Source organism: Dendrobates tinctorius, unplaced genomic scaffold, assembly GCF_039654945.1.
Source record: "Dendrobates tinctorius isolate UK_male_01 unplaced genomic scaffold, ASM3965494v1 ptg000044l, whole genome shotgun sequence".
NCBI lineage: Eukaryota > Metazoa > Chordata > Amphibia > Anura > Dendrobatidae > Dendrobates > Dendrobates tinctorius.
Genome location: NW_027361712.1, coordinates 31903511 through 32047689, shown reverse-complemented (window position 1 = coordinate 32047689; position 144179 = coordinate 31903511). Strand labels below are relative to the sequence as shown.

The 144179-nt window shown below is 44.4% G+C and overlaps 3 protein-coding genes across 4 annotated transcripts; 1 reads left to right on the top strand and 2 right to left on the bottom strand.

Moving 5' to 3' along the window:
- Positions 1–16083: 16083 nt before the first annotated feature.
- On the bottom strand, positions 16084–18405 carry LOC141089250 (G-protein coupled receptor 4-like). The gene has a single exon (XM_073575557.1). The coding sequence runs from the start codon at positions 18402–18404 to the stop codon at positions 17463–17465; it is 942 nt and encodes a 313-aa protein (XP_073431658.1). The 5' UTR covers position 18405; the 3' UTR covers positions 16084–17462.
- Positions 18406–48171: 29766 nt separating this feature from the next.
- RPGRIP1 (RPGR interacting protein 1) lies at positions 48172–143881 on the top strand. Its single transcript, XM_073575536.1, has 26 exons — positions 48172–48385; positions 57078–57137; positions 73517–73597; positions 80329–80464; positions 80659–80954; positions 87991–88090; positions 88303–88446; positions 88567–88672; positions 90759–90782; positions 94602–94748; positions 95452–95525; positions 95606–95745; positions 108589–108752; positions 126200–126493; positions 127796–127913; positions 127997–128446; positions 131176–131315; positions 131490–131838; positions 131965–132101; positions 133016–133249; positions 135137–135272; positions 136464–136534; positions 136628–136820; positions 136928–137015; positions 137473–137603; positions 142172–143881. Exons 1-26 carry the CDS (start codon positions 48172–48174, stop codon positions 142321–142323), a joined length of 4179 nt encoding a protein of 1392 aa, XP_073431637.1. The 3' UTR covers positions 142324–143881.
- LOC141089167 (uncharacterized) lies at positions 98040–104570 on the bottom strand. Of its 2 annotated transcripts, XM_073575491.1 has the most exons (6): positions 103960–104570; positions 100400–100877; positions 100246–100327; positions 99593–100167; positions 99342–99504; positions 98040–99221 (listed from the first exon to the last, which is right to left on the bottom strand). In XM_073575491.1, the coding sequence occupies exons 4-6, from the start codon at positions 99705–99707 to the stop codon at positions 98237–98239; spliced, it is 1263 nt and encodes a 420-aa protein (XP_073431592.1). In that variant the 5' UTR covers positions 99708–100167; positions 100246–100327; positions 100400–100877; positions 103960–104570; the 3' UTR covers positions 98040–98236. The 2 variants fall into 2 exon arrangements, with proteins under 2 accessions (XP_073431592.1, XP_073431591.1); XM_073575490.1 differs by having other exon boundaries at positions 99593–100626; positions 100699–100877.
- Positions 143882–144179: the final 298 nt, after the last annotated feature.

The following is a 144179-nucleotide window of genomic DNA, read 5'->3' as shown; positions in this document are numbered from 1 at the left end:
ACCTGGGCAGGCAGAAGGCTCCACCTGCCCTGAAGAAAATCGAGGATGAAACCCAAAGTTACAAAAAAAAGTGACATCAAAGTGGCAGAACTAGCTCTATTATTTAAAGCAAATTCGGCCAAGGGCAAAAATGAAACCCAATCATCCTGATCAGCGGAAATAAAACATCTCAAATACGACTCCAAGGTCTGGTTTGTTCTCTCTGTCTGCCCATTGGTCTGAGGGTGAAAATCAGAGGAGAAGGACAACTGAATTCCCAGCTTGGAACAGAAAGTCCTCCAAAATCTAGACACAAACTGAACTCCTCTGTCAGATACAATCTTCTCAGGAATCCCGTGTAAGCGAACCACCTGTTGCAAAAACAGGGGCACCAACTCAGAGGAAGATGGCAACTTAGGGAGTGGTACAAGATGAACCATCTTAGAGAACCTATCACAAATCACCCAAATAACAGTCATTCTTTGAGAGACCGGCATATCAGAGATGAAATCCATTGAAATATGGGTCCATGGCCTCCTGGGGACCGGCAAAGGCATCAACAACCCACTAGAGCGAGAACAAGATTTAGACCGGGAGCAAGTCCCACAGGACTGCACAAAATTCCTGACATCATGAGACAAGGTGGGCCACCAAAAAGAGCGACTCACCAGATCTCTAGTACCAAAAATACCTGGATGACCAGCCAATGCAGAGCAATGAACTTCAGACATCACTCTCTTCTTCCACTGGTCAGGAACATACAACTTTCCACTGGGACAACGCTCAGGTTTGTCCTCCTGGAACTCTTGCAGAGCAAGTCTCAAATCGGGCGAGATGGCAGAAAGAACTACCCCTTCGCCTAAGATGGTAGCAGGCTTGGTCACCACAGGAGAATCAGCAAAGAAACTCCTAGAGAGGGCGTCTGCCTTGACATTCTTAGTTCCAGGAAGAAAAGAGACCACAAAATCAAAACGTGTAAAAAACAAGGCCCACCTAGCCTGTCTAGGGTTCAAGCGTTTAGCCGACTCTAGGTAAATCAAATTCTTGTGGTCAGTGAGGACCACAACTTGATGTTTAGCTCGCTCCAACCAATGTCTCCACTCCTCAAATGCCCATTTCATGGCCAACAGTTCCCGATTCCCCACATCATAGTTACGTTCAGATGGAGAGAACTTTCGGGAAAAGAAAGCACAGGGATTCATTTTAGATGTTACAGGATCCTTTTGGGACAAAACAGCTCCTGCACCTATCTCAGAAGCATCCACCTCTACCTGGAACGGGAGTGAGACATCAGGTTGCCGCAAAACCGGGGCGGAGGTAAATCTTCGCTTCAGCTCCTGAAAGGAAGCAACAGCCTCCGCAGACCAATTCAACACATCAGCACCCTTCTTAGTCAGATCAGTCAATGGCTTGGCAATACTAGAAAATTTTGCTATAAATTTCCGATAAAAATTAGCAAAACCCAAAAACTTCTGGAGGGCCTTCAAAGAAGTGGGCTGAACCCAATCATAAATGGCCTGTACCTTGGCCGGGTCCATTTCAATAGTTGACGGAGACAAAATAAATCCCAAAAATGAAATCCTCTGTACTCCAAAAAGGCATTTCGATCCTTTGACATACAGGGAATTCTCCCTCAAGATCCGGAACACAGTCCGAATATGTTCCACATGAGAATCCCAATCATTGGAGAAGATCAAAATAGCATCCAGATAGATAATCAAAAATTTATCGACAAAGTCTCGGAAAATATCGTTCATGAAGCACTGGAAGACAGAAGGGGCATTAGTGAGCCCAAAAGGCATCACCAGGTACTTAAAATGCCCCTCCGGAGTATTAAACGCCGTCTTCCATTCATCCCCCTGCTTAATGCGGATAAGATTATACGCCCCCCTGAGGTCAAGCTTGGCAAACTAGCAAGCACCTCTAACTCTAGAGAATAGATCCGAAATCAGGGGTAACGGATACTGATATTTAATAGTTATTTTATTGAGGGCACGATAATCAATACAAGGCCTTAAAGATCCATCCTTTTTGGCCACAAAAAAAAAACGGCACCTAAGGGTGAAGAGGATGGTCTAATATGACCCTTCTCCAACGCCTCCTTAATATAGGACCGCATAGCCTCGTGCTCGGGTACAGATAAATTGAAGAGCCGACCCTTGGGAAATTTACACCTCGGGCTTAGTTCAATTGCACAGTCATAACTCCTATGAGGAGGCAAGGACGCAGACTCATTCTCACTAAATACATCATAAAAGTCCGCCAAATAGTCAGGAACATCATGCGACTGAGGAGAGGTGGAAAAAACCGGAGCCTCACTAAAGGCACACCGACAACCCCAACTCACCACAGACACAGATTTCCAATCCAAAACTGGATTATGAATTTGCAACCAGGGAAACCCCAGAACAACGGCATCATGCAGACCATGCAACACCAAAAATCTGCAATTTTCTTGATGGTCTGGGGCGACCCGCATGACCACCTGGGTCCAAAACTGAGGTTTATTTTTAGGCAAAGGAGTAGCATCAATCCCCATCAAAGGGATAGGCGTCTGCAGAGGTGTCATTGGAAATCCACAACGTTTAGCAAAATCCAAGTCCATTAGTTTTAGCGCTGCTCCCGAATCCACAAAAGCCTTGGCGGAAAATGTGGACAGGGAGCAGATCAGAGTAATTGCCAGAAGAAACTTAGGTTGAACACCACCAAAAGAAAACGTGTGTGCAAAGCGTTTCTCTCGTTTAGGACAAACAGAAATAATATGCAAGGCATCTCCACAGAAAAAACACAGCTTATTACGCCTTCTGAACTCCTGACGTTGCGCCTAAGACAAAACTCTATCACATTGCATAGGTTTAGATGTCTGTTCAACCGGTGGCAACACCTCTCGTGCAATCCTGCGTTCACGTAAACGCCGATCAACCTGAATGGCTAATGACATAGAATCGTCCAGACCAGAGGGAACAGGAAATCCCACCATAGTATCTTTTACGGCTTCTGACAAACCCTTCCAAAAGAGAGCAGCCAAGGCATTATCATTCCAGGTAGTAAGGACCGCCCACTTTCGGAACTTTTGACAGTACAACTCTGCAGAATCTCGACCCTGGTTTAATGCCAACAGGGTCTTTTCAGCCTGATCAATAGCATTAGGTTCGCCATACAACAACCCCAAAGCTTGAAAGAATGTGTTCACATTAGTCAGAATAGGATCATCTGGTTTCAAAGAAAACGCCCAATCCTGGGGATCGCCACGCAGCAAAGAGATTACAATTTTAACCTGCTGCGCGGAGCTCCCTGACGAGTTAGGCTTCAAGGCAAAAAATAATTTACAATTATTTTTGAAACTCAAAAATTTAGATCGATCCCCAAAAAATACATCAGGTGTAGGGATCTTTGGTTCAACAGCATGCGAACGAGCAAGGTAGGCAGAAAGTCCCAGCACTTCCACAGCGAGCTGCTCCACACGATCAGACAATTGCTTTATCTCCATTGAGAGAGAAAAAAATTCCCCCTACGGCCTCAGAGATATAGAGGAAAGAATATACACACACATTTTTTTTTTTTTTTTTTTAACACAATTCTTTCCTGCTATTGAGTACCCTAGGATCTGCGGTAGGCGGGTGATTCTGTTATGATTGAGTCACCGTAGGAGGCAAAAACAGAAATGCTAGCTAAGTCCAGAAAACCAGAGAGGTTGGCAGCTATCGGATTGCAGACCCCTGATCCTATCACAACAACTAACAGTAGCCGTGGGGGGTTCCTACGATGCCCTAGACCCCTCGATCACAGCCGGAGAATTAAATAGACCTAAAGAAAGAAAGGGGAAATCTAAACTGCCCCAGAGCAGACCCCAAACCAATAGGCAGCCCCCAAAATATAATGACAGTGAAGGAAGATGAAAACACTAACACAGACAGAAAGATAGACTGAGCAAAGACGGGGCTCAAACTACCTAGATAGGAAAGGACAGGAAGGCTGCTGTCTGCAATCCGTGAAAAACCCTATGAAAATAAGAGCCAACAGACTGACAGTGAAAAAGGCCCTGAAGACGCTAGGCTTCAAAAAAGCTATGTCAGTACTCAGGAATATTCTGAAGACAGAGCAACCAGCAAAAGGAGATTCAGCTCATCCCAGCAGGGAATGGCAGAATCCAGAAAAGCAAGGAAAACAAAAACAAAACATAAATGCAAACAGGCAAAGCAGAAAACTTAGCTTTAGGGAAGCAGGAATCAGACTGGTGTCCTAGAAGTCCACAGAGAAATCACCCGCAGGGCAGAAGGGCGTCGGCAGCCTTATATTCAGTCAGTTACTCCACTCAGCCAGTCATCCTCATTACGCTCAGGTGCCTGATAATCAGGCTCATTACCTTCCTTTACCAGAATAGGGAATTCACCAGACCTCAGGTTTTTCACGGATTGCAGACAGAAACCTTCCTGTCCTTTCCTATCTAGTTAGCTTGGGCCCCGTCTTTGCTCAGTCTATCTTTCTGTCTGTGTTAGTGTTTTCATCTTGCTTCACCGTCATTATATGTTGGGGGCTGCCTATTGCTTTGGGGTCTGCTCTGGGGCAGTTTAGATTTCCCCTTTCTTTCTTTAGGCCTATTTAATTCTCCGGCTGTGATCGAGGGGTCTAGGGCATCGTAGGAACCCCCCACGGCTACTGTTAGTGTTGTGGATAGGATCAGGGGTCTGCAATCCGATAGCTGCCAACCTCTCTGGTTTTCTGGACTTAGCTAGCATTTCTGTTTTTGCCTCCTACGGTGACTCAATCATAACAGAATCACCCGCCTTACCGCAGATCCTAGGGTACTCAATAGCAGGAAAGAATTGTGTTAAAAAAAAAAAGGTGTGTGTATATTCTTTCCTCTATATCTCTGAAGCCGTAGGGGGAATTTTTTTTTCTCTCAATGGAGATAAAGCAATTGTCTGATCGTGTGGAGCAGCTCGCTGCGGAAGTGCAGGGAATTTCCGCCTACCTTGCTCGTTCGCATGCTGTTGAACCAAAGATCCCTACACCTGATGTATTGTTTGGGGATCGATTCTATGTCATTAGCCATTCAGGTTGATCGGCGTTTACGTGAACGCAGGATTGCACGAGAGGTGTTGCCACCGGTTGAACAGACGTCTGAACCTATGCAATGTGATAGAGTTTTGTCTAAGGCGCAACGTCAGGAGTTCAGAAGGCGTAATAAGCTGTGTTTTTTCTGTGGAGATGCCTCGCATATTATTTCTGTTTGTCCTAAACGAGAGAAACGCTTTGCACACACGTTTTCTGTTGGTGGTGTTCAACCTAAGTTTCTTCTGGCAATTACTCTGATCTGCTCCCTGTCCACATTTTCCGCCAAGGCTTTTGTGGATTCAGGAGCAGCGCTAAAACTAATGGACTTGGATTTTGCTAAACGTTGTGGATTTCCAATGACACCTCTGAAGACGCCTATCCCTTTGAGGGGGATTGATGCTACTCCTTTGGCTAAAAATAAACCTCAGTTTTGGACCCAGGTGGTCATGCGGGTCGCCCCAGACCATCAAGAAAATTGCAGATTTTTGGTGTTGCATGGTCTGCATGATGCCGTTGTTCTGGGGTTTCCCTGGTTGCAAATTCATAATCCAGTTTTGGATTGGAAATCTGTGTCTGTGGTGAGTTGGGGTTGTCGGTGTGCCTTTAGTGAGGCTCCGGTTTTTTCCACCTCTCCTCAATCACATGATGTTCCTGACTATTTGGCGGACTTTTATGATGTATTTAGTGAGAATGAGTCTGCGTCCTTGCCTCCTCATAGGAGTTATGACTGTGCAATTGAACTAAGCCCGAGGTGTAAATTTCCCAAGGGTCGGCTCTTCAATTTATCTGTACCCGAGCACGAGGCTATGCGGTCCTATATTAAGGAGGCGTTGGAGAAGGGTCATATTAGACCATCCTCTTCACCCTTAGGTGCAGTTTTTTTTTTTGTGGCCAAAAAGGATGGTACTTTAAGGCCTTGTATTGATTATCGTGCCCTCAATAAAATTACTATTAAATATCAGTATCCGTTACCCCTGATTTCGGATCTATTCTCTAGAGTTAGAGGTGCTTGCTGGTTTACCAAGCTTGACCTCAGGGGGGCGTATAATCTTATCCGCATTAAGCAGGGGGATGAATGGAAGACGGCGTTTAATACTCCGGAGGGACATTTTGAGTACCTGGTGATGCCTTTTGGGCTCACTAATGCCCCTTCTGTCTTCCAGTGCTTCATGAACGATATTTTCCGAGACTTTGTCGATAAATTTTTGATTATCTATCTGGATGCTATTTTGATCTTCTCCAAGGATTGGGATTCTCATGTGGAACATATTCGGACTGTGTTCCGGATCTTGAGGGAGAATTCCCTGTATGTCAAAGGATTGAAATGCCTTTTTGGAGTACAGAGGATTTCATTTTTGGGATTTATTTTGTCTCCGTCAACTATTGAAATGGACCCGGCCAAGGTACAGGCCATTTATGATTGGGTTCAGCCCACTTCTTTGAAGGCCCTCCAGAAGTTTTTGGGTTTTGCTAATTTTTATCGGAAATTTATAGCAAAATTTTCTAGTATTGCCAAGCCATTGACTGATCTGACTAAGAAGGGTGCTGATGTGTTGAATTGGTCTGCGGAGGCTGTTGCTTCCTTTCAGGAGCTGAAGCGAAGATTTACCTCCGCCCCGGTTTTGCGGCAACCTGATGTCTCACTCCCGTTCCAGGTAGAGGTGGATGCTTCTGAGATTGGTGCAGGAGCTGTTTTGTCCCAAAAGGATCCTGTAACATCTAAAATGAATCCATGTGCTTTCTTTTCCCGAAAGTTCTCTCCATCTGAACGTAACTATGATGTGGGGAATCGGGAACTGTTGGCCATGAAATGGGCATTTGAGGAGTGGAGACATTGGTTGTAGGGAGCTAAACATCAAGTTGTGGTCCTCACTGACCACAAGAATTTGATTTACCTAGAGTCGGCTAAATGCTTGAACCCTAGACAGGCTAGGTGGGCCTTGTTTTTTACACGTTTTGATTTTGTGGTCTCTTTTCTTCCTGGAACTAAGAATGTCAAGGCAGACGCCATCTCTAGGAGTTTCTTTGCTGATTCTCCTGTGGTGACCAAGCCTGCTACCATCTTAGGCAAAGGGGTAGTTCTTTCTGCCATCTCGCCCGATTTGAGACTTGCTCTGCAAGAGTTCCTGGAGGACAAACCTGCGCGTTGTCCCAGTGGAAAGTTGTATGTTCCTGACCAGTGGAAGAAGAGAGTGATGTCTGAAGTTCATTGCTCTGCATTGGCTGGTCATCCAGGTATTTTTGGTACTAGAGATCTGGTGAGTCGCTCTTTTTGGTGGCCCACCTTGTCTCATGATGTCAGGAATTTTGTGCAGTCCTGTGGGACTTGCTCCCGGTCTAAATCTTGTTCTCGCTCTAGTGGGTTGTTGATGCCTTTGCCGGTCCCCAGGAGGCCATGGACCCATATTTCAATGGATTTCATCTCTGATATGCCAGTCTCTCAAAGAATGACTGTTATTTGGGTGATTTGTGATAGGTTCTCTAAGATGGTTCATCTTGTACCACTCCCTAAGTTGCCATCTTCCTCTGAGTTGGTGCCCCTGTTTTTGCAACAGGTGGTTCGCTTACACGGGATTCCTGAGAAGATTGTATCTGACAGAGGAGTTCAGTTTGTGTCTAGATTTTGGAGGACTTTCTGTTCCAAGCTGGGAATTCAGTTGTCCTTCTCTGCTTTTCACCCTCAGACCAATGGGCAGACAGAGAGAACAAACCAGACCTTGGAGTCATATTTGAGATGTTTTATTTCCACTGATCAGGATGATTGGGTTTCATTTTTGCCCTTGGCCGAATTTGCTTTAAATAATAGAGCTAGTTCTGCCACTTTGATGTCACCTTTTTTTTGTAACTTTGGGTTTCATCCTCGATTTTCTTCAGGGCAGGTGGAGCCTTCTGCCTGCCCAGGTGTTGACACTGTGGTGGAGAGAATGCACCAGATCTGGGACCAAGTGGTGGATAAGTTATCTCTCTCCCAGGAAAAGGCCCAGCGGTTTTCCAATCGACATAGGACCATTGGTCCCCAGTTTAAGATTGGTGATATGGTGTGGTTATCATCAAAAAATATTGCTATGAAGGTGGCTTCTCCTAAGCTTAAGCCTAGATTTATTGGACCTTACAAGATTTTGGAGATTATTAATCCGGTCTCTTTTCGTTTGGCTCTTCCTGTCACATTTAAAATCCATAATGTGTTCCATAAGTCCTTGTTGAAGAGGTTTGTTGAACCAGTTGTTCCTGGGGTGGCACCTCCAGACCCTGTATTGGTTGAAGGTAACATGGAATATGAGGTAGAGAAAATACTGGATTCCCATCTGGCTAGACGGAGACTCCAGTATTTGGTTAAGTGCAAGGGTTATGGTCAGGAGGATAATTCCTGGGTCTCTGCCTCTGATATTCATGCCAAAAGATTGGTGCGTGCCTTTCTTCGGGCTCACCCTGATCGCCCTGGTGGCGTGGTTGAGGGTTCGGTGACCCCTCCTCAAGGGGGAGGTACTGTTGTGAGTTCATTTTCCCCTTCGTCACTGAGGTCTGGTGAACTCCCTATTCTGGTAAAGGAAGGTAATGAGCCTGATTATCAGGCACCTGAGCCTAACGAGGATGACTGGCTGAGTGGAGTCACGGACTGGATATAAGGCTGCCGACGCCCTTCTGCCCTGCGGGTGATTTCTCTGTGGACTTCTAGGACACCAGTCTGATTCCTGCTCCTCTAAAGCTAAGTTTTCTGCTTTGCCTGTTAGCATTTGTGTTTTGTTTTCCTTGCTTTTCTGGATTCTGCCATTCCCTTCTGGGGTGAGCTGAATCTCCTTTTGCCGGTTGCTCTGTCTTCAGAATATTCCTGAGTACTGACATAGCTTTTTTGAAGCCTAGCGTCTTCAGGGCCTTTTTCACTGTCAGTCTGTTGGCTCTTATTTTCATAGGGTTTTTCACGGATTGCAGACAGCAGCCTTCCTGTCCTTTCCTATCTAGTTAGCTTGGGCCCCGTCTTTGCTCAGTCTATCTTTCTGTCTGTGTTAGTGTTTTCATCTTGCTTCACCGTCATTATATGTTGGGGGCTGCCTATTGCTTTGGGGTCTGCTCTGGGGCAGTTTAGATTTCCCCTTTCTTTCTTTAGGCCTATTTAATTCTCCAGCTGTGATCGAGGGGTCTAGGGCATCATAGGAACCCACCACGGCTACTGTTAGTTGTTGTGGATAGGATCAGGGGTCTGCAATCCGATAGCTGCCAACTCTCTGGTTTTCTGGACTTAGCTAGCATTTCTGTTTTTGCCTCCTACGGTGACTCAATCATAACAGATCTCTATCTACACGTACAGGAAGACCCATGAATCATCTTGCCAATTTCGTCATAGAGTCATCATTGCGACTCAGGAATCATGTTTTATACGTCAATATAATGTGTACTGTATTTTTTATACTATACTGTATGCTATACTTTTGTGAGTATTATAACTATTATTCTAACTAAGGAACCACCAATGTATGTCTCTAATGTATCTTATATATTTTATACTCTACTACACATATAAGCTTCAATAGATTTATTATCTTTAGGAGAATCGTGTATATGTTCTATTTGGATATTGTAAGCTTATATTGATAGTCTCTACTTATGTCACATTTTATTATGAGATTATTTATATAGAATGTGACTACTTAATCCTTTGGGTTTTTAATTGGTTGGTATTATATACTGCTGATTTACTGTCTTTGAATACTCCAAAATGAGCTTTCATACGAAGAATAACAGTAGACACTATTATCGATGATTATTTACGTTTAGGTAACAGTCTAATTATCTGATCAGCGCAATGATAATGTATGTGGATATCTCTCTACCTAGCCTAATGGTGCAGTGTGGTTTATTTATGATATGCTATTTCCTGTCTTTATTATCATCATCATGTATATATGATTTATTGTGATGCGATTTTGCATATTTAGAAGCATATTGTATAATTTGGGGGCATATATATCACGTGTGTCTTTATATGAGAACTAGCAATATACGCTGGCATTTTATATACTTTTGCTGTAGGACACGAGATATATCTTATTTTGTGCTGGGAGATCATTTGCCCCATTGTATTATATGAAATGAGAACCTGCATAAAGCCAGTGATCACATACAATTTGTACAAGCACAACAATTTGGCAGCTGTTTATTCTCTCATATGGCGAGTACATGAGTGCTTATCTTTATATCACGTCACACAGACGTGCCCTGTACATGCGCTGTGCCCGGCCCGTGTTGTGACGGGCGGGACGCGTTGCCATGGTGATGGTGGGTGATGACGTACGTCCTCCCTCCCATCATGCTTGGCGCGCGCCTGCTCATTCCTCCATGGGGCAGGACATCATGCCAGGTAGTGCGCCGATTGACTAACAAATCCTAACTCACTCCATATAAACTGCATGTTCTCTGCTTTTTAACCACGCCTCCTGACGAGACCGAGGGCTGTGAAACGCGCGTCGGGGCTTTAGCGCGTCTCATGGGCATCTCTGCACTTACCCAGGACCATGTCACAAGGTAATTTACCTTTTAAGATATAAAACTCTTTGGGCGCTAGCACTTACTACCTGATATAGTGATGTTTATTGCTTCTGACTGGGGGTTATTCTCAACGTTACCTAACTTTAGATCTTATCATGGAGCATATTGAGACAATAGCTGCTATATTTCTTGTGGAATTGCATATGCTATTATAAGCTTTATTTGGAACAAGTCGAGCATGCTGAGATAACACTGTCTACTTAAGTTTATAATTATCAACTTATCAGTTGTTATTTTTCAGCAGATTGTCTCTATTTTTGCACATGATTAATTTTATAACTATATTCAGAGTTGTTGTTGCTATCATCCTGGCTTTTTGCAGATTTTCACCCTGAGACGTTTTTCTGTCTGGCACTATATTTCCATCTTTATTTTGCGAGCATCTCTTAGCTGCTATTCTATCTACCTCACTATTTACACTGTATATGTCTTTATTATATATATGTGCAATAAAATTTGATATTGTTTATAAATAAACCTCTCTTTATTGTGGATATTGCTCCACTTATTGGATTTCCTTTATGATATCAGTAGCCCTATTTATTTTGTGGCTTGAGACTTTTGGATTCTTTTGTTTTTCTTTTTGGTTCTGAATATATGTGAGGGTTGCCTGTTTGTTAGGAAATCCCTTCATGTATTCAGGCTGTCTAGCAGCCGCAAATCATGCAGCTGACGTGACAAAAACTAAATCTCCGAGCACGCCAAAATACTCGGAGATCACCCGAGCATGCTCGAGGAAACCCGTGTAACGAGCATACTTTCTCATCACTACTCATAATGTATGTAGCTGTTGATCATTGTACATGTTGTTTTACTCCTTAATGCCAATAAAGCATTACTAAGAGAAAAAAAAAGTAGGTGTCATTTTAATAATAACATCACTAACATCTTACATGTGATTACCCATGAGGCTGGGGGTGCACTGCAATGTTGGCCTCATCATAGGTTGCACGGCCAAAGATCTCTATGTGTTGCTGCTACATCGTAGCATAATGCAGGTGAATTTTGGACCCATAAGGTTGGACATATCTTGACATTTTGTGATATGTGTGTCACAGTTGCAATACAATTCCTCCTCTGCATTATGAGGCAATGTAGCAGCGGTGCTTACCAATCTTTGGCTGTGAATCTGGTGTCACAGCCTAAGTCGCCTTGTAGCCCCACCCTGAGCTTTCCAATTCAGCAAAAACTAAATCATCAAAAGTACACCAAGATATATATTATCAATTGTATATGTAAGGAGGTGACGAGGACCCTCACATGCCTCCTTTCCCCTAGTGGTTGCACGCAGGATTGCGTGCGCCACCTCATTGCTTATTAATGTAATGTGCAGTTTCTTAATATTATTGTCATGCACTGTGATGTGGTGTGTTTGTTATGTATTGTGCTTAAGCTTAGGGATAGCATAAGACCAAAGGGGATTAGAATAGTAGGGGGCATCACAGAGGTAGAATAGCATAGAATAGGTGGAACTGTTAGTAAGGTACAGGCAGCATAAGGGTTAAGCAGCTGGAAGGAGCCAGAGAGCAGGGCAGAACCACAGAAATATAGAAGATGGACTTCCTGATTAGAGGCAAAAGCCCGGGCACCCCTGCGCAGGGCCAGGCGTGTGAGAAGCAGTGAAGGAGACAGTTGCAGGCCGTGGGGATAAAGCTGCTACGGCAGTAAGGGCCCCAGCCTGGAGAATAGTGCAGTCAGGCACCAGCTCAACAGAATCATCCTTAGGACGGATCCCGGGTCTAAGACTGGGGCCAGAGCAGCCGAGATGGCGTTCCCGACACCTTTCCCAATTGGAACCGGATGAGGGGCTGACAGGGAGCTGGTGTTATGGAAGGTACAGATGGGGCACAGACTGTCCAAAGAGGCTGCCGGGATGACAGGTAAAAGAAAGGCACTGACGGGACACGGATTGTCCAAAGAGATGGCAGGGATTGCTGGGAGAAAAGATAGAAGGATTACAGTAAGAATAGAGTTTGCCTGGAAGGCAGGGAAAGCGCAGGATATGTGGCTCTGTATGAATCGTGCTGCTAATGTGATGAGTGCCCTTTGCATTAGTAAAATTGACCTGTTGGAAAAAGACTGTGACTCTGGAGTGTTTTGTGGAACTGGGAAATCAGGAGCCGGAGTGGTAGAACTGGAAGGAACCCTGACAGTAAGGCTAAGTGCACACGTTGCAGAAAATTTCTGCTCAAAAACCTGAATCCCTTCCCAGAAACCGCACCTATTTTTCTGTGGCGGTTTTTGCGCGTTTTTGATGCGTTTTTTTTCCGCATTGGTTTAAAACCGCATGGAAGAAGCCAAAACCGCGGAAAAATCCGCAAAATTAATTATCATGCTGCAGCTTTTACCGTGATGCGGTTTTTTCACGGTAAAACAAAAGTTTTGCACTGGAGAGCGACGCTAGGAGAGCACTGCGCCCTGTTAGCCTCACAGGGTGCAGCGGATAGACCTGTACCGCCAGAGGTACGGAGATATGGCAGCACTATCTGGTGCTAACACTCATGTGGAGAGCGGACTGCTTGGCGGCACATAGCTTATGCCGCTGACTGTATCACTAATTCCCTAACCACACTCTTAATATCCAAGGGAGGGGAATTTTAATAAGTCATTCACCAGTTTCATGCATCCGTCATCATTCACACATGGTAACAAACTGAGCAAAGCTCCAAAAAGGCGACTATAAGTCCAAAGTAAAATCAATGATTTTTATTATTAAGACAAATCCAGATGGAAGTGGACAATAACGTGTGGAAACCGCACACCGCATAGATAACAAAGGGTTGCTGTACAATCAGAACCTATGCAATATCAAGAAAGGGCAATGGGAAGAGAGAGGGTAAGTGCCGGAACTAGCACGTCTTACAGATGCGCCTTTTCTGGGGTGGCTGGGGGCAAATTTTTTTAGCCGGGGGGCCCAAAAACAATGGTCCCTCTCCAGGCTATTAATATCTGCCCTCAGTCACTGGCTTGCTCTCTCTGGCGGTGAAAATTGGGCGGGAGCCCACACCAGCTTTTTCCGTGAAATAGTCCTTTAATTTAATACCTACAGCTCCAAAATTTAACACACATACACTACTAACATTATTATTGAGGGACATACAGTATAGAAATCTAACGGATATGCAATGGTTTACTGTATGTAAACCATGTCTCATATCCTGTCAGGTTCTGTAATGATTTTACAGATGCCGACAATTGAATTATCGGCTATTCTGCTATCTAGCACTGCATGAAATACAAATATATATATATATCTGTATATAGACTGTATATATGCTTTCACGAATATTTGAGGCCATGGATCCATTATATGTCCATTTTGCAAGCCGGCGAGAAAATCTTGCTGTACCGATGCCATACGGATGTCACACGGATGCTTAGATGCGAAAAAAAAATCGCATCCTCGCATTGCATACGGATGACATACGGATCACTGTTCAGGGAACATTTCTGCGATTCTCGTCCGTAGAAAGTGGACCGTATTTTTATACGATAAGTGTGACTCCAGCCTTAAATTAATATTTGACCATAGTCAAGCTGGTTCACAAAACTTGCATAGCAATACCTTTGATCTAGTAGGTTATGAGCTAGTGAAGGGATCCGTGCTGAAGCGGTGTCTCCTTACAGGAATGGCGGTTCAGTCAGTGGTAACGATAAGGGTACAAGTCTTCAAATTGTTGAGGCTCAGGTGGAGACCGTAGGTACTGGACGCTGTTTCGGCCGGTAACAGACGTCCGTCTAGTCGCGTGACCGCCGCTGCCCGGCGAAAGTACCGCGCGAATAGATTCAAAGCCAGCAAGGTAGCAGAACCTGCAGGACCTTGCGTGACGTCACGGTCACGTGGAGAGCCACGTAACTGGCTAGTGAGCGCAAGTTTGACCAAAAAGCTGTCTTACGCGTTTCGGAATCACCGGATTCCTTCCTCAGAGATAGTCTATAGGAATCAAATAGGCGCTTATATACCCACAGTATCCAGCCTCTGTATTCATTAATTAAAAGCAAACAATTCAATCTCACTATTCAAGCCATTAGGGACCAATGTGTTCATTTCAAAGATCAATCTGCTTTCTTCCCTTGACATTTGTTGGATAAAGTTCCCTTTCCGCCAGCTTTTTTTAACCACTCTAATGCCGGTAAATTTAACGTTCTTAATAGAGCCCCCATGATAATTACTAAAATGGTGTGAAAGTGGGTGACCCGTAAATCTATTTCTAATATTCCGCAGATGTTCAGCTATCCGGACATGCATTGGACGTATTGTGCGTCCTATATACAATTTCCCACAGGGACATGTGATACCATATATGACCCCTGTAGTTTCACATGTTATAAAGTCTTTAATTTGTACCTCCGCAAAATCCCCATAATCACACAATACAATGCCAACAGTATAATTCTTAAAAAAATTGTTAGGAGACATTGGAACATCTTGAGAAATGATAAGGATATAGGGGAATCTTTACCACTATACCCCAGGTTCATCTTCAGGAAGGCTCAGAATTTGGGCAATTTGATAGCTCCCTCTATATCCAAGCCTCTAAGTAATGGTACATCAAATTTAGAAAAACTACCAGTGGGGTTTTTTCCTTGTAGAAAGTGTGGCCCCTGTAAAAAATTGACCTCTAAAAAACAAGTAGTGATCACAAATAAATTTGTGGAGGTACAAATTAAAGACTTTATAACATGTGAAACTACAGGGGTCATATATGGTATCACATGTCCCTGTGAGAAATTGTATATAGGACGCACAATACGTCCAATGCATGTCCGGATAGCCGAACATCTGCGGAATATTAGAAATAGATTTACGGGTCACCCACTTTCACACCATTTTAGTAATTATCATGGGGGCCCTATTAAGAACGTTAAATTTACCGGCATTAGAGTGGTTAAAAAAAGCTGGCGGAAAGGGAACTTTATCCAACAAATGTCAAGGGAAGAAAGCAGATTGATCTTTGAAATGAACACATTGGTCCCTAATGGCTTGAATAGTGAGATTGAATTGTTTGCTTTTAATTAATGAATACAGAGGCTGGATACTGTGGGTATATAAGCGCCTATTTGATTCCTATAGACCATCTCTGAGGAAGGAATCCGGTGATTCCGAAACGCGTAAGACAGCTTTTTGGTCAAACTTGCGCTCACTAGCCAGTCACGTGGCTCTCCACGTGACCGTGACGTCACGCAAAGTCCTGCAGGTTCTGCTACCTTGCTGGCTTTGAATCTATTCGCGCGGTACTTTCGCCGGGCAGCGGCGGCGGTCACGCGACTAGACGGACGTCTGTTACCGGCCGGAACAGCGTCCAGTACCTACGGTCTCCACCTGAGCCTCAACAATTTGAAGACTTGTACCCTTATCGTTACCACTGACAGAACCGCCATTCCTGTAAGGAGACACCGCTCCAGCACGGATCCCTTCACTAGCTCATAACCGACTAGATCAAAGGTATTGCTATGCAAGTTTTGTGAACCAGCTTGACTATGGTCAATTTCTAACGGCATTATCCTGTGTGGGAGAAGGAAAGAGTGTACTTAGTTTACATTTTTATTTTTTGTTTAGTATTGAACCTGCTAGCGCAAATAACTAATTTGTATATATTGATGTTTATTGTAGGACAAATAGGGTGGTTTTTGTTTATATTTGCAGCTGCAGGTATTAGTACGTAGCACTTTGCGCCTTTGTGCATTTTCTTTTATGGTTTTAAATTAATATTTAAAGGGTTTGTCAGGGATTTTACATTGATGGCCCAAATGTCTGAATAAGGCCTCATATGCTGCAATATGGAGTCACAACAAAATAGCACATGAAGTGCCTGCAGCTTTATAGTTGTACAGTTTTCACTTGCTGCCATCCAGGCTCATTTAATGTTCTTCAGTACATGGTATTCAGTAAAGGTTATTATTATGCTTTGCAAACATAGCGCCATGGTATTCCACAGGGATTTACAGACATTATCATCGCTGTCCACATTGGGGTTCACAGTCTGAATTCCCTGTCATTGGAGTGTGGGAGGAAACCCATAAAAACAAACTCCTTGCAGATGTCGCTCTTGGTGGGATTTGAACCCAGGACCCCAGCGCTGCAAAGCAGCAGTGATAACCACTGAGCCACCATGTTGCCCAGGCTAAGGATTTTAATATATTGTACATGCACTGAATCGGTTAAATTAATATAATTCTTGTACATACAAATTTCCATACCATTAAGGAAGCACAACTTGCAGATGTATGTGCTTCTATGTGTGGGAACCCAAAGTAAAGACCTCACGCTGAGGCCATGAGTACATTTTTCAACCATTCAGATACCACAATGACGCATCCAGCGAAGAGCAGGAGGAAATGTGTTATTTGCTTCTTCGTCTTATACAAACCTTTCCAGTGTTTGGTTTTCTTTTTTTATGTTCTTTATCTACAGATCTCTTTTTTGTCTTGTCCAGTTCCACATATTCTTGGACCCATTCTGGATTCTAAGCCTACTGGTATCAAAAGCTCACTAATGCGCTCCTGTTCTTAGATTTCGAGGAATTAATTAAGAATTATGGTAACTATCGAGTAGCATATGTCTTCCAGTTTTGGATTGGATGGAAACTGTTTGTCCATGTTCACATAGGATGTACTTGTTGCAGATATCTGATGCATATGAGGGAGAATACAGTGGTCCAATCCTACATTGGCATGGTGAAGATAAAAATCAGAATGGATTTAAGGGATTTCTAATTCTGCACTGAGTCTGGTTGTTGATTTCTTCTGAGTTTTTGAAAAATTGTCCCCATTGCTACACAAAGGGTCCGATTCTCAACCCAATCTGCTGTCAATTTCATTTTGCTGCAGTTCTCTAATTCATCAGTGTACATTTTTTACACTGCATGTGAACATTGACGTCATCTGTCTTTGAAAAGCCCCTTTAGTCTTGTTTTTACTGTACTGGAACTGATAATGTAGAAAAAAGGGGCAACCATCACACTAAAGGTATTAAAAGCAAACATCATCTGATAAGGGAAATTAAGTTTTTGCTGTACTTGCAAATTTGATTTCCCAAGTAATATAATGATATTGTGGTATTGAAGAACAATATGCATGGGGCAAAAAAATATCCCAAAATTAAAGACGACAAAAGCAAGTAGCCTTCTGATCCTTCTGTATTGCTCGGTGGGCACAGAGTCGGAGTTCTTCACAGAACGGGAGATTAGGTAGGCAAGTACACAAAGATGAGCGAGGGACACATGGCTAAAAAGAAATGATATGATCAAATGTAGAAGAGACCATTCTGGTGTGAATCTGTAATTAGGAAAACAGAGAATTGCATTGTCTCTGGAAAGTATTTGCTCCAGCACTGAAATGGTGAATGATGTCAGCCACAATGTAATAGTGACTGACCCTAACACCCAACATTTACAAAATTTCCTGTAGTTCAGTGGGTGGGATACTGCAACATATCGCACAACAAATATCCACATGGTAAACATTGTTGCCGTCCTCTGAGCAAAGATCGGAACTATGCCAAGAATCTTACAACCCATGGGGTCCAAAGTCAAGCCTTGTAAAAGGTAGGCTACTCCAAATGGTAAACTCAAACATTCCAGAAGTGCAGCACAGAGAAGATTGACGGCATAAACTGGGAGACCTAAAGAACTTCTGACTTCTGGCCAGATGGCCCACATGACCAATATGTTGACAGTTAGACCCAGGAATGTGTTCCCCATGTAAACACAGCAAAGAAAAATGATATATTCTTCAGAGATATCATTCCATGGAAATGTATATTCAGTTGTCATGGAGTCCTGTGTGAGAATAGAGGGAGGGTGGGTGCTATTCATAGACATCTTTTAAGGATGTGCCTGGAAGAGGAAAAGACTCCATTTTAGTTATCAACATTAGATATCACTTTACAGTTCACTATTGCTGTGTCTTGTACACCAGGATTAAGGTCTCATTCAGGAATCAGTGATTTTTCTTACAACCAAAAAAATGTGTATGGATCTGATTTTTTTTTTATAGTTTGGTCATTTTGTTAGTTTTTATCATCAGAGTTTCATCAGATTAATTTTATGTACAGAACCTTATTATCAAGCAAATATGAAAATCAGAGAGCTCACGGATGTGTTGTCTGATTGTTTCACTGATCCATAGACTTGCATGGGTGAGTTTGTTCAACGACTCGGATCAAATTTGGTCATGTCTCTGTTATGGTGCAGACCAGTCGGTCCGCAAAAATACACGGCCATGAGAGGAGCTCCACCATAGACTTTAGCAGGTACAAGTTCTAGCCGTCAAAAATACAGATAGAATACGCACATAAAAAGGTGATCAATAAAGTTATGTTAAAGCCAAATGCCAGGAAGTATCAAAAACAGAGCAGCTTTATTTAAAGCCTAACATACCAAGAAGTGACAAAGACTGCAAAAGCGTGCTAAAAACACACGTTAAAGAGACGCACACAAAAGCTCAATGAAAAAATAAAAACAAACTAATCTGAATAATTGGTGCAGAAAAGCAAAAAAATCATCAAAAGCTCATCGTCGGAACTTAAAGGGAACCTATCACCAGAAAAAAATGACACTAACCTGCTGATATGGGGTTAATCTGCAGATTAATAGCGTTACTAACCTGCCTGGTGCCCACACTTAGGCAAACGCTGAGGAAGAAAATGAACTTTATTCTCCCCAGCAGCGTTCCAGTTTCAGTCATAGGGGTGGCGCTGGCACTGGTTCAGTCAGTGGCGGCTGTAACTGCGCCCAGAGGCCTAAGTGGCTGTCACTCTGCACTGAGCCGGTTGTCAGACAGGGCTGGGGTGGAGTTACAGCCACCACTCTGTATACTCTGACCTGTGTCTGTATACTCACAGTGGTGACTGAACCCACATCAGCGCCTGCCTCGTAACTGAAACCGAATGCTGCCGGGGAGAATAAAGTTCATTAATGTTATTAACCTGCAGATTAACCTCATATCTGCAGGTTAAGGTCAGGATCATACATGTGAGAAACACGGCCGAGTCTCGCATGTTAATACCTGGCACTGCTGCCGGCACTCGGGAGCCGAGCGTGCGGCTCCATGTATTGCTATGCGGCCGCATGCTCCGAACCGAGTGCCGGGTATTAACATGCGAGACTCGGCCGTGTTTCTCACATGTGTGATCCTGGCCTAATAGTGTTTTTTCTGGTGACGGAACCTTTTAACCTTAGACAGCTACCACCTGCAGCAATTAGAGCTAGCTGTGATTGCTGCGCTTTAGCGCCATAGATTCTGTGGTTAGAGAAGGTGTCTTTTCATCCATAACCTCTGGTAATTTTTTTTTTTAAAGCAGTAAAATATAAAAAAAATAAAGATAATTATGCTGACCTGCAAAAAACAGAGGTCATTTTTGTTAGACTCTGAACAAATGAAACCGAAGCATCAGTGATAAAATTGCAGTTTTCCATTTTTACCTTAAATAGAATTTCCTCCTAGAGTTTTCAGATGTAGACAACATATTTGATAAAAACAGCCCTGTGTTAAGGGAAAATAAAAGCTATGGAAGCCTTAGATGAAAGTGAGTTAGAAACAAAGGCGCAAAAAAGAACATCGGAAAATGCCGACAGGAGATAATGGAGTCACATACTCCGTCATAATTAATATGATGTATAAGATAGGAACTGTCCAAAGAAGGAGTCAAATATTGTTTTAGCCAGACGGGCAATGCAGTTCCACAATGTCTGTACATTACATCTGCGGTCTAGACAGAGCAAAATAGTTTCTTAAAAAATAAACCCATTTCAATTAAAAAAATTTATTAAAAAAATAACATAACTGTAAGTATGTGGTTATTTGTCACCAGAAAAGTCTAAGAATGACTCCAGTCTACAAGGAGGGGGGAAACACTGAACTAGTCATTGTATAGGAGGATACTTGGTAAAGAAGAAAATAGATGAGTATTAAAGATGTGAGGAAATCTACAGGTCTTTACTAACAGCAGACTGACTTTTATGGCCTATAGGTTAATATAGCATTAAAGCAATATATAGAGTAAGTATACAGCTTGTAGCCAGATACCTGCGCTGTGTAGAGAGCTGCTCTGTGTGGTTTCCGTATGAAACCTTGTGCTGGTCCGCGGCTCTGATGTTAGAGCACAAAAATACCTTCCTCTTATTTAAACTACAAGCAAAGCAATGAAAAATGTAGCTTCAGCCAACTTCAAGCAGAGCTAGAAAAGAAGTAACACCCCGAATATGCAGTTGTGAACATTTAGTATTTAGTTAGTCTGCGTTCACACTTAGGCTACTTTCACATTTCCGTTTTGAAGCATCAGGCGCGATGCGGCGAAAAATGTAAAAACCGGATCCGGCGCCTGCTGCCACCGGATCCGGCTTTTTTCCCATAGACTTACATTATCGCCGCATTGCACCTGATGGCCATGCGGTGTGTCTGGCTTTAGCCGGAAACAGCAAAAAATGCCTATCCGGCGTCTGCAAAAAAACGTTCCATGCAACGTTTTTTGACAGCGCCGGACCGCTTTTTTGCAGAGCGCATACCCGAAGACTCTCTTTCCCTCTCCCTCTCCTGCACCGTATCCGGCAAAAACAGATGATCCGGCGGGCTGCGGCTTCTACCGGATCCGGTTTGACAACTTTTCGCCGCAGCCCGCCGGATTTAAAATCCGGAAATGTGAAAGTAGCCTTAGAGGTCAGGCTGCAGCTTTTAGCTGCAGACATTATCATACAATCATAGAATCATAGAATCGTAGAGTTGGAAGGGACCTCCTGGGACATCTGGTCCAACCCCCTGCTCAAAGCAGGATTCGCTAAATCATCCCAGTCAGATGTCTGTCCAGCCTCTGTTTGAAGACCTCCACCGAAGGAGAACTCACCACCTCCCGTGGCAGCCCGTTCCACTCACTGATCACTCCAACTGTCAAAAAGTCTTTTCTAATATCTAATCTGTGTCTCCTCCCATTCAGTTTCATCCCATTGCTTCTAGTCTTTCCTTGTGCAAATGAGAATAAAGTTGATCCTTCTACAATGTGACAGCCCTTTAGATATTTGTAGACAGCTATTAAGTCTCCTCTCAGTCTTCTCTTTTGCAAACTAAACATTCCCAAGTCCTGCAACCTTTCCTCATAAGACAGGGTTTGCAGACCGGTCACCATTCTGGTCGCTCTTTTCTGAACTTGCTCCAGTTTGTTGATGTCTTTTTTAAAATGTGGTGCCCAAAACTGGACACAATATTCCAGTTATTATGTTGGCTTTGCAGTCTTGAACGTGAAACAGCTGTTTCTCTCCAAGATTAAAGGGGCTTTCCGGTCTTAAACGACAAGTCTGCAGTCACTGTATGTGACTGCAGACTTGTGAATCCTCACACCGAGCGCACTGCACGCTGGGAGGATTCTACAGTGTTGGCGAAACAAGTATGCGATATATCTACTCCCAGGCCACATTCCAACTAGATGGGCACAGACTCTCCCAATGCAAGTGTATTGCGCAAGGCCAGAGACAGTGTAGTCAGAAAATGACCAACTAGGCACCAGAGAATCCTCACGGAGCGCAGTGCTTGAGATGTGAGGAATCACAGGTCTGCAGCAACAATGAGTGACTGCAGACTTGTAGTTTAACACCAGACAACTCCTTTAAGTGATTATGTAAAAAAACAGTGGAAAGACCTCAGGGGCACAGGGTTATTGCGGTTAAAAGCTGTGGCGTGACTGCTGCATGTGACGGCAGCTAATGCAACAGACTGCATGCATTATACACAATCATGCGAGAAAACATTTGAAATCGGTGCAATGAAATCTGTAAAATACACAATAGAACTTTACACTAACTGGTGCATAAAAAAGTCATCAGCAGATGTATTGGCAGCAACAGTAAAATCTTAGTGTAGGTTTCTCTATGCCGCCAATACAGCTCTGGACAATCGAGACATGGACACCACAAGACCTGTGAAGGTGTCCTGTACCAGAAAGGCAAGTGAGCATTGAAGGGTATGTGCACACGTTGCGGATTTTGATGCGTTTCCGCAGCGTTTTTGGACGTGCGGAATGGCACCAAATCCTCAGTGCAGGGTGCACACAATGTTAGTGAATGGGAAATCCAAAAACGCTGTGCACACGCTACGGAAAAAAACACGTGGATTCGCAGCGCAGGGTTGGACAAATGTAAACGAGGAGGTTGGACCAGAAATGACATCACAAATCTTTTTTTGTTTGTTAAATGACATACGGTATATTTGTTTCGCTTACAAAACCGCATCAAATGCGCATGAAAAAAACGCATGAAAATCCACATCAAAAACGCGCAGATTTTTACCTGCGTTTTCTGCCAAGAGGTGCAGATTCTGTGCAGAAAATTCTGCAGGCAAATCTGCTACGTGTGCACTTACCCTTAGGCTGGAGGAGTGACACTAGCATAGGGCATGTGAGACATGCTAATGACCCTCTGCTCCTGTTCTGCTGAGGCCGAGGGCAGAGTGCCAGTGCTCTGTGCTCTAATCCTCTGCCATACAAGAAATTAGAGCACAGCTGTGGAACAGATGGAGAAAGTAATTTCTCTCTCTCCTCCATAGCCTGACTTGGCATATATTGGACTGCACTGGGATGATCCGAGTGCAGTCCGATATTTTACTCGCACCCTGGTGCGATTGAGCCGAGTCGCGCTGTCAATCGCAGAATGCTGCAATTGTTCCCTTGTGCTGAATAACCATGGGAAAATAATCACAAATCTGAGCTGTCCCATAGGATAACATTGGGCCAAGTGCTTTGTGATGTTTTATAGCATAGCACTCGACCGTGTTATACGGGAGTGTGACTCCTGCCTTAAAGAGACTCTGTCAGCACAAAATGGCTACTCGGTGCTTTGCGACAGACACAATCATTTAAATACTCCTTCCCACCTGCTTGTTTTCTCTATATCTCCACCCCCTTCTTCTTTGATTGGTAGCCCTGACTTCTTATGGCCAGAGAAGGGTGGAGATAGAAGGAAAGTAGGCAGGTGCAAAGGAGTATTTAAATGATTGGCTCGGCCATGTAGCACTTAGCAGCGGGACTTTTCTACGTGCGGTGATTCCGCATGTACTCATTGAACCATGCGGGATCACCACATCCTATACATTGGACTGTGATATTTATCTTGCGGAGACTGAGCATCTCCGCAAGATAAATAGACATGCTGCGCTCTATAAAGATGCGTCGCATGTTCGGTTACGCAGGGAAGCCGGAGGTGTCCCTTCACGCATAGTGGAGATGGGATTTCATAAAATCCCATCCACTATGCTGTAACATCTGGACACTGCGTCTGTACGCTGTGTCCAATCCGCAGCGGCTCCTGACCGTGGACACATTCCCTTAGTTTGAACATTTATTCTGCTCTGACAGACTCCTTTAAAGGCCGGCGTCACAGTACCGTAGAATACGAACGAGTGCTATGCGAGAAAAGATGGCAGAGTACTCAGCTCATGCCAATGTGGCCCTGCAGTTGTTGTAAAACTACAACTCCCATCATGCTTGGACAGGTTGGGATGATGGAAGCAGTAGTCAGGCAACAGTTGCAGAGCGACACAGGTTGTGCAAAACTGCTGTCCTCATACAAGAGGGTTGCACAACCTGTGGCCCCCCAGCAGCAGATCTCCCCCATAACAGTGACAACAGACATGTTATTTAAAATTTTACCACATTTTTTGTTTAAACATTTTTTTCCTATTTTCCTCCTCTAAAACCTATGTGCGTCTTATGGTCCGGTGCGTCTTATGGTCCTAAAAATTCTGTAACCAATGGTTTCATTAAATAGACTGCATTTTTCTGTAACACATGTGAATGTATTTCTTGGGAATTGAAGTATTGCATTACTAAATTCCAGTGATCTTACAGAAGTGTCCTTCTTCACCATCACCACAATCAAAATCCACTTCCAAGTCAGTTACAACATTAACCCCATACTTCCTGTTAGCAAAGACTTTTTCAGAGTAGTCCAGACATTAACCTCCAAAAAAGAAGAGGCTGGATGATCAATTCCACTCAGGCTCGGACTGGCCCACCGAGGAACCGTTGGATCCCTCGGTGGGCCCCGCCCCCGCCCGACCATGAATGTTACTGAACAAGCCCGCTCGCGACCCAGCTGCTGGTACCTGTGAATCACAGTCACCTCTCCTAGCATGTCTCTTGCAGCCCCCTGTGCTTATTCCATCTTCAATCTCAGCGATGTTCTATCTTCCTGTATTCAGCGGCCGCTCATTACCTATGCGAATAAGTAATGAGTGGCTCATTACATATGCGCATATGTAATGAGCGGCTCAGCTGAACCACGTGGACGCTGAAAGCAGGAAGTAGAACAGCGGTGAGATTGAAGATGGAATAAGCACCAGCCTGGGGCTGCAAGAGACATGCTAGAAGAGGTGGTGAGTGCCTCTGTCCCCTCTGTTTCCATTTGCATGACTGATGATCACTTACGGTACCCCATTTGTCTGTTCCAAAAACAGTACAGATATGTGGAAGGTCTGGACAGACGTGAGCACCGCCTAACTTTTCTGTCAGTGCCTGCAACTTACACGCTGCAGAATAACAGACTCCTGTACACCACATAAGCACCTATTGTCACATCTCATTTATTAGACATACGCATTTTCAGAATACCTAAAGCTGAGAAAGCTGAGCACAATTTATGCTGCCATGGGCAAATATTCAATATGGATCCATGCCCTCTTACCCTAGCTTCACCCTCCTTTTATAACTAATCCCCCGCCTGTTTCAATTTACATATCCTACATAATATCGCGTCACCTAGTCCTGTCCCTGCGCTCTGCCCTGTCCTGTTCCTGTGCTCTGCCCTGTCCTGTCCCTGCGCTCTGCCCTGTCCACTCAGCTGCACTCTGCCCTGTCCCTGCGCTCTGCCCTGTCCCTGCACTCTGCCCTGTCCACTCACCTGCACTCTGCCCTGTCCCTGCGCTCTGCCCTGTCCCTGCGATCTGCCCTGTACCCTCAGCTGCACTCTGCCCTGTCCCCTCAGCTGCGCTCTACCCTGTCACTGCGCTCTGCCCTGTCCCCTCAGCTGCACTCTGCCCTGTCCCTGCGCTCTGCCCTGTACCCTCAGCTGCACTCTGCCCTGTCCCTGCGCTCTGCCCTGTCCCCTCAGCTGCGCTCTACCCTGTCATTGCGCTCTGCCCTGTCCCCTCAGCTGCGCTCTGCCCTGTCCCCTCAGCTGCGCTCTGCCCTGTCCCCTCAGCTGCGCTCTGCCCTGTCCCCTCAGCTGCGCTCTGCCCTGTCCCTGCGCTCTGCCCTGTCCCTGCGCTCTGCCCTGTCCCCTCAGCTGTGCTCTGCCCTGTCACTGCACTCTGCCCTGTCCCCTCAGCTGCGCTCTGCCCTGTCCCTGCGCTTTGCCCTGTCCCCTCAGCTGCGCTCTACCCTGTCACTGCACTCTGCCCTGTCCCCTCAGCTGTGCTCTGCCCTGTCCCCTCAGCTGCGCTCTGCCCTGTCCCCTCAGCTGCCCTCTGCCCTGTCCCCTCAGCTGCCCTCAGCCCTGTCCCCTCAGCTGCACTCTGCCCTGTCCCCTCAGCTGCACTCTGCCCTGTCCCCTCAGCTGCACTCTGCCCTGTCCCTGCACTCTGCCCTGTCCCCTCAGCTGCGCTCTGCCCTGTCCCTGCACTCTGCCCTGTCCCCTCAGCTGCGCTCTGCCCTGTCCCTGCACTCTGCCCTGTCCCCTCAGCTGCGCTCTACCCTGTCACTGTGCTCTGCCCTGTCCCCTCAGCTGCGCTCTGCCCTGTCCCCTCAGCTGCGCTCTGCCCTGTCCCCTCAGCTGCGCTCTGCCCTTTCCCTGTCGCCGCTCTCTTCTCTTTGGGTATGTGCACACGTTGTGGATTGTGCTGCGGATTTGGCTGAATCCGCAGGTAAAATGACCTGTGCTTTACCTGCGGATTTAGTGCAGATTTTGTGCGGATTTCGCCTGCGTTTTTACACCTGCGTATTCCTATAATGGAATGGGTGTAAAAACGCTGCGGATTCCGTACAAAGAATTGACATGCTGCAGAAAATAAACCGCAACAAATCTGCGTAGAATTTTCCGCAGCATGTGCACAGCGGATTTGGTTTTCCATGAGATAACATGGTACTGTACACCGCATGGAAAACTGCTGCGGATTCGCAGCCAAATCTGCAACATGTGCACATACCCTTCCTCTGCCTGTGCCAACGCTCTCTTCTCTGTGCCGCTACGCTCTGCATGCACCTGAGTTTTGTACAAGCCACAATATGTTTTGCGCTGTACACAAGAAATGGCCGTCAGTGTCAGTAAAACTTCAAGGAAATCTATCAGCAGAATTCACATTCCAATCTGCCTGCATTAGCGGACCTGATGAGGCTGGTGAACTGACTGCAAATCCATGTCTGGTTGGCTGGATAATCCTGCATGAAGGTTTCGCTGCCTGAATCTCTGCTGGGCGTTTTCTGAGCGCTAGTCGGGTTGTGAAATTCTCATCTTATAAGGTCCCAGGATTATACAATCATTCCTACAAGCCGTGCACCAACCGGAGGAGCACAGGAGGGAGCGCTGAGTAATTACAGGGGGTGGGAGGGTGAATGCACAGCTTACACAGCCTGGAGCTGTAATACTCCTATGTCACGGGGAGCGCTGCTCCTGCAGCTGTACATTCTATCATCCCACAAGGGAGAGACGGATGTGAACTACAGCTCTGGAAAGTAATACAGCAGGTAGCTCAGGATCAGTAATGAAATGTTATAATTCTGTATGGAGGCCTATGTGGTGCCTATAATACTGTATGGAAGACTATGCTGTGCCCGTAATACTGTATGGAGGACTATGCGGTGCCCATAATACTGTATGGAGGGCTATGCGATGCCCGTAATACTGTATGGAGGACTATGCGGTGCCCGTAATACTGTATGGAGAACTATGCGGTGCCCATAATACTGTATGGAGGACTATGCGGTGCCCATAATACTGTATGGAGGACTATGCGGTGCCCATAATACTGTATGGAGGACTATGCGGTGCCCATAATACTGTATGGAGGGCTATGCGATGCCCATAATACTGTATGGAGGACTATGTGGTGCCCATAATTCTGTATGGAGGACTACATGGTGTCCCATAATTCTGTATGGAGGACTATGTGGTGCCCATAATTTTGTTTGGAGAGATACGTGGTGCCCCATAATTCTGTATGGAGGACTATGCGGTGCCCATAATTCTGTATGAAGGACTATGCGGTGCCCAAAATACTGTATATAGGAATATGTGGTGTACTGTATGCTATGCCAGGCCTGCCATTGCCATTAATGATCCCTCTTCTGGATTCTTCTGTTTGGTTCTTGTATGTGCGGTGATGGCGCTGACATCCTTGTGTTCAGACATCTTTTCTCCAAGTCTCTAAATTAAAATGTCCACTATTGTACTAATGTACGGCGAGGGGTTCCGTCGGTCCCCGCAGCTAATCGCACGGGTACCGGGAGGCTTTTGCCGCTAAGACCGGCAGGCAGCAACGCTGCCTGGCTGGTCCGGGCGAATTTTAGCCCCCCCCTGCAGGTCCGAACGCTTCGATTGGCTGGGCTGTGTAGCATCTACCATGGAACGCTTGTTGGGACAAAGTGATCACTATACCCCCTACGTCAATCCTTGGGGGTGTAGATTCCAAAATGGGGTCACTTTTTAACTTCAAAGTAACACAGGTCAGATTTGCAAAAAATGGCCTGGGCATTAAGGTGAAAACAGGCCTGCGGCCCTAAAGGATTAAATGAATCGTAGTGCGGAAAGATCTGCAGCATATGAACAACGGTGCAGCTTTTAGTAGAATTAGGATGCTGAAATGATGCAGATTTGGCGTGGGATATACGGCAAAAGAACCCATGGTGTAATTCCGCGGTCTCAAAGCCTAAATGTTGAGTTGTACATTACTGTAGGTGGGCCCCTAAAATTCATTCCCTTGGTGGGCCCTACACACCCCTGACCGACCCTGATTCCACTCTCTCCTCGATAGATCACAGTTTCTAACTCCAAGGCACGCTTTGTAATGGAAGCTGAGAAGTTAGCTTAGGCCCCGTGCACATGCGCAGTATTTGGTCAGCATTTCCCATCAGTATCTGTAAGCCAAAACCAGGAGTGGGTGAGAAATACAGAAGTGGTGACGCGTTTCTATTATATACTGCTCAAAGAAATAAAGGGAACACAAACAGCCTGCTGCAAATGGAATAGTGTTCCCTTTATTTTTGTGAGCAGTATACTTGCGTATGATTGTTCCTCACCTGATTTTGGCTTACACATACTGAAGTAAAATCCTGACCAAATACTAAAGGCCTTACTTGTATAAGCGTACAGCAAATCCTTGATCACTAACTGCAGGTCCCACTCTTATTATACAGTCATGGCCAAAAGTATTGACACCCCTGCAATTCTGTCAGATAATACTCAGTTTCTTCCTGAAAATGATTGCAAACACAAATTCTTTGGTATTATTATCTTCATTTAATTTGTCTTAAATGAAAAAACACAAAAAGAATTGTCCTAAAGCCAAATTGGATATAATTCCACACCAAACATAACAAAGAGGGTGGACAAAAGTATTGGCACTGTTTGAAAAATCATGTGATGCTTCTCTAATTTATGTAATTAACAGCACCTGCCACAGGTAAGTTACAGGTGTTGGCAATAACTAAATCACACTTGCAGCCAGTTAACATGGATTAAAGTTGACTCAACCTCTGTCCTGTGTCCTTGTGTGTACCACATTGAGCATGGAGAAAAGAAAGAAGACCAAAGAACTGTCTGAGAACTTGAGAAACCAAATTGTGAGGAAGCATAAGCAATTTCAAGGCTACAAGTCCATCTCCAAAGACCTGAATGTTCCTGTGTCTACCGTGCACAGTGTCATCAAGAAGTTTAAAGCCCATGGCACTGTGGCTAACCTCCCTAGATGTGGCCGGAAAAGAAAAATTGACAAGAGATTTCAACGCAAGATTGTGCGGATGTTGGATAAAGAACCTCCACTAACATCCAAACAAGTTCAAGCTGCCCTGCAGTCCAAGGGTACAACGGTGTCAACCCGTACAATCCGTCGGCGTCTGAATGAAAAGGGACTGTATGGTAGGAGACCCAGGAAGACTCCACTTCTTACCCCGAGACATAAAAAAGCCAGGCTAGAGTTTGCCAAAACTTACCTGAAAAAGCCTAAAACATTTTGGAAGAATGTTCTCTGGTCAGATGAGACAAAAGTAGAGCTTTTAGGGCAAAAGCATCAACATAGAGTTTACAGGAGAAAAAAGAGGCATTCAAAGAAAAGTACACGGTCCCTACAGTCAAACATGGCGGAGGTTCCCTGATGTTTTGGGGTTGCTTTGCTGCCTCTGGCACTGGACTGCTTGACCGTGTGCATGGCATTATGAAGTCTGAAGACTACCAACAAATTTTGCAGCATAATGTAGGGCCCAGTGTGAGAAAGCTGGGTCTCCCTCAGAGGTCATGGGTCTTCCAGCAGGACAATGACCCAAAACACACTTCAAAAAGCACTAGAAAATGGTTTGAGAGAAAGCACTGGAGACATCTAAGGTGGCCAGCAATGAGTCCAGACCTGAATCCCATAGAACACCTGTGGAGAGATCTAAAAATGGCAGTTTGAAGAAGGCACCCTTCAAATATCAGGGACCTGGAGTAGTTTGCCAAAGAAGAATGGTCTAAAATTACAGCAGAGCATTGTAAGAAACTCATTGATGGTTACCGGAAGCGGTTGGTCGCAGTTATTTTGGCTAAAGGTTGTGCAACCAAGTATTAGGCTGAGGGTGCCAATACTTTTGTCCGGCCCATTTTTGGAGTTTTGTGTGAAATGATCAATGTTTTGCTTTTTGCTTCATTCTCTTTTGTGTTTTTTCATTTAAGACAAATTAAATGAAGATAATAATACCAAAGAATTTGTGTTTGCAATCATTTTCAGGAAGAAACTGAATATTATCTGACAGAATTGCAGGGGTGTCAATACTTTTGGCCATGACTGTAGATATATTTGAGCCCAGTCCACTGCATGTGTCTGCAGGAGGACTTGCTCTCTTCTGGGAGAAAAGGGCTTTTTGGAAACCTGTTTAATCTTTTCTTTATCAAGCAATGTTGCAGTAGCTCAACGCTTGAAGGCTCAGTTTAGTTATTTAGGCCATTTTTGCATTCTGCATAGACACTCTTTGGGGCCTTGTCTAACTACCGTATATATTCGCATATAAGCCAAGATTTTCAGCCAATTTCTTTGGGCTGAAAGTCCCCCTCTCTGCTTATACGCGAGTCATATACACCAGGGGGTCGGCGGGGGAGGGGGAGCAGGGGTGCCAGATCATACGTACCCCCCCCCGGCGCGGTCTCTGCAGTCCCCCTGCTTCTCCCACTGTCTCAGGCGCCTTCCTTCAGCGGTCACGTGGTACCGCTCATTAAAGTCATGCATATGCGCATATTCATGACTTTAATCAGCGGTACCATGTAACCGCTGAAGGAAGGAATAGCTGCCAGAGACTGTGGGAGAAGCAGGGGGGGCTGCAGAGACCGTGCCAGGGGGATAAGTATATGCGATATTCACCTGTCCCCGTGCCATTGCTGCACACCGCTCTGTCCTCTGCATCCTCTGGCTGTGATGTTCAGGTCAGAGGGTGCGATGACGTAGTTAGTGTGATGGAGCAGGGATCGGTAAATATACGCAGGGCCGGGGTCCTGAGCCAGCGGCGACACCGGCACCTGTCCCCCATAGTGCGCCGGTGTCCCCGCCTGCTCAGGACACCGCCACCTGGCCCCCAGCGATGAGAGGTGAGTATGCCTTTTTTTTATTCGCAGCAGCATATGGGGCCTATTCTATGGAGCATCTTATGGGGCAGCATATGGGGCATAATCTATGGAGCATCTTATGGAGCATCTTATGGGGGCATAATCTATGGATCATCTTATGGATCATCTTATGGGGGCATAATCTATGGAGTATCTTATGGAGCATCTTATGGGGGCATAATCTATGGAGCATTTTATTGAGCATCTTATGGGGGCATAATCTATGGAGCAGCATATGGGGCATAAACTATATGGGGCCATGACCTTTACGGAGCAGCATATGTGGCATATTATTCTTTGGAGCATCTTATGGGGCAGCATATGGGGGCATAATCTATGGAGCATCTTATGGGGCAGCATATGGGGGCATAATCTATGGAGCATCTTATGGGGGCAGTATATGGGGGCATAATCTATGGAGCATCTTATGGGGGTGGGTCGCCCTCCCAGGGCTGTAGGGTACTTGGTACCGGGCCGGCATCGGCGGGATGTGCCACGGCAGCGGTGACCTGGTCCGTGGCCCTGGGCGCCCAATTAATAGGGGAAGTTTGAATGGTGGAATGTAGCTGATTAAATGAATAGTTCGTGACGCCACCTGTGCTGTTCGGCAAGTGAGATGTTAAGCCGACGCTGCATGCAGATCCTCTGGGACTGGTGGTGTGGTGCAGCCAAGATGGTGTAGCTCCCCACAGGTGGTGCTGTAGTCCCAGGGCAGTGTAGATGTAGGGGTAGAGGAGAGGCACAGGCAGTGTAGAAGCTGGTACCCCGATGTAGTGGTACAGGGTGTGTTAGCGCAGGAATAATTGGAGGACACCAGGGCATGTAGTTCCAAAGCTTTACTCACAGTATGTAGTACACACAGGTGCCTGTCTCCGTGCCGTGTCCTCCGGGTCAGGGACTCAGTCAACCTCCAGGTCAGATGGAATGCTCCCTTCCAACACTCCGCCAACATGTATAGTGCCATTGGTGTGAAGTACTCCTAGTACTGAGTTACACTGGCGTTCCTCCTGACAGATGATCCCAAGAACCATACTTGTATGGCAGACAGCTGTAGCCTGCTTCGGGGACTCCTTACTCCTGAGTCCCGGCTCACTATCCAAGTTGCTGTTGTGCCCCCAAGTCTTAGATGGGAGTAGTGCATTTGCAGCTCACTACTCCACCGGTGTCTGCTGCAGGACCATTAGTATCCATACAAACTCGGAGACCGGGCCCCGGCCTTGCGCTTAGAACTTCTAGGCAGGGTTCTCTCCTAACCCACATCCTCTGTTCCCTTTTACTCCTTCGTTCCGTACTAGTCTCTCCTTCTTATGGAAGATCAGGTTTCTGTTCAATGTCTTTATCCTTCTTTCCTTTCCCGTGCCAGCAGACCCAGGTCACAGAGGTCTGCTGCAGCACCTCCTTCCTCCATCCCTCTCCCAGGGATCTTCTCTACTCACTCTCTCCTACTGACTGACTGACCTGAAATCCTAAACCTTCCCGCTCTTTTATGTATTCTAACTCCACCTGCCTCCCAGCACGTTTCGTGTTCCAAACAGGGAGCCACCAAAGGTGCTCTGCTACACCCCAACCAGGGAGTCGCAATGTGGCTTTGCTGAACTACTGTGTTGTGTGGGATGCAGGTGTTGGAGCGTGGTCAGCAGTCTCCAACCTACCTGGATGGTGGGGCACCACACCTCAGGAGGAGGTGCAGTACCTCTGTGGCAACTGAATCCTCAGGGGCGCCACAGGGGCATAATCTATGGAGCATCTTATGGGGCCATAATGTAACAGCATATGGGCATATTATTCTATGGAGCATCTTATGGGGCCATTATTAACCTTTGTGCAGCATTATATGAGGCATATTTTGTATGGAGCATCTTATGGGGCCATCATGAACTGTATGGAGCATTATATGGGGCCCCTGATTCAATATTATATTCAAAAACATTTAACCTACTAATGTCTCAATTAATTTTACTTTTATTGGTATCTATTTTTAGTTTTGAAATTTACCAGTAGCTGCTGCATTTTCCATCCTAGGTTTATATGCGAGTCAATAAGTTTTCATAGTTTTATGTGGCAAAATTAGGGGGGGTCGGCTAATACACGAGTACATACGGTATATATTTTCAGGGTGCCTGTCACATTACATATATAGTCAGTGGGTAGTGTCCTACTGAGAAGGAGCTGAATAGATTGACATATACTTGTAAGGTAGCAGGTTAATTATCATTTTAAATGCATTATCTTGGGGTTAGGAGTCCAAAAGGAGGTCTTAGGCTGGGGTCACACTTGCGAGTGCAATGTCCCTTGTCTCACTAGGCACTAGGAACCAGAGCGCGGCTGCATGTATTTCTATGCAACTGAACGCTACGGTCCGAGTGCCGGCGGCAGTGCCGTGTGTTGAGGCAAGAGACTCGCGTGAGTTTCTCACATTGCACTCGCAAGTGTGACCCCAGCCTTACTCAGTGATTGGCTATTTCTGTATACATTCTCATACATGAATGTCTGTCAGTCATTGAGTAGGACCACCCACTGGACTCTTATCACAACAGAAAAGGGTTTAAATGGATAAATTGTACATATTGCTGAATTTTTTCTACTAAAACAATAAATTATTCTGCTCAGCTACTCCTGCTATGTTACATGCTGGCCTTAGATCAGATGTGCTCAACATGACAGGTTTGTTTTAAATTAAACAGTTAGGCTTTGTTCACATGTTGCATTTTTGAATCTGTTTTTTATGCAATTTTTCACCTGTGTTTCACAGTACGAGCAAAGTCTATGAGATTTCAGAATTCTTATGCACACAGATTGTTTTTTTCCCTGACTCTTTTGTCAAAGAGCTGCGTTTTTGCAAAATGCAGCATTTTTTCAGAGTTTTTGCAGCATTTTTTCACCCATTGAAAGCAATGGGTAAATGAAAAAACCGCTGCAAAAAACGCTGGCTATCAAGTTTTGTCGCTTACATACATGCCTTCTTCTGAATGTTGTTTAGTTATTCAGTATGCCTTGTGCAGAGATATTACCTTACAACATTGCTAATTTTTGATTAATTGCCCCTTACAACTCTCTCTGTTCCCTATTTGCTTGACAGTAAAATCCTTGTGCCTACACTCTACTTTTCCTTATTATGGAGCTCAGCATACTGATATTATTTTATTATGTTATTGCTTATAATAAACTGCTTCTTTATTAGACCTAGTTGTCCAGATCATGTACTTATTGTGTTTTACATCTGCTCCATGCCCTCTTTATACTTTATACAAGGGCAGACAATTAGAGCTGAAAAGAGAGTACATCCGGGTCCGAGTGGGCTCTAAGTAAGGGCTCATACTCATTTGCGAGAGAATTGCACGATTCTCGTGCGAGTCTCTCGCATGAAAACCTGGCACTGCCGCCGGCACTCGGACTAGAGTGTGCGGCTACATGTATTTCTATGCAGCCGCACGCTCCGGTCCCAGTGGCAGGTTTTCATGCGAGAGACTCGCACGAGAATCGTGCAATTCTCTCGCAAGTGAGTATGAGCCCTAAATATGTAACAGACGGCTGCTACCTCCGCATCCCTGGTAAAAGAACTGCCTGACATGCCCTAAAGACATTGGATTGAAATCAACGAGATTCAGCAACCAAAATGCGAAAAGTGATATAATGGATGATATTCCTGTATTTGACTTCAATTTTTATTTTGATTTGTATCAAAAAGGGATAAAACTACTGTAAATCCCACACATGCTTCTAATGCCAAAAACAAACCTCAATCTTCCCTGCATTGCTAGTACTCATACTTGTACGGAAACTGTCCACATCGCCTTCTAGTGGAGCAATTGCACATACGCTCATGTAAAGAGAAATGTTAATTGCTACACTGTACTCGTGCTCAAAATTATTAGGCAAGGAAGTTTTTTGACCATATCATCATTTTATGCTTATTTTTCAACTCCACGTTATATGAACTTAGAAAGAAAAAATAATTTACAAAAAAAAATAAAAATTTGTGGTATTCATACGTCAGTAAAAGTTCAATAAGTCAAAATATTAAATAAATTAACCTGTCTGGTAAGTGGCATAATGAGAAAAAATTAAATCTTAAGCGCCAGAATTATGTTTATTCTGCCATAGCAACACGGCAAAAAATGCAATAAAAGGTGGTAAAAACATCGTATCTACCCGAAATTGGTATCAATAAAAATGTCATCTCAGTTCACTAACAATAAGATCCCACGAAATACCATCAACCAAAAATTAATTGGAAAATGGAGACACAAGTGACATTTTTTGTTAAAAATTTCAAAAAACAATTTCTCCACTAAAAAGAAACAATGCATGTTTGGTATGTCCGTAATCGTAATGACTTAGAGAATCATATTGCCAGGTCAGCTTTACCATAAAGTGAGCATGGTAAATAAAAAAAACAAAACTATTGGGTAATTGCACTTTTTTCCCCAATTTTTACCATTTTCCAGTACATCACATGATAGAATGATTGGTGTCATTCAAAAATTCAATTCTTCCTCCAAAAAAAGCCCTCATACTGATTTGGGGATGGAAAAATAAAAAGTTATGGTTCTTGAAAGAAGAGAAAAAATGAAAATGGAACATAGCCCTGTCAGGAAGGGGTTACAACTCACTGCACTCAGGCAACAGAGGTTTCCAAAACTGGAAAACCCCTTTAACAAAGAAGCTTCCTAGGTTTTAATCATCGGCTGGGAGGTCATTAAATGCAATGCTTGTCATTTCCCACTCACTGTTGTTACCAATAAAAACTCATGTTATGCCGGAGGATGACGAGAAAAGGGAAAATTTGACACCTGCAACTTTGCTTTACTCAAGTCCAAAGGCAGCAGCTACAGTTGTGGCCAAAAGTATTGACACCCCTGCAATTCTGTCAGATAATACTCAGTTTCTTCCTGAAAATGATTGCAAACACAAATTCTTTGGTATTATTATCTTCATTTAATTTGTCTTAAATGAAAAAAATCAAAAAGAATTGTCCTAAAGCCAAATTGGATATAATTCCACACCAAACATAAAAAAGAGGGTGGACAAAAGTATTGGCACTGTTCGAAAAATCATGTGATGCTTCTCTAATTTGTGTAATTAACAGCACCTGTAACTTACCTGTGGCACCTAACAGGTGTTGGCAATAACTAAATCACACTTGCAGCCAGTTGACATGGATTAAAGTTGACTCAACCTCTGTCCTGTGTCCTTGTGTGTACCACATGGAGCATGGAGAAAAGAAAGAAGACCAAAGAACTGTCTGAGGACTTGAGAAACCAAATTGTGAGGAAGCATGAGCAATCTCAAGGCTACAAGTCCATCTCCAAAGACCTGAATGTTCCTGTGTCTACCGTGCGCAGTGTCATCAAGAAGTTTAAAGCCCATGGCACTGTGGCTAACCTCCCTAGATTTGGACAGAAAAGAAAAATTGAAAACAGATTTCAACGCAAGATTGTGCGGATGTTGGATAAAGAACCTCGACTAACATCCAAACAAGTTCAAGCTGCCCTGCAGTCCGAGGGTACAACAGTGTCAACCTGTACTATCCGTCAGTGTCTGAATGAAAAGGGACTGTATGGTAGGAGACCCAGGAAGACCCCACTTCTTACCCCGAGACATAAAAAAGCCAAGCTGGAGTTTGCCAAAACTTACCTGAAAAAGCCTAAAACGTTTTGGAAGAATGTTCTCTGGTCAGATGAGACAAAAGTAGAGCTTTTTGGGCAAAGGCATCAACATTGAGTTTACAGGAGAAAAAAAGAGGCATTCAAAGAAAAGAACATGGTCCCTACAGTCAAACATGGCGGAGGATCCCTGATGTTTTGGGGTTGATTTGCTGCCTCTGGCACTGCACTGCTTGACCGTGTGCATGGCATTATGAATTCTGAAGACTACCAACAAATTTTGCAGCATAATGTAGGGATGCAGCATAATGTTTGCAGTGTGAGAAAGCTGGGTCTCCCTCAGAGGTCATGGGTCTTCCAGCAGGACAATGACCCAAAACACTGGAGACTTCTAAGGTGGCCAGCAATGAGTCCAGACCTGAATCCCATAGAACACATGTGGAGAGATCTAAAAATGGCAGTTTGGAGAAGGCACCCTTCAAATATCAGGGACCTGGAGCAGTTTGGCAAAGAAAAATGGTCTAAAATTCCAGCAGAGCATTGTAAGAAACTCATTGATGGTTACCGGAAGCGGTTGGTCGCAGTTATTTTGGCTAAAGGTTGTGCAACCAAGTATTAGGCCGAGGGTGCCAATACTTTTTTCTGGCCCATTTTTGGAGTCTTGTGTGAAATGATCAATGTTTTGCTTTTTGCTTCATTCTCTTTTGTGTTTTTTCATTTAAGACAAATTAAATGAAGATAATAATGCCAAAGAATTTGTGTTTGCAATCATTTTCAGGAAGAAACTGAGTATTATCTGACAGAATTGCAGGGGTGTTAATACTTTTGGCCACAACTGTATGTACCACCCAATAAATTCTATTTCATTTATTCTTGAGTCCATTACACTTAGGCTGGCGTCATACTACCGCAGAATACGGCTGAGTGCTATGCAAGAAAACATCGCACAGCACTCGGCCTAGTGTTAATCTATGGTGCAGCTCACATAACCATTTATTTTTTCAGCCGTATTCAACGTGCGTGTAACATCTAGATGTAACAGAGACCCATCATGGGACAAATGGATTATCATCTTCTCAAGGTGAGGAATATTGTTGTTCGTTTTTTTCACTTTTTTTCTGATGACAGGGCCGTCGGTGGCATAGGCAAGGTGGTAAGTATGGTTTAATTAAGATTTATTAAAGGAGTCTGTGTCATTCTTTCAATTAAAAGACTTTATTCTGGGTGTCTGTGTTTTCATACAATGTGATTATAGGGTTAGTAATGGGGGCGTCTTATTGACACTTTTCCATTACTAACCTTGGGGCTTGACATCAGCTGACAATACAAAGGTGACATCAACCCCCGAACTATCACCCCACTTGCCACAGACAGCTATAGGGCAAGTGGGAAGAGCAAGGCTAAGGTCAGGGTCACATTTGCGAGTCCAATGCGAGAAACTCGCGCGAGTCAAAAATTGTGCCGATTGGGGCGTGGCCTGGATGCCTAGGGTGCCAGTTGCATGAGCTGAATGCCCTTCCCTGAGACCCTGCAAAGCGACAATTTCAGCGCCTTTCCTGCATATTAATCAACCCACCCGGCTGCCCGAATCCTCACTGATCACTGGCAAGATGACAAGGGGTAAGAGAAATCTCAAAAAACAAAGCAAATTGGAGATTTTCTTCAACAGGGATACCAGGCAAGATGGCCTCTCCGTAAGCAGAGTCTCCTGTTCCTCGGGAGAGTCCCCCTCTCCACTGCCCCTGAGCCCAGCAAAGACCACCACTGCGGTGCAGGATGAGGCAACACCCACCTCACCTTATCTCCGGGGTCCGGGTCCATCACCAGGATCTAGATTTTCCCCACTTGCGGAGGGACACGAGGGAAATGTAGTTCCAGCAGGCCGGCGGATGGATATGCAGCAATGCACACCTCCCCTGCACTCCCAGAATAACAAGAGAGATGTTGCAGAGAAAGGGGATTCTGGAGGGGACAATTGTAAATCTCTTGCAGTATTACAGCAACTTCCTACAACAGATCTCCCTGCTTCAGGAACTTTAATTAAAGATATGCTGATGGCTTTTAGCACCGCAATGCTAAAGGACTTTTCTTTAAAGGGGTTGTCCGGGCTTTTCACATAATCTCAGTGCATATCTGGGCTGCAGAATGCTGACAGTAAGTAATTTACCTTCTGTGGCCAGTTTGCAGGGTTTGCTAGATATCATCTCTTGCTTGTAAGGAAAACGTCCAGGGGGGTGTGTTCTGGAATTGAAATGAGAACTGGTCGTTTCCTCCTCACTAGTTTCCATAGATCACTGTTCAGTGTGTGTCTGGGGGAGGAGCAGCTGGGTGGTCCTGCTCTCTGCACTGAGGCTGCTAGAGGGGGAGGATTTGTTACTGTGTGAGGAGGGATAGGATTGATCATGTGCTCTGGGAGGGCCTGTTGCTATGGAGGGTGGGGTTGTTGCTATAGAGGGCATGTTTTTAGTAGAGTAGGAGAAAACAACCAGTTCTCATATCAAAATCAAATTGTACTCGCATGACATTTGCATTACGCTCATGCAAGTCTCGGCAGTGAGAATCGGATAGACTTTTTATATGTTTAGTGTGACTCCAGCCTTACACATACAGTAGCTTGCAAAAGTATTCACCCCCTCTTGCTTTTTACCTATTTTCTTACATTTTCTTTTACCTATTTTCTTACATTACAATATGTTTAAATAATTTTGTGATCTGATTTGTCTGTGATGCATCAGCAGTGAGTCTGAGTTGGTGAAGTGAGAAAAATATAGGTGTTAAATTTAATTTATGGGGTCAAATAATTAAAAATTGGCATGTGCATATATTCATCCCTTTCTGCTATGAAGGCCTTAAAAATTTCTGGTGCAAATCAAATACCTTCATAAGTCACATGCTAGAGAGCAGAAGTCCTCCTGTATGCAATCTAAGTGTCACGTGGTCTGTCAGTATATACTGTGCACACCTTTTCTGAAAGACCACAGAGGCTGCAACATCATTATCCCTTTTAGAGTATGTGTGTGGCGCCCCTGAGGATTCAGTTGCCACAGAGGTACTGCACCTCCATCCAGGTGAGTTGGAGGCTCCTAACCACGCTCCAACACTCGCATCCCACACAACATGATAGTTCAGCAAAGCCACATTGCGGCTCCCTGCTTGGAGCATAGCAGAGCACCTTTGGTGGCTCCATGCTTGGAACACGAAACGTGCTGGGAGGCGGGTGGTGTTTAGAATACATAAAGAGCGGGAAGGTTTAGGTAGTCAGTCAGTCAGTGAGTCAGAGAGAGTCACTCGGAGAGGAGTGAGGATCCCTGGAAGAGGGATGGAGGAAGGAGTGCTGCAGCTGCCTCAGTGATCTGAGCCAGCTGGCACAGGAAAGTAAAGAAGGAGAAAGACATTGGACTGAAACCTGATCTTCTATGAGAGAGAGGGATTAGTACGGAACGAAGGAGTAAAAGGGAACAGAGAGGACGTGGGTTAGAGGAGAACCCTGCCTAGGAGTTCTAAGCGCAAGGCCGGGGCCCGGTCCCCGAGGTTGTATGGATACTGAAGGTCCTGCAGCAGACACCGGCGGAGTAGTGGGCTGTAAATGCACTACTCCCATCTAAGACTTGGGGGCACATCAGCAACGTGAATAGTGAGCCGGGACTCAGGAGAGAGGAGTCCCCGAAGCAGGCTACAGCTGTCTTCCGTACAAGTAGAGATCTTGGGGACATCTGTCAGGAGGCACTCCAGTGTAACTCAGTACTGGGAGTACTTCTGTCAGAATCCTGACAGCGCCGGCGTACAACCCTCACTGAGCAGGGACTCACCAGTGCTGTAGGGGTTCGGGGAACAGTAACAGCTGGAAAGTACAGACGCACAGGACCTGAACGCTGAAGTATTAGCAAGCAGACACGGGACAACAAGGGGGCGGGGCTTAGTGTCCTGATTGCTAAGATGGAAGAAAACTCAGAGTCGGGCAAACCAGAGATCATACACAATACGGGCGAACGAGGTACAGGAGGGACAAGCAGATGGGAGGTCAGACGAAGCCAAAGGTCATACACAAGAGGGCCGTGCGGTACAAAAGGGACGAGCAGAGAGCAGTCGGGTCACAAGCAGAGGGTCATACACGAGAGGACGGTGCGGTACAAGAGGGGCAGGCAGAACTCGTAACAGGGACAGAACCAGATCACAACCAAACAAGCAACAAGTTATCAGGCACAAGGCACACGTATACAAGAGGTCACTTAACTCAGCCGAGGGCAGGAGTATAACTGACACCAGACCCAGGTCCAGTGAGCATTAAATAGCCGCCCTCTGCCAGAGAGAGGCAGAAACAATTAACCCCCTGTCTGACTAGGACAGGCCAAAGCGAAACCCTGTCCAGGATCATGACAGTACCCTGTTGTGAGTTCATTTTCCCCTTCACCGTTGATGTCTGATGAACTCCCTCTGCTGGTGAAGAGAGGTAGTGAAATTGATTGGGTTGGGAAGAACCTGTCATCTGAACAGGTGGAGCCTGATTGGACACCCGGAATCACTGAGTGGATATAAGGCAGCCGACGCCCTACAGGGGTGCTGGTGATCCTTTCTGCTCTGAGCTCTTGCAAACCAGTTCAGTACCTGTCTTCTGAAAGCTAAGTATTTGCTCTCTTATTTTTCCATGAGATATTGTCTGTTTACTTAGTGTTTGCTTTCTGCCTGCCCTTGTTGGTACAGGCTGAGCTCCATTTTTTGTCTCTGGTCAAGTTGATCTTTTGCTCAGTCTTCAGAATATACCTGAGTGCTGATATAGTGATTTTGAAGTCTAGTGACTTCAGGGCCTTTTTTCTATCAGACGTGTTGGACATTATTTTGGCAGAATTTTTGCGGATTGCAGCCAGCATCTTTTCTGTCCTTTCCTATTTAGTTAGTTGGGCCCCATAGTTTGCTCAACCTGTCTTTCTGTCTGTGTTTGTGTTTTCATCTGCTTTTTCACCGACAATACATGTTGGGGGCTGTCTATTGCTTTGGGGTCTGCTCTGGGGCAGTTTAGATTTCCCCTTTCTTTCTTTCTTATTTAGTTCTCCGGCTGTGAACGAGGGGTCTAGGGCACCGTAGGTACCCCCCACGGCTACTGTTGTGTGAATAGGATCAGGGGTCTGCAATCCGATAGCTACCAACCTCTCCGGTTTTCTGGACTTAGCTTGTATTTTTGTTTTTTCCTCCTTCAGTGACTCATTCATAACAGTACCCCCCTCTCAATGAGGGGCCACCGGACCCCCAGGTTTCTCAGGATACTTGGCTTGAAAGGCCCGGACCAACCGATCCGCATGAACCGATCAAGCAGGAACCCACGAGCGTTCCTCCAGACCGTAGCCTTTCCAATGTACCAGATATTGAAGGGCACGAAGGACCAACCTGGAGTCGACAATTCGTTCCACCTCGCACTCGGACTGCCCGTCTACCAAAACCGGTGGCGGGGAAGCTGATGGTCCCTCCCCTCTGGACCTCACAGGTTTCAAAAGGGCCCTATGGAAAACATTTGGGATCCGCAGAGATGGCGGGAGACGCAACTGAAAAGCCACCGGGTTAACTGCTTTGGTAATTTCATAGGGACCTATAAACTTGGGTCCAAGCTTCGCGGAGGGGACCTTGAGCCTTATATTCTTGGTGGATAACCATACCTTATCCCCAACCTGAAACACAGGTCCCGCGGATCGTTTTTTGCCTGCAAAAAATTTAAATTTATCCTGAGCCTTAGTAATGTTACTCTGGACCTCCCGCCATACCTCCTCCAACCGCTGGATCATCTCATCCGCCCCAGGACACCCAGAATTCAAATGGAAAAATTCTCTAAAATGTGGATGAAACCCATAGTTGCAGAAAAAGGGAGATGTACCCGTAGACTGGTTAATGTGGTTGTTAAATGCAAACTTGGCCAACGGTAACACAGAACACCAATCATCCTGTCGGGCTGATGTGAAGCAACGCAGAATTTGTTCCAGAGACTGATTGGTCCGCTTGGTGTGCCCATTAGACTCTGGATGATAAGCGGAGGAAAAGGACAGACCAATACCCAACCTCTTACAAAAAGCCCTCCAAAATCTGGAAACAAATTACACTCCTCTATCAGACACCACATTCAAGGGTACCCCATGCAACCGCACCACATGCTCAACAAACAATCTGGACAATGTTTCCGCATTAGGTAGACCTGCCAAAGGTACAAAATGTGCCTGCTTACTAAACCGGTCCACCACAACCCAAACGACGGTATTACCCTTGGAGGGGGGAAGGTTGGTGATGAAATCCATGGACAAATGGGTCCATGGTCTCTCAGGAATTGGCAGTGGTACCAATTCCCCGGCCGGTTATGGGGGGTTTTCGCACGGGCACAAACATCACATGCAGACACATATTCCCCAACATCAGAGGCTAAAGAAGACCACCAGAATACTCTAGCAATGGCCTTCCGGGTAGCCGAGATCCCTGGATGTCCACCCAGAACTGAGTCGTGGAACTCTCAGAGGACCTTGAGACGAAACTGAGCTGGCACGAAAAGTTTATCCACCGGCTTAGCCGGAGGTGCAAGAGACTGGGCTTCCCGAATCTCCCATTCCTACATGTTAGAAACACCTGCCTCCACCACCCCAGGCTGAAGAATGGAGGATGGAGGTTCCGGGAGGGACACAGGATCTAGACTGCGTGACAAGGCATCCGCTCTGACATTTTTGGATCCTGGCCGAAAAGTGATCGAGAAGTTGAATCGGGAAAAAAAAAGTGACCATCTAGCCTGCCTGGGTGTCAACCTTTTAGCTGACTCAATGTAAGCTAGGTTTTTGTGGTCCGTAATTACGGTTATAGGATGGACAGCCCCCTCCAAAAAATGCCTCCATTCTTCAAAGGCCAACTTTACGGCCAGAAGTTCTCGATTCCCAACATCATAGTTTCTCTCCGCAGGCGAGAATTTCTTCGAGAAAAAGGCGCAAGGTCTCAAATTGGTCAAAGTGGCGGGTCCCTGAGACAATACCGCCCCCACCCCCACCTCTGAGGCATCTACCTCGACAATAAATGGTTGAGACAGGTCCGGTTGAATAAGAACCGGGGCAGACATGAAACATTTTTTCAAAAACTGAAACGCCGCTACCGCTGCGGCTGACCAATTCTTGATATCAGCCCCCTTTTGAGTCATGTCTGTGAGGGGTTTAACCACCTGTGAGAACCCCCTTATAAATTTACGATAATAATTGGCGAACCCTAGGAAACGCTGCAGAGCCTTCAAATCACAAGGTTGAACCCACTCGACAATGGCCTGCACCTTATTAGGATCCATGCGATACCCTTCTGCAGACACAATGAACCCCAGAAACGACAGTTCTTGAACACAAAATAGACATTTTTCAAGTTTAGCAAAGAGACAGTTCTCCCGGAGCCTTTGGAGAACTGCCCGAACATGACCAATGTGAACCTGTTTATCAGGAGAGTAGATCAGTATGTCATCCAAATATACCACCATAAAACATCCAATAAAATCAGAGAACACGTAGTTTATGAAATTTTGGAAGACTGCTGGCGCATTGGTCAGACCGAAAGGCATGACCAAATTTTCAAACAACCCTTCAGTAGTGAAAAAAGCAGTTTTCCACTCATCTCCTTCCCGGACTCTGATAAGGTTATACGTTTCCCGTAGATCTAGTTTCGAAAACCACTTAGCTCCGGACAATTGGTTGTATAAATCAGGAATAAGTGGAAGGGGATGCGTATTCCTCACAGTTATCATATTTAACTCACGAAAATCGAGGCATGGGCGTAAACCACCATCTTTTTTCTTTACAAAAAAGAACCCCGCCGCCAAGGGAGAAACAGAAGGACGAATGTGTCCCTTACGGAGACTCTCGGAAATATATTCTTTCATTGCAGCCCGTTCTGGACCTGAAAGGTTATACAAGCGGGCTTTGGGCAATTTAGCACCTGGAACCAGGTCAATGGCACAATCAAATGGGCGGTGTGGAGGTAAAACCTCGGCCTCTTTTTCGGAGAAAACGTCCGTATAGTCTTTCAGGCACTCCGGAATACCTTCCAAACCCACAGACGACACAGACACAGTAACAAGACATTTCTCAGAACAATAGGGACCCCATTTAACAATGTCCCGAGATTCCCAATTAATCACTGGTTTATGCACTTGTAACCAGGGGAACCCCAACACCAGTCCCGCAGGCAGGTTGTCCATAGCAAAACATGAAATATGTTCCTGGTGCAAGGAACTTACTTTAAGGAGAAACTCTTCGGTACGAAACATAACGTCATTTTTAACCAGTGGTGTTTTGTCAATGGCAACAATGTGAATAGGAGTATCCAACCTAACTGTCCCTAACTTACACCTGGCCACCAAGTCCGAGTCAATAAAGTTTAATGACGATCCGCAATCCACGAAGGCAGAAGTGAATGTGGAGACACTCCCATAACAAAGTTTCACTTGCAACAACATTTTTGAAAATGCAGAAAAGGGTACCTGAGAGCCTGGGTGATCTCCACGACAATCACCCTGGCTCAGTCGCTTGTTGGTCAGAGGACAGGAGGGGCAATCCTTTTTCCAATATCCAGAATCACCACAGAGAAAACAGCATTTTCTCAAGAGTCGTTGTCTTCTTTCTTTCTCTTTGAGGTCGATGGTCTCCAATGTAGGACTGGCTCCCCTTCCTTGGGAGAATAACGGTGTCTCAATCTGCAACACTCCCCTCGCCCGTAGCCTGCGATCCATTTGGATGGCCTGTGTCATAGCCTCCTCCAGGGAATCAGGCGGAGGGTGGAGAGCCAAGGCGTCTTTCCGATGTTCAGACAGGACTCTACAGAACAAACCACGGAGGGCGGCATCATTCCAGCAGACCTCAGCAGCCCTGCATCTGAACTCTGAACAAAACCACTCGGCTGAGTGTTTACCCTGGCACACACTCATCACCATGTCCTCAGCCATACGTATCCAATCAGGCTCATCATAAATATGCCCCAGGGCCTCAAAAAATGCATCCACAGTCATACGCTCAGGGGCCGTGGTCGGAAGGTAGAAAGCCCAAGCCTGTGGAGCCCCCCTTAACAGAGATATAATGACCCCCACTCTCTGGCTTTCACTCCCAGACGAGTGTGGTCTCAAAGAAAAAAAAGCTTACATCCCTCCTTGAAAACTCTGAATTCCTTTTTATCTCCAGAAAAGGTATCTGGTAACTTAACCGGAGACTCCGGGGAAATTAATGTAACATTCCGAGCCCTCGATGAAAAAACCACCTGCACAGTGTCAGCGATCAGCTGCTGAGACTGAGCCAGGACTCGTTGTTCTCCAAGGAGTTTCTGAGACATCAGAGTTAGGTGCTTAACCTGCTTAGAAAGAGCGTGCATAGGATCCATCACATACACAGGTGAATGAGAGCAGAGAAAAAAAATGGTAAAGGTCAGTTATAATGTCAGGATCCTGACAACGCCGGCGTACAGCCCTCGCTGAGCAGGGACTCACCAGTGCTGTAGGGGTCCCGGGGACAGTAACAGCTGGAAAGTACAGAAGCACAGGACCTGAGCGCTAAAGTATTAGCAAGCAGGCACGGGACCTACGGTCATGTGACAACAAGGGGGAGGGGCTTAGCGTCCTGATTGCTAAGATGGAATAACATTCAGAGTCGGGCAAACCAGAGATCATACACAATACGGGCGAACGAGGTATAGGAGGGACAAGCAGATGGGAGGTCAGACGAAGCCAAAGGTCATACACAAGAGGGCCGTGCGGTACAAAAGGGACGAGCAGAGAGCAGTCAAGTCACAAGCAGAGGGTCATACACGAGAAGACGGTGCGGTACAAGAGGGGCAGGCAGAACTCGTAACAGAGACAGAACCAGATCACAACCAAACAAGCAACAAGTTATCAGGCACAAGGCACACGTATACAAGAGGTCACTTAACTCAGTCGAGGGCAGGAGTATAACTGACACGGGACCCAGGTCCAGTGAGCATTAAATAGCCGCCCTCTGCCAGAGAGAGGCAGAAACAATTAACCCCCTGTCTGACCAGGACGGGCCAAAGCGAAACCCCGCCCTGGATCATGACACTTCACACTTAAAGGCGTTATAAGAGGAGACGTTCAGAAAGGCACATGTTGGCGGAGTGTTGGAAGGGAGCATTCCATCTGATCTGGAGGTTGACTGAGTCGCTGACCCGGAGGACACAGCACGGAGGCAGGCATCTGTGTGTGCTACAAACTGTGAGTAAAGCTTTGGAACTGCACGTCCTGGTGTCCTCCAATTATTCCTGCGCCAACACACCCTGTACCACTACATCTGGGTATCAGCTTCTACACCGCCTGCACCTCTCCTCTGCCCCTACATCTACACTGCCCTGGGGCTACAGCTCCACCTGTGGGTAGCTTCACCATCTTGGCTGCAACACACCACCAGCCCCAGAGGATCTGCATGCAGCGTCGGCCCAACATCCCACTTGCCGAACACCACAGGTGGCGTCACAAACTATTCCATTAACTACAAACCACCATTCAACACCCCTGATTACTTGGGCGCCCAGTGACACATCCCCCTGACACCGGTCCGGTACCGAGTACCCCACGGCCCTGGGAGGGCGTCCCAATTTGGCATCACAAACAGGATGACGAGACCCAATGCCATCGGGTTCTGTGTGCCTAAGATTTGTTGGACTTAAAACTTTTGAGAATGTGCAGAAGACCCAATTTGATAGACTGTAAAATGAATGTTAAAAATGGCCGCTGGCACAGTGAAGAAGGGTGTGACAACATGGGAGGTCCTAAGAAAAGACCGCGAACTGTCCTGGGCCTCCCCTGCCTGAATTGCTATGCAACGGCAACATGGCCCACCCCCCGAGGGGTTCATATACTGGCTTGGTATGGAGGCACTGGAAGAAGACGCCGCCCCAAGAAGCCAGTGGTGGGAAAGGGGCCGAAGCAGGAAGAACTCCAGAATGCCATTTTGGAGAGAGATGGGAGGAGGCCTGCGGAGCGCAGGGAGGTCATGCCAGATCTCCTTGGCGCCATGGCTGAAGGCTCCAACCCAGTGTCCGAGATGAATCGCCAGCAGCTGGAGGAAGAAATAGCCCAGCTGACGCGCAGCCTGCAACTGAGGCAGGAAGCGCTATGGACCTTGAACCTCCAGCGCGCCCAGGAGGGGTCTACACCTGCGGTACCCGCCACACTGGTACCCACCGCTGCTGCACCAGATTCTGTCCAGGCAGACTCCATGGAGCCTGCGACTGCTGCCATACCACCGGCAGCACGTATTGTTTCCCCTCTGCCGCCACCACCGGAGGAGTTGTACCAGGTCCTGGGAGCCGAAGCCCCTGCAGACCCGGAGCCGCCCTTAGCTCCGCCGCCGTCCCCGGCATTCCACCGGATGGCACCCGCCGCCACCATGCCTGCACCGGAGCAAAGACCACGCCACCGGGAGGCTCCAGGTACGTCTGATGCCTCTACACCTGGGAAGGCCCTGGGGTGTACCGCGGTCGCAGCGGAAGGCCAGGTCGTGTTGGATCTGGTCTGGGACTGGAATGCCAGTCCCCCGGGGAAAACACCGGAACCACCCACCAGTGAGGAACAGCTGCTGGGTATTGATATGCATCATGGGTTCCCTTTACCCCAGCATCGATGTCCTAGGCAGCAATCGCACCAGTTGTTGCCACCATGCCCTTTGGCAAGCAACCAGCAACAAGATGAAGACGCCCAAAGTTTCTCCCCTGGAAACAGCCCTAATCACCAGTTTTCAGAAGCCCCAGGAGGAGCCCACCACTAGCAAAAATAACTAACTCTCGTTACCCAGGAGGGTATTTGCACCGTTGTGCCTTTTGCTTTCCTATCATGGTTTATTTTTGGTTTTTCCAGTTGTTGCCCAGTTTTGATTGGCAGCTTTCAAATTGAACTGCAGAGATCATGAACGCTGAATGGTCCAGAACTGTCCTTGTAAATAGTTTGCACCTCTTTAGGTGCTCTCTCTTGGTTTTACATAGGTCTTCTTTCGAGGATAAGGACTTCCTCATCTGGGGCATGGCTCCAACTAAGGACACTGCAAGAAATCCCGGCTGGAAGCGGTGTCCAACACTTAGAAGAATTATCTTATCTTAAGGACATTTCCAGACTCGTGTCTACCTTTAGCACTTATTGATAATGGTTAATATATTTTTTGAAACAAAAAGATAGAAACTGATAATGTTTTAATGACAGATTTTATAGAGTATAACTGAGAGAAGAAATATAGTGAATGCTTACAGAACTTTGAATAAAGATGTTGAGGATGTGAATATAGAATTAAAAAAGTACAGGTGACGAACCAGGTATCCACGGTTGTCATCCTACGTCTAGAAGAGACAGTAGAAGGAGGAAAATGTGAAAGATAGTGGAAAGGAGATGTGTTGCTAGCAAATGTGAATTGATATTGAGTTTGCTAATATAGCACTTTAAATTAGGTGGCATAATTTAAGATTTAGACAGTTAATTTGTTTGTAATGTTCAAGAAACCGTGCCTCCTATATTAGGAAGTTTAGTATAAGAAATGTTTATTCAGCATTACAAAATTTTGTATGTCCTGTATTGTTAACTCTGTTTGATTTGCAGCCCGCGGACTTGCTGTGTTTAACGGGGGGAATGTGGCGCCCCTGAGGATTCAGTTGCCACAGAGGTACTGCACCTCCTCCTGAGGTGTGGTACCCCATCATCCAGGTGAGTTGGAGGCTCCTAACCACGCTCCAACACTTGCATCCCACACAACATGGTAGTTCAGCAAAGCCACATTGCGGCTCCCTGCTTGGAGTGTAGCAGAGCACCTTTGGTGGCTCCATGCTTGGAACACGAAACGTGCTGGGAAGCGGGTGGTGTTTAGAATACATAAAGAGCGGGAAGGTTTAGGTAGTCAGTCAGTCAGAGAGAGTCACTCGGAGAGGATTCCTGGAAGAGGGATGGAGGAAGGAGTGCTGCAGTTGCCTCAGTGATCTGAGCCAGCTGGCACAGGAAAGGAAAGAAGGAGAAAGACATTGGACTGAAACCTATGAGAGAGGGATTAGTACGGAACAAAGGAGTAAAAGGGAACAGAGAGGATGTGGGTTAGAAGAGAACCCTGCCTAGAAGTTCTAAGCGCAAGGCTGGGGCCCGGTCCCCGAGGTTGTATGGATACTGAAGGTCCTGCAGCAGACACCGGTGGAGTAGTGGGCTGTAAATGCACTACTCCCATCTAAGACTTGGGGGCACAACAGCAACGTGAATAGTGAGCCGGGATTCAGGAGAGAGGAGTCCCCGAAGCAGGCTACAGCTGTCTGCCGTACAAGTAGAGTTCTTGGGAACATCTGTCAGGAGGCACTCCAGTGTAACTCAGTACTGGGAGTACTTCACACTTAAAGGCGTTATAAGAGGAGACGTTCAGAAAGGCACATGTTGGCGGAGTGTTGGAAGGGAGCATTCCATCTGATCTGGAGGTTGACTGAGTCCCTGACCTGGAGGACACAGCACGGAGGCAGGCATCTGTGTGTGCTACAGACTGTGAGTAAAGCTTTGGAACTGCACGTCCTGGTGTCCTCCAATTATTCCTGCGCCAACACACCCTGTACCACTACATCTGGGTATCAGCTTCTACACCGCCTGCACCTCTCCTCTGCCCCTACATCTACACTGCCCAGGGGCTACAGCTCCACCTGTGGGGAGCTTCACCATCTTGGCTGCAACACACCACCAGCCCCAGAGGATCTGCATGCAGCTTCGGCCTAACATCCCACTTGCCAAACACCACTGGTGGCATTACAAACTATTCCATTAAATACAAACCACCATTCAACACCCCTGATTACTTGGGCCCCCAGAGCCAAAGACCGGGTCACCGCTGCTGTGACACATCCCCCTGACACCGGCCCGTAACCGAGTACCCCACGGCCCTGGGAGGGCATCCCATGTGCACACGTTGCGGATTCGTCTGCGGATCTGCAGCGGAGTTGGCCCTGCGGATCTGCAGCAGTTTTCCAAGGGATGTACAGTACTATATTATCCTATGGAAAACTAAAACTGCTGTGCACATGCACATGTGGAAACACAAAGGTTTATTTTCCGCAGCATGTCAATTCTTTGTGCGGATTCCGCAACGTTTTTACACCTATTCCATTATAGGAATCCACAGGTGTAAAAACGCAGGCGAAATCCGCACTAAATCCGCAGGAAATTCACAGGTAAAATGCAGGCATTTTGACCTGTGGATTCTGCAGATTCCGCGTGTAAAAATCTACAGACGAATCCGCAACGTGTGCACATAGCCTTACACTGAAGCCTATTTTCATCTTCGTCACCAGGCCAATTTTTTCAATACTAACCAGTGTCACTTTATTAGGTCAAAACTCTGGAACGCTTCAATGGATCCCACTGATTCAGAGATCGATTTTTTTGTGATGTATTGTGCTCAGTGATAGTGGTAACATTTCTTCAATATGACCTATACTTATTTGTGAGGAAAAAAATGGAAATTTGGCAAAAATTTTTAAAATTTTGCAATTTTCAAACATTTAATTTGTATGACCTTAAATCAGGAAGTTATGTCACACAAAACAGTTAATAAACAACATTTCCCACATGTCTACTTTACATTAGCACATAAGGGTTAAAATTTGACCAGCAATTTCTCATTTTTACAACAAAATTTACAAAACCATTTGTTTAGGGACCACCTCACATTTGAAGTGACTTTGAGTGATTTATATGACAGAAAATACCCAAAAGTGACACCATTCTAAAACCTGCACCCCGCAAGGTGCTCAAAACTACTTTCAAGAAGCTTATTAACCGTTCAGGTACTTCAGGTGGAATGTGGAAGGAAAAAACAAACATTTAACTTTTTTCACAAAAATTTACCTTTAGACCCAATTTTTTTCACTCTCACAAGTGTAACAGGATGAAATGGACCATACAATTTGTTGTGCAATTTCTCCTGAGCATGCTGGTGATACCCCATATGAGGAGGAAAACCACTGATTAGGTGCACGGCAGGGCGCGGAAGGGAAAGAGGACCATTTGACTTTTTGAATGTAAAATTTGCTGGCATCAATAGCGGACACCATGTCATGTTTGGAAAACCCCTGATGTGCCTATACAATGGACATCACCCACAAATTACACCATTTTGGAAAGTAGACCCCACAGGTAACTTATCTAAATGTGTACTGAGCACCTTGAAACCCAGGCTCTTCACAGAAATTTATAACGTTGAGCTGTGAAAATATAAAACAATCAAATTTTTTGCCCCAAATTTTGTATTTTCATAAGACAGGATAAAATTGAGCACAAATTGTGTTGTGCAATTTCTCAGATACCCCATATGTGATCAAAAGCTACTTTTGAAGCACAGCGCAAAACTCTGAAGGGAAGAAGCGCCATTTTACAGTGCAGATATTGCTGCACTGGTTTGAGACTGCCATGTCACATTGGCAGAGCGCCTGAGGTGCCAGAACAGCTGAACCCCCATAAGTGACCCCATTTTACAAACTACACCTCACACTGAATTCATCTAGTGGTGCAGTGATCAAGTTGACACCACAGGTGTGTCACAGAATTTTATACCATTGGGCAGAGAAGAAAATAAATCTACATATTTACCACCAAGATTATGTGTTTGCCCCAAATTTTACATTTTTATACTGAAAAATGGCACCAAAATTTGTTCTACAATTTCTGCTGAATGTAGAAATGCCCCATATGTGGCTGTTAAGTACTGCTTAGCCACATGGCGAGCCTCTGGAGGAACAGAGCACTATTTGCTTTCTGAAGCACAGATTTTCCTAGAATAGTTTGTGAACTTCATATACAGAGCCCCTAAATGCTGAAAAGCAGAATCCCCCTCAAGTGACCCCATTTTGAAATTTATACCCCTTTGGGAATTTATCTACAGGTGAAGTGATGATTTTGACTTTATGGGCTCATACTCACTGGTGAGAAATACGGACGAGTGCAATCCGATAAACATCGGATTGCACTCGGACCAATGTTATTCAATAGGTGACATCTAGAGTTGAGCGAAACGGGTCGACCAAATTCAGAAGTTGCCGACTTTGGCTAAAGTCGGGTTTCGCTGATCGAAACCCGACCATAGCGTGAGGTCGGCCATGAGGTAGCCGACCTGAGCGCCAAAGTCGCGCTTCCCACAATGCTTCCTGCGCCTTTTCTCAGCCAATCATCAAGGACGCACACTGTGGGCAACGCGATTACATAGGCAGCAGCCCCCACCATGTTAGAGAAGGGCATTCAAGTGATTGGCTGACTTTGTGAGGCATCACAGTGGCTATAAAAGGCCATGACCGCCGACCGCCATCTTACTTCTGCCGATCTTAGCATAGGGAGAGGTTGCTGCTGCTCGTTCTCAATAGGGAGAATGTTTAGGCAGGAAAAAAAAAGTGCTTCTGCTGATAGCGATTTTCACTGTACAACACAACAGTACAGTGTGCAGTGACAGAGGAGGCTATATTTGTGCAGAGCAGCTCTGTTGGTGATTAGGCTGCTTTCTAATGCTCCCTGATAGCTGCATTGCTGTTTGCACACTGCTGTGCAGAGTGCTTTTTTAAAAGCAAAAATACTTTTATTCCTTTTCTCTGCACAGTTACCAAGTGTTCATTTTTTCACATGGAGATTAACATTTTTCCATACATACACCATATAGAGGTGTCTGATTCTCAAACAGTATCGGATATCTGGTGTTCTTATTACTGTCACATCTACACAGAGTCAGTGTGTGCGTGTGACACTCCGTAAATACATATACGGACATTTCCATTTCTCCATACACCATATTGAGCTGTCCGATTCTCAAACAGTATTGTATATCTGCTGTTCTTATTACGGTCACATCTATACAGAGTCAGCGTTTGTGACACTCCGTAAATACATATACGGAGATTGACAATTTCACCAACAATGTATACAGCTGTACACTTCTGATACAGTACCGTATATCTGCTTGTTGGATTACGGTGAAATACATACTGGGTGAGCGTCTGTGACTCACAAAATATATACGGAGATTTCACTTTTTATATACACCTTACACAGCTGTACGCTACTCATACAGTACCATTTCTCTGCTGGTATTTTTGGTACATTTTCCTAAACATGAGGAAGTCTGGTGGTAGAGGCCGTGGACGTGGGTGGGGGGGCGCAGCTGGTACTGATGGTGGTGGTGGTGCATCGGCTGGCTCTGGCAAAAGCACAATAGCAGCTAAGGCAGGAGGTGTTGAGCCTGTGTTATCGTCTGGCACATGAAGGCCTTTAAGGTTCGCTTTTCTGGGAGTAGGTAAACTGCTTTTAAAGCCGGAGCATCAGGAACAGGTTTTAGCTTACATTGCCGAAACAGCCTCCAGCTCTATTGCCTCCTCTTCTGAAGTTACAAAAACTGCAAGCACAGAGTCGTCAGTGCAGGCCTCTGGTCAGGAACAACACCTTTCTTTGTGTCCTTCACCCACACCAAAAGTGAAGGATGCTGCAGCACACACTTCAGATTACTCCATGGAGCTCTTTTCACATACCATTCCTGGGTTATCGAGTCAAATCCTGAATTCCCGATTCCAAGTTGAATCTGACATGGAGTGCACTGATGCACAGCCACTGCTAGATGATTCTGCTGGTACATTCACCCACAGCACTACATTCCCCTTGCACTCTACAGAGCAAGAATGGGACACTGATGAAACTCAGGTGCCCTTTCCCGCATACTATACCACCTTACACGGTGACACAGAGGAAGGTGCAGATGAAAGTGCCGGTTCCCTGAGTAGGTGGGGGGGTCCTACTCGTGGACGACGGCAGTGGCACAGGGCCCCTCATAGTACGCAAAAGTGTCTCTGCCAGTGGGAGGGCCCACTCACTGTCAGACATACCGTCGTACTGAGGAGCCCTGTGACAGTGCTGTCGCCCACGAATGGACCCCACATGCTTGCTCAGGGCCACAGCACTTGCAATACTTGCCTCTCCCTGCTCCACCGCCATGACGTCTTCCGCCTTTCCTGACAGTGACATTCAGGTTAGAGAGCGTGATGACATCACGCGATGACATCACGTCTGTATGCCCTCTACCAAAACAGTACAAGTGCAGAGAGCTTGAAGATGGCAATGCTGAGGCGTCCAGAGTAGAGCAGTGCCCAGCGAGGAGAGGTATTTAATTTTTTTAAATGTTGGGAGCATTTTTTGGAGAGCAATATACACTGGAGAATGATATATGGGGCCCATCATACACTGGAGCATCATCCATTTGGCCCATTATACACTGGAGCATTAGAAATGGGGCCCATTATATATAGAGCATTATTTGGGCCCATAACACACTGGAGCATCATCCATGGGGACCAACATATACTGGAGCATTCCCCCAAATGGGGGACACCAGACACTGGAGCAACATTTATGGGACCCATTATACACTGGAGCATTAGAAAAGGGGCCCATTATATATGGAGCATTATTTGGGCTCATAACACACTGGAGCATTGTCCATGGGGACCAACATATACTGGAGCATTCCAAATGGGGGACATCAGACACTGGAGCAGCATTTACGGGGCACATTATACATTGGAGCATTAGAAATGGGGCCCATTATATATGGAGCATTATTTGGGCCCATAAGACAGTGGAGCATCATCCATGGGGACCGACATATACTGTAGCATTATGTGGAGATAATCATATACTGTATGGAACATTATATGGGACCAATTATTCTGTATGGAGAAATATTTGGAGCTCATTATTCTGTATGGCGCACTAGGTGGTGGCCATAATACTGTATGGAGTAATATACTGTCCATTTTTTGAGCTATTGTAGAATTTAAAATAGATATCAGTCATGTCATGTAAGCAGTGAAGTATTTTTCATTGTACTATACCTATATTTCTGTGCCGTATTGGAGCATTTTGAATTGTGGTATGTGTTAAAAGGTTGCACTGACACTCTTTGGCCCAGGGACACGAAAACCTGGAGCCAGCCCTACCCATCCACAACTTTAGCCAAATAACCCCCAGTTTTCAATGCGTAACTATTATTATAAAGTAAATTAAGGTTGCCAAGCTTAAGTAATAAGAATTGATGTCGTTGGCATTGAAATGGGCACTGTAGGTGTGCTTACTGTCCCCCACTCCCTGCCGACTTTGCTTCCCCATTGACTTGCATTGGGTTTCGGGTTTCAGTCAGACCGCGACTTTTCCCTATAGTCTGCCGATTTCGTTCGACCCGACTTTTAAGAAAGTCGGGTTTCATGAAACCCGACTCGACCCGAAAAAAGGCAAAGTTGCTCATCTCTAGTGACATCTCATTTGCGATTTTTTTTCTCAGCCGATATTGGACTGAGAAAAAAATTGCAGCATGAGGCGTATTGCTATGATTCTCGGACGAGACTCGCCAATGCAAGTCAATGAGTGCAAGAAAAAAATCGGACAGCACTGGGCTATACAGTAAAATCATATATAGATACTTATATAGATAAGTAGATGGATCATAGTAGATTAGATACAATTAGATAATATAGATAGTAATAAAAAAATAGTAATAAAAGAATTGAAAAATGCGTGTATGAACTAATAAGGAGCATTATTTTTTATAGTTATAATCCTATCTTTTGTAAAATGTATTGCTCTGTCTATTCTTTGTAAGGATTTGGCTCATCTGTGTCTAACACCCCACATGGTTTGACTAATACATCCCCCACCAGGAACAGATGGGCTGAGATTACAAGAACTTTAATCCAGAGTAAGAAGTGACACAGATGAAAAGAAACAGCAAGGAGCCTATTCACAGTGAGATACACATAAACATAATTTATTGGCCTGAGCAGTTATGTCCTTCAGGATAAAGCAGCTATTATCTTAAAATACTCACCATAACCTTTTCATGCCAAGGACTGATGTAAAGCTGCATATGTAACGTATCTTAAGACTAGTCGAGTAATTTGCGAAAGATTGAAGATGTCACTTTTTGATGAGACTTCTTCGGACCTTCCCGTAAAAGACACTGATTGCCGGCCGGCAGTGATTTCTGCTATACAAGGTACTGTATTCTAAAACTGTCACTAATTTTATACTAAAAAAAAGTATAATTTCAAAGTTGTTATTGATTTCATTGACCTTTCATCTACTTTACAGTTGTAGCCAAAGGGACTCACTTCCAGAGGTATCTAACTCCAAAGGCTCCTAAAGGGAAAGGTAAGCTACATTCTAGAGTTCTGCTAACTTTGGTGACAATCAGTGTAATAGAGGACCTGTTAGCACTCTTGACTTGTTAATTTGAAGTAATCCTAGTATTTTCGATCCTGGAAAATCTTTTCCCAGAATACCGCATTGGGTTGTTCCAGTTTTTTCACCCAGAAATGTATGAATAAATGGACACCTAGGTATCATTATTCTCTGTGTAGGTGCAGTGTCCTTCACAGGTTGTCACTATGCCAGACTAAAATATGGGCAAACACTACTGACACTGACAAGGTAAATGGTGAAGCCCAGTCATTCATTTATTCATATCCATTTCCTGGAGAAATAACACAGGAATGGCACAGATTTCTAAGGATTGTTACATTATGAGTAGTATTAACTAAGATATGCATAATAGGTCATATGTAATGCTTATGTAATATTGTATGCCATGTCAAAAATGGAGTTAATACTAGAAATGGGCAAAAAGATTCCTACTGCCCTGGTCCACTTCAATACTCCATGGCAGCCACAGCGTAAGTGTAAACTTACTCAGAAGAAACTCAAATGCTTTCTAAATGTTTCCAAAAAAATTGATTTGCCATGAATCGCAAGTGCTCCAATTGCCCTGAAAAGCCAGCGATATCACTGTGAGGTCTAATCACACTGAATCCAACTTATTTCAAGATTATTAACACAGCATTAGCAAGCAATGTCAAACTGACAAAGAAGCAACAAGACGAACAAACCCCAAAAATGCAATGAAAATTTGGCCACTCACTTAATATCCAATTTTTAGCAAATAGTAAGAAGCATTAAAACATAACCTTTAATAAATAAGACTAAGAAATAAGCCACAAACTATGTAAAAACTGGTGAAACACAAATCACAGTGGAGATGGAGCAAATGCATCAATATTCCATTGGTGGTATACCCCATCTACTGTATACTCTAAATAAGAATAGAACATTCATCACCAGCACTGGTGATAGAAGAGATGTTGGAACCAGAAGCTCTGGTTCAGTTTGGCAATATGGGTGTGTGTTCTGTATTGCCGGTGTTAACAGCTCCATGCTCCAACCAATTGGAAAGCACCACACCATACTAAATCTTCTAACTTACTGCTGGAGGCTGCCAGATATATTATTGTGCTTCGCTGGTTTCTGTACCATCTGTTTAGCTCCTTGTTGTTTCATTGCGCCTTCATTTGACTTTTATGCTTTCTGACTATTCTTACGGATCCTGATTTTGTCCTTTATGCAACTTCTCAGCTTTGACCCTGCTATGGCCCTTCCATAGCTGGCAATCCACTGGACAGCGTTGTAAGTCCAGGTCCATGTATAGGAGTTAAAGGGTGTTGGGGTTTCTCTGGAGTCTGCCAGTCGGAGTGGCTTGTGCCAAGTCTGATCGAGGTAGCCTTTTTGAGACCTGTGACCTCAGACAGACGTTACATTATATGTGGCCCAAACTAATAGTAGATCCCCTCCAAAGGGTGATGGATCAAATGCAAGACCTGGTCCATTTAGTCCATGGTCTTGCAAAGTGGATTCATCATCATGAATATACTCAGACCTAAGCCTCTGCAGCACCTCCCTTGATTTTTCTGGTGCACAAGGTTAACTGTCCTGAATGATTTACAGGTGACCGTAAAGTTTTGTTTTCCTTTAAGGAAAGCTGTTGCGTGTATTTCAGGTTCCACCAACATACATCTGGTTAAGAGATCCAGCGTGAGGGACTCATCATATCCCTACTGCAGGGAAACCCCAAAGATTGGGTCTTCTCCCTACCCACTGATGCGTCAGAACTCTCCTCTGTATACATGGTTTTTGAGGTCTTAGTGCTTCTGTATGACAACCCTGACCAAGTAGCCTTTGCTGAAAGTAAATTAACTGCACTATGCTTGCCGAGGATTTTTGAACAGAGTTTCGTCATTGGACCACAGACACACAGTAAAATGACCAGGCCCTTTGCTATCGGCTTCGCTCCGTACTCTCTGACCAGGTTAAGGACTGGTGGTAACTATCATGTTAAGTTTATATAAGCTGTCATGTGTTTTCTTGCAACATTCACATTCATTAGTGGCATATTATATGGCAATTCTGTACAAAATTAAAAACAAGAGGCTATACATCTATTTGAAATTTTCTAATTGAGGGTATTAGTGTGTGTGTGTAATTTGTGCAACTGCTCATTAGGGGCAGGTATCTTACTATTTTTCAACATATTATGAAACTTTCTATTCCCTGAATGAGACATAGTCATAGTCTCTGTTTCTCAGACTCATTAGATGCACAATAATTACGGTTGGTACGGAAAGTATTCAGACCGCTTTAAATTTTTCACTCTTTCTTTCATTGTAGCCATTTGGTAAATTCAAAAAAGTTCATTTTTTTCTCATTAATGTACACTCTGCACCCCATCTTGACTGAAAAAAAACAGAAATGTAGACATTTTTGTAAATTCATTAAAAAAGAAAAATCAAAACATCACATAGTCATAAGTATACAGACCCTTTGCTCAGACTCTCATATTTAAGTCACATGCTGTCCATTTCCTTGTGATCCTCCTTGAGATGGTTCTACTTAGACTTGAGCGAAACGGGTCGGCCAAATTCAGAATCTGCCGACTTTTGCTAAAGTTGGGTTTCATAGCGTGAGGTCGGCCATGAGGTCGCCGACTTGAGCGCCAAAGTCACGTTTCCCACAATCCTTCCAGCGCCTATTTTCAGACAATCATGAAGGACACACACTGTAGGCAACGCGATTACGTCGGCAGAAGCCCCCACAATGTTAGAGAAGGGCATGCAAGTGATTGGCTGGCTTTGTGTGGCGTCACAGTGCCTATATAAGGCCGTGACCGCCTACCGCCATCTAACTTCTGCTGATCTCAGCATAGGGAGAGGTTGCTGCTGATCGTTCTGCTAGACGAATCTGCTGGAAATTTCTCCCACAGCACTACATTGCCTTCGCAGTCTATTGAGCCAGAATCAGACCCTGATGAAACTCAGGTGCCCCTTCCCGCATACTATACCACCTTACACGGTGACACAGAGGAAGGTGCAGATGACATTGAAGATGAAGTCATGGATGACCCAGTTGTTGACCCGGATTGGCATCCATTGGGGGAAGAGGGTGCTGGTGACAATAGGTCAGAACAGGAGAAGGATCCGCAGCAGGCATCGTCATCGCAGCAGCGGTTATCCAGCAGGCCCGTAGCTGTAAAAAAACTTGACAAGAAAACTAAAAGAGTTGCAGGACAGCTTGGCCAGACGGTAAGATTAGCACAATGTGCAAGCCCTGAAAATTTGTACCATAGTAGGAAGAGTGCAGTGTGGCACTTTTTTGAACAAAATCCTACTGATGAGGCAAAGGTTATCTGTAAGAAGAGCCGAAGGACCTTTCAGCAGAGGGAAAAATCTAAGAAATTTGAATACAAGTTGCATGCTTAGACATTTAACCAACATGCACTTGCAAGCGTGGACGGACTACAAAAGCTCAGGTAGCACATGTGCACCTGCTCTGACTCAAGTTAGCCGGCAACGCTTCATCGCTTCTCCCACTGTAAGGCCACCGCTAAGCACACCACCATCAAGAAATGTTGAGGTGTCGTCGCTAGGCCAAACCAGTCACGCAAACACAATATTTTCACGAGGAATCACTGGATCTAGGCCATCAACACCATCACCAACCCCTTCTCAGTCCATCATGTCCAATGCTAGTTCCCCCATATGCAGCTCTCAAGTTCAGCTCACCCCACCAGACACTCTGAGTAGGACAAGAAAGTACTCATCCTCTCATCCGCGTACACTGGCGTTGAATGCCTACCTTGCCAAACTGATCTCATTAGAGATGATGCCCTTCCGTTTGGTAGAAAGCAAAGCTTTCCGAGAGCTCATGGCCTACGCTGTCCCACACTATGACCTACCCAGTCGGCACTTCTTTTCTCGAAAAGCCATCCCTGCCCTCCACCGGCATGTGAAAGACCGCATTGTCCATGCACTAAAACAATCAGTGAGTGGAAAGGTGCACCTCACAACAGATGCATGGACCAGTAGGCCTGGCCAGGGCCATTGCGTGTCCATCACTGCGCACTTTGTTAATGTGGTGGATGAAGGCTCCACAGGGGACAGCGGCGGTGGAACAGTGCTGCCTAGCCCACGGTATAGGAAACAGTTGGGTGTAGGTGTTCGACCCTCCTCCTCCTCCTCCTCCAGAAGCGAAAGCTCGTCGACAGAGCGCAGTCGCACGAGCACTCCATCCACATCTGTCAGTGTTGCACACAAGGTGTCCCACTATCGAGCAGCTAGTGGTAAGCGGCAGCAGGCTGTTTTAAAAATGATGTCTTTGGGCGACAGTAGACACACCGTGGAGGTACTGGCTGGGCATTCTACATCTTGAGCCAGGCAAGGTAGTCAGTGATAATGGGTGGAATTTTGTGGCAGCCATAGCCCTTTCAAAACTCACACACATGTCTTGCCCGGCTCACACCATGAACCTGGTGGTGCAGTGCTTCCTAAATAATTATCCGGAGTTAACAGCCCTGCTCCATAAGGTGCGAAGACTGTGCTCGCGCATCCGCCGCTCAAACGTCCACTCCAGTCATATGCAGAAGCTGCAGCGATCACTCAACCTCCCCAAGCACCGCTTAATCATAGACTTTGCTACAAGATGGAACTTCACCATGCACATGGTTGAGAGGCTGTGCGAACAGAGGCAGACCATGATGCATTTGTGGGAGGATACACGGGCAGGCAGTTTGAGGGCAGACATGGAATTGTCGGGTGTGCAGTGGTCAAAGCTGAAAGACCTCTGTAAAGTCCTTCAGTGTTTTGAGGAATGCACACGGCTGGTAAGCGCAGACGACGCCATCATAAGCATGAGCATACCACTTATGCGTCTGCTCATGCAAACGTTGACACACATGAAGGATCAGGCGTCTGTAGCTGAGGAGCAACAGGAGGAGAAGGAGGGAAGCCTTGATGTCAGTCAGCCATTGTCTGGTCAGGGAACTGTCATGGACGAGGTGGAGGAAGAAGAGGAAGATGAGGAGGAGGATGAGGGGGATGACTATTTTGGGGAGGAGGATGCTTCTCAGGGGGCAAGAGAACATGTGGGCATGCCAAGGTCAGGTACAGGGTTTGTGCGTGACTGGAGGGATGTGGATTTGCCAGAAAGTGCTCCTCCACCCACCACTGGCAGTGCAGCATTGACACCTGGAACATTGCCCACATGTGTGACTATGCCTTGCGGATCCTAAAAAGGGACCCCCCGCATTGCCAAAATGATGAGGGATGACAGCTACTGGTTGGCCAGAATCCTCGATCCACGCTATAAAGGCAAATTACACAACATCATGCCACAGGAGAACCTAGAGCTAATATTGGCTAACAAACAAGCAACTCTGGTAAACAGGTTGATTGAGGCATTCCCAGCACACAGCAGCGGAGCTGGCTCTCCCACGAGCCGTAGTGGGAAAAATGGAAGAGGTGTTCGTTGTGCACACAACCGAACTGGCGTTGGAGATAGGGGTTTCCTGACCATGTTGTGGTCTGATTTCTCAAGTCCCGCACACACGACAGCTAATACAGAATCGATTGCAAGTGACAGGAGACAGCAGTTGTCAACTATGGTTACAAACTACTTCTCCTCCCATATCGAGGTTCTCCCTCACAGGTCATTCCCCTTTGATTATTGGGCCTCAAAACTGGTCACATGGCCTGAATTGGCACAATATGCCTTACAGGAGCTCGCTTGCCCTGCTGGTAGTGTGCTATCTGAAAGAGTCTTCAGTGCTGCTGGATCAATCCTGACAGAAAAAAGGACCAGTCTGTCGACCCAAAATGTTGATGATCTAACCTTTATTAAAATGAACCATGCATGGGTTTCAAAAGATTTTGTCCCACCTTCCCCTGATAACACATAGTTTGCCAGAAAAAAGGCTCACTTTTGCCCTCCTCTTCCTCTGTCTTCTCCAATTCCTCCATTTGCAGCAGCTGAAAGTCCAGCCTACACATCAACATATGCCATTTTTTAAACCACTCGAAATGGGCTGCCCCTCCACGCCAGGCCCGGAGTCAACACCTGCCGCACCCGGGCAAGTGCTGTTGCCCTGAACAGGTGTGTGGCCCAACCCTTGGAGACGGCACTGGCACAGGGCCTCTCATAGTACAATAAAGTGTCTCTGATGGTGAGGGGGCCCACTCGCCGTCAGACACACTGGCATACTATGAGGGGCCCTGTGCCAGTACCAGTGCCCACGAGTGGGTTCCCCCTTGCTTGCTCAGGGACACAGCACTTGAAATACGTACCTCTCCCTGCTCCACCACTGTGTAGTCTGGCCAGTTAAATCAGTCACAGAGACGGCCACTACAAATTTGGTGTACTGATCGATGATGGTTAAGATGTAGCTATGTCCTGTCCTGCTGGCCTCTACCTTCAGATTACCAATGGCTACCATTTGTAATGGACGTCAACTCCCAATCGGATGCAATGGTGCTTTATGATCACCTTTCATATTTTTCATAGTCACAGACATGTGACATTCCTGCCACCATTTTTCAATGTGTCCTGTCATGGCAATCCAATAGAATCCCCTACGGCCTGTGGCTTGTGTGTTTTGCACTCCAAAGTGACCAGAGAGATAATGATAGGCAGTGAGAACCATGTCTACAGCTCTCCCTGTGATCACAATTTGATGGAGATGAGTTACGGTGATGAGATCAACGCAACTGCGATACAGCAACCCTTTCTTCACTAATTTGTGTTTTAGCTGTATCCACAGTTAAAGTTATTAAGGGTCAGTATCGCCTCTGCGAATTCTTCTGGGAGGTTTTCCCGTGATTACAAATTCAAAAACATCTAAAAATCACTCGAATTTCCGTCTGTACTTTTATCCATCTACCTTCCTCTAGCGGAGAGTCTGGACTGGCAGACTGACACTGAAATATAAACGAAGATTTCAAAGTACTCCAACACTATACACTGGTGTTCGTTTCGAATACATTTCCCTTTTTCTCATTTTTATATTCGGGTGTAATCCATACTGAGCCCTTGAGAGCTTGTGTCTTACTCTGGTAAAATATAAGGAGATTTAAAATGACACCAACACTATATTCAGCTGACCGATTGTAAAATATTACCCTTTTTCAAGTTTTTATATTCTTGTGTAATCCATACTGAGCCTGTGAACGTCTGTCTGTAACTCCAGAAATATGTTTGTAGATTTAAGATTAACCCAACACTGTATACAGCTGTACGCTTGTGATACCTTACCCATTTACTGCTTTTTATATAGTGGTCAGAGTATGTTTCTGACTCTGGAAGTATCTACTGAGATTTACAATTACCCCAACACTGTATGCAGCTGTACGCTTCCGATCCATTACCCTTTTACTGCTTTTTATATTGTGTAATCCATATTGACCCTGTGTTAGGGCTGGCGGAACGCACCAAATTATAAAATAATAGTAGGTGCGTTCGCAGCCCAGGGTCCACCATACAGAGGTGGTACACTGCTGCTAAGTAATGGCGGAAGAATTAAGAGGTGAGAAACCAGTCACATGTGGGTTACGTCACCCAATGTGAACAGGGGCGAACTCTGTTAATGCACAGAGCCGCACAACCGCTGAACGTAGATGCCGGAGCCTGTTAAGCTCACAGAGCCCGGCCAAAAGAGCGCACAGTGTACGGCCACAGAACTCTATGCCAAGGACACGGGGTTAGAGTCCTTCTAGGCCCACTGAACGCGCGGCGTCACTGCCGCGAACACCGCTATAGACGCTGGCTATGGAGCACGTGCACTGAGGCATGCCAAGTCCCTGGTGAGGACTGATGCCTGACTCAACCTCTGTCCTACCTATGCCTAAGTCTGGGCGCTAGCAGGCTAGGCTGCACAACACATGCGTACCAAGGGTAGGGGTTTCTTAATGAGTCATTCACCAGAGACATTCATGCGTGCATACATCACTCACTCCACATAGTCTGTAAATACAGTCTTATCCTAGCGCATGGCCGAGCGGCCATGCCAACCTTTTATAGCCGTGAGCATCCGGGACCTTCCTGGCTTCTCGGATTGGCCAATCCGAACAGGAGCAGGACCTGAGCATGTGACCTTCGATCTCCAATGGGAGATCACTCCACGGGCATGCTCAGTGGCCCGACATGGGGACTTAGTTCCTGGAGAATCTCACTGCTGAGCAGCATGTATTGTCATAGCTGCGCCAGAGGTGGCAGCAGCAAGCAAACCCACGGAGCTGGTCTGGGCAGAGCGCCTGGACCGACGAGTTTGCTGAGCAACCTCCTCTGTGGCTGGAGAGGAATGGGAGACCGCTGGAAGTAAGGCTCAGGATTCTTGCTGTGCAGCGACAGAAATCCAACACCTAACACCCTGAGAGCGTCTGTGTCTGCCTCCTGAAAAAAATAAGGTGATTTATAATGTTTAAACAATACTATATGTACCTTGTATCTAGTGATACCGTAACCTTTTTATATTCTTGGCTAATGCATACTGGGACTGAGAGCGTCTGTATCTGCCTCATGAAATGTCTACGGAGATTTAGAATGTTTAAACTATACTATATATACCTTGTATCTGGTCATACTGTACCCTTTTTCAACTTGCTACATTATTGTCAAATCCATACTGAGTATGTGAGCATATGTGTCTGCCTCCTGAAATACATACGGAAATTTTTTTGTATTTTAAGCAGACTATATATACCTTGTATCTGTTGATCCAGTACCCTTTGTGCCCGAAAATTCTTCCTCCAACTAATACTCAAAGTGCATCAGTGACACCTGGATGATTGGCACACATGTGTGATTATTTCTTGTGGATCTTCTTTTTATATTATGGTATGATCCGTACTGAGCCTGTGAGAGGCTGTGTGTTACTCTTGAAATATATATATAGATCGCCAAATGACCCCCAACACTGTATACAGCAGTACGCTTGGGATCCATTCCCCTTTTACTGCTTTTTATATTGTTGTGTAATCCATACTGGGCCTCAGAGCATCTGTGTCTGCCTCCTGAAATAAATAAGGAGATTTTGAATGTTGAAGCTGTACTATATATACCTTGGATCTGGTAATACTGTACCCTTTTTCTACTTTTTAGTTTGTTGTCGAATCCATACTGGCCATGACAGCATCTGTGTCTGCCTCCTCAAATATATATGTAGATTTATAATGTTGAAACTATACAATATATCCCTGTTATCTGGTGTTAAAATGAAACGCCACGCCGGGCCGGGGGTTACTCAGTACTGGGCCTTTCAGTCTCTTTTAAGGGGGAAGTATGTCACGGTGGTGATTGGGACCCGGTCCGTGGCCCTGGGTGTCCAATAAAGAAGATGACAGTTCAGATGAGGGGGAAGATGGTATGATAATTAATTTGGAAAAGGGGGATCGTGACGCCACCCATGGTACTCGGCTAGGGTAGCCGACGCTGCAATGCAGATCCTCTGTGCCGGTGTTAAAGCAAACAAGATGATGAAGCTCTCCACGAGCAGAGCTGTATCCCAGGGCAGTTGAGATGGTGTTTGTGAGCCGTTGACGGTGATGGTGAGTGTAGCGTGTGTAGCAGGCGAGTTGTAAAAGCCACCAAGGACGCAGTTGGGTACAGTTTCTGAGTTTTTCCTCAAAAGTTTTGTGCACAAGATGACCCGATTGGTACTGTGTCATCCGAGGGAGGGGTCCGGCAAACTCCAATGTAGATCAGGAACACCTGTTAAAGACTCCACCTTGTGTATCCTTTCTAGGCCGTGTCTCTGCGCTGATCTCTCCCTTCCTTCCTGCTGTGCGACTTCGCAAACAGTGTCCCAAGCCGGCAGCCACGGATCACACCGGGCGACGTGGGTCAGGCTCCGGGGTCCTTTATTCCAACTGCTGCCTGTTTGAGTATTGAATGCGGCTGCGACTGAGTCACTTAAAGTTACCTCAGCCTCCGTCTTTCTAGCTGAGCCCTGTATTTATCCACTACCTTCAGGAGCCACCTTCCCCAACGAGGCCTGGTCCTTCCTTCTCCAGAAATGGGCTTCACAGCTGGCTTATTGCACTTCCCGTGCCCCAAGGACCCCTTCCTTCTAGTCTAGGAGCTTGGACAAGATTTTTCTCTCTTCTCTGCCCTCAGCCCTCTCACAGCAATCCTGATCTTACTCTGTCCTGTCACCGACTGACAACTCTCTAGAAAGATCCATTTACCTCAGACTGGCTCCACCCATCAACTGTCAGCTTGCTCTCTCTGATTGGACGCCCACAATCACTCCACAACCTAAGCTCCTCCCACTGTACCTACCTTCCACATTAACCCCCAACACCCTTTCCTAGTCAGTCTGGGATGAGGCCATCCTCCCGTCGGATACACCCAGAAAGCACTGACTAATATGTGTGTGTGTTGAATGCAGGGCTAGGAGTCCTGAGTGGTGATCCCTCCTTACATGAGGGTGGGATACCACACCTTTGGATGAGGTGCAGTACCTCTGTGGCGACCGTACCCTCAGGGGCGCCATAGTACCCTTTCTCAACTTTCTATTTTGTTGTCGGATCCATACTGGGCTGTTGTGAATTCACTTTCTGGCCTACCTCTGGTTACTAGTGAAGGTAGTGGAGCTGGTTATATTGACAGAGGGGTCGTGAGTTCTCTTTCCGGTCTCCCTCTGGTGGTTACAGGAGGTAATGGAGCTGATCTAATTAACAGAGGTCTGCCACCTGATAATGAGGAGGACGATTGGACATCTGGAGTCTCGGACTGGATTTAAGACAGCCGACTCCCTCTATACCTGCTGGTGATTTTTTCCTGCCTCCTGAGGTCTTAGTTTCCAGCTCAGTCCCTGCATGCTCAAGCTAAGTTTTCTTTTGCTATTGTTCACATTTGATTTGGTTTTGTCTGTTCAGTTTTATGTGATCAGCCAGCCCCGGCTGGAGCTGTGCTAAATTTCGATCCTTATGTTACTGCTTGTGCCAGTTTGTTTTTGTCCCTTATTAGATTGGCCTCTTTTTGCTCTGCTTTCAGAATATGCCAGAGTGCTGTTATAGTGGGCGATGTCGAGTGACTTCAGTATTTTTCTATCAGACGTGTTGGACATTTTTTGCAGAGTTTTTTGTGTGATTGCAGACAGTGTCTTTCCTTTCCTGTCCTGTCTAGTTAGTGTGGGCCCCATCGTTTGCTCAGCCTATTTTCCTACCTGCGTTTGTGTTTTCATCTTGTCTCACCGACAATATATTTTTAGGGGCTATCTATTCCTTTGGAGTCTACTCTGGGACAGTTTAGATTTCCCCTATCTTGCTTTAGGCTTATTTAGTTCTCTGGCTGTATCGAGGCGTCTAGGATCATCGTAGTTACGCTCCACGGTTACTGCTAGTTGTGTGGATAGGATCAGGGGTCTGCAATCTGCTTAGTTACCAACCTCTCTGGTTTTCTGTGGCTAGCTTGGTCTTGCTTTTCTCCTCGGTGACCCAATCATAACACTGGGCCTGAGAGCATTTGTGTTTGCCTCCTGAAATGTATACGGAGATTCAGTATGTTTAAACTATACTGTATATACCTTGTATCTAGTGATAATGTACCATTTTGCAAATGTTTATATTATTGTCTAATCCATACTGTGCCTGTGACCATCTCTGTCTGACTCATGAAATATATACGGAGATTTACAATTATCCCTAGACTGTATAGAGCTGTCCGCTTCTGAAAGAGTAACATATATCTGCTGGTATTTTTAGTCCATTTTCACAAAAATTATTAGGTATGGTGGAAGAGGCCGCGGACGTGGGTGTGGGGGGGCCATCTGGTACTGATGGTGGTGGTGGTGCATCTGCTGGTATTGCCAAAAGCACAATAGCAGCTAAGGCAGGAGGTGTTGAGCCTGCGTCATCAGCTGGCACAAGAAGGCCTTTAAGGCTCCCTTTTCTGGGAGTAGGTAAACTGCTTATAAAGCCGGAGCATCAGGAACTGGTTTTGCCTTACATTGCCGAAAAAGCCTCCAGCTCTATCGCCTCCTCTTCTGAAGTTTAAAAAAATGTAAGCACTGAGTCATCAGTGCAGGCTTCTGGTCAGGAACCACCCCTTTCCTTGTCTCCTTCACACCCACTAAAAGTGAAGGATGTGGCAGCCCACACTTCAGATTACTCCATGGAGCTCTTTTCACAGGCTATGCCTGTGTTATCAAGTGAAATTCTGAAATCCCCAGTCCAACATGAATTGGAGATGGAGTGCACTGATGCACAGCCACTGCTAGATGATTCTGCTGGTACATTGACCCATAGCCCTACATTCCCCTTGCACTCTACAGAGCCAGAATATGACACTGATGAAACTCAGGTGCCCCTTCCCGCATACTATACCACCTTACATGGTGACACAGAGGAAGGTGCAGATGAAAGTGCCAGTTCCCTGAGCAGGTAGGGGGGTCCTACTCGTGGGCGACGGCAGTGACACAGGGCCCCTCATAGTATGCAAAAGTGTCTCTGCCGGTGGGAGGGCTCACTCGCCATCAGACATACTGTCGTACTATGAGGGGCCCTGTGCCAGTGCTGTCGCCCACAAGTGGGCCCCCCATGCTTGCTCAGGGCCACAGCACTTGCAATACTTACCTCTCCCTACTCCACCGCTGTGACGTCTTCCGCCTTTCCTGACAGTGACATTCAGGTTACAGAGCGCGATGACATCACATCTGTATGCCCTCTACCGAAACAGTACAAGTGCAGAGAGCTTTAAAATGGCAATGCTGAGGAGTCCAGAGTAGAGCAGTGCCCAGCGAGGAGAGGTGTTTAATTTTTTTAAATGTTGGGAGCATTTTTTGGGGAGCAGTATACACTGGAGAATGATATATGGGGCCCATCATACACTGGAGCATCATCCATTTGGCCCATCATATACTGGAGCATTCCAAATGGGGGACATCAGACACTGGAGCAGGATTTACAGGGCCCATTATACACTGGAGCATTAGAAATGGGGCCCATTATATATGGAGAATTATTTAGGCCCATAACACACTGAAGCATCATCCATAGGGACCATCATATACTGGAGCTTTCCAAATGGGGGACATCAGACACTGGAGCAACATTTACGGGGCACATTATACACTGGATCATTAGAAATTGGGCCCATTATATATGGAGCATTATTTGGGCCCATAAGACAGTGGAGCATCATCCATGAGGACCAACATATACTGTAGCATTATGTGGAGCTCATCATATACTGTATGGAACATTATATGGGACCTATTATTCTGTATGGAGAAATATATGGGGCTCATTATTCTGTATGGCGCACCAGGTGGTGGCCATAATTCTGTATGGAGTAATATACAGTCCGTTTTTTGAGCTATTGTAGAATTTAAAATAGATATCAGTCATGTCATGTAAGCAGTGAAGTATTTTTCATTGTACTATACCTATATTTCTGTGCCGTATTGGAGCATTATGAATTGTGGTATGTGTTAAGAGGGCGCACTGACACTCTTTGGCCCAGGGCACACGAAAACCTGGCGCCAGCCCTACCCCCCCGCCACAACTTTAGCCAAATAACCCCCAGTTTTCAATGCGTAACTATTATTGTAAAGTAAATTAAGGTTGAGAATCTTAAGTAATAAGAATTGATGTTGTTGGCATTGAAATGGGCACTGTAGGTGTGTTTACTGTCCTCCACTCTCTGCCGACTTTGCTTCCCCATTGACTTGCATTGGGCTTCGTGTTTCACTCGAACCACGACTTTTCCCAATAATCGGCCGATTTCGTTCGACCTGACTTTTTAGAAAGTCGGGTTTCATGAAACCTGACTCGACCCGAAAAAAGGAAAAATCACTCATCTCTAGTTCTACTCCTTCATTGGAGTCCAGCTGTGTTTAATTAAACTGATAGGACTTGATTTGTAAAGGTACATTCCTATATATATAACCTCACAGCTCACAGTGCATGTCAGACCAAATGAAAATCATGAGGACAAAAGAACTGGCCAAGGAGCTCAGAGACAGAATTGTGGCAAGGCACAGATCTGGCCAAGATTACAAAAGAATTTCTGCAGAACTCAAGGTTCCTAAGAGCACACTGGCCTACATAATCCTTAAATGGAAGACATTTGGGACCACAAAAAGTCTTCCTAGACCTGGCCGCCCAGCCAAACTGAGCAATTGTATGAGAAGAGCCTTGGTGAGAGAGGTAAAGAAGAACCCCAAGATCACTGTGGCTGAGCTCCACAGATGCAGTAGGGAAATGGTAGAAAGTTCCACAAAGTCATCTATCACTGCAGCTCTCCACCAGTTGGGCCTTTATGGCAGAGTGGCCCAACGGAAACCTCTCCTCAGTGCCAGACATATGAAAGCCCACATAGAGTTTGCTAAAAAACACGTGAAGGACTCCCAGACTATGAGAAATATGATTCTCTGGTCTGATGAGACGAAGATAGAACTTTTGGGTGATAATTCTAAGCAGTATGTGTGGAGAAAACCAGGCACTGCTCATCACCTGCCCAATACAATCCCAACAGTGAAACATGGTGGTGGCAGCATCATGCTATGGGGGTGTTTTTCAGCTGCAGGGACAGGATGACTAGTTGCCATTGAAGGAAACATGAATCCAGTACAGAGATATTCTGGATGAAAACCTCTTCCAGAGTGCTCTGGACCTCAGACTTGGCTGAAAGTTCACCTTCCAACAACACAATGACCCTAAGCACACAGCTAAAATAACAAAGGAGTGGCTTCAGAACAACTCTGTGACAATTCTTGATTGGCCCAGCCAGAGTCCTGACCTAAATCCATTTGAGCATCTCTGGAGAGACCTGAAAATGACTGTCCACCAACGTTCACCATCCAACCTGACGGAACTGGAGAGGATCCCCAAATCCAGGTGTGAAAAACTTGTTGCATCATTCCCAAGAAGACTCATGGCTGTACTAGCTCAAAAGGTTGCTTGTACTCAATACTGAGCAAAGGGTCTGAATACTTATGACCATGTGATTTTTCAGTTTTTCTTTTTTTAATAAATTTGCAAAAATTTCTACATTTCTGTTTTTGTTTTTCAGTCAAGATGGGGTGCAGAGTGTACATTAATGAGACCAAAAAAATGAAGTTTTTTGAATTTACCAAATGGCTGCAATGAAACAAAGAGTGAAAAATTTGAAGGGGTCTGAATACTTTCCGTACCCACTGCACATCACTGGTTTTCACATATAATTTATATGCATTTGAGTTGCAGATTAACCAATCTTCATTTCTGTATAATTTATTAGGAATTCTTATCTCATTTGGGAAAATTATTTTGAATTTCCTATATTTTAAATTATATTATCTGAAGCGAAATATATGTATACACATATGGTTTGATCCTATATCCTCTAATGAACCTCTATTTATATATGTATGCATAGAAATGCATGCAGCCACACACTCCGATCCCGAGTGCCGGCGGCAGTGCTGCATATTAAGATGCGAGACTCGTACGAGTTTCTTGCAAGTCTGAAACCCGGCGTTAAATTATTCCTTCCTGGGTTGATGAACGGATGTCTTGTGAATATTCTTTAATCTTTATATTCAGTTTTGTGTTAATGAGATTCTCGTGCCCTAAGGCAGAGTTGGTGTATGTGTGCTCTGATTAGGTATTCATAATGCAGACAGCTGACAGGTCACTGATCCCTCACTCACCTGCCCCCTAGTTTGCATAATGAATATCTGTATATACTTAAAAACAAATCATAGCAGCTATCAGTGTATATAGCTGTGATCTGTTAGCGGCTACTGCACAGGCGGCGCCATCTTGGAGGAGGAATTTTTTTTTCTCCAGCAAGACGGCGCCGCTGGTGCTTGCACAGTAGCAGCTATCGGATCACAGTTTCACACCGATAGCAGCTACTGCGCAGGTGCTGCGGGCGCCATTTTCAAATTGATTTTTTTCCATCTAGCAGAATAACCTGAATAAAAGGTATTATTGGCACCAAAAACACGTGATTTTGCTGCAGAGCAGGTGCCATGGCTGGAACCTGCCTGCAGAAGCCTGCAGAGGGATCAATGACCTGTCAGCAGTCTGCACTTTGAATATCTAATCAGAGCACACATACACCAAACCTGCCTTAGGACACGAGAATCTCATTAGCACAAAACTGAAAATAAAGATTGAAGAACAACCATGAGACGGATTTAATCAATCAAGGTATTATTTTAATCAGTATAATGGCGCTGACCTGACACTGTCTGTAGGTTACTGTGCACAATGCTGCTGACAGGTTTCCTTTAAGCAAGTTAAAGATGAAATGATCTCTAAAAGTCCTAAAGTTAAAGATTATACATTTCCTTGGTATTTTAGAAATACATGCATGGTTAATACCTAGTAATCATTAATTGTTGGCAATTAAGTGGGCCTTCAAGGAATGGTGCCACTTCCTTGCAGGTGCCAAACATGAAGTCATTGTTATCACTAAAATGTGTTCATACATATGTACAGAGCATGGGAAACAAACAAGGAAAATTAGAGCTGCTAACACAGGAAGAGAGATATGATGTCATAGGCATTACTGAAACTTGGTGGGATGATACACATGCTTGGAATACAAACCTTTAAGGCTGTAACTTGTTGCATTTTATGTTAGGAAAGTGTATATCTCCACACAGATCCAAGTTTCAGAGAATGGTAGCGCTTTAGAAACTGTTTGGGTAAGAATACAAGGAGAGAAGAAAAGAGAGAACACTATTGTATGTGTTTACTATAGACCACCTGGACAGACTAATCATATGGATGAACTCTTTTTACATGAGGTGTCTCTGTTCTCAAATAAGTACAACATAGTGATCATGGGAGATTTCAACTATCCAGATGTGTGTTGGGAATCTCTCCCCAACAAAAGTAATGAGTCCAGAAAATTCTTATCTTCTCTCGCTGACAACTTTATCTTTCAAAGGGTAGAACAGAGAACAAGAAGATTTGCCATCTTGGACCTAATTCTAACCAACAGAGAAGGAATGGTTGAGGACATAAAGGTGGCTGGGAATTTAGGAGGCAAAGTAGGGATGGACATACCACTGGTGTAGATGCACAGGGGCCCCTATGGAGAGGGGTCCTGATCAGCTGCTTAAATATCTTGCTCTCTCACAGAGCCAGTGGCAGCATATCCACTTAGGAGAGGAAGGGGGCCCGTACCTGAGTCTTTTGATGTCATAGAGGAGCGTGCACTCTGCAGAATAAATTAGAAGGGTCCACATTCCTCTCCCCTTAGATGATGGTGCAGCTGGCTCTATGATATAGGAGCCTGAGATTCCTGGACTGCACTTCTCAGCGTTCAGGCACAGACAGGATGACAGGCCTTGTAAGTGTGTCTGATCTCAGCCAATCCTGTCTCCTGCCTCTTCACTGCCTCTGACTGCTGCTTGGAACAGCCTCTGAGCAGTCAGTACAGCTGACAACTCTTCTTTCTTCTGAGCAGTTCTGAGCTGTTGATGGAGATTATGGGTATAGGTCTGGACAGTATATGTGGTTTAAGGCCCTGGACCTGGACGAACCGAGTGTCAATCAAGTTAAACCTCGCCCCAATCTGTTGAAAGGCAGAAACAACCACCTTATTTTTGCCCAGCTGGACTTCAGCAGGCAGAAAAAATTGTGTACTAATCAGGGAGGAGATATCTACAACTGGGTTGCTAACTTCCCCGCCACCCAGGCTCCCAAGTTTTCCGGTGGCTGTTTACAGTGAAATAGGGAAGGACACATGCCCACGAAATGGCCCTTTTTTACTACAGTAAAAATATACTCTCCTTTGCGCCGAACAACAGACTGCTTTCCAGAATGAGTTGCCCCACCCAACTGCATAGGTTCCTCATACAATCAAATAAAAAGTAGCACTCTGTAGTGCTATAGCATGCAAACATGAAATATGAAATATAAAAATTGAATTGCATTACTGCACTAGAAATATGAAAAATTGAGAATGCTTAGCGCATAAATTGGCCAATTCATGTGTACCTGGCAGCCATGATAAGGCGATTCTCATTGCCAGGACCTAATGCCAATCCTTAGACAGTCTACATCTCTATGCGAACCTAATGTGAATACTCTCTTAGACTGAAGTCTATATCTCTATGGAGGGGTAGGATCCTGCTGCAATTAAAAATGCCTGAGGCTAAGGGGCGGAGTGCCAGTCAGAATGCTAATGCATACAAGTATCCAAAGACTGACTGTCACATCCAAACATAAATTGGATCTGAACAGGTGCTTACTTAGAGTAGCCAACTCATTTACAGTCAAACAAAAAGTAGCACTCTGTAGCGCTATAGCAAGCTAACATGAAATATGAAAATTGAATTGCATTACTGCACTAGTAATATGAAAAACTGAGAATGCTTAGCGCATAAATTGGCCAATTCATGTGTACCTGACAGCCACGATAAGGCAATTCTCGTTGCCGGGACCTAATGCCAATCCTCTCTTAGACAGTCTACATCTCTATTGGAACCTAATGTGGATCCTCGCTTAGACTGAAGTCTATATCTCTATGGAGGGGTAGGATCCTGCTGCAATTACTGTAAAAATGACTGAGGCTAAAGGTCCCGTCACACCTAGCGACGCTATAACGATCCCGACAGTGATACGACACGACAGGGACCGTTGCCGCATCGCTATGTGGTCGTTATTGAGATGTCAGACAGTCCAATCTACCCAACGACGGAGCAACGATCTAGCGTGTCATAGCGACCTTTGTAACGATGTCGGTGGTCATTGGGACCCTGTCACATTGCATGTTCCATTGACGATTCACACCTCGATGATGGATGTACTGTGTGACGCTGTATTTGCACAGGCGTGGATTGCGCTCCCTTTCTCACGCCCTCTCAGCTCTGAATGGTGGACGCTACCGCGTCCTGATTGGCCGTGCATTTAAAAGAAGGTGACGTACTAGCGCTCCATTTCATTCAAAAAATACCAACCATTAACTGGCTAGAGAAGCAACGAAGATGGAAAAGCAGATGATCCAAAATGGAGTCGCAGCCGTTGGACAAAAACAGGATCTCAACTTGGACACACCCGGATCAGGAACAAAGAACTGAAGCGCTACTTTGTTAGCTTCTTTTAAAAGGAAGCCCGCCAATCAGGACGCTGTAGTGACCACCAATCGGAGCCGAGGTAGGCGTGGAAACGGGAAAGCTAATCCCCGCCTTGTCTTGCTTCTGAGTCGCTAACGAGGTCGTTAGGCTAGGTGTCAAACGTGACGACAAGCGACTCAGCGGGACATGAGCGACCAAAGAAATGTCCAGACATTTCGGGTACGATCAGCGATACCCGGCAGGGGGGCTGGTCGCTGGTCACTGTCACACACAGCGATCTCGCTGGTAAGATCGCTATAACGTCACAGTTCTAGTGACTCAGCAGCGATCTCGCTAGCGATCTCGCTTAGTGTGACAGGGCCTTAAGGAGTGAAGTGCTTAGTCAGAATGCTAATGCATACAAATATCCAAAGACTGACCGTCACATCCAAACAGCATCAGACTGGAGCACCTTGGGCCCACCAGAGAAAATTATTTTTGGGGTCCACTATGTAGCTACTTAGAAATAAATACAATATCAACAATTGTGTGGTAAAACGCGTTAATATCAGGGTATAATATAAGGCAGTACACATGTTAATTATGTGGCAGGGGTTGGGGTAGCCCCCTCATAGAATATAATGTATCCCAGTCATAGAATATAAAGTAGCCCCCCCTCGTAGAATATAATGTAGCCTCCATCATGGACTACAATGCAGTCCCCCTCATGGAATATAATGCAGCCCCCCTCATAGAATATAATGCAGCCCCTCTCATAGGGTATAATGCAGCACTCCACAAAATATAATGCAACCCCTCATAAGGTATAATGCAACCCCTCATAGAACATAATGTAGCCCCCTCATATGGTATAATGCAGCCCCCTCATATAGTATAATGCAGCCCCTCCACAGAATATAATGTAGCCCCCTCAGAGTATAATGCCACACCCTCATAAGGCAGCCCCCCATAGAATATACTGTAGCCCCATCATAGGGCATAATGCAGCCGCCCATATAGTATAATGTAGCCCCCTGAGAGAATAATGCAGCCCCCACACAGAATATAATGCAGCCCCCCACACAATATAATGTAGCCCCCTTCATAAAGTATAACAAAGCCCCCTCATAGGATATAATGCAGCCTCCCTCATAGGGTATAATGCAGTCCCCTCCACCTCCATCATTGTTCTCCCCCTCCACCCCCATCATTGTCCTCATCACCACCTCCATCATTGCCTTCTCACCCACTGCCCCTATTAATGCCCATTCCACCACCTCCACCATTGCCCATTCCACCACCTCCATCATTGCCTCCTCCCCACCACCATTGTCCTTTCCACCACTACCATCATTATCCTTTCCACCACAACCATCATTGCTTTCTCCCCCATCATCCCCATCATTGCCTATTCCAACACCTGCATCATTGCCTCCCCCCACCACCAACATCATTGTCCTTTCCACCACAACCATATTTGCCTTCTCCCCCACCACCCCATCATTGCCCATTCAACCGCTTCCTTCCTCACCACCCCATCTTTCTTTCCATCACCAACAACATTGCCTTCTCCGCCACCACCCTCATCACTGCTCTCTCCAATACCCACATCATTGCCAATCTCCAATACACACACACTGCACCACACACAGCACAGCACTACTCTTTCACTCTCTCACACACACACATACACAGCACCGCAAGCAGACACACACACACACAGAAGCACTCACCCCTCTGCACGTTCCCGCAGCCACAGCACATCCAGCTTTCTGTCTGAAACAGCCACGCTGAATAATGACATCATTCAGCTGCGCTGTGTCAGGCAGGAAGTGCCGGGAAGGAAGCAGGACAGCATCGGATCTCTGCAGCTCCGCTCTGCTGCCAAGCTGCAGGGATCATTCCCTGCCCAGCGATTGCTTTCAGGGTTACCGCCCTGCAGGGGCCCACCTCCGGGGTACATCACATGCAGTATGTCTGCTCCTGTGGGCAGTGTTAGCCTCAGCCTGAGGCTAACACTGCCCGCTATTAAAGTGAAATGGTATTCACTCCTCTCCATGCCCATGGGGGCGTGGGGAAGCGTAAATATTCATTTCTCTTTAGCAGCGGGGACAGGCTCCTGTCTCCAGCTGCTGCTCCACTCGCACCGGGAGGACCCCCCTGACTTAGGGGCCCCATAACAGCTGGGTGTACCGCTATTAGTGACACGCCATTGGCTGGGGGGGCCCTAGGCAGCTGCTGGCCAGTATGCCAGCAGGTGTCAGTGCCTGGACCCACCGGAGAATCCTTTGCTTCTCCTGTTGCCAGGGCCTAATGCCAATCCTCTCTTAGACAGTCTACATCTTTATGGGAAGTGGCTGCCAGGTGGCTGCTAGTGCAGTAATGCAATTTAATTTTCAGATTTCAGATTTCATGTTTGCATGCTATAGCGCTACATTGTGCTACTTTTTGTTTGATTGTATAGGTTCGTCAGATGACTCAGACCAGGTTTCCCTCAGCCCCAAACCTCCCGCACATTGTCTTTTTATGTCTCTGGCGAAAACAATGATCCACCCGGATAGCCAGAGACATGGCTACCTCAAGGGAAACTGGAATCTCAAATAGGACTAAGGCATCCTTCACCCTTACTGATAGCCCTTCACAGAACTGGACCACCTCCGAAACTCCGAGCAATACTCCTCTGCCAGCTGGTCTTCCTGCAGAAGCTGACGCAGTGTGGACTCAGCCAGGGATATGTGGCCAGGGTAGTCGTATGTATTACCCAGTGCCAGAAAAAATTCTTCCACCATCTGGAGCGACTGGGAATCAGACAGGAGAGAGAATGACCATACTTGGGGGTCACCCTGAAGGAGAGAGATTATTATCCCCACCCGTTGCTCCTCAGTTCCTGAGAAGAAAGGACGTAACCTGATGCATTGTTTCCAGGCCTCCCTGAAAACAACAAACTTGTCATACACGCTAGAGAACCTGTCAAGCAAATCGATCTTGGGCTCCACTAAGGGCTGTATGGGAGTCACGGTCGCCGCTGTAAAACGACAGTGCATAGATCTGCCAACTCTAGGCTTAGCTGCTGCAGTTGCCCTGTCAGAGCAATGATAGGATCCATAATGGACCAAAAAACGGTTTCGGTCAGAGCTAATGTCACGGACTCTGTTGTTGGATGTCCCAGGATTAAGGGCTCCATCCTTGTTCCTAATGCTAGCAGGCACCCTAGCTCGTCCTGTTCCCTGGATTACTTATGATATTGAAGACGCTGGGGCCACGTACTTTGCCTTAGCTCCTGAGTCTGTCCTCAATCTGTACCCTTCCCCTATCCAGGGGAGAGGGAAGTAGTAGTGTACTGTAATACACTAAGCAGGCTAACAAGGTAATACGAACAGGGATAATGAAAAATACCAAACATACTCACACAAATAACAGAGGAATGCACGGGGTAGTGGAGGGTGGTGTTAAACCAAAATAGGAGAAGAAACGGAGATTCTCACTTTTCAGATTCACCATAAATAGCTGCTACATTCCTTGCCTATGCTTTTAGGCTAGGTTCACATCGCGTTAGGTGCCATCCGTTTAATGGATCCGTTACTAAGTGGCACTAACGCAATGTAACGGATCCGTTAACGCACCTATTGCCATCCATTATCGTAACACATCCTAACGCATGTCAAAATCGGCATGCGTTAGCAATGATGTGCTACCTTGTGATGCACCCTCGAATGCGGTCTACTGCGTTTTCGGGTACATTAGGTCGAACGCACAGCGAACGGACACAATCGCTGTGCATAGACCTCTATTACTAATGCATGCCAACGCAATGCTACTATGCGTTAGCACATGCGTTAACGCGATCTTACAAAAAAATAGATTTTGGCTATCAGCGTTAGCGCATCCGATTAACGTATCCATTAAACGGATGGCACTAGCACGATGTGAACCTAGCCTTATACAAGTGTAAAGAATTATGGCAATCCTGATTCGTGGATTAGGATTCTATCTCACATGAAAAAGAAATTGTCATCCCAAAATCGATTGCAGATACCAAGACATTTGAAATCTGAAATATTTTTAGTGAAGTAGCAAATTCTGAAATATTACCCTGCTCTGAGCACCAGGAATCAATACAGATCTACTGTTTGCCAAGTCTTTTTTGTCTATTATTCTATATATGTTTACTTACATTTGCTTTTTTTCATGGAGAACAAGATCTGAAGGCTAGACGGAGAGTTTCTGTAATATCCCGTGAAGAGCTAGAGGACAATTTTCTTCGTCTTCATGAGGAGAACCTACTACTCAAGGATTATGCCAGGAGACAAGAAGATAAAATTAAGAGGTACACAAGTTCAGGCTGCAGAACATTGCTTGTCATTCATAGAATAGTGTTTGCATGTTATTTTAGCTTACCAATAAATATTAGAATTACAGTAAGATTTAACATTTATATATACCGTAGTTTAAGTATTCCCAGTTTACCAAGGAAAAAAGTTGCTTAAGACGAATTAGACAAATCTGTCTTTTCTTAAACAGAATGACCACTAAATTGCTCCGTTTGACTTCAGACCTTGGAAAGCAAGGAGAAAAGAAAGTACAAGGCACAAGGAAATATGGAAGAGATTTAGAGTCTGAAGAAATTATTGAAGACTTGCAGGATCGTGTGAGAGACTTAGAACGTAGAAATGAAGCACTAAAACACCAGCTAACTACTTACAAGCAAAGGCTTCAATTTCAAAATGGTTGCCGACATTGTCCCTACAGCACAGTAATGGCTCGGACAGATTCTGGTGTTAGAAAAGCCATGGTATTGCCAGATAAATACAAAAAAGGTGAGTATTAATCTCACTTGTAAAAAGATGCCCAAATGACAGATGATTCAATTTAAAACAGTTTGTCAAAGTCCTGCAAATTCTCTGTATTAAAGGGCCTTTGTCAGCACAAAATATGATCAATCGGTTGAGTGCACTGTTATGAACAGGTCACTGTGGAGGATGGAAGGAATAGGCTAGGCCACCAGGAAGCCAGAAAGGTTGGTAACTTAGCGGATTGCAGACCCCTAATCGTAACTACACAACTAACAGTAGCCGTGGAGCATCCCTACGATGCCCTAGGCACCTCGACATAGCTGGAGAACTAACTAGACCTAAAGAAAGAAATTGCACACATAGAAGAAAAAAAAATGGGCTAAAAAAGCCCTAGCCAGCTCACCAACCACAGCACGGAACCTCGTCTGGACGCAACGATAGTTGATAGTAGACAAAAACATGAGGGGCGATCCAGCTGATAAAATTTCTTGCTTTATTGAAAAAAATAAAATTAAAATACTACAGCGGCTTACTCCTCAAGAGTAGATGGATGTGCTATGAGGCACTGAGTCACCAGCTACGCATTTCGACGCTACATGGGTCTTTATCACAGCTGCAAATGACTAACATAATACAAACCTTATACTTAGTGCTGACTAATGAGAACTGCAGTGTATATCACATGAACAAGCCAAAGGTCCTGTGAGCATTACTACAATGCCTATGTTCCATAGAGACCAATGACACTATCACCTTCTATCACATGTTCTAATAGAAAGGTCCTGTGTGCAAAACTCCACATTCTCTAGGTTTGCATAATAATACCACATAAAAACAAATTGATTGACATATATACAAATGTTTAAAATATAGCAATAACCATCAATAGTGATACATGATCTCTGTTCTTTTGTTTAACCCATTTGGATATCTAGACCCCAGACAGAATATCCAAAAAGCTTCTCTTGTAAGGAGACGTCTTTCCATCCCCACCACGCTTTGAATTTTTAACCCATTCAATTCCTGCAACTGACAACGCCTCCAAATCCCCATTATGCTGCATTAGAAAATGTTTGGACACCATAGAAATATTGCGTGTATTACTACTATTATTCTCTACATCCCTAATATGCTCCAGGATGCAAGTTTTTAGTTTCCTTGTTGTACAGCCTACATAGGATAAATTCCATATTTTACAATGTATCCTATAGACCACATTTTCTGTATTGCAATTAATAAATTATTTGATGTAATACCTCTGAATATTACCTGAGTCATTGAATGTTTTTGTTTTTTGTACATATCTGCACATTTTACATTTGTTAGAACCGCATTTATAAAAACCAGTGGTTTTTAGCCAATTTTCCGAAGATGCTACAGATGTAAAGAAACTAGGGGATACAATATCTCCAATAGTTGGATCTCATCTAGCAACAACATTAGTGCCAGAATCTAATATTTTTGCAAATGATTCATCCTCATAGAGGATTGGTAGGCATTTAAAAAAAATGCTCTTTATTTTGTCAAATTGCAGACTATATTCAAGACTGACAAATATTTTTTTATTCGCGTCTCATCTTTTTGTAAGATTCACATTAGTTTTTGGTTCCAATAAATCTTTTCTGTCCCTATTATCTGCCCTGATTTTAGCTCTTTCTAACATCCAATTTGCATAGCCTCGTTTTTTCATTTTTTTGTGCAGCGCATCAAATTCTTTGTTTTTCAATTGTTCCTCTGTGCAGTTTCTTTTTAACCTTATATGTTCTCCAACGGGAATAGATTTAAATACATGCCTAGGATGTCCACTTCGGGCATGCAATATGGTGTTCCCTGTAATAGGTTTACAGTAAGTATTAGACATAATTTCCTGTCCTACATTTCCCCGTAGTTCTAGATCTAGAAATGATATTTGGGTTTTATTGGATTTGTGAGTGAATCTGATATTGTAGGTATTAGAGTTAATGTAATCCATAAATGCTGGTATGGTAGATACATCACCCTCCCAGATAATGAGGGTATCATCAATGTATCTACCATACCAGTGGATACACTGCACATAGGGGTTATTCACTGAATAAATGAATTGTTTTTCCCAAAATGCCATGGTCAAATTAGCAAAGGATGAGGAGTATTTAGCTCCCATTGGGACTCCAGACTTCTGTAAATAAATAGTACCATCAAATGCAAAAAAATTATGTTTAAGGAGAAAAAACACAACCTGCAACAAAAAATTAATCAAATCTTCTGAATATTCATTATAGCCCTGTAAGAAATACTCCAGAGCTTCCATAGCCAAATTATGCGGGATGCATGTATACAGCGATATAACATCGCAGCTCAGCCATACAAAGTTTTCTCGCGATATATATAGTCATGGAAGGTCTTAATATGGGCATATTAAACAAAAAAACAAGCTGAATATTTGATAGCTCAAAATCCGATTTTGCCAATCATATATGACTTGCCCAAAATTCACAAAATTGCAGATATACCTCCTATGAGACCAATTGTATCGGGTATTGGGTCTTCAAATGAGCATCTTTGTGAATGGGCTGATTCTCTTCTTCAGCCAATGGTACGGAGCCTACCAGGCTACCTCAAAGATTCTAGGGATGTTTTAGCCACTTTTTCTGATAAAATATGGCAAGGAAACTTTGTATGGCTGAGCTGCGATGTTATATCGCTGTATACATGCATCCCGCATAATTTGGCTATGGAAGCTCTGGAGTATTTCTTACGGAGCTATAATGAATATTCAGAAGATTTGATTAATTTTTTGTTGCAGGTTGTGTTTTTTCTCCTGAAACATAATTTTTTTTGCATTTGATGGTACTATTTATTTACAGAAGTCTGGAGTCCCAATGGGAGCTAAATACTCCCCATCCTTGGCTAATTTGACCAGGGCATTTTGGGAAAAACAATTCATTTATTCAGTGAATAACCCCTATGTGCAGTGTATCCACTGGTATGGTAGATACATTGATGATACCCTCATTATCTGGGAGGGTGATGTATCTACCATACCAGCATTTGTGGATTACATTAACTCTAGTACCTACAATATCAGATTCACTCACAAATCCAATAAAACCCAAATATCATTTCTAGATCTAGAACTACGGGGAAATGTAGGACAGGAAATTATGTCTAATACTTACAGTAAACCTATTACAGGGAACACCATATTGCATGCCCGAAGTGAACATCCTAGGCATGTAATTAAATCTATTCCCGTTGGAGAACATATACTGTAATGTTAAAAAGAAACTGCACGGAGGAACAGGAGAAAAACAAAGAATTTGATGCGCTGCACAAAAAAATTGAAAAAATGAGGCTATGCAAATTGGATGTTAGAAAGAGCTAAAATCAGGGCAGATAATAGGGACAGAAAAGATTTATTGCAACCAAAAACTAATGTGAATCTTACAAAAAGAAGAGACGCGAATAAAAAAATATTTGTCAGTCTTGAATATAGTCTGCAATTTGACAAAATAAAGAGCATTTTTTTTATATGCCTACCAATCCTCTATGAGGATGAAACATTAGCAAAAATATTAGATTCTGGCACCAATGTTATTGCTAGATGAGCTCCCACTATTGGAGATATTGTATCCCCTAGTTTCTTTACATCTGTAGCATCTTCGGATAATTGGCTAAAAACCACTGGTTTTTATAAATGCGGTTCTAACAAATGTAAAATGTGCAGATATGTACAAAAAACAAAAACATTCAATGACTCAGGTAATGTTCAGAGGTATTACATCAAACAATTTATTAATTGCAATACAGAAAATGTGGTCTATAGGATACATTGTAAAATACGCAATTTATCCTATGTAGGCTGTACAACAAGGAAACTAAAAACTTGCATTCTGGAGCATATTAGGGATGTAGAGAATAATAGTAGTAATACACGCAATATTTCTATGGTGTCCAAACATTTTCTAATGCAGCATAATGGGGATTTGGAGGCGATGTCAGTTGCAGGAATTGAATGGGTTAAAAACTCAAAGCGTGGTGGGGATGGAAAAAGACGTCTCCTTACAATAGAAGCTTTTTGGATATTCTGTCTGGGGTCTAGATATCCAAATGGGTTAAACAAAAGAACAGAGATCATGTATTATTATTGATGGTTATTGCTATATTTTAAATATTTGTATATATGTCAATCAATTTGTTTTTATGTGTTATTATTATGCAAACCTAGAGAATGTGGAGTTTTGCACACAGGACCTTTCTATTAGAACATGTGATAGAAGGTGATAGTGTCATTGGTCTCCATGGAACATAGGCATTGTAGTAATGCTCACAGGACCTTTGGCTTGTTCATGTGATTTACACTGCAGTTCTCATTGGTCAGCACTAAGTATAAGATTTGCATTATGTTAGTAATTTGCAGCTGTGATAAAGACCCATGTAGGGTCGAAACGCATAGCTGGTGTCTCAGTGCCTCATAGCACATCCATCTACTCTTGAGGAGTAAGCCGCTGTACTATTTTAATTTTATTTTTTTCAATAACGCAAGAAATTTTATCAGCTGGATCGCCCCTCATGTTTCTGTCTACTAAAGAAAGAAAGGTGAAATCTAAACTGCCCCGGAGTAGAACCCCAAAGAAATAGATAGCTCCCAAACATATATTGTCGGTGAGACCAGATGAGGGACAAACACAGGCAGAAAATAGACTGAGCAAATGATGGGGCCCAAACTGTCTAGATAGGATAGGAAAGGAAAGACATTGTCTGCAATCACGCAAAAACCCTAAAAAATCCAACACGTCTGATGTACAAAATACACTGTGGTCTCACAACCTCTCCCCCACTATATCAGCATTCTGGTGTAAACTGGCAGCAAAGCAAAGGAGACTAATATAACAGGGGACTGAACAAACTGACACAAGCTGTAAAATATGGAGCAGGGTCCAGCACATCCCCAGCAGGGAGCACGCTGAACCCGCAAAGCAAAGCAGAAAGAGGCAAAACCAGATCAGAAGCAAAGGATTAGCAAGTGAACAGCTTAGCTGAAAAATGCAGGATCAAGCAGGAGACAGCAGACCTCAAGTTGCAAAGGAAGAACTAATCACCAGCAACAATTGAGGGAAGCCTGCTCACTTAAATACTCCCAATCAGTAACCCCAGATCTCCAATCATCAGGTGGCAGACCTTTGTCAATCCGGTCAGCTCCACTACCCACAGAAACCACTAGAGGGAGCCCCGACTCAGAAGTAAGAGAATTCACAACAGTGCACCTTCCCACCTACTTGTTTTTCATGTACAGTTAGGTCCATATATATTTGGACAGAGACAACATTTTTTTAATATTGGTTATAGACATTACCACAATGAATTTTAAACAAAACAATTCAGATGCAGTTGAAGTTCAGACTTTCAGCTTTCATTTGAGGGTATCCACATTAAAATTGGATGAAGGGTTTAGAAATTTCAGCTCCTTAACATGTGCCACCCTGTTTTTAAAGTGACCAAAAGTAATTGGACAACTGACTCCAAGGCTATTTCATGGACAGGTGTGGGCAATCCCTTCGTTATGTCATTCTCAATTAAGCAGATAAAAGGCCTGGAGTTGACTTGAGGTGTGGTGCTTGCATTTGGAAGGTTTTGCTGTGAAGAAAACAGCGGTCAAAGGAGATCTCCATGCAGGTGAAACAAGCCATCCTTAAGCTGCAAAAACAGAAAAAACCCATCCGAGAAATTGCCACAACATTAGGAGTGGCAAAATCTACGGTTTAGTACATCCTGAAAAAGAAAGAAAGCACTGGTGAACTCATCAATGCAAAAAGACCTGGGCGCTCACGGAAGACAACAGTGGTGGATGATCGCAGAATAAGCTCCATGGTGAAGAGAAACCCCTTCACAACAGCCAACCAAGTGAACAACACTCTCCAGGAGGTAGGCGTATCAATATCCAAATCTACCATAAAGAGAAGACTGCATGAAAGCAAATACAGAGGTGCATGGTGCAAGCCACTCATAAGCATCAAGAATCAAAAGGCTAGACTGGACTTTGCTAAAAAACATCTAAAAAAGCCAGCACAATTCTGGAAGAACATTCTTTGGACAGATGAAACCAAGATCAACCTCTACCAGAATGATGGAAAGAGAAAATTATGGCGAAGGCATGGTACAGCTCATGATCCAAAACATACCACATCATCTGTAAAACACGGCAGAGGCAGTGTGATGGCTTGGGCATGCATGGCTGCCAGTGGCACTGGGTCACTAGTGTTTATTGATAATGTGACACAGGACAGAAGCAGCTGAATGAATTCTGAGGTATTCAGAGCCATACTGTGTGCTCAGATCCAGCCAAATGCAGCCAAACTGTTTGGTCGTTCTTTCATACTACAGATGGACAATGACCCAAAACATAAAGCCAAAGCAACCCAGGAATTTATTAAAGCAAAGAAGTGGAAAATTCTTGAATGGCCAAGTCAGTCACCTGATCTCAACCCAATTGAGCATGCATTTCACTTGTTAAAGACTAAACTTCAGACGGAAAGGCCCACAAACAAACAGCAACTGAAAACCACCGCAGTCAAGGCCTGGCAGAGCATCAAAAAGGAGGAAATACAGCGTCTGGTGATGTCCATGAGTTCAAGACTTCAGGCAATCATTGCCAACAAAGGGTTTTCAACCAAGTACTAGAAATGAACATTTTATTTACAATTATTTAATCTGTCCAATTACTTTTGGTCCCTTTAAAAACAGGGTGGCACATGTTAAGGAGCTGAAACTCCTAAACCCTTCATCCAATTTTAATGTGGATACCCTCAAATGAAAGCTGAAAGTCTGAACTTCAACTGCATCTGAATTGATTTGTTTAAAATTCATTGTGGTAATGTCCATAACCAAAACTAGAAAAATGTTGTCTCTGTCAAAATATATATGGACCTAACTGTATCTCCACTCTCTCTTCCTAGATTGACAGCTGTGTCTTTACAGGTGTCAGAAGAAGGTGAACTGTCAGGGGCTCACCAAGTGTTAACTAAGCGCCTGAGTATGGTTTGACTAGAGAATATCTTTATCTAACAACATATATTTCTAGGTCTAGTTGTGCAAGGGACTGATATCGAACACCCACATATGACTGGTGATTTTTGTGTTGAAACCCTCAGTGATGAAGCCAGAGCAGAGATTGACAGACTGTAAGTATACTCTGAGTATATACTGTACTTGAGAGCAAATTATGCCATCAGTGCTCCCTGATAGGCTGCCGGATTCTTCTAAGCCAACAAGTAGCAGTTATAAAAAAATAGACATATTGTAGGATCAATTCTATTAAGAATGAAGGATCTTTGAAAGCTTGGCCTTCAAGCTGCGATGTAGAGATGACTACTAATATAATTTATGGTTTCAGGCTGAAGATTATTGGAAGGCAAACCAATAGTGTGGATGATCGGTCTACAGCCTTACAAAAGAACATGGTTACTAGTAAACCTAAGGAATTAAGAACAGAGATGATTCTTTCGCTGCACCAAATGCAGCAAGTAGAGGACCAACGGTGAGCTGGCATGACTAAAAACAGGATGCTATGTTATATCGATATCATTGCCACCATTCAAAACCAGCCTCATATGTGGTATGTAGTGGTAAAGTAATAAATAGAACTGTATCATTTTAGGACAACTATCCAGGAAAATGTGACAAATATCCGTTTACAAAGGGAACTCAGGGAAAAAAGCACAAGTCTCTGCGTTCTAAGAGAACAATTCCAACAGCTCAAAGAGGTAAAGAGTGAATTTATATCCTATATTTCCTAATTGTTCTTTTATTTTGAGCAACACACCTACAGAAATAATCACTACCACTAAGTATTATCCTTTATGTCACACTCCATAGTTGAAAATCTGTGAGGAAAATGTGCACCTTCAATAATCCTAGGTGACCTACTCTATTCACCTTGTGGCTTTGCACAAATGATGGCCATAGCTCTATATAGCTCGATGTAACAATCATTATAAGAAGCTCCTCATCGAACCAGTCAGTCTGGTTGTGGTAACGGCAATAGAATACAAAAAAGAAGGAGTGGACGGTGCCACCAGAATCAACATGCAAGACTTTATTGGCAATGCCTTTCAAGAGTGAGCTGCTCTATTGTAAGGACTTAGTACAAAATCATCAACATTATCACATGTAAAAGAGGCGCCATTTTATCTTTATTTTAACAGATGTATTGGCAACATGATTTTATGGCACATTAGTCGGACCACAATGCACAGACAGGCGGCAACTCTCCCAACCGGAGCATCACAGCTTCATAGAGTCATATGTTAAAGTTTGGGCACCCCTATTAATGTTAACCTTTTTTCTTTATAACAATTTTGGTTTTTGCAACAGCTATTTCAGTTTCATATATCTAATAACTGATGGACTCAGTTGTATTTCTGGATTCAAATGAGGTTTATTGTACTAACAGAAAATGTGCAATCTGCATTTAAACAAAATTTGACCTGTGCAAAAGTATGGGCACCTCAACATAAAAGTGACATTAATATTTCGTAGATCCTCCTTTTGCAAAAATAACAGCCTCTAGTCGCTTCCTGTAGCTATTAATGAGTTCCTGGATCCTGGATGAAGGTATTTGTGACCATTCCTGTTTACAAAACAATTCTAGTTCAGTCAAGTTTGATGGTCACCGAGCATGGACAACCCGCTTCAAATCATCCCACAGATGTTCAGTGATATTCAGGTCTGGGGACTGGGATGGCCATTCCACAACATTGCTATTGTTACTCTGCATGAATGCCTGAGTAGATTTGGAGCGGTGTTTTGGATCATTGTCTTGCTGAAATATCCATCCCCTGCGTAACTTCAACTTCGTCACTGATTCTTGCACATTATTGTCAAGAATCTGCTGATACTGAGTTGAATCCATGCGACCCTCAACTTTAACAAGATTCCCGATGCCGGCATTGGCCACACAACCCCAAAGCATGATGGAACCTCCACCAAATTTTACTGTGGGTAGCAAGTGTTTTTCTTGGAATGCTGTGTTTTTTAGCCTCCATGCATAACGCCTTTTTGTATGACCAAACAACTCAATCTTTGTTTCATCAGTCCATAGGACCTTCTTCCAAAATGTAACTGACTTGTCCAAATGTGCTTTTGCATACCTCAGGCGACTCTGTTTGTGGCGTGCTTGCAGAAACGGCTTCTTTCGCATCACTCTCCCATACAGCTTCTCCTTGTGCAAAGTGCGCTGTATTGTTGACCAATGCACAGTGACACCATCTGCAGCAAGATGATGCTGCAGGTCTTTGGAGGTGGTCTGTGGATTGTCCTTGACTGTTCTCACCATTCTTCTTCTCTGCCTTTCTGATATTTTTCTTGGCTTGCCACTTCTGGGCTTAACAAGAACTGTACCTGTGTTCTTCCATTTCCTTACTATGTTCCTCACAGTGGAAACTGACAGGTTAAATCTCTGAGACAACTTTTTGTATCCTTCCCCTGAAAAGCTATGTTGAATAATCTTTGTTTTCAGATCATTTGAGAGTTGATTTGAGGAGCCCATGATGCCACTCTTCATAGGAGAATCAAATAGGAGAACTACTTGCAAGTGGCCACTTTAAATACCTTTTCTCATGATTTGACACACCTGGCTATGAAGTTCAAAGCTCAATAAGGTTACAAAACCAATTTAGTGCTTCAGGAAGTCAGTAAAAAGTAGTTAGGAGTGTTCAAATCAAGAAAATTATAAGGGTGCCCATACTTTTGCACAGGTCAAATTTTGTTAAAACGCAGATTGCACATTTTCTGTTAGTACAATAAACCTCATTTGAATCCAGAAATATAACTGAGTCCATCAGTTATTAGATATATGAAACTGAAATAGCTGTTGCAAAAACCAAAATTGTTATAAAGAAAAAAGGTTAACATTAATAGGGGTGCCCAAACTTTAACATATGACTGTATATTCTATTTCTATGAGGCTGTCACACTTGGGTCTGTATATTAGCAGTCCGTGCTGGAACCGCTCGGCCTTTCATGAGCCCTTACTACTCTTGCATTTGTTAGTGCAGCTTTCCTCACAGACTACACAGCTCTTATATCTATAAAATGACTGCATGTGACCAGATCTGTCCTCCAGACTCCTCTAAAGACTGTGGGAGAGAGCATCATTTGCATTTTTCTTCAATGGTGGGTTCAGTCCCTTTTCTTCTATTATCTTGTGGTATCTGCTGAAGATTTTTGCGCCAATTTCATCAAAATGGCATGTGCAATTCATGAAGTCAAAAATTGTCTTTTTTTCTGTCTTTAACCATTTTTGCACCTTTTTAGAGCAAAAATGTATGTTTTGCAATATGTCGCAAAAAATGTTCAAAGTTTTCTGACGTACATGAAATCACTCCAGGGTGGGGAGGGGGGTTGGAGTACATTGACACAAAATTTTGCAACTTTTTGAGAAATCGTAAAATATGAATCGTTAAACCCTGGATTAATATGAATCTGAAACACCAGAACCACCCCAATAATGGCAAAGTAAAAAAAAAGGCAAATACACCTCAAAAAATGCAAAAATGGAAAGATGAATTACCATAGCTGCAAACAAAAAAATGTTGCAAAACAAAAAAAGCTTGACAAAAAAACTGGTGCAAGTGCAATAAAGCTTTGGGCCTTCTGTGCAAAAAAAACCAGGGGATTTATGACCCCATTCATTATTGCATTCGTGCCTTTCTTTGCATAGTTTTTGGTATTTTTCCACCTGTTTTTTATTTGCTCTCTATTCCTTTTTTAATTTGTAACTTTTTTAAAGTGTACAGTACTTTTTATATGTTTGTTTTGTTTGCTAAAAAATGAAAGACAAATATAAAGAACATTTTTTTATATTTTGCACATTTGGAAGAATTTGGTGCAAAAACCATCAACAAATATCACAAGAAATAAAAAAAATACTAAGTTTAAAAAAAAATTCAAATTAGACTTCTTAGTGCAATCGAAACGTGTCGACAGGGTCATGTCGACCATGAAAATTTTCTTTTGTATGCACTATAATTTGTCTTGAAAAATAAGAAAAGGAAAACCCAGTCCTGTTGAGCCGGACTCCAATTTTTTCTATTATCCTTGATGTGAGGCCAGGGCGAGACCCAGGTGGATGAGCATAGAGCAACTGGGTGAACTGGAATTAAGTTTTTATAATAAAAAGTTTTGCATTTAAAGGGCATCTCCACTTTGGTAGATGTTCCTGCTTATAGACTATATGGTGTACTATTGTAGCCAATCGGTTTTATCCCCCCCCCGCCATGTTTCTGAAATAAAAAGAGAAGCAACTGCGAATGTTCTTGGTGTAAAATATCCCAGCTGCCTAGTCTTTATATGTGTATAGTCTGGTCCCGCAGTTAGACGTTTCTCCCATGGGGGACACACGATTGCGGGATTCGATCAAAAACAGACACCCTTTATTGTTGGAATAGATTTGACCCTCTATTTCTTTTTGGTTCGTATCTAGGAAAAATACTTCTTTATTAACCCCTCTTGCAAGATTGCATGCATGCATGAAGAGCAAGCAATGCATTATTGCATCTCTGCATACATAATATTGGGCTAGCTCCTACTAGCCCAGCTACTGAAGAGTGGCTGGGATTGTAAATAAGTAATATTATTTATTATTATTGCTTACTGTAACTTACTTATAGTACTTGATTATGTTGCAGACTTGAAGAATGTTCATTTGGATTTTGTGAGGTGGTGCACACACAACCCGAATTGGGCTAACCTGCTGACATTTCAGGATAGAGCCTGTGGGAATAAGTAGCAGGCTACTTCTTGCAGATATTTTTCTATGTGAAAATTTTTTCATCACATATGAGTGGAATGTAAGGGTTATTCCCAAAATGGCAAGCTATGCCCTTGCTGATCGGTCGGGATCCAACTACTGGTACCCTTATGGATCCCAAAATTGGGGCTTTGGAGTTTTAAGAATGTGGCTCGACAGCCACGCTCCTGAATGGAGCAGAGGCGTACATGTACCAATCATTGTCAATAGGACTGCCAAAAAAAGCAGAGTGCCACATTAGGCAATCCTAAAGTCAATGAATCCCTTTGAGTCCTAGCAGTTGGATTCTTAGCAATAAGCAATTAATCCACTGGGCTATAGATAGAGGATACTTTGCTTTTTTGAAAATAAGCCTTTAAAGGGAACCTGACAGCAGAAAATTACCTAGCAACCTATTCACTTGCAGGCAATAGCATGGTAATAACAATGGAGTTAATAGTTAAACAATATGTTTTGAACTTTTGACATAATTTTTTAATGTAAACCTTTCCTCCATGTGAGTAAAACTGTGATACCAAGTCATTGAGGGGGGAGAGCATCCTGGCCAAATCATTGAGGGGGCAAGCATCCTGGCCAAGTCATTGAGGGGGGTGAGGATCCTGGCTAAATCATTGAGGGGGCAAGTATCCTGGCCAAGTCATTGAGGGGGCGAGCATCCTGGCCAAGTCATTGTGTCATCATTTGAAAACACTCCAATTCCCGTTGATTGATCACTCTGACCTGGTGACATCAGGGCATACTCTTGTTGGGTCTGGGCCACCAAGCTTATTGTGTATGATTTCAAAGACGTCTGTGCTGACGAAACTTGACAGGAGCAAAGGGTGAAAGGGAATATGTGTATTTTTAAAAGATCACTCAGTGATTTGGCCAATGTCTCGGGGGAATGGTTTTACACACAAGGTGGCAAGTTTTTACTTTATTACTATGCCAAAGCCACAAAACATATACCGGTAGTTTATCTCCAAACACCCTTGTCATTATCATGTATCTGCCTGAAGGAGCATGGGGCAGGTTAAAAGGCAATTTCCTGATGTCAGGTTCCACTCACATGCATGCATGGTATTTGAACTGTAATTTCAGTATTAAATGCACATTAATATCCACTTTTAATGGCTGAATACAACTAAGTACAGATTTAGCAATTGTCAAAGCAACTGCCACATTATGTGTGCTGCTTTACATGAAATAGGTAAACCACATAAATATACCACACCTACAATGGTATCCTGAGCTTAAAATATAAAGTCAATATGCCCAATAGAATCAAAGATAACTATGCAAAAAAAATATGTAAAACTCAACATTGGACTCCCTGATGAAGCGTAATGTGAAACGCGCGTCGGGTGTGTTCCTTATAGGTAATGTCTCAGTCATGGCACTATTACCTCAGTTAGGTGACATCACTCTTCCCCTTTCTTTTCCCTGATTACCAGCATTGCTTTAAAACATTGATCGTAATGGGTTCTTTCTTTTTTTGAGTATCCATCTTCATGACTTAGGCATTTAATGATTATAGTCCCTCATTATCCTGTTTGAGAATGTGGTGCCACTGTCCCCCTAATTATTGTATTATTATATATGTTCATTTTTGTACGTCTACCAATTGTTTATAATTATTGTTAATAATAAAATATATTCTTATTTTACTTGTTGAGTTTTACACATTTCTTGCATTAGCTATATAAATAGTTTAGTTTGCTGATCGCGCCTGTAATTTTCTACATCCATCCATCAGGTTAGTAATAGTACCGATGGGGTTAGCAGAATTTTGCGTGTGATGATTTCCCCAGGATAACTTAGAATTTATTGTGCAAAGAGGCATAGTATCTAGTTGAGCCACTTTTGATTGTAATCTACCTTTTTTGCCGTTTTCATCCTGGTAGAAGCAAAAGTCACTGACACTCAGTCATGAAGCAGTGCTGACTCAGTTAGATGAGCTGAACTCACAACTGAAAGAAGAAAGGGGGAAGGTGTTGACATTGGAGATTGAGCAGCAGAACGCAGCCCACCTGCAGAAGTCACTTCTTGAGGTAGAGGCTCAGGAGCCTAAAGTTGGAAACCTTTTTCTTCCTGTTTTGTGATTGTTCAGGGCTTGTTCACAAACTGCATTTTTGAATTTTTTGAAAGGTTAAAACTGTAACAGTTTACAGTACTAGCAGAGGGAATGAAATTTCTGAAATCCCGTGTGCATGCTGCTTTTTTTTCCTTGCAGATTTTAACCATCAAATCTGCAGAATGTCAATTCTTTCACCGTTTTTGCAGAACAAACGCAAGTGAAAAGACACTTACAAATGAATAAAAAATATGAGCATTTCCAGCAGCATTTTTCCTGCCAACACTCTGGTTTTTGGTGCAGGAAAATCTGCAGCAAAAATGCTACTTGTGAACATACCCTTAATGTGGGAATGCCTTAAATATTACCTTACTAGAATTCTCTACATGTAAACTATGTGTACTGTTTATAAGAAATAAGCTGGATCAATTTCACAATAAAAATATTAACAATTTTTCAGAAATTTGAACCAGTACAAAGAGTATGCCTCATGCCTCGCATTACATATGCAATGAAGAGAGCGCCATCTAGTGTGAATATGGCACCGTGCATCTCATGTCGCTACCGTCCTAAAAATGCCATCACCCTCTTACATTTAGGGATCTAGATAGGACTGCACTCTTTACGATCCCAGTATCTTATGTTACATTACATTGAGCGTCAGTGCTGTGATCTTTTAGTTTCAGGAGCGAGTCTCTGATCTTGAGAAGGAGAAAGAACTTCTTAAAGAAAACTATGAGAATCTCCTGAAAAGGTGAGATCAGAAGAAGTGATGAGCGACTGATGTTAATAAATGGCTCTGAATGATAACATATATATTCATGTATTTGTCAGTTCTCTGGATACAGAACATGTGAACTCATGGAAAATGACAGAGGTGGAGATGAAAGCTCAGATCAAGAAGCTGGAGGAATTCATTCAATGTCATGCAACCGATCTGACACAAAGCAAGGAGCTTCTTCAGCAAGAGAAAGGTGGCTAAGAGGACTATAAGGACATGTATCATTCAATCACAAAGTCATACGATTTAAAGGGATTTGATGGTAATAGTCTGCTCATAAAATTGGTCAGATCGGTGGGGGTCTGACCCAGCAATCCCACCAACTTCAGCTTAGGCCTCTTTCACACTTCAGTTTTTTGCCATCAGTCACAATCCGCCAAAAATTTGAAAATGGCGGATCCGCAAAAATGGGAACAAAACGGATGCAAACTGATGGAACGGATCCGTTTTGTTGAGGATCCGCCATACCGATTTTACTGCGGATCCTCAACAAAACGGATCCGTACCATCAGTTTGCATCCGTTTTTGTCATCCGTTGGATCCGTTTTTTGCGGATCCGTTTTTCCACTCCTCCAAAATGGGATGCTCCCAAATATGATTCGCTCTTGGAAAATGCTCTCAAATGTGATTGGATGCTGGAAACTAGGGAGAAATATATCTAGGGTGTTGTGATACAATTTCTTTGAAAGGTTTTAGAGCTAGTGGCAGCGATGGAAGGAGTTAGTGCGAGTATGGAAGGAGTTATTGCGAGTATTGACAGCTTCTGTGTGGAATTGGATCTTCACTTGAATCGGTTGGCAATTATTGCTATCGAGAGGGAGAAAAGAAGACTGCGAATCCTGCGTATGAGGAGACGGCGCCAGTGGATTCATCCCATTAATGCGCAGAGGTTCACCCGTGGCGTTTTTTCCACACTGTACCTGGAATTGAGGGAGAATCCGGACAAGTTCTTCAACTACGTGCGCATGCGGATGGAATTCTTTGAGATATTGGTGGATCGTGTTGGAGAACAAATCCGGAGAAGGGACACACAAATGCGGTTTTCTATATCACCGGCGGAGCGTTTGATGGTGACCCTTCGGTAAGTTATCTACCTTTTAAAATGTTTCAGATTCTGCAGGCTTTTATTGTTATGTTATGGCTTGTAGTTTGTATTAATTTTACTTTTTTTCCCTTTTTTTAAGATTCCTGGCAACTGGAGAATCCTTCACCTCCCTCCATTTCCAGTTCCGGATTGGGATTTCCACTATTGCTGGAATTGTACAACAGACCTGCCGGGCATTATGGGATTCTCTACAGGAGGAATACATCCCAGAGCCAACACAGGAGAGGTGGCTGGAGATTGCAGAGAAGTTTCAAGATATCTGCCAGTTTCCAAACTGCATCGGTGCCGTGGATGGCAAGCATATCAGGATTGTGAAACCCATGGGATCTGGTTCACAGTTTTACAACTATAAAAAATACTTTTCCATTGTGCTAATGGCCATTTCGGATGCAAACTGCAAATTCATTGCCGTGGACATTGGTGCATACGGTCGTTCTAACGACTCACAGGTATTCAAGAGTTCCACCATGGGCCGTCGCTTGTATGGAGACAATTTTAACTTCCCACCTCCAAGACCACTCCCTGGAACAACAGGCCCACCAATGCCTTTTGTGTGCGTTGGCGACGATGCTTTTCAACTTTCAAAACACCTACTGAAGCCATATGGTAGTCGTGGATTAACACACCAGAAAAGAATCTATAACTATCGGTTAACCAGAGCGCGCAGAGTGGTGGAGTGCGCGTTTGGAATTTTAACTGCAAAATGGAGAGTCCTGTTAACGGCAATGAAAATGAAAACAGAGACTGTGGATGAGGTGGTAAAGGCCTGTGTAATCCTGCACAATTTCGTCCTTTCAAAGGAACCAGTTTCCATCGATGACAATGTGTATGAAACCACCTTGTGGGATTATGAGCAGCAAACTTTTCGGAGTACTGGTTCAGTGGCAAGAATTAGGGATACCTTTGCAGATTATTTTGTTACACCAGAGGGACAAGTGGACTGGCAATATCACATGATATAATTTTCTTCTTACCAATTGTGAGTAATTTTTTTTTTTTTTTTTTTTATCTGAAATTTTACCAAGTGTTTGCTTTGCACAAGCATTGTGTTTTACCATGTGATTTGGTTAATTTTACACTTTGCAGTGTTAACAATTGTTGGGTACCAAGCGTAAAGTTATCCAAGTGTTGTGTACCAAGCGTAAAGTTACCAAGCGTAAAGTTACCAAGTGTTGTGTACCAAGCGTTTTACACTTTGAAATGTTCACAAGTGTTGGTTATCAAATGTTGTGCTACCAAGTGTTTTTTTGTACCTTGTACACCACCGGTGTACTGTGAAATATTACCCAGGGTTGTGTGTTGTGTTAACAAGTGTTGTGTTTACCTTTTACACCACTGGTGTAATTTGAATAAAGAAGCAAAAAATAAACATCACAATAAAGTTTTTTGAAAAAAAACAGTTTATTTCTGACAATTTGTATTAACTGTATTTTTTTTTTTTAATTTTTTTTCTTAACTTTTTTTGTAACTTTTTTTGGTATTACCTTTTTGTTAACTTTTTTTTGGTATAATATTACTTTTTAATTTTTTTTGGTATATTACTTTTTTAATTTTTTTTTGGTATATTACAACAGAAAAATTACAAACTATGATACTGTTGGGTGGAGATAGTATTGGAGGGGGGGTTGACCACATCGAGGGGGGTAGGGGACTGGGGAGGGAGTTGGTGAGGACCAGAAGTGGAAGGGGGGTTTAACACATGTGGTTGGGACGGGAGTGGATGGACAGACGAGGTTTGTGGGTACATTGAAGGTGTATGTGGGGGTGGGTATGGCGAGGGCATTGGGGTATAATGCAATGGGGAAGGTAGGTACTGGGAAGAATGGAATGGGGAACTAGAGAAAGGAGAGGGAGTGGTAGGAGGAGGGACGGCTGTGTGATTGATGGTGGTGGAAGGATGGACGGGGGGAGGATGGACTGTGGAAGGATAGACAGGGGGAGGATGGACTGTGGAAGGATAGACAGGGGGAGGATGGACTGTGGAAGGATAGACAGGGGGAGGAAGAGATGCTTCAGCAAGCACTTCCACTAGAGCATTCTGACAGGCTTGCATCACACGCATCTGCTGGTGAGTACTTAAACCTTCCATTTGCCGGACAACAGAATGAAAAAAGGTATGTCTCGGTGTCTGGTTTGATTCTAAACTCATCTGTTCCATGTATCTTCTGAGTTCCATGATACTTTGATTGATCATGGTCAACCCAGAAGATAACCGTTGTCCATAAGTGTGGAAACCGTGTTGAACAGTTGAGTTTAGACTCAAACAGTCAGACAAGGTCATCCTTTCCTGACTCCTCAGACGCTGCCGGCCAGAACCAAAAGTTGGTCGAGATGTTGCGGCAGTGTCTGAGGGGTGGGGAACAGGGAACAAGTCGTCACCAGCAGCTTCATGTGATGAAGTCTGCCCTGCTGCTCCAGTGCTGGTGGAGGGGATAGAGGGATCAGACAAGAGGGTAGGTACAGAGGGGTCGGATACCTCGATGTGGTCACCGGGGGCGGTCTCACTAGGGATCACTCCAGAGGGACGCAACTGTGATGCAGACTCCCGAGTGCTGCAGATGGTGCTAAAAAAAAAAAAAAGAAGAAAAAAATGTATATTAAAAATATTGATATTTAATTTAAGTCTGCTGAAAAAAAAATTGGTTAAACATTTCTACTACAGGAATTGTTTGGGGAATATTTACCTTCTGCACGCCATTGTAGATCGCAGGAACGCCAGGGCTTGGTAGTTTTTGTACTGGGGTCCCCGGCGTCCTCCCGACGATCCACTCGGGGTCTGAATCTCTTTGTTGTAGTCCCTCTTGAAGCGATCCCGGAGCGACCGCCACCGTGTGATAACCCTGTCACCTGTGAAGCAAAAAAAAAAAAAAAAAAGGTTTAGTATTCAACACTTCACATGCTGGAAATATAAAGTTACTGAAGTTGTAATACTTACGCACAAAATCCCTGGCCCTCGCATTGAGTTCCTCCCAGTTGTCAATAACTGAAGAACAGACTTCATCCCAGAGCCGTCGTGTGGTTGGTTGGTCGGCATGAAGACGGTTTGCCATGTTCCACAGCGGCTCCCGGATTTCCACCTCATGGATGAGGTCATCACTATCAATAATGACACCCTCCTCCTGATGTCTGCGGGGAGCACGCTGTGAAACCTGTGAAGATAAAAAACAAAACAAAAAGCAAAAAATTACATTATATTCAAACACATGATGTTCATTTAAACAATTATCAAAATAGGGTTACTTACCGTTTGCCGACCACCAGAGGCATCACCTTGACGACCCTGGGATGTCCTGGGAGTCACTCTAGTGCGGGCACCGGATTCTGAAGACTGTGGGAAAAAAAAAAAAAAATGTTTGGATGGATGCAATTATGGTGTGCACTGTGATGAATGTTTGTGTTGGGTGTAGCATTATGTATCTGTGTATGTGCTAAACTTACAATCTGCGCACCCCCTCCGTGTGTCTCTCCACCCTGCACGTCTCCTCCTGGAAGCTCCTCTGAATCAGCTTCCTGTTAAAACATAATAGGATAGTGTTTTTAACCACAAAAAAATTATTTTAAATAAAAAATAAACAAAATTTTTTTTACCTCAGCTCGCTGATGATGTGAGGGGGAGCTTTCAGGAGAAGACATTACGGCTTGGGGCAGCTGTGTTGCTTCCTGAACTGATCTGCAAGTATAAACACACTTGTTAAGCTACTATACAAAGTATCATAATAAGCTTTCAGGCTTTTATACTTACAGGGAAAATGTTTGGCTGGCAGTATCTGCTTCGGCCTGGCTGGCAGTCTCTGTTGCGGTCTGGCTGGGCCTCTCTGCTGCAGCCTGGCTGGCAGTCTCTGTTGCGGTCTGGCTGGGCCTCTCTGCTGCAGCCTGGCTGGCAGTCTCTGTTGCGGTCTGGCTGGGCCTCTCTGCTGCAGCCTGGCTGGCTCTCTCTGCTGCTACCCTGCTGGTAGTGCTTGAAGTGATCTGCAAGTATAAAGAGACTTGTTAAGCTACTATACAAAGGATCATAATAAGCTTTCAGGTCTTTATACTTACAGGGAAACTAATGGTTGCCTGTACGCCGCGGTGTGGCTGTTCCTCTCTGCTGCGGTCAGGGTTGTTTCTGCTGCGGTCTGACCGGTCATGTCTGCTGCGTTGATCCCTGCTGCGGTCTGAATCTCTGCTACGGTTGGGCTGGCCGTGTCTGCCGGTATGGTGGCGCTTCATTGTGTGAACTGAAAGAAAATGATATGAAAGTTTTAAAAAAAAAACAAAAAAAAAAAAAAAAACCACATTTTGTATGTGTAATTCCCTGAAACTAATTATACGCAATTTTAAGTGTTTGCATGTCTACATTCCCTTATCTCAGAGTGTAACCAGTGATTGAAGGTGTCTAATATTTTGTGTAAACCTACTTTCTTTGTGTTTTGTAACTGAGTGTAACCAGTAATTGAAGGTGTGTAATTGCTGTGTATACCAGTTTGCATTCCCTGAAACTCTCACCGAGAGTGTAACCAGTGATTAAAGGTCTCACCGTGTAACCAGTGATTGAAGGCGTGTAGTGTGTAATTGGTGTGTATACCAGTGTTTGCATTCCCTGAAACTCTCAACAGAGTATGTAACCAGTGATTGAAGGTGTTTAATTTCTGTGTATACCCACTGTGTTTGCATGGTTTTGAATTCCCTGAAACTCAGTTGTGTATACCCATTTTTTCATGGTATGTTGCAATCTCACTTTTAACCACACTTGTATACCAGAACACTTCAATTACCTTTATGGTAACTTAATTTTACCTTTTTTAAAATGATACAAAGTAGATTTTTTCAAAACAATTTATTTTTTTTTTTTTTTTTATTATTTTTTTTTTTTCCAAAAAATAGGAGCTACTCTGCTCTTTATTTTAAATACCACAATACATGAAAAATAAAAAAACGCAAACACGCATAACACACAGCCAGGCTACACACTCCAGGTGTCTTGCAGGTGGAAGATTTGCAGCGGAGTTTGAAATTCTATCAGTCAGGCTGGTGTTTGATGTCTGGTTCGGTTTCTTCAGTGTGGCTGTTGCCAGATGTCTGGGCACAAACCACATACAATACCATTTAGGCCGGTTTCACATTTGCACTTTATAGCGCAGCGATGGCCTGCACACGTCCGCCACAAATCCCCACCTACTACTGCACATGAATGCTTGCGATCTGCGCACCCTATCTTTATCATAGGGTGCACAGATGGTGCGCTGGCAGGATTTTACAGTGTGCTGCGCACTTTTGAAGGTGTGCCGTGCGCGCCAAAATGCAACATGCTGCGTTTGGCGCGCAAGGGCACACCTTCAAAAGTGCGCAGCACATGGTAAAATCCTGCCAGCGCACCATCTACGCACCCTATGATAAAGATAGGGTGCGCAGATCGCAAGCATTCATGTGCGCTAGTAGGCGGGGATTAGTGGCGGACGTGTGCAGGAAATAGCTGCGCTATAAAGTGCAAATGTGAAACCGGCCTAAATGGTATTGTATGTGGTGTTATTGGGCACAGACATCTACATTAAAACACCAGCCTGACTGATACAGTCAGGTTGGTGTTTGATGTAGATGTCTGTGCCCAATAACACCACATACAATACCATTTAGGCCGGTTTCACATTTGCACTTTATAGCGCAGCTATTTCCTGCACACGTCCGCCACTAATCCCCGCCTACTAGCGCACATGAATGCTTGCAATCTGCGCACCCCATACTAAAGATAGGGTGTGCAGATCGCAAGCGTCCATGTGTGCTAGTAGGCAGTGATGACCAGATGGGACGGGGATTAGTGGTGGACGTGTGCAGGTTATCCCTGCGCTATAAAGTGCAAATATGAAACCAGCCTTTACACCACACAATCACAGCAAGAAATACAATATTAAAGTTGTATGAAAATAACATGCAGTACACATGCAACAGAAAAAAAAAAAAAAAATGCAACACACACACACACACACACACACACACACACACACACACACTCCAGGGGTCTTGCAGGTGGTAGACTTGCAGCTGTGCAGACAGGTTTTATAGCTCTAGTTGAATCTTCTGTCAGGCAGGCTGGAGTCTGATATCTTGCTTGGAGTATTCAATGTTGCTGGTGCCGGATTGTCTGGGCCCAATTACACCACATACAATACACCACTCAATCGCAGCAATCACAGCATAAAAAATACAATATAATTACAGTTGTATGAAAATAAAAAGCAGTACACATGCAACAGAAAAAAAAAAAAAAAAAATGGAACGAAAAAAAAAAAAAAAAATGCACACACAGGCCACACACATACACACACACACGCTCCAGGGGTCTTGCAGGTGGTAGACAGGTTTTATAGCTCTAGTTGAATCTTCTGTCAGGCAGGCTGGAGTCTGATATCTTGCTTGGAGTATTCAATGTTGCTGGTGCCGGATTGTCTGGGCCCAATTACACCACATACAATACACCACTCAATCGCAGCAATCACAGCATAAAAAATACAATATAATTACAGTTGTATGAAAATAAAAAGCAGTACACATGCAACAGAAAAAAAAAAAAAAAAAATGGAACGAAAAAAAAAAAAAAAAATGCACACACAGGCCACACACATACACACACACACGCTCCAGTGGTCTTGCAGGTGGTAGACAGGTTTTATAGCTCTAGTTGAATCTTCTGTCAGGCAGGCTGGAGTCGGATATCTTGCTTGGAGTATTCAGTGTTGCTGGTGCCGGATTGTCTGGGCCCAATTACACCACATACAATACACCACTCAATCGCAGCAATCACAGCATAAAAAATACAATATAATTACAGTTGTATGAAAATAAAAAGCAGTACACATGCAACAGAAAAAAAAAAAAAAAAATGGAACGAAAAAAAAAAAAAAAAAAATGCACACACAGGCCACACACATACACACACACGCTCCAGGGGTCTTGCAGGTGGTAGACTTGCAGATGGGCAGACAGGTTTTATAGCTCTAGTTGAATCTTCTGTCAGGCAGGCTGGAGTCGGATATCTTGCTAGGAGTATTCAGTGTTGCTGGTGCCGGATTGTCTGGGCCCAATTACACCACATACCATACACCACTCAATCGCAGCAATCACAGCATAAAAAATACAATATAATTACAGTTGTATGAAAATAAAATGCAGTACACAAGCAACAGAAAAAAAAAAATATAAAAAAAAAAAAATAGACATGCAACACTCACAGACCACACACACACACACACACACACACACACACACACACACACACGCTACACACTTGCAGGCCATACACAGAAATGTCATAGGTATACTCACACTAAAGCTGGTACTGGCAGGCCTCTTGATAGCTGTGGCTGCAGGCTTGGTGGGTGTCTGGCAGGCTGGGTGGTCTGGCAGGCTTGGTGGCTGTCTTGCAGGCTTGGTGGCTGTCTTGCAGGCTTGGTGGCTGTCTTGCAGGCTTGGTGGTGGTCTGGCTGGCTTGCTGTCTGGCTGCTACTGCATGTCTGGGCCCAATTAGCCCATCTTATATAGTTTTGGGACTGTCTGGAAAAGTATCTTTTTTTCTGGGCATGCGCAGTGCGATTTTGCGGATCCTGCCGGCGGATTCCGCAAAATGGCGGATCTCGGCGGATCCGCCGCCCATAGGGCCCCATTCTACCGCATGGCTGATGACGGCGGATCCGCCGTCATCCGCCATTTTGACGGCGAAAAAAAACGTTACATTCTCCGTCCCCCTCAGACAGAATCCGCAAAGAATTTTGCGGATCCGCCGAATATCGGACGCAACGGACGACCATCCGTCAAAATCCGCCACTAATGTATCCCAATGGGGAAATTGGCGGATCCGCAACAAGAAAAAGCGGATCCGCCAATTTCAAATTTTGGCGGATTGTGACTGATGGCAAAAAACTGAAGTGTGAAAGAGGCCTTAACTGTAATTGAAGCGACTAGGAGCTGAGCTGCAGTCCTCTGCAATAGGCCGGGGTCACACTTGTGTATGGCACCCGATGTGAGAGCATCGGATATAATATGCTAATGACCCTCGCAGGAGCCGAGTATCATGCGTCTGTGCTACGAGCATCTCGCACAGAGCATATCGGAGCACAGCTGCAGAGGAGGCAGAGAAACTAATTTCTCCATCTCCTCCATTGCCGGCATCAGCGTATAGCGCACAGCACTCGGATGATATCCGAGTGATATGCGCTGTGTCACTCGCATCCATAGACTTATAAGGGTGCGAGTGAGCCGAGACTCGGCCGAGTGTCGGTGAAAATCGCAGCATGCTGCGATTTCACTCGGATGCTGAAAACGGCCGAGAAGAATAACATTTATGAGAGCTGCCCCATAGATGAATTCTGGCCCGAGTGCTATGCGATGTTTTATCGTATAGCACTCGTCCGTATTCCTCGCAAGTGTGACCCCGGCCATAGAGTTGATTAAGGCTGATTGGTCGGGCTGTCAGGTGTCGGATCCCCACCAATATGATATTGATGCCTTATCATAAGGATATGTCATCACTATCATAAGTATGGATGCGCCCTTTATTTTATGACATATAAAAGTAAAACATAACGGGTTGCAAAACAATTGGGACCATTCTTAAAGGGAACCTGTCAGTAGGATTGTGCACAGTAACGTACAGACAGTGTCAGGTCGGCGCCGTTATACCGAATAAAATGATACCTTGGTTGCTGAAATCCGTCTTGTGGTTGTTGTTTAATCTTTATTTTCAGTTTTGAGTTAATGATATGCTCATGTGTCAGGGCGGCCTGTGGGGGTCTTCATGTGGTGCACTGATTACGTATTAATCAGTATGGCTTCTAACAGTGCACTGATTCCTCACTGACCTGCCCCCTAGTTTACATAATGAATATTATACATACATACTAAAAAACATCTGCACGGCAGCACAATCATATATGTAATATGTTTATAATTAATGCGGTTGAGGTTATCCTGATATTTACAAAAAAAAATTCCATTTGAAAATGGGGCCCACCGCACCTGTGCAGTAGCAGCTATCGGTGTATATAGTGTATATATATTTACTTCTCCCAAATAGCCCCTATTCTCTGGAATTCTTTGCCCCAACAAGTCCGACTATCAACCACATTTGGATCCTTCAGACAGAACCTGAAAACCCACCTCTTCAAGAAAGCCTACAGCCTGCAATGACCCCGCTACCTCCTTCTCTCTCACCACTACCGGTGATATCACCTCAACCAACACCGGAACTGCTGCAACCCACCAACCTACTGTCTCCTTCCCCACCATCCTGTAGCATGTAAGCCCGAAAGGGCAGGGTCCTCTCTCCCCTCTGTACCAGTCTGTCATTGTTAGTTTGTTTACTGTAAGTGATATCTGTAATTCGTATGTAACCCCTTCTCATGTACAGCACCATGGAATCAATGGTGCTATATAAATAAATAATAATAATATAGAGGTGATCAGATAGCTGCTACTGCACAGGTGCCAGTGAGAAAAAGAAAATCTTCCTCCAAGATGGCACCAATGGCGCATGTGCAGTAGCAGCTATCTGATCACCTTTACACCGATAGCTGCTAATGTGAAGATGCGGTGGGCGCCATTTTCAAATGGATTTTTTTTTATAAATATCAGGATAACCTCAACCACATTAATTATAAACACAGTACACATGCGATTATGCTGCCGCGCAGGTGTCACGGCTGGCACCTGCTTGCAGGAGGGTTTGTTTTTTGGTATGTATATAGAATATTCATTATGTAAACTAGGGGGCAGGTCAGTGAGGGATCAGTGCTCTGTCAGAAGCCATACAGATGAATACCTAATCAGAGCACCACATGAAGCCCCTCAAACCCCACACACACAGTCCGCCCCCGAGCACAAGCATATCATTAACTCAAAACTGAAAATAAGCATTAAACAACAACCACAAGACGGATTTCATCAACCAAGGTATCATTTTAATCAGTATAACGGTGCCGTCCTGACACTGTCTGTAGGTTACTGTGCACAATCTTGCTGATGGGTTCCCTTTAAAAATAAATTGGGGTTTTAACAACTCCTTTAATTTTACTGGGTCACCTAAAGAATCTTAAAGTAATTATACAAGCATGAACTTCCATTTAGGCTTCTTTTATGTGGTCAATATAGACTCGCAATGTGTTCTATATAAAGGAGCTTCAATATTGTGAGCAGGGATATCCATATTTTAACTATAGAGACATTTTTAAGACACACGTACAGTTATTTGCAAAATTGTAGTAGTCTAACATCACGAAAGTGTTTAATTAATGTTTTTGGCAGAAAAGATTATACAACTTGGGAAAAAATATATGACTAGGTGTAGGCAAGTAATGGGCAACCAAAACAATCAACAGTCATGGCAAGCACATTCTAATTAATAGCAGTTAGTGAGGAAATTAATTCTGTGAAAAAACAGGTGTCAATTATAGCCCGTATTTAAAGGAGGGGAGCAAATGTTGTACCTTCTGGTTTTAACCCTTGCTCAGTGAGTAAAATGAGTCGTTCCAGACATTGTACCAAAGGAGAAAGAACTCTGATCAAGAAGCTGATTGGCGAGGGGAAAACATATAAAGAAGTGCAGAAAATAATTGGCTGCTCAGCTAAAAAGATTTCCAAAGCTTTAAAATGGCAAACAAAACCTGAAACACGTAGTAGGAAAAGAAATACTACCATCCATATAGATCATAGAATCACAAGAATGGCAAAGAAGCATTCAATGATCAGATCCATTAAGATCAAAAAAGATCTTCAGTGAACTGTGAGTCTTGGAACCATATGAAGATGCCTAGATGAAGCCAAACTGTTTGCAAGAAACCCTCGTAAAGTACATATTGAACATATTGACTGACCTAAAGAGAAGTGGCGCAGCATTCTATGGACATAAGAGCAATATTGTTCTTATTTGATCTAAAGGCCGCAGACAGTTTGAGATGACCCATAAACACTGAATTCAAGCCACGGTACACTGTGAAGACTGTAAAACGTGGAGGTGCAGGTATAATGGTTTGGAGATGTTTTTCATACTATGGAGTTGGGCTCAATTATCACATCACCAGGCACCATGGACCAGTTTGAATATATAGAAATACTGGAAGAGGTCATTTTGCCTTATGCTGAAGAAGAAATGGCCTTGAAATGGATGTTTTAGGAAAATAATGACCCCAAACACAACAGCAAGTGGGCAACATCCTTGTTCCAGACCAACAAGAATGATGTCATGAAGTGGCCAGCCCAATCCCTAGACCGCAATCCGATTGAGAATTTGAGTAGTGACATCAAAAATGCTGTTTTTGATACAAAGGCTAACAATGCAAAAGAACTGTGGAATGTAGTCCGGTCAGCTTCGGCTGGAATATCTGTTTGCAAGTGTAAGTTGTCTTAATGCTACACAGTTGTAAAGCAATTACCAGAAATAAAGGTTATATAACTAAATATTAGTTCAGTGATTAACAGAAAAGCTAAGTCTGGAAACCAATTTCAATTTATACCGTAAGTGTTCCAGTTGGTAAAAGTAAATGCAGACATTGCTACTTTTTTAACAGCCTATTCCTTTTTTCTTCACTTTCAATCTAAAAACTGATATTTTGTTCATTTTTTTCATTTGGAATTGAATGTGCAGCTCCCAGTGCCTTTGTACATATGGAAATAAATGTTATTATGAGTATTGAGCTTTTTTCTCAGTTTCTTTCAACACACTTATTATTTCAATACATAGTATTACCATTTAATCATAGTTTCATAGCTACTATCACAGCAATAAGAGCAATAGCATCTGGGAAGTGTCTGTGCAGCTCAGTAGATGACCTGACGCAGTGAATGATAGAGATAACATAGGACTAATAATATAGCACTGATGGTTCTACATCCGGCATTTGTACTACATGTCTAATATTTTCTACTGTTTATTACAATTATCTTGTCCTCTGACTTTCTCAGAGCAAAATGGACATCTACAACAAGTTCTGTCTCAGCTGCAGTGTCAACTACTTGAGAAGGTGCAGGAAATCCATAATCTGCAAGCCAAAGTATCAGATTTTTTAATTTTAACAGCTGCAAAGCATGTCCCTCAGGGAGAGGACACCAGAAGAGAAAGAGCCCAGGTAAAAATGCTGACTCCGATAAACAAATATTTGACATGAGTGCAAAAGTTTGAATCTATTAGACTGGGTCCACCTTATGTCTGTGCCCCCGTTGGGCACATACAGTCAGGAGCAGTGGCGTAACTGGAGTCTGATTGTCCCCGGTGCAAGATTTTGATTGGGCCACCCAACTTCCGCTGAAATATATATATGTCCCTTGTGCACTAACCTGGTATATATTTCCCCCGTCCTGGTATATATACTGAGCTTTTTTGAAAATAAGCCTTTAAAGGGAACCTGGCAGCAGAAAATTACCTACTGTAGCAACCTATTCACTTGCAGGCAATAGCATGGTAATAACAATGGAGTTAATAGTTAAACAATATGTTTTGAACTTTTGACATAATTTTGAATGTAAACCTTTCCTCCATGTGTGTAAAACTGTGATACCAAGTCATTGAGGGGGGAGAGCATCCTGGCCAAATCATTGAGGGGGCAAGCATCCTGGCCAAGTCATTGAGGGGGGTGAGCATCCTGGCCAAATCATTGAGGGGGCAAGTATCCTGGCCAAGTCATTGAGGGGGGCGAGCATCCTGGCCAAGTCATTGTGTTATCATTTGAAAACACTCCAATTCCCGTTGATTGATCACTCTGACCTGGTGACTCCGATAAACAAAAATGTTTGACATGAGTGCAAAAGTTTGAATCTATTAGACTGGGTCCACCTTTTGACTGTGCCCCCGTTGGGCACATACAGTCAGGAGCAGTGGCGTAACTGGAGTCTGATTGTCCCCGGTGCAAGATTTTGATCGGGCCACCCAACTTCCGCTGATATATATATATATGTCCCTTGTGCATTAACCTGGTATATATTTCCCCTGTCCTGGTATATATACTGAGCTCCTTCATTTTAATGGTGTTTATTCTTTTTGGCAGAACAGGAGTTAATCGGCCATGTTGGAAAGCCCTGCGCTCTCAGCAGAGCTCAGCTATCCATTTCCTTTCCGTTTATAATCTGGCTCCTGATTTATATCCATGTCAGAGCTAGCATTTGTTGCATGGCTTAGGAGGAGAGGTGTTCATATGAGGAGTTCTGAAGGAGTTATCTGTGACTGTTGTGTGGTTTGTAAGTGTGGTAATTCCCTTCCCTCCTCTACTTTAGCTTATTCCCCTTCCTCCACTCCCCAGTGCATTCCTTTGTTATATGTGAATGAATATTTTTTATGCCTGGTATTTTGTTTTACCTTGTTTGTTTCGCCTTTGTTGAGTTGGTGTACTGCAGTGCACAGTAGCGCCCCTCTACCCTGGGTGGGGGGAAGAGAACAGACGGAGGACCAACTCAAGAGATAAGGCAAGGGTGGCAGCCCCTGGCATCTTCACCTTCAGAAGTATCCCGGGGATTAGGTCAAGCTAGGGCGCCCCCTCTTGTCAGGGACAGGGAAGTAGTCCATAGTCCTGGGTCACTCGACAGCTGTGTTGTGACATAGGGACTCTATTTTCATCAACTTGGCGAGTGCCGCTTTCCTCATTCTTCTGTCCGCAGTGTTTCATGATTGCTTTCCAGCTGAGCACTATATAACTGTTGATAAGCCAATTGCAGTTCTCAAATCTGGCTGTTTTACTAACACATAAGCACCACAGTCACTAGTGCCACACACTAAATAAAAATAATAATAAAGTGCGTTCGCCACTCGGGGTCCACCGTGCAGTAGGTGATATAACCGCTGCTAAGTGGTGGCAGGAGCAATATGGCGGGAATGCGCACAGGGTTAAACTTCACCATGGTGCGCAGAGCAATCTCAGTTAATTCACAGAGATGCCAAATAAGTACAAACACAAAAGACTGAGCCTGTTGAGGTCACAGTACTCAGTAAAAACGCACACACGGTATCAGGTCACAGGAGTAGCCAAAGACGGCGGCACTACGTCCGTCTAGACCTACCGCGTGCGGAGCGTCACAACTGCGGACGCAAAGGGGCTGCTACTGCAGCGCAATGTCATGGGGGCTTAGTTCAACTAAGGCTGAAATACCCGGGGTCCCTGTGGTGTCCCTTTTACTAGGGGAAACCCTGTCTGACCCTCAACCCAGAGTTTTTGCTGAAGGTGCAAATGCCTGAGCCTCCGACCTTTCCTTATCTCCTGCTCAGCCCTGCACTTAACCCTCCACCCAGTGAGGAGTCACACCACCAAAGCCCCCACACAAATAATGACAGACAGGGAGAACTTAAACTGCACTGCGCCGCACACACACAGGAATAAACAGTAATGTGAACAGGGCACAACTAAATACAAATATGGGAAGGAGAAAGGATAACGACGGATCATACGACACCAGATATGAATCTCTCTCTCTTGAACACCTCCACTCCAGACCGGAACCACTTGGTATGAAGCACAAGCTATAATCGGCGACGCCCATATGCCAGTATGACTATTTAAAGACCGTGGGTGTGACTATCCTTCCAACCTGGTCTCCAGCAGGATTAACCCCTGAGAGCCTGAAGATCAAGACGGCGCCACTGAGGCTATAGTGGCTGGAGGTGGAACTACCTCTGCCTGCCGGACGCTGTGGTGTGAACAGCGTCCGACATGACAGTACCCCGTCTTCTACGAGGGACCCCAGGGCCCTCAAGACTCATAGGACCCGGCTTGTCCGGATGACGACGGTGAAAAGAACTGACCAGCCGATCCGCATGTATGTCTGAGGCTGGAACCCAAGACCTCTCCTCCGGACCATACCCCCGCCAGTGCACCAAATACTGAAGAGTACGGCGTACTACTCGAGAGTCCACTACCTTGGCGACCTCGAACTCTAAATCGCCATCCACCATGACTGGAGGTGGCATCGGCGTCGTGTCCACCAAGCCTACCACCTTTTTCAATAAAGCCCTGTGAAAAACGTTATGTATTCTGTACACCGCAGGAAGTTCCAACCGATAAGCCACTGGGTTAATGATGGCAGAAATCCTAAAAGGCCCAATAAACCTTGGACCCAGTTTTAAAGATGGGATTTTGAGTTTTATGTTCTTCGTAGCTAACCACACTCATTCACCCACACACAGGTCCGGACCTGGCACGCGTCTACTGTCAGCCACCCGTTTGTACCTGGCACTCATGCTCAACAAACGCTGTTTCACCCGCCTCCAGACTGATGACAATTGGGCTCCTAGCTGATCCTCCTCCGGGACACCCCCGGAGTCACCCTGACGTAAGGTACAAAACTGAGGATGTTGACCGTACACACAAAAGAATGGAGACTCTCCTGATGACTCTTGGCGGTGATTATTTAACGCGAATTGGGCCAGAGGAAGGAAAGTAGACCAATCCTCCTGGTTGTCGGACACAAAGCATCTTAAATACTGTTCTAGATTTTGGTTCATGCGCTCAGTTTGTCCATTAGACTGTGGATGAAACGCAGATGAATGTGACAACTTGATCCCCAACCTTGAGCAAAAAGCTTTCCAAAACCTCGCCACAAATTGCGTACCCCTATCAGATACTATGTCAGACGGTACTCCGTGGAGTCTGACCACCTCCTTCACAAATACCTGAGCCAACGTCTTAGCATTGGGCAAAGAAGACAACGCCACAAAATGCGCCATCTTTGAAAAACGGTCAACTACCACCAGGATGACCGTGTTCCCTGCCGAGGCTGGCAAGTCAGTGATAAAATCCATGGAGATTTCTGTCCATGGCCTATTGGGTACCCCCAGAGGCTGTAGCGTGCCAGCAGGACGGGTTCGGGGTGACTTAGCCCTAGCGCACGTGATGCAAGCTGCCACGTACGAGACCACGTCCTGCCGGATTTTGGGCCACCAGAAACGACGCGATACCAGCTCTAAGGTGCCCTTCACCCCTGGGTGACCAGCCAGTACCGAATCGTGGTGTTCCTTCAACACCTTAAGCCAAAGATGCAGGGGTACAAATGATTTGTTGGCGGGAAGACCTGGTGGTACCTCCTCTTGGGCCTCGGCAATCTCCGCCTCTACCTCAGTCGTGAGAGCCGAGACCACTACCCCTTTCTGAAGGATGGGTACCGGCTCTTCCCGAGGTTCTCCCCCCAGAAAACACCTAGACAAAGCATCCGCCTTGGTGTTTTTAGCCCCGGGACGGTACATCACAAGAAAATTGAAACGAGTAAAAAACAATGCCCAGCGAGCCTGCCTAGGAGACAGACGCTTGGCCGACTCCATGTAGAGCAGATTCTTATGGTCGGTGATAACTGTGACCTGGTGAGCCGCCCCCTCCAAGAAGTGTCGCCATTCCTCAAAAGCCAGTTTGATGGCCAACAACTCCCTGTTGCCGATATCATAATTCCGTTCGGCCGGCGACAGCTTCTTGGAGAAGTAGGCGCATGGATGCATCTCGCTCAAGGACGAGCCTTGAGACAGTACTGCCCCCACTCCCACCTCCGACGCATCAACCTCTACCACAAAAGGTTTAGACACGTCTGGTTGCACCAGAATGGGGGCTGAAGCAAAACTATTCTTCAGATGCTCAAATGCACGTATAGCCACCTCAGGCCAGTTCGCCAGATCGGCACCCTTTTTTGTCATGTCCGTGAGCGGTTTGGCGACAGTCGAAAAGTGTTTTATAAATTTCCTATAATAATTCGCAAACCCAAGGAACCGCTGGAGTGCTTTCAGACTCTCCGGCCTCTCCCATTGCAGCACCGCTTGCACCTTAGCGGTGTCCATTTTAAAACCGGCTGCGGACACAATATATCCCAAAAAGGGCAACTCCTGGACAAAAAATAAACATTTTTCCAGCTTAGCATAGAGCTGGTTCTCCCGAAGCAACTGTAACACCTGCCTAACCTGCTCCAAATGAGTGTCCCGATCGCTAGAATAAATGAGGATATCATCCAGGTATACAATCACAAATCTCCCCAGGACATGAGCAAATACATCATTAATAAAATGTTGGAAAACGGCAGGCACGGTGGTCAACCCAAACGGCATAACCAGACTCTCAAAATGACCCTCAGGAGTGTTAAACGCCGTCTTCCACTCATCCCCCTGACGGACCCTTATGAGGTTATACGCCCCCCTGAGGTCCAGCTTGGAAAACCATTTCGCCCCCGCTACCTGGTTGAACAAATCCGGGATCAACGGCATTGGGTAGGGATCACGGATAGTAATCTGGTTTAACTCTCGGAAATCCAGACACGGGCGTAACCCCCCATCTTTCTTCTTAATGAAGAAAAACCCCGCGGCTACAGGCGAGGACGAAGGCCGGATGTGACCTTTGCTCAGACTCTCCGCGATGTAGTCTTTCAGAGCTTGTCTCTCAGGACCAGAAATATTAAACATCCTGGCCTTAGGTAATTTGGCCCCAGGTTTTAACCTAATCGCACAGTCATAGGCTCTATGTGGAGGCAGTTCTGAGCAACCCTTCTCAGAGAAAACATCCGCGAAATCCTGCAAAGCCTCCGGCAGGCTGGGCGTCACGGCGGACACACATGTGGCCAAGCAATTGTCTTGGCAGAAACCACTCCATTGTACTATGTCCTGAGTTTTCCAATCAATTACCGGGTTGTGCCTGGACAGCCATGGAAAACCCAGGACCATTTGAGCTGGGAGATTATGGAGGACCCTACATGTAACCGACTCAGAATGTAGGACCCCAATGTGGAGTTTCACCTCTGCCACAAACTCAGTAATCTCCCCTTGAGGGAGGGGAACAGCATTAATGGTCACCACCTGTATGGGGTGAGGAAGTTTTTCGATCTTAAACCCGGCGGTGTGTGCAAACTCCTCATCAATGAGATTGGTGGCGGAACCGCTATCCACAAACACTGATATAGGTAGCTCTCTGCCGGCGATAATAACCTTGGCAGGGAGCATACATTGAGATACCATCATGGAGGATATGCATACGCTCAGTTGGGTCTCCTCCATACCCTCTGAGCTTAACAGTTTTCCGCCGGTGTGACCCTCTTAGGTAGTACCGGGCAAACGTTAACATAATGACCTCCTTTACCACAGTAGAAACATGCTCCGGGCTTCCGGAATCCCGGAGCGCGAGGCTGAACCTGTGCCACGCCAGCAATCTGCATAGGTTCAGGGGACTCATCTACTTCAACCACACCTGCACCTCTGTTTTCCCCCAGAGGTAGCGTCTCCTGTGCCCCCTGACGAAAACGGCGCTCAATACGTATCACCAAACTCATGGCAGACTCCAATGATGCCGGAGTCTCATACATCAGGAGGGCTTGTTTCACCCTCCCTGATACCCCATGAATAAACTGGCTCCGCAGTGCTGGGTCATTCCACTGTGTGTCTACAGCCCAGCAGCGAAATTCCGAACAATAGTCTTCTGCCAAGCGCTCCCCCTGGCGGAGGGCGCGGATTTTAGATTCCGCTAGAGCCAGTCGGTCAGGGTCATCGTAAATGAGCCCGAGGGCAGAAAAAACATTATCGACCGAATGAAATGTAGCAGAGTCAGCTGGTAAGGAAAATGCCCATGCTTGGGGGTTACCACTCAGTAATGACAACACCAGCCCTACTCGCTGGGCCTCATTACCTGAGGATATTGGCCGCATGCGGAAGTATAATTTGCAGGCCTCCCGAAATACGACAAATTTGCTGCGATCGCCTGAAAATCGTTCTGGCAGCGGAAACTTCGGCTCTGCACCGATACCTGCAGATGCCGTTTGCACCTTTGCTACTACCAGGCCCTGCTGCTGAACTGCCCCTTTCAACTCGGAGACCTGTATGGACAGCGCCGCCAACTGGCGGGTTATGGAATCTAATGGATCCATGGACTCCTGAAAAAATGTGGGCCGATTATAATGTCACGGGGGCTTAGTTCAACTAAGGCTGAAATACCCGGGGCCCCTGTGGTGTCCCTTTTACTAGGGGAAACCCTGTCTGACCCTCAACCCAGGGTTTTTGCTGAAGGTGCAAATGCCTGAGCCGCCGACCTTTCCTTATCTCCTGCTCAGCCCTGCACTTAACCCTCCACCCTCCACCCAGTGATGAGTCACACCACCAAAGCCCCCACACAAATAATGACAGACAGGGAGAACTTAAACTGCACTGCGCCGCACACACACAGAAATAAACAGTAATGTGAACAGGGCACAACTAAACACAAATATGGGAAGGAGAAAGGATAACGACGGATCATACGACACCAGATATGAATCTCTCTCTCTTGAACACCTCCACTCCAGACCGGAACCACTTGGTATTAAACACAAGCTATAATCGGCGACGCCCATATGCCAGTATGACTATTTAAAGACCGTGGGCGTGACTAACCTTCCAACCTGGTCTCCAGCAGGATTAACCCCTGAGAGCCTGAAGATCAAGCTGGCGCCACTGAGGCTATAGTGGCTGGAGGTGGAACTACCTCTGCCTGCCGGACGCTGTGGTGTGAACAGCGTCCGACATGACACGCAGCGTGGACACTGCCGCTAAACGACAAGGCTAAGGCGCAAGCGCAATGTCGGACGCTAGCAGCTGTGGATGTTGCAGCAGAGGATCGCTGGCGCTGATTCTAACTCAGTCCCTAACCACATACGTAATATCAGAGGGAAGGGGTTTTTTAATGAGTCATTCACCAGAATCATACATCCGTCCTCATACACACAGCAGCAAGCAAGTCTATACTAGCGCATGACGAAACAGCCATGCGCGCCTTTTATAGCAGCCGGGACCTTCCGCAAGCTTCCAGATTCCTGAGATGGACCAATGAGATCTGGAGCGGGACCTGAGCACATGACTCCCGATCTCCAATGGGAGATCGTCCCATGAGCATGCTCAGTTGGAGGACAGAAGGACTTAAGGCCCCTTTACATTTAGCGATGCACCAGCGATCCCGACCATGATACGACCCGGTCAGGATCGCTAGTGCATCGCTAAATGGTCGCTAGTGAGCTGCCACACAGGCAAATCTCACAGCAATGTAGCGACGCAGCAGCGGTCGTTACTTATCTTTCAGACACTGCGATCCTGACGTCCTCTGTCCGCGTCCACGCGACGCTTGTCGGCGCCAGCAGGAAGCCCAGCAGGAAGCGCCCGACGAGAAATGGACCCGGCCGATCTCGCGCGATCAGCGACAGACAGTGGGGGAGCCGGTCGGAGGTAAGTATCACACATAGCAATATCGCTAGCGATATCACTGCTGCGTCACAAAATCGGTGACGCTATGTGTAAAGGCCCCTTTAGCCTCAGGAGAGATTTGCTGCAAGGCAATCTCCCCTGCAATCTCCTCTGCAGTAGATAAACAGCAGGAGACTGCAGAATGTGAGGGTCTGGATCCCTGCGGAGTAAACGCAGCAATCTGATGCCTAACACCATGTCATCTCTTTTCATTTCATGTGAACATAAAAGTCATGGAGCCCTATAGCAGAAGTATAATGCACTCCCCTTAGTCCTCCCTATAGTATAATGCACAGCTGATAGTCCTCCATATAGTATAATGCACTTCCCATAGTTCTCCCTATAATATAATGCACCACTCATAAGCCTTCAGATATTATAATGCACCCCATTGTCCTCCAAATAATATAATGCACCCTCCATAATCTTCTATACAGTATAATGTCCCCCCATAGTAATCCATATAGTATGATGTGTAGTACCAGCAGGTACGCAGGATGCAGTGTCGAGTCACAAGACAACTACGGTGCTTTTGAAGAATACGTTTATGGGACTTGAGGGGACTTTCCTCAGTCACGGCCTGATCACCAAAACAGGGGTAATACAGGTTGCCCACGCAGGGGCTCTAAACAAGCAAACACAGTAACGCAGCACACGACTACTCCCGGCAAAACGGCCGGTCACTATAGGGCCGCGGTTTGGCCGACTACGGGTCCTTAAGTCTAGAGTCTACTTAGCCGTCCAGATGTCCCTCACTGTTCGGGCTGGTGGTCTTTTGGCGAAATAGTTGCTGGGCCCAGTTGCTGAGGTGTTGACGCAGTCTTCGCGCTCTCACTGGAGCCCCACAGGCCCCGGCGGAGTCCTTGGACGGATGAGCCGCAGCACCCGGACCTGGGCAGGTGGCAGCGATGTATAGTGGCGAGTGACAGGCCACCTGTGCAGCTAATGGCTGCGACGGGGATTCCGCGATAAAGAGAGGCCCGGCTCCTGCTGCGGACCGGAGCGGGACAGTCGTGGCTGCCGACGTCACGGTGCTGGCCGCGGCCACTGGTGAAAGCAGGGCGGCCGTGGGTGGCAGGGAACAGGCTGCGGTCACGAGCTCAGGGGAAGCGGCCGCAGCCGCGGGCAGAGGGGAGGCGACAGCGGCTGCGAGCTGTGCTGGGGCCGCAGTGGCCGCGGGCAGGAGAGGGGCAACAAGTCTCGGACGGCTCCCTGGATACCGTCCCTCTGGAGTCCTCGGCCGGCGTCCTCCCTGGCGCTGGTGAGTCGCTCTAGCTGGCAGTCGCTCCCACGCTCTCCTGCTGTCCCGGTCTGCTGACTCATCTTTGTTAGAAAAAAGAGAGTCCTGATTTGGAGAGTTGGAAGAGCCGGACAAAATTGCAGACAATTCCTCTCGAAGCTGAGGTTGTAGTTTATTCAGAGATACACGGCAAAACAGAACAGATAGTCAGAGAAGTTGAAATATGCCGGCAAAAACAGGGATTCAGACGGCAGAGATTCGCTAGGAAGTCTGGCGATGATAAGGCTCTGTGCCCTGGCCATGGTGAGGCACAGCGGCATGATGGCGATGGAATGGCCCTGAACAACAGTAACAGGGGCTTTTTATACATTATGCAAACAAGCTGTATACATATTATAGCAAAGGGTGTATATGGTTACATCATATCTTTTTGGACAAAGGAAAAAGTGGCACAACATTACATCAGTAATTAACTTTTTACCAGACCACATTAAGAAACACATAAATCCAATATTATCTCTAACTACTGTCATTAATCTTATTACTGCTTTTAGACTAAACCCATAAATTCATATATTTGACAATTGTAGAAGTCTGGTTCCTACTAACACTATCATGAATTCACATATTCACCATGTATTCGTTGGTTTTAGTTTCTCATTGCCCTGAGGCTGATCCAATTTACCTGTATGCACATCTACTAAATTGGTTAATGGGCATGATCTCATTTTACATCCTCCATCTGCTTTTACAGAGTACATCGTATTATTTCTATTGTAAAAGTTGAATATATTCTTTCCTAACTTTCCTAAGATGGCTGCCTCATTGCTCATGGCAGCTCAGTATATTATGGCTGACCATTCTCTTACATATCCCCCTCTTGTACTCTGTCCAGAGTACAACATGCAGTGCTGTAATATTCATGGGTGAATTATTGAAAATAAGAATATTGAGGTACCGTAATTCAGCGCTTTATGCACGTGTGTGTAAGGGCAAAAGTCCCTAAAAATAGCACAAACACATAATAAAAAAAAAATTCAAATAGTCCGGAAAAAGATAAGTTGCACAATAGTTAAGTCTTTTGGTCTTTTTCTTCTCATTCTTTGGCTTCTGGATTTTCCTGATCTTCTCCCCCTCTCACACTATCAGAGTCCCACTGTATAGTGTGAAGCATCTTCTCCCGATCATCCAATAAATCCATGGTCCTAGGAGTCGAATATGAAAATCTTCGGCTGACCTGGAGAAAATAGAAAAAAAAAATGGAGTATCAGTCCTTACCAGAAATCTCAGTAAGAAAATTAAGAAGTCTACACTGATCAATATGAACAATTTTAACACCTTTGTAGCTTGAAATTTGAGCAAAGACTTAATCATTATTGTTGGGATGTAAGGCACTAGCCTGTCCCCTTCAATGGGCAGGGACTCAAGGGAATTGAACAGAGATGAGTCTCCATCTTTCTCTTGTGCCTTTTCGAGATCTTGAAGGAGAAAAAACAAGGGGGGCTCGTCCGGGATTTTTTAGTGACTGCAGCGATGACTTCTTGGGGATATTTGTCATCGCCCTTGAGTGCAGCTTCCTTGGCTGTGTGAGCTACATATGCATTGCCAAGGATGTGGGGGTCAGGAATCAACCTCTGGTGTCCTTTAATTTTACAGAAGGACCATAAATCGGGAATTCTTTGCCCTGCGGCTCAATTTGTTTTAGAATGTCTGCATGTTGCAAGGGCTTGGTCTGTGAATCAACCATCCCCCTCAGGGCCCATACATTGAGATACAGGGTGAGGGATGAAACAACACTGAAAATATTCATTGGCTCTGTACACACAAGAATGATCTGTAAAGCTGCTTCAAATTCACCTCTTTGAGCGGAGAAATGACCAGGGAGTTTATACTGCAGCAGCAGTGGCTTAGCTGGAAGCCACACAGCGAAGCCGGTGAAGTAATGCCCCTCATGCCAATATCAAGCTCCGTCGATATAGGCACAAGAAATTCCTTCTTGGAAATCTGTTCGGAAGGGGGAGGGAGTGACATTAGCCTGTTCAATTTGACAATCGTGACTTTTTCCTGCATATTGCATCATCTGAGCTAAGTGATATTTCTCACCCACTTCAACTTGTAAGTCTCTAGTCTCAAAATCAATGATCCATTGGGCCATTCTCTGTGAATTAATACCTGAAGCTTTTCCTTTCAGCAAAGTTTTTAAAGTGACATGCGGGGTTTGTAAAATTAAAGGAGCAAACCCCACTATATGTCTCACTTGGTTCATAGTCCAGTGCACGCCCAGTAGGTGCTTCATGCACTGAGTGAATCCTTTCTCCACGGGGGTAAGCAACCTAGAGTAATAACCTAAGGCATACAACAGACTAGACACTTCTGGGCTTTCTTTGGGCCATTTTTGTAGAAGCACAGAAGAAATAGAGACATCACTGGTATGAGTCTGAATGTAAAAAGGCTGGGAAGGGTCAGGGTTAATCAATGCAGCAGCTGCCGTAAGGGCGCGCTTCAATCACTCAAAAGCCTGTAAGGCTGCTCCCGTTACATCAATAGGGGCATAGTCAAAGTCATTATCAACATTTTTCAATAAATCATACAGTGGTTTAGCCAGATAAGCGAAATCTTCAATAAATTCTCTGGAAAAGTTGATAAGACCCAAAAATTTTCTGAGCTCAGTGATATTAGTTGGTATGGGGACAGCCTGAATAGCTTTAACCCTATCATGCATGGGTTTCTTTCCTTCTGCTGAGACAGACACACCCAGAAATTTAACCTCTGATTTCATCAATTGTACTTTGTCTACTGTAGACTCATTTTGAGTCCTGCATCTTGTAAAGCCTGACAAACATTTTCGAAGGTCTCTTTGTGTTCACATTTATCGACAGTTTGAATCAATAGATCATCCACATACTGTAAGACTTTGTCTCCGTAGCCAAGGGGTTCTAACACTTGAGCCAATGCCTGAGGGCAATACACAGGAGAACTGTGAAATCCCATGGGCAACTACATAAACAAGTATTGCACATTCTCAAAAGTGAATGCGAAGTGGAGGGCAGATTCAGGTGTTAGGGGTACTGAGGAAAAGCCATTTGCAATGTCCAAACAAGAAAACACTTTACAATCACTCCTCAGCTGTGACATAACTTCAGGGACATATGCAACAAGGTGAGCTGCTGAGGGAGTGTACTTATTTACAAGTCTCAGGTCTACCACCATTCGAAAACTGCCATCTTCCTTTTTTACAGGTAGAATAGGACTGTTACATGGGGAATTACCTTTCACAACAACACCTTGCTTTTCTAATTCACTGACTGCAACCCTTATGTAAGGGATTGTGTCCTCAGGAATACGGTACTGACGCTGGAAAGGTGGCAGTTTTTCACCATCAATTTTAACCTGAGTTTGCATTAACCCACAATCAGTTTTCTTTGAGAGCCACAATTCAGGGAACCTTTCCTTCAATACATTTTTCAAAGCATCATTGTCAGCATTTTCAACATTTTCATCAGTACATACTCCGAAACTAGCAATGGGTAATTTGTGACTCTCCTCCTCCACAGGGACAATCACAGAACAGATAGTGGCTTCTTTGTTCCGCCACAAGACTTTGTTACATAAATCAACAACAATTCCCATTGCTCCTAAAACATCAGTTCCCAAAATAGTGGACCGTAACAGTGGGTTTAACCAAAAAGCGCATCGAAGACCCCTTTGCGTCGATCCCCCTGTGTCCTGAAATCTCAGGTTCACTGTACGACTTTTTACTGCTTGAATACCGGAGCCCCCCCAAATCCTACCAAAATGGTAGTCTCAGGCAGTCCAGAGGGTGACTGCAATTTGTGTCGTGTTACTGAAACTGAGGCTCCTGTGTCGATGAGGATGTCTTCCCAAGGCAGCCCCTCTATTCTCCCTCTGACATAAGGTCTACCGTCCTTGCCCAGGGAAAGAGGGGCAAGGAGGGTAAGGGGAACAGGGGGAGCACTCCATCAATCAGTGTTACCTGCCGTGGGAAGCCCGAAAAATCCATCATCCCCATCTGAACACGGCTTCCGTCCAACAGCTGCCACCTCCGCCCCAAAGAGATCCTTAGTCAGGGTCCGGTCCTCATGTTCCTGTAGCTCCTTAATCAGCGGAGCATAGGGACGAGGAGGAGTGACCCCTCCCTGAATAGCCTGGATCTCCGGGTGCGGATGAGTGAAAGCTATTGGGGAGGGAGCAGGAGCAGAAGGCTCCTGTGAGACTGGGTTAACCATTTGAAGACCGTTGTACTGCTGATATTGCCTAGGGTCATTCACTGCTGGATACGGAGGTCTAACTCCGAAAGGTGGTCTAGAGAACTCCCGGGGCTGTTGGGGGTTAAATGGTGCCCGGGGTTCTCGGGGTACAATCCCTGGCACAAGGGGGGGACCTCTCATGGGATCCCGTGGGGGCTCTGCCGAACGGGACCTGCCCATTCTCGGCAGCTGCGCATACCCCCCGGAACTCCTGGCCTCCCTGAATCAGCAGATACACCCCGAGGTGAATGGTACACAAAAACATTAGACTCATCACCCTTCACCTCGGATTGCATCGTCCTAACAAAACACTCCCTTACTTTCCTCCCAATTAGGCAACATTTTTTTAATAAATTTAAGATGGACCAGGAACATTTGGCCTGGGATTTTTTTCTCTCGGGGTTGAAGCAGCATCACACCTAACCTAGGGTCTGCATGTGCTGGAGCTGTCGGGACAATATATCTTTCCTCAACTGTGTCTACATAAGCTGGAGCTGTTGGGACACTATATCTTGTTATATACTACTTCACTCATTCTCCTCTCTTCTCCAGTCTACAACTGTATTTACATCAGCACTGTGTCTCAAAGCTGCAGTGTCCATCTGTGACATAACTGCTCTCAGCTGCTGCTCGCACCCCTCCTCTCTGTGCTTCCGTGCTAGCTCCAGCATCTCACTCAGCTTTTCTAATCTCTCCCTATACGCTGCCCCTCCCCGGGTGATCATGTTAACATATTGTTGTGTAAGCTGCCTATCAAGAGCCTGATCAAAAGTTATGACTGTCTTACACAAAGCCGCTACTTGACTATTATCTTACCCTAGCAAATTTTTTCTATCTAGTTCCCTGTTCTCTGTGGTAAATCAACGCATACAATTTAACCACGTGGTTTCCACATTAACCCCCTCCAGCTGGGGTGTGCCAGCATATTTCTCTGCCTGCTTCCGTAACCACTCCATATTTACAGTGGTCTTCAAGGATGAATTTTACTCTGTTCTAGTATCAACAAATGCAATTTAAGCAAAGTTAGATACTCACACCTCTCTCGAATGGAAGACCTCCTGCCGGCTGTTTGGGGTCGACCAGATATCAAAAGAGGTGCAGCCGTGATTCCAGCCTCACTTGTTAGCTTGCCAGGCGTCTCCCCACGCCCTTTTAAAGCTTCTTGCTACCGGGCACAAAAAAATTCTCACGTCATTGTAGATAGCTTCTTCTTAGTTACTCATCTTTTTATAGTCTTTTTCTTTGTCCGTGGTTTTCTTATAAAAAATCAGGCAGGCGGTCTCGGAGCAATCAAGAGAGGTTCTCCTTCAGGCTGGCTTCCTTTGATCGGTTTCACGTGTGGCCACATGCGTTTCTTTTATTTTTTTCTTCACTGTTCCAACCTCAAACTCTCATCTGCAACTTTTTCCAAAGGTTCTTCTGGAGGCCGCTCTCCGGAGCCGCTCCTCCTGGCTGGCAATCGCCACTTGTTAGGAAAAAGAGAGTCCTGATTTGGAGAGTTGGAAGAGCCGGACAAAATTGCAGACAATTCCTCTCGAAGCTGAGGTTGTAGTTTATTCAGAGATACACGGCAAAACAGAACAGATAGTCAGAGAAGTTGAAATATGCTGGCAAAAACAGGAATTCAGACGGGCAGAGATTCGCTAGGAAGTCTGGCAATGATAAGGCTCTGTGCCCTGGCCATGGTGAGGCACAGCAGCATGATGGCGATGGAATGGCCCTGAACAACAGTAACAGGGGCTTTTTATACATTATGCAAATAAGCTGTATACATATTATAGCAAAGGGCGTATATGGTTACATCATATCTTTTTGGACAAAGGAAAAAGTGGCACAACATTACATCAGTAATTAACTTTTTACCAGACCACATTAAGAAACACATAAATCCAATATTATCTCTAACTACTGTCATTAATCTTATTACTGCTTTTAGACTAAACCCATAAATTCATATATTTGACAATTGTAGAAGTCTGGTTCCTACTAACACTATCATGAATTCACATATTCACCATGTATTCGTTGGTTTTAGTTTCTCATTGCCCTGAGGCTAATCCAATTTACCTGTATGCACATCTACTAAATTGGTTAATGGGCATGATCTCATTTTACATCCTCCATCTGCTTTTACAGAGTACATCGTATTATTTCTATTGTAAAAATTGAATATATTCTTTCCTAACTTTCCTAAGATGGCTGCCTCATTGCTCATGGCAGCTCAGTATATTATGGCTGACCATTCTCTTACAATCTTCTGGGGAATTCCCCGCCTCCTTTATACCGGTCCCTCCCCCAGCCCACCTGTCAGTCACGACGGTCCGTCCTTGAATCCTGTCCCCCGGGAATAGTTTCCCCCGGAACCCAGATGACGGCTCCTCTGGTCCCGGCCCGGACACTCGACGGGGGCCGTTCCTCCCACAGATGCACAGCCTGTAGTCTTCTATATAGTATAATGCACAGCCCTTTCTGTTATATATTCCCCTTCCTGGTATATGTTTCCCATTCTGGCCACCATCCTGGTATATGACGCTAAACCTGGTATATGGCTCCCATTCTGCCGATGCTGGTGTTGTACACAGAATACACAGAAAAAAACAATAAACATTCCTACTAACCTTCCCTATGCACCCTCCACTTATGAAGCCGGCAGCTGACTTTGGCGTGCAACAGGAGCGCATGACGTCACTGCCATATGCCCCAGTCACGGGCACGCTGACATCAGCTGCTGGCCTCTGATTGACTGGCAGCGTGTATTGTGGTGCACAGACCTGACGGGTTTAAACACTTGCAATACCACTTAAGCTGAATGTACAACCAACACTTGCCCAGTTGAAGTAGGGGTTGGCGTCGACAGGCCCCTCACCTGCTGGGTCCGGTCGTAGTTACGACCGCAGTCTTTATGACCCTGGTCAGGAGGTATGTGCCCTAGAGTGAGCACAGTCAGGATGGATGACGAGGTGTCTGTCCAGCATGGGGATCCACTGTAAAGAAATATACACCACATGGTAAACATTTCTTTCTTATAGCCCTCTATATAGAAAAAAGCTATCTGCTGGGCTTTCCTATACAGTTAAACAAAGGGGATGCAGCCGCATTCCAGACAGACAGAAGCCAAAAGAATACATTTTCAGCCTCCAACTGGTGAAAGGTCGCCTAAGGTACTGTTACAGTATACACTGGGAAAAGTTCCCAACGTATACTCTAGGCTAAGTGCCCACCTTATTTCCATAATGTTTTGATTCAGAAGAACTCAAGAAATAACTGTGACAAAGTTACCACCACCTACGAGAAAAAATTCTTACTGACTTCAAAATTAGGAGTCTTATAAACACTTGCTTATACAAATAGTAATAATCTATTTTCAAGAAAAACGTACAAAATGTCAGCTATTACTATAAATAATCTGTATCAGCATATGACAATATCCATATTGTAGTGGGACCCAGGGTCAGACTCCAACTCATCTAGGCAAAAGCATTCATTTGTTGTTGATCTGTAGGGCGGCAATGGTGGACCTTTCTACTGCAGTATTAACGTCCCTTGTGAATGTACCGTGACATAAAACTGTCAGCCTGTGAGGTGACTGCTTTATATCCATTTGTGGAACTTTTCTTCATAAGGTCTATGTACAAAAAGCTTCCCATCTAATGTAATGTTATAGTACTATGGTATTTATAAAGACCATTATTACGAGCATCAGAAGTGGACATGCCATTGGGGCAACCTGTACTCATAGGGCCCATATACTGTTCTTGCACAGGGGCCCTCATTTGTCTGTGTCCGTTACTGACTATGATGACGATTCATTGATTACATCATTTGTCCTAATGACTTTATTATTTGATATAGTCAACCATACTAGAAGACATTCAAAGACTGACAGAAAGAAATGGCGGACAAAATGATCTCTGTGGTGAACGAAGAGAAAACAAGGGTGAAAAAAAAAATCAGACACAGCCTGATATAGAATCAGATATGGAAAGAACAGATGTACGAAGAGAGGAGGAAGAGAGGAGAGATATGGAGGAGAAAAGACAAAGGAGGATGCGGCAAATGGAAGCAGCTCATACCGAGACTATTCTGGAGCTAGAGAAAACTCGTGAAATGTTATCTTTACAGCATAAAATCAACACTGATTACCAGGTAACATAAGTCAGCCATGCTGGGTAGCTTTACTTATTTCTACATGCTGCTCTGATAATGAGGATCCTGTAGTTTTCTCCAATCCCATTAGGAGCTCAGTATCTCGGTGGTTATTTTGCTCTTATTTTTCCTCTAATTCTCTAACATGCCTTATTACATATGATTAAGTGACAGGATATCACTAGGATGTGCAGTCACATAATGCTTGGTGCTGGGTCCAGTTTCTTAGACCCCTACCAATCCTGAGAATGACAGAGCCAAACTGTTATAACGTGGAACCGTGATGCTCCCATCCCCCTGGCAGTTCCCATAGAGCGTCACTGTATAGGAAGTCAGTGAAATGGCTACAGTGTTAAATTGGTGGTGTGAAATGGTGTGGGACCCAGGAGATGGATACCCCCCCCAATCATAAAATAATTTAAGATCTTTATGCCATCACTTTATGAGATGGAAATACTTATTTAAAGGGTTATTTTCAAGTTGTATCTTGAGAAGTACACAGCTCTACAGTCTCCTCACTTCCTTGCTGTTGGGTGGGCAGTCAATGGGAACAGCTGATCAGTCATTGATAAGTACCAGACAACCCCTTCAACTGCTTGTCAATGATTGTTATGAAATCTACACTGTTATCGTTATATTTGCATGTAGAGATAGCACTGCCTTTGAACAAGTGCAGGACTGAAGTGAAAACTGCCATTGGTGATAGCCTGCAAACTCAGAATCCACGGCTAACAGGTCAGGAGTTAAGAGGGAGGTGAGCATCTAACTGTTCTATAGAAAACAATGGGCTGTAAAGCGGTGACTAGTATCTCAAGAGTTAACTCCTCAACCTGGAAGGTAACTCCTGCGCATGTTGCTGGAGGTTCTGCTGGTCAATCTCCTTGACAACAAACTATACACTATGCATTATAAAAGTTCTCACAGTAGGAGATTGACAGCAGACAGAAAAAGTAAGTCAATTACAAACTTACTTATTTTCATGCTGTCTAAACAACTATACCAATTTCAGAAAATAAGAATAACCCTTTAGAGCCTTTTTCACATGGAAAGACCTTGATAAAACAAGAGCGTATCCCTAATTTTATCAGGTCATTAATATCTCCAAGGTTTGCTATTACGTGTTATCGTATGATTACCACTCCTTTGATCATGTGATCACTGGTCTTTTCTTCTCCTTTCATGTTAATTTCACTACAATAATCAGGTAGATACTTGCTTACATGAGTAGACCTACCGCTGACAAATGATCATTTTCAGATCACCATAACAGATGTGAATAGTTTTCTTTATATTCAATGCCAGGAAGAGTTGAAAACTGTAAAGCTTAGATCAGAATGTGAAAGTCGAGAAAATGAAGAAAAGTTACGTCACTATGAGCACAGACTTCTTCAGCGGAATTCTAGAGTCCAGATGTTGGAAGGTAACTAGCATTCTTCACAAGGGACTGTATTATGAATGTATTGAGTATATGATCTATATATTACATTTTCTTGTTTCTTTTAGCTCAGCTCAAAGACATTGCCTACGGTACATTTCCATTCAGGCTAAATACTGAAGATTCCCCCTCTCCGGAGGTCGTTGTCTCTCCACCACCATCTCTGCATCGTGGCGAAACTCTGTTTGAGGTTCATATTGGAGAGATCTGCTTCACCTCTTACGGCATAACACTTATTGAAGACCCTCAACCAACCACATTCTGTATCTATTCACTATATGACTTTGAGACCCATGCAACTCCAGTGGTTACTGGAATCCACCCTAAGTACAACTTCACATCTCGCTATGCCGTGACTCCAGATCCTGAATTCCTTCGTTATCTAAGAGTTGGGATCCTTACGGTTGACTTTTATCAAGTTAAAGGGGCTGACCACTGTGAGCTGGCAAGGGGACGCCTAAATCTAGACTCAGTACTGCACACTACAGACAAAGTGCATAACTCCATCATACTAACTGGTAATATTCCAACCATGGAAATGAATGGGGAATGTTTACCTTTTGTGTTGCTGATCATTTTGCATAATGTATAACTTTCTTACTGATCAGTTTTTTACTTTTCAGTGGGTATTTTATGTATGAGTAGATTTGATATGCAGGCTTACATAGTGCCTTATCCACATTATTAGAGCATGCACTCTTTCCAAATTGTTCAGAGCCATGATATGGCAAACATAGAAATCTATGGGACCATACTGTACCTCTGTGTGTGTCTGATTATTTTTATAGAGGCATAACAGGGTTATGCTCGGAAGGGAATACCTGATCATGTAGAGTACATATGGTTCCATAGCATCTAACATACAGTTGTGTGAAAAAGTGTTTGCCCCCTTCCTGATTTCATATTCTTGCATGTTTGTCACACTTAAATACTTCAGATCACCAAACAAATATAAATATTAGACAAAGAAAACACGAATAACCACAAAATGCAGTTTTTAAATGTAGGCCTTTATTTTTAAAGCTCAACTGTCAGCAGGATTGTGCACAGTAACCTACAGACAGTGTCAGGCTGGCGCTGTTATACTGATTAAAATGATACCTTGGTTGATGAAATCTGGCTTGTGGTTGTTGTTTAATCTGTATTTGTAGTTTTCAGTTAATGAGATTCTGGTGCTCTGGTTCGGCCTGTGGGGAGGGCTTTATTTGGTGCTCTGGCCTCATCTTAATCTTTGTGTGCTTAAATGACCGGTCACTGATTTTTCGGTGACCTGCCGTCTATTTTAAATACTGCTCTTGTTCAGTTTATAATATGGTATTTACAAAAAAAATTTACTCCAGCAAAATGGCACTGCTGGCGGCGCCTGTGCAGTAGCATCTATCACTTGCCGATAGATTCCACTGCACATGAGCCGCCAGTTTGCTGGAGCTAAATTTATTTTTGCTCAAACAAAATGGCACCAGTGGGTGGCGTTTGCGCAGATTGAGAGCATTGCTGGCCAATAGATGCTAATGTGCCGGTGCCGCTGGCAGCGATATTTTGTTGGAGTTAATTTAAAAAAAAAAACAATATAAACAGAGCAAGAGCAGTATTTCAAATAGGATGCAGGTCACTGAAGGATCAGTGACCTGTCATTTAAGCCCACAAGGATGACAATGAGGCTAATGCACCACATGAAGACCCCCCACAAGCTACCCCAATGCACGAGAATCTCATTTACTGAAAACTGCAAACAAATATTAAACAACCACCATAGACGGATTTCATCAATCAAGATATCATTTTAATCAATGCAACAGCGCCAACCTGACAGTGTCTGTAGTTTACTTGGCAAAATCCTGAATCCAGTTCACTTTAAGGGAAAAAGGAATCCAACCTGACGTGGATGGCCAGTGGACGCGTCCAACTAGAGGGTGCAGACTCGCTCAATGCAAATATATGGAGAGCGAGGCTGTATCCACTGGCCGGGGGAATGTATAACGTATACATACCCGCAGGTCCTGGGTCTGAAACTTGCGAATCCCTGCAGCGCGCACTGCATGCACTGGGGGGGATTCATAAGTCTGCAGTCACAATGAGTGACAGCAGACTTATCGGAATTGATCTGACAACCCCTTTAAGATCATGCCACAGCATCTCAAATGGATTAAGGGGTAATTTTGGTCTGCTGGCTAATCTTGGGAAGGTTCACCACTGTTCCATGTTTTCGCCATTTGTGGATAATGGCTCTCGCTTGAGTCCTAAAGCTTTAAAAATGGCTTTATAACCTTTTCCAGACTGATGGATCTCAATTACTTTGTTTCTCATTTGTTCCAGAATTTCTTTGGATTGCGGCATGATATCTAACTTTTGAGGATCTTTTAGTCTAATTCATTTTGTCAGTCAGGTCCTATTTAAGTGATTTCTTGATTGAGAACAGGCGTGGCAGTAATTAGGCTTGGTTGTAGCTAGGGAATTTGAACTCAGCTTCACAAAGATGTGATAAACCACAGTTAATTTATGTTCTAAGGTGGGGGGGGGTCACTTTTTCCCTTAATAATAAAGACCTTCATTTAAAAGCTGCTTTTTGTGATTACTTGTGTAATCTTTGTCTAATATTTAAATTTGTTTGGTGATCTGAAACATTTAAGAGTGACAAACATGCAGAAAATTAGGAAATCAGGAAGTAGCAAACACTTTTTCACACAACTGTAAATTATTTAAAGGGAATCTGTCACAAAAATATTGCCACCTAATCTGAGTGCACCATAATGTAGATCCAAAGACCCTGATTCCAACTTTGTATCCCTTACTGATCTGCTTGCTGTAGTTTTTATAAAATCACTGTTTTATCATCAGACATCAGACATCAGAAGATTATCACTAGAGGTTTAGTAAATCTGTTGCCAGGTAGTCTTCCATATTCATGAGCTATGTATAACCCCATCCCTTTCCCTTTTGGCAATTTTGTTTTGCCTATGCACAGTACACAAAAAGCTGCTTATCAGTGGGGTGGGCAGGATTATAAAGGAGTCAGCATTCAGAGAACTGGTAAACAGGGATTTTCTCCAAACGGAAGCAAGCAGCATGGTAAGTGACACTTCTCTGGAATTGTGGACTCTGCCCCTAATTCATGCCACTCTCAGACAAAATGGCAAAACTTGGTTGACAGATTTCATTTAATGAGTTTTCTGTATATTTATGATATATGAAACAATGAAAATTAGATTAAGAGATTAATGCAAAGATCACCTTTCACTATTATTAGACGAAGCTGGGGAGAACATTGGGGAACTGAGCTATTGGCTGCGGCTGCATGGACCCCTGTCCCATGCTCAGTGTCTTCAAAGGCAAAGAAGCAAAGCACATGGCTACTTATCCACTCGCAGACATGGAGATACAGAAAAGGTAACAATACAAAGAAGAAAAAAAGACCAGCACACAAGCAAGCGATAGAAACAGAATAATAATACGGTACCCCAATATGGATCAATGAATGAAATTCCTAAATAATATAGTCAGACATCAACTGTAAATATAGCATATTAATGTAAAATTATTTTATCACTCTTTATTCCTTAGTTCTGGAAATCCCCATTAAGTAGTGGCCTCCAGAATGAACTGATCATCAAGCTTTGGGGATGCCGAAGTCTACAAGTGAGCCATTTGGGCCATCAACCAAGTCCATATATCACCTATCGTTTTTACCACTACCCAGACCACACTACCTCGATTATCCCCTGTAGTAACAACCCTCAATTTGGGTATGAAGCTGTCTATCCCCTACAGTTGACCATTGACCTGGAGCGCTATCTCCAGCAGGAGCGTCTGAATATTTATGTGTTTGATGATGAAGAAACTCAGCCTGGGGTTTACCTGGGCAAGGCTGAAGTGCCACTACTGAGACTGGCACAAGGAAACAGCATTCAAGGTAAGAAAATGATGGCTTTTGACTTACTCTAATTACCTGCAGATTATTGAGAATTATAAGAATTATAATCATTTCTTACCAGCTTTTTGTCTGTTATTTTTATTGTATTTCTCCTTGCTTCTAAAGGTGATTTTGGGCTATTGAATCTTTATGGCAAGTGTGTTGGCTCCATACAGATTACCTTGGAATGGAAAAACCCTTACCATGCCCCTGGTCAGAGCCTCTGGGAATCATCCACCAGTGGTGGTCTAACTTCTGTGAAGGTAGAAGCAGCGTCATTACCACAGCTTAATATATGGGATAACGCCCCTCTTCCTGTGAATAATAACACTTTCAGTAAACCCTGATGGCCGTATAAGAGGCTAGAGACTGTCTCTAATAATACACACCTCAGCTGCTGCAGAACCGCTTCTTGATGCAAAAGGGGGACTTTCTATCTAACAGTGATTGATATGACAAACCCCTTCTGTATCTTTATGGTCTGCATTATCTAGGACATGGGAACGTGTAATATATCGTACTGATGCTAAACAAACTCTTTTAAAAACCAGGTGGAGAACTATATGTCACTCAGTCTTTGGCACAGGAGAAAGGACTCCCTATAAAATTGGTTATTTCTTGTCATATCAACATTTTCTGACAATTTATTTATCAGGCTATGTTCACATTTGCGTCCTTGGTCTGCAGTTTTCATGCGTTCTGATGGGAAGATGCAGAGATTTTTTTTTCTATTAAAATTAAGGACTAGTTAATAAAACCTATTATGAGTAGGTGAGTCCACCTGGCACCTTTGGTGTCCATTGTGTGATGGCTCGTACCCCGCGTTTCTGCAATATTAGATGTGAATATAACTTTCATTTTGAGATGATTGTTTCTTAGTAGTTGTTGTCTTATTAGTTTAGTTTGTGATTTCTGTAAGCTGATTTTCCTGTCAGTCTCTTTGTGTATAGTGAATAGTGTAGTTATCAGCAGTCGTCGATGACACAGCCAGGAGGCCTGTATTATGGCCTTTATCGTTCAATATCTGTAGAAGTAGAATTGCTTCATGCTGCATCGGCTGTTTTAGACCTCCGGTAGATATAATACCTAAATTCTCATAATAATGCATGTGAAGCTATAGCATTGTACATTGACTTAACTACACAAAAAAAATCATAAAAGTATGATATTTTTCTAGCACCGATCTCCAAGGAAGGTGTTATCTAGAGACGCTTCCAGGATTCACTTAAGCAGTTCTAGACTATCCAAATCGCGAAAGGCCGAGGAAGAACTGCACAGAGATGTCAGCGCTAACAAGAGGGGCAGGAGAGATCCGCACACAACAGACTGTCCGAAGATGGAGCAAAATGAGACGAGATGTGAATCCTCGACACCTGAGCTACAGAGCGAAGACATGGACATGAATGTGGAGGTGGGTGGTTATAGTATAAATGGCAAACAGAACTTATGGTGTGGTTTTAATAACATGCCGAGCGTGACAGACAACAAATCCCAGACCGGTGATTGACTACCATTTTTATCAGAAGTAAAGAGAATTTACACAAAGACTGTTTATTATATAACATAAATTTTCTACTATGCTTAAACTACCACTCTCGTGGGTTTTTTTCTATTTCATCACCATAGATATCAGTAATGTATGTTCCATGTGTGTAGTAAAATATTTACCGGTTGCCGTCTTCTGCTGTTCCAGCGCCGCTCCGATCCTCTTCTGGATCATGTAACTACTGTTGTGACCTGCCGGATCATTTCAGTGTTTACTGCGTGGACCTGAAGCAACTTCTCAATGTAAGTCTATGAGACACAGAACCAGGTCTCCATAGACTTACATTAAGAGAGAAAATAACCTTTGGGAGTGACTTCTGGCCAGTCAAAGTTGAAGTCACAAGGTGGTGAAGAGGGACCGGAGTGGCACTGGAAACTGTAGAATACGGCGACCAATGAGTATATTATTTCACACACGGAGCACACATTATGGATACCTAACCGGTGGTGAAATTTTAAAAAATAAATAGCCAGAGTGGAACTTTAAAGTCCCATTCATTCATTATTACCCCTCATTACGTTATCTTCAAATTGGTTTCAGAAATACCTGCTATTGACAATCCGTTCCATACCTCTGGGGTTGCTTCTGTGGCGTCGATTACTACAAATCAGCAGAAATGTTTGCAGACGATCTGCCATGTATGAGGATATATATAAGCAGTGTCCGATGCACGTTAGATCGTCATCACCAGAGCAAATATTCCAGCTGTGATGATCACTCGTGTTCGCACATAGCTTGAATACTGTGTTTCTCCCTGCAAAAAATCTGCTGGGTCTAGCAGTTCAAGCTAAGTGGATGTGAATTCATGGAAACGCCTCTGACCGATGAAGACGTTGTTGAACTCTGCATAGTTTATTTTTTGTGCTTTTTCCCTATAGGCTTCATTGGGGAGCATGAAAAAAATGAATGTAAAAAATAACTATTTTGTTTTTAAGTGCAGAATCTGAGTTTGATTTTAAAAACTCTGTGTCAAATCCAAACCAAAAATGTATCAGAATACAGGGAACTGCATAAAAAATGCAATAATCAGATTAGATTGCTCTTGGGTAAGTTCGTGCAGACATTTGCAGAATAAATGCTGGATCTTTGTACGTGGGAGCATGGCCAGAAGGATCACATTCAATGACTGCAATGACTGCAAGCATAGATCTTGAAAACTGGAAAAAAAAAATGATTCTTAAAATATATTATACAGTCAGCCAGATACATTGGCACGTGCCAATGCGCCCATAATAATATCAATGTTGTGATTCCATGTGGAATTTTCTTTCTGGAAATCTCAATTGCGCTAACCAAGATTTGCAGAACCGTGAATTCATACACTAATGTTGTAATTTCTTAAGAGTCCTGCACACGGTAATAGTACGGTTTTTTGCAGAGTTTGTAGAAATAAGGCCAGATTCAAGTGAGTGTAATACAGGCACATTCCGGGGCCCATATTACGAATGTTAATTCTGAGCAGGTGGGAGATCCAGTGATTCGAACTAACCACATCAAAGGCATATATAATGCTGTCAGTTTGCATTTTTAGATCCATGGTTGGGCCAAGACTTTAATTAGTCACGCGGGCATGGAAATGCGCTTACTGTATGTTATCCATGTTTGAAAGGCAAAGGGAAATATTTTGCATTGGAATGAGATAAAATTCCATTCTTTGCACTAAGTACTTGATCATAATATGGTGAGATGAGAATAAATATCATCATACAAAGCTCTATACATAGGTTTTACTTTCAGGCTTCATATTTGCAGGATGTTTCAGAAGGACTAGAGGCACTAAATGAACATGAAGAAAGTCTTGTGTGTGAAGATATAAATGAATCTGATCAAGAAAGACGATATGACAGCTCTTTCCAACCAGTGAAAGAAGTCATGGCAAAAGAAAAAGGTAACATGACATCTTCTTAAAATGAGTTTGTCAGCAGGTTTTTGCTGTTTAATCTGAGAGCTGCTGTCAGTGCTAGGTTTGGGGGATTCGATCTGGTGACCTGTTCCTGTGTGGTTGGTTTTTTTGTTTGCTAAGCTATTGCCCTTTCTTCCCTGTCCAAATGCAGATGGTTTCTATTGTATTTGTTTTCTTTTCTTGGTTTGCTTTTCCCCAGGTGTTTCTCATTTTCCCGTTTTGGTTTTCCCTATCACTTTCTGGGTGGGGTTTTATAAGTTCACCCTTCACTGCACTTCCTTGCTGGCTATATCTCTTGTGGATGTGTATTTAGAAGTTCCAGCCCTTCAGCTAAGGGGTTTATCTTGCTTGGTAAGCTATTTCTGTATTCTTGTAGTGAGTCTGTTTACTTTCCTTCCCAGCACCTTTTCGTTTCCAACTGTTAGGTTTCTGGGAATTTCTTCATTGTTCCTTTTATTTTTGATTCTCCTTGGCTTTCCCTCTCTACCTTATATGAATGTGTTCTAGTTTCTCACCCTGGGTTTTCGTATCTTGCTTCACACTTTCCTTTCCCCTTGTTGGCAGTGTATTACAGGTTCCCCTCTGGTTCTTCAGAAGGTACGAGAAACCCCTTGATGACCTTTAAGGGAGTTAGGTCTGAGCTGGTGTTTTTAGTTGTACAGCTACGGCTTTTCTTGTCTGTGCAGGGACCAGTTGCATGTAGGTGTGGCAAAGGTGTTGCCATGTTCGAGTGTCTATACGTTCATAACAGCAGCATAATATAGGGAAAGAGAGCCTAAATCCTGTGATGCATCACTTACTAGGCTGTGTGCTGTTGTTTCAATATAAACAGTTTTATCAGCAGATTATCATTAGAGGGCTAGGTTTCACATGCAGTCCCATCATACTATTCTGTGTTATCCTGCCCCCACCACTATTTGTCAGTGTGTACACAGGAAGCTGCCTATCAGGGATGTTGGTATCTATCTACATCTATAACAGGCCAAACAATAATTCTATCAAATCTACACCAAGCAGTCCAGTAAGTGATACATCACTGGAATCAGGCTCACTTCCCCTCTATCATGGTACTCTCATATTACTTAGCAAAACCCTGCTGACAGACACCCTTTTATGAGCAATACTTATTAATATACTGGTCATGTTTAACACATGGCTTATCTTTCTCCAACCTAGGAGGAGACATTACAGATAGCGATGATGATGACATCGTCATAGCACCAGAACCATTATTTCCTTATAAATCGGTATGTGAAAAGACACCTTCTATTATTATTATTCCTTAGAGATAGCGCATAATAATATTGCCTGATATTATCACGATTCTATACTTCACTCAGCCTACATCCAGGATTCGGGTGGAGATAGCTTCTCTAACCTTAGACCCATGCTCGCATGTGGCAACTGATAAATCAGTACAGAGAGTGTTTGTGGAGTTTCATTTTCCGGGTGTTCCCACTGAAGAAACAGAGACCCCTTTATCACTTCGCAAGCCTACCCACGGCGAAGAGATATTCTACCATTTCAGCAAAGGTTAGGACATCATGGTGAAGAATGTACATGTCAAAACCCAAACATTAGGTCTGAACACTTGGAAATCATTGCTATCATTGCCTAAAATGAGTGTCTTCTCTTCACAGTGATCCATCTTGATGGTGAAAATCATTTAGATCGTAGACGATTCCTCTATATGCTCCTATTGGGATCAGACACTGGAGAAAAAGTCAGGTGCGGGTCTTTGCCTGTGCTGCATTGTGTTGTGTTTGGTCACTTTTCGTGTGGCTTTATGGATGGGGTGTGTAAAACATGAAGGAAGCTCTTTAGATTCAGATATTGGACCACACAATACTTATATAGCAGGTACACCTTTTCTAGTTCTGACCTTCGGAAGGGGGCAGTACGATACTGTAAAGTTTAGACATACTAAGATGATACTAAAATGAACATTTTCTGCACTTCTTGGGTCCCCTGAAGAACCTTTTATTGACTGTGTATCCATATAAATGTATATCTTATTATAATGACCCAGTAACAATGAAATGACAAAATCCATTACACTGATATAAGTTGAACCAAGCTCTGGTTGGAGTACAGGTTGGAATAAGGGGCTATTTTTGTCTGCTAAAATAAATGAACAATGTATTAAAAAAATGTTGTTTTGTTTTTTATCACTGGCACTCCAAAGGCTAAAGTTTACAGTGGTGAGTGATCCAATGAATGAAGAAGATGATGAGTGTCGTGATTTGGGATATGCCTTTCTAGACTTGCAGAACCTCCTAAGAAGAGCTGTAGATCCAGCAGAAGAAACTCTACAGGGTGAGGAAATATCCAAGTGACTGCTTCTATCTAACCTCTGCATTTCCAGCTTGCTTTCACAGAGCCATATTGGTTAGATGGAGTTAATAGGTTCAGTAACCAGTTTACATCTCCTAAAGTCTGCTGCAGGTAGCCAAAAATTGTATTTCTTACCACTAAAGGCTATGTGAAGGGAGATTAATGCTCTATGCCAGAATAGGGATGCTCTGACTTCTCCTCAGATACAAAATTCAGGGAAGATTCATTTTGGAATGTATCTACTTCGTAAAAAAAAAAGTGAAAACAATACTATACCCCAAATTTCTAATACTTGGTCCACATAGGGAAGTTATGCTGTTTTTAAAAAAATATATAAACTAATTTTGGACCCAGCGACAATTTCAATTACGCAAAACGGTACTGCATCAGAAGTAATGCTCATCGATGTGATCTACAACGGCTACTATACTATACCTTAGGTCTATAAAGAATTATTATTGATGTATCACAAGCTTGGTGTGGCTGTCCTTTTCCTAGCAATAGAATATCATAGGGAATCTAACAGCAGGCACATGTGACTGTTCCATGGGCAGCATGTATCAGACAGTGATTGTACAATTTCAGCCAAATATGTTTAACTCTAAAATGATGCGGCGTTTCCGAGAAGAACATAGTTTAAAAGCTGCCAGGTATAAAACTTCACAAGAGACTAGTCGGACAGACGAGTCCCTGGCAGCCTCTACCCACCCGCTGCCAATGACTGACCATTTGGGGGCATCACAACCATGGACCAGACCAGAGGTGTATCTAGGTTTTCTGGCACCCGGGGCAAGAATTCAGTTTGGCTTCCCTCCCCCCAGCACACATGCGATTTGCACACTTAGGGTCCCGTTACACATAGCGACACTCCAGCGATCCCGACAACGATACGACCTGGTAAGGATCACTGGTACATCGCTACATGATTGCTAGTAAGCTGTCAAACAGGCAGATCTACTTAACGACACAGCAACGATACAGTGATCCGTATAACGACCTCGGCGGTCGTTGGGACCTTGTCACACAGCAGCTATTCTGACAACTCATGCTGCGTCCCTGAGTTCTGAGTCGCTAACGAGATCGCTTGTCGTTGTTATGGCGTCAAACACAGCGATACATGCTGGCTAGCGGGACACCAACGATCAAAAAATGGCCAAGGATATTCGAGCACGATCAGCGATATCGCAGCGGGGGGCCGGTCGCCGCTATGTGTCACACGTAGCGAGATCGCTGGCGAGGTCGCTGTTGTGTCACAAAACCTGTGACGTTTCAGCGATCTCGCTAACGATCTCGCTATGTGTGAAGTACCCTATAGTCATGTACCGACGAGTTGCTCTCCCTAATGCTCTCAATGTTCAGTGAAAAACTGAGAGAAGCAGGAAGAGAAGCTCGTTGTCACAGGACCATAAGGATGAAAATCGCATATGAGTCAAGAGTCCATGTGATGACTGCTGGAACCTGCAGAGCTGAATCCTGACATTGCAGCTTCTGAACTCTCACCACTAATGCACTGCACACTTTTAGCATTCTCCCTTGCCGGTGGACAGTCATGTCAGCACAAGTTTGTGATTTATATACTTCTGGCCACATTCCGACTAGACATGCCCGGCCTCGCTCAGATCATTTTCATTGAGTGAGACCACACTTGTCTAGTCAGCATGTGACTGCATGTATGTAAATCGCCACCACAAGAGAATCATAAAAAATGACTGCAGACTAATCACAAGCCTAGATAACCCCTTTAATGTTCCTAACATAAATAAAAATATGAGAATTAGGGTGTGTGCACACGCTGCGGATTCTGCTGCGGTTCCTCAGCGGATTTGGCCGCTGCGGGTCCGCAGCAGTTTTTACTGCGGTGTACAGTACCATTATTCCCAATGGGAATAAAAAACCGCAGTGCAGACGGTGCGGATTTTTCCGCGCGGTTTTCCTGCGGTTTTGAAACCGCAGAAAGAATTGACATGTCAATTCTTTCTGCGGATTCCGCTGTGGTTTGCCATCTCCTCCATTGTGGAGATGAAAAACCGCAGGACAAAACCGCAGAGCAATTCGCAGGTAAAACCGCAGGTCTCTTGACCTGCAGATTTACCTGTGGATTGTACAAAATCCGCACCCCAATCCGCAGCGTGTGCACATACCCTTAGTCAGTATCACAAATAATATTTACATCCAGGTACCTTATAAATAACGTCGTCTCTGGAGTCATTCTCCTTCTTTTCTTCATCTTGTCCAGACCCCATGATGAGTTTTCTCATCCACAGCTTGTCTCTGCATACTTCCATTTTCTCTGGTCTTTTGCAGAAAATCTCCACATGATGTCCTTAAAGATAGAAGTGTCATTATAATGCTCCTGAATAAAAAATTACCCCTCAATATATTGTCTGCACAAAATATGACCCCCACACTGTCCCTCTTATGGTACATGCTCTTTACATTGACCTCTCCTTTCCATACTGGCCCCTTCTACACACTGTCCTCTCACACTGCGTCCCCGCTATAGGGCCCAGTCTTTATACTGATGAGAGAGTAAAGTTTAAAGACTGGGCCCTATAGCGGGGACACAGTGTGAGAGGACAGTGTAAAGAGCTTGTACCATAAGAGGGAAACATTAAATCCCCCATCCCCACTCCAAATCTTCCCTGTCCCCACACACAATAAATACCCCCATCCCCACACATATTAAACACTCCCATCTCCACTCCAAATCTACCCTGTCCCCACACACAATAAATCCCCCTTCCCCACTGCAAATTTCTCCACACACTAAACACTCCCATCCCCACTCCAAATCTCCCCTATCCCCACACAATAAATTCTCCCATCCCCACTCCTTTTCTACCCACACACAATAAACTCTCACATCCCCACATCACATAAAGCCCCCCATCCCCACTCCAATTCTACCCACACACATTAAACACTAATCCTCACTCCAAATCTCCCCTGTCCCCACACACAATAAATCCCTCCATCCCCACTGCAAATCTCCCCACACACATTAAACACTCCCATCCCCACTCCAAATCTCCCCTGTCCCCAAACAAAAAATTCTCCCTTCCCCACTCCATTTCTACCCACACACAATAAACACTCACATCCCCACATCACATAAAGACCCCATCCCCACTCCAATTCTACCCACACACATTAAACACTAATCCTCACTCCAAATCTCCCGTCCCCACACACAATAAATACCCCCATCCCCACTCCAATTCTACCCACACACATTAAACACTCACATCCCCACTCCAAATCTCCCCTGTTCCCACACACAATAAATCCCTCCATCCCCACTCCAAATCTCCCTACACAGTCCCCCGTGCACTTAATCTTCGATGTCTTCAGCTCCACTAACTTGGAGAACTTACCACCAATCTGCGCCTCTGCAGCGCCAGCAAGTGACGTCAGCAGCGTGATCACATGATCTGATAACGCTGCTGGCGTCTCTCTGACCCGGGGGTTATAGCTTCAATGGTACTTGCGTCTGTAAGTACAATTGAACACTGGGAGCCGGCACGCTGCAGCTTCTCTGTGCCAGCTGTCAGCATGACAGTCGACACAGAGAACCGCTGACTCCCAGTCTGGGCGGCGGTAGAATGCAGTCGCCAGGGGAGACACTGTGGACCGCCACATTAGGCGGCACAACTGCACTCCCCCTGCCGTCTGCACCCAGGGCACATGCCCCGGCTGCCCCCTCTAGATATGCCTCTGGACCATATCTCAATCACAGGACAATAAAACTTTCACACTCCTTATCTATGAGCTGTTCCAATATTTATGTCCATAACTGTTTTCTCCCATCCCACATTGATAGTTCTGCTTCACATCACTTGTCTTATCTATTGCATTATTCCTGTGTCCTCTTGTGAATAAATATGTGACTCTTCAGATTTTGTATTAGTCAATGACTGATGAAGAGACCTGAGTAGTCTCGAAAGCTTATTATTTATTACAAACTTTTCAGTTTGTAAAAGGTATCAACCACTGAGGACTCTCAAATCTTAATATTTTTCTTTCTACTGACTAAAATGGTACAAAGATATATATTTTCCAGGTCTCTCCCTAAACATGCAGACAGGGAGAAACCTGTCAGTCACTGGCAGCGGGCAGGGAGAAGCAGCCAGAGATCCACCTGTTCAACTAATCTTCTGTGCGGCTTGGTCTCCTGCTTTTAAAATCTTTTTCTCTCAAAAGCCTCAGTGTTCCAGAGGTAAACATACCTGGCCGAAATTATACAGTCAGTGTCTGATACATACTGTCTGAGGATCAGGCATGATTCAGCTGTCAGATTACTTTTAAGGTATTTTTATTTCATGTATTGCACTATGTTTGACTTGCATTAAATTCTTTTTTATTATTTTTTTACTTTAATTGTGTAAAACAGAGCAACAGACTATATTATCCAATGTAGAGGATTACAATAAAAAAGGTATACTGAGTGTTAAAAAATCTTTACAGAAAAGACCGAGTGTCAATGAATGCCACTATACTGTATACTACTCTTGGTAGTTTGAGTGTAAATGTGCTTTCTTTTTTTCTTTTAGTTTTGGATATATCTGATCCAAGACAAATAATTGGGGCTCTGCGTGTAGGGATAGAAGCCAAAGAAGCAGCACGGGTTGTCTACCGAGAAAGAAGAATGAAGTCTACATGCCAATCATCACCTTCGATGATAACAAGTCACGAGCTCCGATAGCTTATACAAATCGAATTCCATACCTAAGATGTAGCTAATATATGAATAGAAAAATGGATGACTTTAAAGCAAAGCACAGCGATTTTGACCCTGACAGCCGTCGCACAACCAAAGCTTCCTCGGTGCCGCTGCAAAATCGCGGCAATATAGAAGTAAAGGGGGTCGAAATGTGACACCTACAGTACAACGACAAGAAAGTCACAAGAAATTCAACTAAGTCTGAGTTACTTGTCGTGGTCACAGCAGTATAGGTGTCACTGTTATAGCACCGTGTAATGGGAGGGGAGGAACTACTGTGCTGTCCGAGGAGGGCCTGGAGGGGCATAACTAGGTGAGGACCTGACTCTTAACTAGAGCCCTTGATGGTGGCGTTAGGCTTGGCTCCCGATGAACACCAGGTGCTACTCCAGGACAGACCATGGACGCACGGCAACTCACCAACATGGGACTGGTAGCAGGAATGGCCCATAGAGAGGGACAGCAGATACACAGATGCAGGCAGGCACTGAAGGAACACAGGAACCACAGATACAGACTGGTTCGGCTGGTAGACAGATAGGCACTGGCAGATGCTGGCTGATCTACAGAGGCACTTGCAGTGTGCACTGGACCGGCTTGTATACAGATGAGCACTGGCAGGTGCGCGGACTGTACCGGCTGGCATACAGATGAGAACCGGCAGGTGCGGACTGGATCGGCTGGTATACAGATGAGAACCAGCAGGTGCGGACTGGACCAGCTGGTATACAGAAGAGCAAGTTACGGGGAGACAGGTACAGGAAGACTGACTGGTGGGTACTGGGGACCTGACAACTAACAAGCGTGCTAAGGGCTAACTAACCACTTTGTTCAGGTACCTCTGTGCTGGAGGAGGTGCCCTAAATAGAAGGTGTCCCCCAGCTATTGGCCGGGGACACTTTAGGACAGCGTGCCTTAAGCACATTGCCCAGGGATCTGCACACCATCCTCGCACGCCGGGTGGCAGTCGATACAGAGAAAGGAGGAAGTGTGGAACGGGGGCCGCAGTGGTAAGCCATCAAAATGGCAGCGCCTGCGCAGTAGCATCTATCGCATTCCAGAGCCATTTTTATGGAGCCAAATTTTTATTTTCTCCAGCAATATTGAAACACGATAGATGCGCAGGCGCCATTTTTATGAAGATGATTTGTTTATTTTTTTACACCAAGATTGTATAGGAATAAAGCATAAATTCAAATAAGCATATTAGGCATTGTATCATGCTATAGCATAGGTGCCGCCGTCAGCGTTATTTTGATGAAGTTTTTTTTTTTGTATCCCCACAATAGTAAACGTAGTATGTAAAATACTGCAATGGCACAGGATGTGCAAGCGTTACTCTTTTCCATTCCCCAGATGGATGGACTTTTCTAAGTTTTCCCTATATAACAAGCGCATGCTTCCATATGCTGTATTTCAGCTATTCAGATATACTGCGACCTTGGGATCGCAGTACATGGTTGAAACGTCTTTCTTATTTTGCCACTAATCTGTTTTCAACTGGTTCATGCTTCTTTGATGTGTACCAATCAATAAAGTATCTTGAACATATCGACTTTGAGAGGGCGGTGGATATTCCTTTCTGTATGTAATATAGGGGGCAGGTCACAGAAGGATCGGTAACCTGTCATAATCCATCCAGATGAATATGTAAGCAGAGTATCACATTAAGACCCCCACAGGCCGCCCTAGAGCACGAGCATATCATTAACTGAAAATAAAGATTAAACAACAACCACAAGACTGATTTCATCAACCAAGGTATCAGTCTAATCAATATAATGGCGCCGACCTGACATTGTCTGTAGGTTTTTTTTAATCAAATGATTTTTATTGAA

Excerpts from the sequence above, each read along its gene's own strand:
- LOC141089250 (XM_073575557.1), bottom strand. The coding sequence starts at position 18,404 with ATGTCTATGAATAGCACCCACCCTCCCTCTATTCTCACACAGGACTCC.
- RPGRIP1 (XM_073575536.1), top strand. The coding sequence starts at position 48,172 with ATGGAGCCTGCGACTGCTGCCATACCACCGGCAGCACGTATTGTTTCC. Across the intron at positions 48,386-57,077 it reads ACGCCACCGGGAGGCTCCAG|TTGTAGCCAAAGGGACTCAC; the intron begins GTACGTCTGATG and ends TCTACTTTACAG. Across the intron at positions 131,839-131,964 it reads ACAAGGAAACAGCATTCAAG|GTGATTTTGGGCTATTGAAT; the intron begins GTAAGAAAATGA and ends TTGCTTCTAAAG.
- LOC141089167 (XM_073575491.1), bottom strand. The coding sequence starts at position 99,707 with ATGGCAAACCGTCTTCATGCCGACCAACCAACCACACGACGGCTCTGG. Across the intron at positions 99,505-99,592 it reads GAGGGCCAGGGATTTTGTGC|GTGACAGGGTTATCACACGG; the intron begins GTAAGTATTACA and ends TTTGCTTCACAG. Across the intron at positions 99,222-99,341 it reads TCTACAATGGCGTGCAGAAG|CACCATCTGCAGCACTCGGG; the intron begins GTAAATATTCCC and ends TTTTTTTTTTAG.